General features: G+C 43.9%; 1 protein-coding gene across 1 annotated transcript; it reads left to right on the top strand.

The window, feature by feature from the left end:
* Window positions 1–57,577: 57,577 nt before the first annotated feature.
* Window positions 57,578–113,407, top strand: NAMPT (nicotinamide phosphoribosyltransferase). Its single transcript, XM_065408671.1, has 11 exons — window positions 57,578–57,637; window positions 85,494–85,650; window positions 87,492–87,595; window positions 89,791–89,919; window positions 90,587–90,745; window positions 91,280–91,416; window positions 93,986–94,211; window positions 99,333–99,452; window positions 106,382–106,522; window positions 107,556–107,690; window positions 112,270–113,407. Exons 1-11 carry the CDS (start codon window positions 57,578–57,580, stop codon window positions 112,381–112,383), a joined length of 1,482 nt encoding a protein of 493 aa, XP_065264743.1. The 3' UTR covers window positions 112,384–113,407.
* Window positions 113,408–144,179: the final 30,772 nt, after the last annotated feature.

Here is a 144,179-nt window from a genome sequence, read left to right as displayed (position 1 = left end):
CCTGAGGAACGGGCTGGGCTGGTGGTGCAGGGGTGTATTCGTCCCTGGTGTAAGTATCTGCGGATGCGACCGGACCCTCTGGGCGTCCCCAGGGGCATTCACGTTTAAAGTGACCGGGCTGTCCGCACTGAAAACAATTTCCTGGTGGCTGGGGTTGCCAGGACCCTCTTCCCCGAGCACCCTGAAATCCCCTGCCACGGCCACGGCCTCTGCCTCGAATACCGCCGCGAAAAGCTAAAGCCATCAACTTATATTCTTCCTTTTTCTCTTTCTTTTTACTACTTTCCCTTTCTTTCTCCCATGCAAAATCAGCTACGTCCAACACTGAAGTGACTGACTCACCTCCCCAACCAGGGCGAAACTTTAAGAAATAATCCCTTACAGGGGGCACTGACTGATTCACAAAAAACGAAATAAGAGTAGGGTGGTCTGCTTCTCTCTCAGGATCCATCTGAGTGAACATTCGGGCCCCCTCCAATAGCCTCGACCAGAACTTTCTGGGTGGCTCATCAGATTCCTGCCGAATCTGCATGAACTTAGCCTGATTAGGCGAGCGACGAGCCATTTCTTTGAGTCTCTCTAACAATCGCTCTCGATCTGTTCGCAGCTGAGTCAGCCTTGGCTGACTCCAGTCTAGGGGATTCCAGCCAGCGGCTTGATCCCGCCTATCCATCCAAGTGGTATTAACCGCATCGCTATCCCCCCATGTCCTTTCTGCCATCCACAATCTACTACGTTCCTCTCCGGTCAAAACTCTACTTAACAACTGATCTACATCCGTATAAGTAGGATTATGACTTGAAAACAATCTTTCTAAAAGTTCTGTGATCTTTCGGGGATTTTTCCCCAAAGGACCCTGACAACCGTCCCCACTCTTTCAAGTCCCATTCTAGCCATCCTTTATATTCCACAATATTAGTATGTTGTAACTGGCCATTATTGTCCACAAAAGGTTGGTCGTGCACCTGTAAAGGCATTTCTCTACTTACACCTTTATTACTCACAAAAGGTTTGGCGGAGGCAGCCTCTGGGCTATCCTCAGGGGAGGGATATGCATCCTGCTGCGTTTGCTTGATCTTTTGCCTAGTAATTACTCCTCCCGAGGTGTGCCCTTCCATTTCCCCCTTATCCCTCTGCAGAGATTCCGATCTGGAGTCCTGCAGCTTCCCCTCTGCGCTCTGGAGAGAGTCCCCCTGCGGAGGAATAGGGGCAGGTGCAGTGGGGACCAACTGACGAGTCAAAACACACCGTGGTTTACACCCTTCATCGAAATAACATGGAGGGGATTCACTCTCGGGAGAATACCTGACTGCCATAATTTTTAAAGATTTCCACAGCTCTGCTGCTGTGTCCCAACAAAACCAGTAACATAACTGTCCCGGATGGTCTTTTTCGATCTGGCTCCTTACTCCTCTTAAGGCAGCCTGTTCGAAAGAGCCATACGAAGGCCACCTCATCTCCGGGTCGGCCAATACCGCGGTATACCTAGTCCAATTCCTTACACACAGTGTGTACAACTTCCTCCTAGACATTCCTGTCTGTACTGGGAGTTTCCCTTCGTTCCATAACTTATTTACAATCCCCAGGGGACTCTCAAGAGGCATGCTAGTCCCTTGACCCATGGTGTCTGACAGGAGCCCTCCAACTGGCGTTTATCCTGCTGTCCAGTACACGACCCCTCAATATTGAATTGGCTGGGAGAAATCTCCCGTGGCGCCTGCCAATTCGTATATGAGTGGTCTAACCACTGGACAGAGGCACCGCACCAGAAGGAAATCCCGGACGAGCCCCCAAATTGTTAGGTAAAAAGCAAGTCCTTACTCACCTCTCCAGCACCCGAGTTCGTGCGGAGTTGGTATGGGCTCACAATCTGTCAGCGACCAGACACCAATTCGTTGATCAACGGGCTCACACTATCCTTAGCTTAAAAGGCTTCGGAGTAAGTGTGGCAAGTTTATTAGGGGTGAGCATCAATATTTATACACAGAAGTAAACAAAGTGATTAACAGATCATAATGGTCATGCATAATCAATCAAGATTCTACAGGATAAAACAGGTTAAAATGTAAACTTAAAAAGACAAAAGGGGAGATGGCTACTTAAGGGGAGGGGGTGTCATGAGTAGTTAGCAGGTCAGAGCTTTGATTAAAAGTTTCAGACAGAGACATCAAGTCTGGGTTAAGTTTAAGCTCATCAAAAGTTCAGACTCAACAGTTTCAGGATATTACCAGTGTGCAACCAGTTTCACAAAACGATGGTGGCAAACTCAGCATTTTGGTTTGGCCTCTTCATGTTTAAAGAGTTAAATGACAGGAAACACCACCTGCCCCTTTAGATTTTCCAGCTGTAGCAATTTATAGTTCGCTGCTCTGATAAGATTATGGGGCTGTACTATAGCTACCACTGTGACAATAATCACTCTGCCACGCAGACCTTTATGGTGCAGCCTCCTGGCACTGCTCCTAAAAAAAATCAATAAAACTGGGTAATAGTTTCTTTATTTGTGACTGGTTATTTTTGTTGAATATAAAGAGACTATATCCTTCATTTGTAGTGGTTTCTATGCCACTATAATAGTTCTTAAAAGGTTTCACTGATCTATCTTCTTTGCTGTTTGCTCCACTTATTGTATTGAAACAACACTTCTGCTTTGAGAGGGGTGAAAAGGAGGCACAATCGCTTTAAGAGAAACACGTGTCACTAGACAGAGGCTGGTAGTAAATATGGCTTAGATCAACATTTAAAAAATCTGCATGTCCCTCACCAAAGGTTCTGTCATGGGAAGGGGAGAACAGAAGGTTTAAGCCCTCAGAATAAAGCAGCTAAATCAACTGATTGCATACTATGTTGTTGTACTATTAAAATATATCTGGTGAGGCCTTTTATGAAAGCTTGTAATGTTCTGAACTTGATTATGAAATATGTATACAGACTGTTATTATGAACCTATGTATTTATATATTGAGAGAGAGAGAACTGTGTTCTTAAACTGTGGTGCAACTTCAGCTCCACCTAGGGTGACCAGATGTCCCAATTTTATAGGGACAGTCCCGACATTTGGGGCTGTGTCTTATATAGGCGCCTATTACCCTCCAACCCCCGTCCCGATTTTTTCATACTTGCTGTCTGGTCATGCTAGCTCCACCTCATAGGAGGTCAGTGAGCAAACAGGCAGGGGGTGTGTCTCCCAACCCAGTTGTTTACACAAAACTGGCTTCAAGGAACTAGCTATAGTCCGACCCAGGAAAGGACATTGGTGGCCCATTACAGTTAATGGAAAGACTGAGACAACTCAAAACTGAAAAGAATATCCCAGATACCAAACCAGAAATGAGTTTCCCCACACTGAATAACCATGAGTCACCATGGACTAGGGAAGGGAGGAGGAAGAGGAAAAAGCCCTTTAAAAGCAGGGTTGGGACCAGAATTTGGGGCACAGGCGCCAACTTTCCAAAGTACTGGGGGGTGCTTGACCCCCGGCTCTGTCTCAGGCCCTGCTCCCACTACACCCCTTCCCACAAGACCCTGCCCCACCTCTTCCCACCCCACCTCTTCCTGCCCAGTTCCGCCCCCTCCCCCAAGCATGCCACGTCCTCACTCCTCCCCCTCCCTCCCTCCCAGCCTCCTGCACTCTGTGAAACAGTTGTTCGTGGAGGGTGGGAGGCGCGGGGAGGTATGGAAGTGCTGATCCGCAGTGCCTGTCGGCGGGCGGGAGGCATTGTGGGGGAGCTGATGGGGGACTGCCGGTGGGTGCTCAGCACCCACCATTTATTCCCCGTGGGGTCTCCAACCCTGGATCACCCACGGAGTCGGTGTCTATGATTTGGGGGACAGTCTCACGGCAGGAGGCTGTCCAGGTATGTAAAGCCTGAGGTTGCATGTTTGTTTATTTTCAGTGTAACTTGTATGTTTGCTTTCCCTTGCTATTTCATCTTTGAGTCCGTGGGTTTTCTATTAAATAAACTGTTTGTTTATTTTCATCCTAAGCAAGTCTCTGGTGTGCAAACTATGTGGAGTGTAATAAGCTAAAGTAAGCTGGTATCTGGGGGGCTGGTTTCATGTCTTTGGGAGTGAGGAACCAGAGGGGAACAGCCCGAGTGTCTGGGGAGGATGTATTTGGGGAGACTCTGGACTGAAAGGGCTGTTGGTGTCACCCTCCAGAAAGGAATCAGGCTGGTGAGAGCCAGCATGAAACTTTACACTCGTGGGCTGGCTACTGGTGTCAGGGTTCTGAACTAAAGTCACACAGCACCAAGGCACCCAAAGGTTACAGGGCAGGCAGTGCCAGAATTCCTTACTAGTCAGGATGGACCCCAAAATGTCACAGTGGTCAAGAACTTGGAAGTCAGAAAATGAATGTTAAGGCCGCCTATGGAACCTTAACTCTTTTCCCTTAGGGCCTTTGGTGTCTGCATCATGATACAGACTTTAATACTTTGACTTGAATGAGCTTTGAAGTTGCAGGAATTATCTTACAGCGGGAATCGCACTTCCATTTATCGCTCTCCACATATTGCAATATGGCTGTGCTGCTTTGGCTCTGCTTCAGGCACTTACAAAACCAGCTTTTCAATATTTCTTTATTTCGCCATCTATTTTATGTGGTCCCATGCTTTATTAACTGCACACCATCCTAACCCCGCACAATAAAGTTATTTTCTTTATAAACTTTGCTATGGTGTTCATCACTCTGGTATATGAGCACTTCACAAACATTTAGTCAATAGTTTTTTTTCCTTGCAACATCGCTGTGAGATCAGGAAGTATTATTATCTTCATTTTACCAGTGTGGCACAGAGACAATAAGATAAGTGACTTGCCCAAAATCACACAGGAAGTCTCTTACAGGGGCCAATGAAATAATCCAGGTCTCAGAAATGCCATTCTAGTGACTGAAGCACAAGAGCAGTTTTTCTCTTCCAGCAGACTCCTGCCTCATTTACTACACACCACAAAACTTCAGCAGTGAATGCTTTGGACCTCACACTAATTCACTGTACAACTCTGCTGCATTCTCCGTCCAAGGTATGGATGTAATGAGAAAATAGCCCTGCAGTAATAATAGCACATGATCGTGTAATGGAAAAACGGTTGTAGTGAATACACACAAAGGGAAAGAGTTAAGGGTACTCAGGAACTTCCAACTAATACATGTTGTTGCAGGGTGTTGCATTCAGACCGAAGTGCTCAACCAGAGACCGTGTCTTAAGGAGAATTATGTCCCACACAACAGCCTCCTTCTATTCAAGTCTTGTGAAGAAAATATTTGAACAGGCGGTTGGTTGTCACTTTGTTATATTTCACTTTTTTTGGGAAAAATAGAGGAGTCGTTTTTACTTTTATCAATTTGCTATTCTTCTAAAAGAGCTTCATTATATTTCTGTCTGATTTCGATTGATACAGGGAAAGTGACTCAATACTAATGAAAGGAATAAGGTTCTTTTTACTTGTCAGCTAGGCTCTTACAATTACCTCCTACTGTTGAGATAAGATGGACTGAGTCCAGAGGAGATGTGAATTTTTCTTACATTAATGATAAAATCTAAGCATTTGCTGGAAACATCAGAGGGATTTAGCAAGCTTAACTAGGATTGTGAAGCTCTTCAGCAGTCTGTGAATTTGGACTCTGGCTTTGGAAGAAATAAGAGGCACTCAGAAAGCAGCATCAGCAGTCAGCCCAGCAGTATTCTTAAAACGAAACTACCTTTTGATTCAATTTCCCTTTGGCAAGTTAACAATCTTAATGTCACACATCCAGCCATTTGTCTCTTGAAAATACACTTCCAGCCTAACACTCAGGATTGGAAGCATAGTTTAATAAGTAAGCCACAAGTATTTGGGATTACATTATGATTGTGTGTTGTACCTGCACAAGCAGCAGCAATCTAAGTCCTCTGACTTCTCAAAATCATAACTACTAGATGTATTTTAGTTTTGTGGTATGAATACCCCACATGTGTCTAATCAATCCAGTTATGTTGTTGGCCTTATTCCTTTCGGGAGGCCTCTAAGACACATTGTGGAGAAAAGGAGTGTGGGGGTGGGAGGGGGAGCCAAATAACTGGCAGGAGCAGCTGGCAAACAATCCTGCAGCCATAAAATTCCACCTGTTTTGTAAGGGTTTCATGCCCTGCAGGGTGAATTCCAATAAATATGTGGAAGAGGTGGAATTTCAAGGAAGCAGAAGTATGTGTGGCAGCCAGGCATATGAAAACCGTCTACCAAACTGTCAACAGCTATTCAGATTTTGTCCAAAACAGAGATACAATATCAGAGAATTAGGAAGAGGGCCAAAAATGCTGGTAGGAGAAAATGCATTGATCCACTCATAATCCAGGGTTCCTGCAGAATTTCCACATGGTGGTCATTTTGAAGAAATAAATATGGCTTGTTATACAGTAGAGACCAATGTTGATTAGAGAAATTAACACGTCTCTGCCCTGGGCACCCATCGATAAAATAATTATTTAAATAGTGGGTAGTCATGTAATTAAAGACTGTATTATAATGCATCTGATCAAAGGGGCCAAATAAAGATTTGCATGTGCACAAGAGGGCCACATTAAGGTTGCACAGACAACCTTAATTCTGCCATTTCCTAACTCTTGAGTGCTTGACTTTGCCACCTTAATAACATTCTTTTAATGTAGTTTTGTGTGTAATTTCATAGGGTTTTTTTTTTTTTTAATGAAAAAACAGAAATTCCATCATGTTACATCATATTGACAAGATTGGAAGCTTTAGACATACTGCACAAACCTCTGCCACTTGAGAAAAGGGAGCAACTGATAGCAGTAGTAGTTGTTATGAGGATCAGCAATAGAGAAGAATGGAACATTTTGCCAGTGGGTTTCACAGATATTTGCCGACAGGAAAATGCCGACTCAGCACAGGAATGTTGAGAATCAGAAATCTTGGGCTCCATTCAAGGCTCTGGAGGGCAGTGTGCTCAAGTGGGCACAGACTCTTCTGCCCATTTCCCACTCCTAAATATGACCTATTCTGCCCCACCCCTGTAACCTGTCCCTTTCCCAGTCCTGTCTCTTCTCCACCCCATGCCCGTTGTCCCAGTCCTGTTTTCATTGAGCCAGTCCCAGTCTCCACTCCTCAGATTTATCATCCCAGTCACAGTCTCCTTGCACAGGTAGTCCCGGTTCCTCTCCTGCACTTCAGCTCCTCATCAGATCTGTCTCCCCTTCTCCCTGCCCCACAGGTTCTTAGTCAATCTTCTTGCCCAGCCAGTCACAGTTGTCCCCCTGCTCCAGCTCTCGGTCCCACTGGTTCCTGGTCTCCGTATCATTGACCAACCAGTCTCCGTCTCCATCTCCACCCTTGGCTCCCAGTCCAGTTTCTGTCCCCACCACAACTCTCACTCCCAGTTTTCTTCTTTCATTCCCCAAACTGCCAGTCCCCAGTTTCACCCCAATCCAAGGCTCCTTCACCCAGTCTACTCCTCCCAGGTCTGGCTTTTGTCCTCTTTGCACTTGTCTGGGCCAACCAAGAAGGACACAGAGTACAGGAGAGACACGCTCCTTGCTCTCAATTTGCATGCACCACCGTAGACTGGAACTGCCTGTAGCAGCCCTGAATTGCAATTGTAGGGAAAGTCCTGCTCAGCTCTGGGCTGGTACATGCCCAGTGTAGATGGAATCTTTGGGGAATTTAGCTGCAGCCTGCAAAGCTCCAGCAACTCTCTACTGAGCATGTGCCAATTGTAAGTTTTTTCAAAGGCTTATAACCAGTGGTGAGCTGGAACTGGTTCGCAAGAACCGGTTGTTAAATTTAGAAGCCGGGGTAGAACTGGTTCCTAAAGGGGCAGACGGGTGAGCAAACTCCGGTCTGCGGGCCACATCCGGCCCACGGGACCATCCTGCCCGGTCCGCCTGAGCTCCCAGCTGGGGAGGCTCCCCCGGCCCCTCCCCCGCTTCCCCCCCCCCTCACAGAGCCCCAGCGCGCCGCGCTGCCAGCGCTCTGGGCAGCTCTGCAGCTCCTGCCGCTTTGAGCGGCATGGTAAGGGGGTGGGGCTGCGAGCTCCAGCGGCCGCGCGGCATCCTTACACAGCAGCATGGTAAAGGGGCCGGGCTGGGAGGAGGGGTTGGATAAGGGGCAGGGAGCGGTTGGAGGGGGAAGAGGCTCTGGGGGGGAGGCGGGGAACAGGGGGGGTTGGGTAGGCGTGGGAGTTCTGGGGGTCTGTCGGGGTGGTGGTGGATGGGGTTGGGGCAGTCAGGGGACAGGAAGCGGGGCGAGTTGGGTAGGGGGTAGGGTCCTGGGGGCAGTTAGGGTCGGGGGTCTCGGGAGGGGACAAGAAGCAGGGGGGGGGTTGATGGGTTGTGGGTTCTGAGGGGGTCAGTCGGGGGCAGGACGTGGGTTGGGGTTGGATTGGGGGGGAGACAGGCACGTGGGGCTTGTACTCACCACGCGGTTCCCTACCGGGTCTTCGGCGGCACTTTGGCGGCGGGGGTAGGGGGGGGGTCTTCACTCGCTCTGGGTGAAATACCTGCTGTCAAAATGCCACCGAAAACCTGGAGCGAGTGAAGACACCCCCCGCCGCCGCCGAAGTGCTGCCGAGGACCCGGTAGGGAACCGGTTCTTAGGATTTGGGGAGCTCATCACTGCTTATAACCTGGCCATATTTTGGCAGATTTTCACAGGGATAGCAAAAAGCACATCGCTGATACAAAGGTTACCCCCTTGCCAGATTTCAAGTCTGAGCTTCAAACAATGGGAGCATTAGAACTTCTCAAAGAAAGGTCACCTGACCTTTAATGTGGGCAATACAAACTATTTTTCCCGAATCTTGTTTTTTGAAATCGCTGGACTATTTTGGCTGAAATAAAAAAACCTCACAAACCTCAGCCAGGGGCAGACACCCAGAATGGAAAACATCAGCCCAAATGGTTAAAGTTTGGTGAAGTTACAAACAACTGTAAACAGGGTCTTATAATGGAAAGTGTCGGGCATCCTTAATTAGCGGTGCCTCCATGCCTGCTATTGTGCCTGCCTACAAAAGCAATAAAGAGAGCACTGAGAGCATAAGCCCTGACTTTTGGTTTTGCCGGTGGGTGCTTTTGCAGAGGTATATGTGTCTGGAGGGAAGGCACTCTGCCAGTTTTGGGGGAAGGCTATTTTCAGCATATTTATACATTTCTTTCATATTCTAGTTATTGAATGTGTCTATTTTGATACAGTATCTTTACTATTTTAATAATGATTCAATTGTTATGAACTACATAATTACATTATCATGAATTACAGTATATTAAGATCATTGCAATCACCTACAAGCTGTCTTCACTAACGTCCCAGTTTAAAGATATCATGTCTCACTGTAGCTTTCTGGATGAAACTGCCAGCAATCTTATTTACATCTAGGTTCCCTGGTATTGTTTTGATGCACATTAAGGACAGCTACATTATTCAGTTGTCTGTCACAGTGATGACTGGAGATAATTTTTAAATCTTCTGAAGCAGGAGAATGAGCATTCCACAGTTCAGGTTGATAGAGGCAAGATCTCTCCAAGATCTCTTTCTTGATTTAAATAACAGGAGTACTTGTGGCACCTTAGAGACTAACAAATTTATTAGAGCATAAGCTTTCGTGGGCTACAACCCACTTCTTCGGATGCATATAGAGTGAAACATATATTGAGGAGCTATATATACACACATACAGAGAGCATGAACAGGTGGGAGTTGTCTTACCAAGTCTGAGAGGCCAATTAAGTAAGAGAAAAAAAACTTTTGAAGTGATAATCAAGATAGCCCAGTACAGACAGTTTGATAAGAAGCAAGTGTGAGAATACTTACAAGGGGAGATAGATTCAATGTTTGTAATGGCTCAGCCATTCCCAATCCCTATTTAGCCCTGAGTTGATTGTGTCTAGTTTGCATATCAATTCCAGCTCAGCAGTCTCTCCTTGGAGTCTGTTTTTGAAGTTTTTCTGTTTTAAGATAGCCACCCGCAGGTCTGTCAAAGAATGGCCAGACAGGTTAAAGTGTTCTCCCACTGGTTTTTGAGTATTATGATTCCTGATGTCAGATTTGTGTCCATTAATTCTTTTGCGTAGAGACTGATGATATATGCATCCGAAGAAGTGGGCTGTAGTCCACGAAAGCTTATGCTCTAATAAATTTGTTAGTCTCTAAGGTGCCACAAGTACTCCTGTTATTATCACTTCAAAAGTTTTTTTTTTTTTTTCCTTACTTAATTGGCCTCTCAGACTTGGTAAGACAACTCCCACCTGTTCATGCTCTCTGTATGTGTGTATATATATCTCCTCAATATATGTTTCACTCTATATGCATCCGAAGAAGTGGGTTGTAGCCCACGAAAGCTTATGCTCTAATAAATTTGTTAGTCTCTAAGGTGCCACAAGTACTCCTGTTATTTTTGCGGATACAGACTAACACGGCTGCTACTCCGAAACCTTTCTTGATTTAGGCACCATCATTTTGTATGTATTGTTGGGATTATATTTTGCCGTGTGCATTACTTTTCATTTAACTTCATCTGCCATTTGGTTGCCAAGTCACCCAGTTTTGTGAGATCCCTCTGTAACTCTTTGCAGTCTGTTTTGGACTTAACTATCTTGAATAATTTTGTATTATCTGCAGACTTTGCCACCTCACTGGTTACCCCAGTTTGCAGATGTAAGGGGACTGTTGCCCCCTTACTAACATTCAGTGGGGGTGTTTTTGATTGGCTTGCTCCCAGTACTAAAAGGGGAAGGGTCGATGGCAAATCAGGAGCCTGAGACTGACAGTCCCCAGGAACAATGGGGAGAGGCCAATGCTCCAGATCAGCCTGATTGACAGGGCGGGCAGGCTAATCAGAGGGTCAGGAGGCGAGGGAGGTCCCGTCCTCCGTGTGAGCTGGAATTGCCTGGGTCAGACTGAGTGGGGCCGAGCTAAGGAGAAAGCAGGGGCCCAAGCTGAGCTGGAGAGCAGAACCGTGCCAGATCCAGAGGGGCCAGAGGCGCAGCCACAGAGCCAGAGACAAAGCCCAGGGAGAGCAGATCCTGAGCTGGGAGCAGAGCTGCAGCCCCAAAGCCAGAGCACAGCCAGGACAGAGAGGGGCCTGAGCTAAGTTGCTGGGAGCAGAGCTGCAGCCCCAAAGCAGAGTTACAGAAGCAGCCTGCAGAGCAGACCTGCCCTGGGAGGAGAGCTGCAGCAACCAGAGCCAGAGGGGCCAGAGAAGCAGCCCAGGGAGCTGGAGGCAGAGCAGCAGCAGCAGCCGTGCTGAGGCAGAGTGGAGCTGGAGCTGGGGCTGGAGCAGTCCGGAGCTGGGTGCGGTGAGCAGCTGGGGAGAGTGAGGGGGACCCTGGCAGTGGGCCCAGCGCAGGGAGATACCTCAGCCAAGAGGCCTTGCAGGCCAGACTTGGAGGGGGATCGTAACCCTGACAGGGCGGGGGCGACGCTGGGAAGAAGGGTCCTGCCACCTAGAGCCTGAGAGCGTGTGGCCACCGCCAGAGCAAGTGTCCAACCCACAGAGTCCCTGCAGCACAGCCAGGGCCTGAGAAGGAGGCCCGGGACCTATAAGGAACAGACTGTGAACTGCCCTGACGTTCCAGAGACACTGCTTGTGATATTCCCTGCCTCAGAGCAGGGTGATGTGTTTCCTTTAACCTTTTCCATTTTTCCTTATTCTTTTTTAAAAGTAATTGTTAATTAAATAACTTGTATTTGCTTTAAATTGTATAAAATGATCAGTGGGTCAGGGAGGTGCCCAGTGCAAAGAGAGTACCCCGGAGTGGGGACACCCTAGCCCCTGTCCTAGGTGACCACAGCAGGGTTGGGGGTCAAGCCCCCCAGGAATCCTGGGCCCAGCCTTGTCGGGGTTTACGAGGACTCTGCCAGACAGGAGAGTGGAAGGGGAGTCCTCAAGGGCAGGGAGGCCTCTGGGTAAAGGAAGTGGGAGCGAGGACTCGGATCCTTTCGTTAGCCCACTTCACCGGGGTAGTGCAGAAGCCAGGAAAGTTCCCCACAATAGCGGGACCATTCCCCCGCTTACACAGATCATTTATGAATATGTTGAACAGCACTGATCCCAGACCAGTACAAGCCGCTCCGGGGACACTTCTATTTACTTCTCTCCATTATGAAAATGGGCCATTTATTCCTACTCTTTGCTTCCTATCTTTTAACTGGCGTGCCTGGGAATGCTTTCAGGATCATCTAACAGTCCTTAATTTAATTTAATGAGAAGCCTTTTGTTATCTTAATTACCCTGCCTCTGTTTATGAACAATCTCCCTTCCCCAAGGGCAGAAGTTGTTAGCAGCCCAGAACTGATCACATTCCACACTCAAGCTCTGACTCCTGGGTGCTGAGCACCCACTATTTTTTTCTATGGGTGCTTAAGCCCCAGAGCACCCACGGAGTTGGCGCCTATGGCTGAGAGCCACTTAAAAATGCAAGGTATCTTACAAAGGATTTTATTTTTTCTAGATGTTTGTCAAGTAATACAGGACAAAAGGCAAGAACTGGTACTGAAGAAACAATTTGCAGCTGAAGAAGCTGAATATGAAGCTGTGGTCTTGTGCTCATTTAAAAGCTGCAGTAGTTTGGTCTTGCACTTAAGGCACTGGACTCGGAATCAGGAGATCTGAATACAGTTTCTGGCTCTGTGAGATTTTCTGCATACCCTGGTGCAAGTCACTTAATGTCTCTGTGGCTAAATTCCCCATCTAAAAAATGGGGATAATAATAAGCTGTTCACGGTAAGAACTGTCTCTTACTATATGCACGTATAGTGCCTACCATGGGGCCCTGATATTTGTTGAGCTCTCTAGGCCAGGCCTGCACAACATGCGGCCCGCGGGGGCTCACTGTGCAGCCCGCGGGCAAGTGGCGGGGGGAGCTGCCGGCTTCACCCCCTGCCCGGGGGCAGAGCCGACTTCACAGCCCTGCGCGTGCGCACTGCGCTCCGGCCGGCCGGCCGGCCGGTGAGAAGCGTGGCTGCCGGGTTCGCCCCCTGCTGGGGGGAGGGGAAGAGGGAAAGGGAGGCCGACCTCACAGCCCCGCGCGTGCGCGCAGCGCTCCAGCCGGCCGGTCAGAAGCGTGGCTGCCAGGTTTGCCCCCTGCCGGGGGGGGGAGGGGGGAAGCAGCAACCTCACAGCCCCGGCCCGTGAGAAGCGCGGCTGCCGGCTTCGTCCCCTGCCTGGGGGGGGGGGGGGCAACCTCACAGCCCCGCATGCGCGTGCCACGCTCCGACCGCCCGGACGGTCAGAAGCGCGGCTGCCGGGGGCCCGCGCGCACCGCGCTCCAACCGCCCGAACGGCCAGAAGCGCGCACACGCGTGCACGTGTCTCCATCTCCCGCTCCCCCCGCCTGGCGTACAGCGGGTACGTCACTTCCGGGGCCTGCTGAGGCAGGAAGCGCTGGGCACGAGGCAGAGCCGGTAAGTGTGAGCGAGGGGAGGGGCGCCCGGCCTGGGCTCAAGCTGCAGCTGGGGGGGACTGGGCCGAGACCCCCCCAAACCCCCTCTTCGGTTGGCAGGGTGGGGTGGCTACTGCACTGGTTGCTCCCAGGGCAGCCTCCGCAGTGATGGGCGGGGGTTGAACCGTCTGTGGTCAGCCGGGAAAACCCGGGGGGGAGGAGGGAGACAGAGAGAGTGTGTGTGTGTGTGTGTGTGTGTGTGTGTGTGTGTGTGGGGTCGGCTTTAGGCCGATTCAACTGAGTCCCCTGAATCGGGCCCCACGCCCAAGCCCCGGTACAGCGTACCGGGGTGGCCCGGCTTCCCCAGGGGGCAATTTAAAGGGCCTGGGGCTTTGGAGCCCCAGGCCCTTTAAATAGCCCCCAGAGCCCTGGGATAGCGGGGGGCTCAGGGGCTATTTAAAGGGCTGGGGCTCCAGCTGCCTCTACTGCACCCCCTGCCCACACCACCCCGCACCCCCTGCCCTGCCCGCAGCCAGCCAGCCCCACACATGCCCCAGCCCCGCACCCCCTGCCCTGCCCGCTGCCAGCCCCTGTCTCCAGCCAGCCCCACACCCCCTGCCTGCAGCCAGCCCCTGCTCCACCCCCTGCCCTGCCTCCAGCCCCACACCAGCCCGTCTCCAGCCAGCCCCGCACCCCCGCCCTGCCCTGCCTGCAGCCAGCCCCTGCCGCACTCCCTGCCCTGTCTCCAGCCAACCCCTGCCGCACCCCCCTGCGGCCCTGCCCGAAGCCAGACAGCCCCACACACACCCCTGCCCGCCCCAGCCCCGCACCCCCTGCCCTGTCTCCAGCAAACCCCTGCCGCACCCCCCTGCCTGAAGCCAGCCAGTCCCGCACTCCTCTGTCTCCAGCCCAGCCAACCCCTGCCGCACCCCCCTGTGGCCCTGCCTGAAGCCAGCCAGCCTGCCCCATACCCCCCTGTCTCCAGCCAGCCCGGCACCCTTGCCCTGCCTGCAGCCAGACCCAACCTCCAGTCAGCCCCTGCCCTGCCTCCAGCCAGCCCCATGTCCACTGGTGCCCTGCAGTTCCCAGGGCAGGAACCCTGCACACCTGCTTCAATGAGGGGGGCAGGGAGCAGCTGGGACCCACACATGTGCACACCACAAGGGTGACCAGACAGCAAGTGTGAAAAACCAGAACAGGGTGGGGGGTAATAGGAGCCTATATAAGAAAAAGACACAAAAATTGGGACTGTCCCTATAAAATCGGGACATCTGGTCACCCTAGGACACCCCCAGGGAGTGGTGGGGACCCACACATATGAAATGGAGCTCATTAATAACTGATCAACAGCATATATAACACAATGTACATAGTATATAAATAATAAAATTATATATTATGTACATTGTGTTATATATGGTTATGGAAAGTAAATAATACATGGAAGAAATGAAAGGCTTTTTTTTTACATGTTTTTTTTTTTTCTTCTAGTCATCCCTGCTGGGGCCCCGCCAAAAATGTTCGAATTGGGCCCCGCACTTCCTAAAGCCGGCCCTGTGTGTGTGTGTGTTTTGCACCTGCCCTGCCCTGACTGCTGCCCCCTTCCCTCGTCCAGGGACCTTATCCCTCCCCAGCCCCTATCACACTGCCCCCACCCCCAGGGCTCCCTGCGGCCCCTGTGTTTGTGTGTGGGACATTTCGAGCCTTTCTTGAAGGGGTAGACACCGAGTGCAATGACTTAATCTACCATACGGAAGTGAGGTGGTTGAGTCGAGGAAGAGTGCTCCAGCGTTTCGTTGCTTTGAAAGAGGAGATAGCAAAATTCCTAGAAAATGGGCCAATAAAATTCCCGGAGCTTGAAAATGAGTCCTGGAATCAAGATCTCTTTTTCTTTTGTGACATTACAGCACACCTGAATGATCTCAACATTCAACTTCAGGGAAAAAATCAACTTATATTTCAAATGTGTGCAGCAGTGAAAGCTTTCAAAATGAAATTGAAACTTTTCAGAAGTCAGCTGTCAAAAGGTGAAATGTGTCACTTTCCCACTTGTGCACAGCGTATCCCTCAGCACAAACACGCCGAGTTAGGAGAAAAATACGCAAAGCACATCAGTCTTTTGATTGAAGAATTTGACAGAAGACTTACTTTGTCTAAAGATGATGACATCCAGTTGAGGCTGATTGAAGATCCCTTTTCTGTGGATCCAGAGGAAGTGCCACAAGATTTGCATTTGGAGGTTATTGAACTTCAATGTTCGGCAGTTTACCGAAATAAGCACAGAGAAAGCAGCCTGTGGGACTTCTACAAAAGTCTGGACGATGAAAAATACAAGAATCTTACTGAAGTTGCACTGAAAACGTTCCGCATTTTTGGAAGTACTTACATATGTGAACAAACATTTTCCATCATGAACATGAATAAAAACAAGCAACGTTCTTCTCTGACTGACAACCATTTGGAAGACATTATGAAAATATCCACTTCAAATATGACCCCCGAATACGACAAGCTTGTTGCTGAAAAGAGATGTAATATCTCTCATTAAATTTGCAAGATAATTATGAAAAGTACAAATGTTTTCTTTCAACAGAACAGGTGTTTTTCATTTTTCCATGATTCATAAATAAAATAATTTAAAAAATTGTTTGCTTTAATTGAAAAATTCTTAATAAAGTATCGCACCCTCTTCCCCCCCCCCCAAAAAAAAACCCCCTTCCTTTTCGGCCCACAGCTGTTTCGGCGGGGCGGCGCTGGGGAAGGAGGGTTTGTTTCCACGGTGTGGGCGGCGCTGGGGTGGGGGATGTGTTTCGGGGGGTGTAGCAGGGTGGTTACCCCGCTCCTGCCCTGAAGGGCTTAAAACAGCCTTGGGGGAGGGCTGTGGCAGGGGAAAAGCTGAGCTGATTGGGGAAGCTGCTGCAGCTGGGCCATGCCACAATCAGGCCCCAGCTGGCCTGTATAAAAAGGCTGTGAGCCAGAGGCCCAGAGGAAGTCTCTCTCTGCTTGTAGAGAGAGAAGGGTCTGGCTGCTAGGGAGTTGAGCAGGGTACTGGGAGTGGAGCAGGGCTGGGGAAGGCTAGAGGAGCTGGGGAACTCCAGCCTGGAAAACCCCCAAGCTGCGGACCTAGCTAAGGGCCTAAGACCAGTACCAGGGCTGCAGAGGGGCAGCCCAGCTATAGAGGGAGGCAGCAGGTCCAAACCCAACCTTGCCTGTGATGAGTGGCTGATATACTGCAATCTACCCCAGGGCGCGGGGGCTAGTTAGTGACTGGCAGTAGCCTTATACTGAGGTGAGGTGGGGATTAGAGGATTGGGAGTTCCCCAGAGAGAGGAGACCAAGAGCCAGAGTGTGGGGGTATTGCCAGGGGGCAGCACCCCAGATCAAAGGGCACCGGGGTCCAGGAGGGACACAGAGCCAGCGGCAGTGGGACACCGGCCTGCAGAGGTCGCTCCAACGGCTGGATGAGCTAATTCCCGAGAAGACCAGCAGGAGGCGCCGCCGGGGTGAGTCCTGCTTGCTTACATGGGGGCTGGGTGGCGCTGCGGGGGGGGTTCAGCGGGGTTGGGTGGCGCTGGGGGTGGGGCGTGTTTCAGCACGGCTGGGGGGTTTCAGCCCTCAGCTATTTTCTTTGGAGTAATATGGCCCTCGCCGCTTTACGAGTTGTGCAGGCCTGCTCTAGGCACTATTGTAGAACAAATAATAATAGGATTCTGAGCTATGCTTAGCACAGCTTGTGAGAAGGGGAAGAGCAAATATGACTTTTGGCATCTTCATAGTCCTCCGAATCTGGGGCCAGGCAGAGATCAGTCTGGTTCCCAGGGTAAATTAGAGTAACTTGAAGACTGCTCTAATTTATGCCCAGCTGTCTCTGGTGAAAAGGGATTGATCCATCAGCTGGGAATAAGCAGAGCATAAAGGAACTGTGGCTATGTCCCTGTAGTGGGGTGGCTGCCCCGCTCCTGGAGAACAGGGGTTAAAAGCAGCCAAGCTAGGCTGATTGGGGAAGCAGCCACAGCTGGGGCCACGCTCAATCAGGGCCCAGCTGGCCCTGATAAGAGGGCCGGAGGCCAGGAGCTGGAAGGAGTCTCACTCTAGCCCTGGAGAGGGAAGGGCTAGCTGCCTGAGAGGAAGGTACCAGAAGCAGAGCAGAGCAGTGTGGGGAAGAGCAAGAGGAGCTGAGGAGCTCCAGCCTGGTAAACTCCAGGCTGCAGGCCTTGGTGAAGGCCTACAAAGGTACTGGGGCTACAGAGGTGCAGCCTGGGAATAGGCAGAGGCAGCTGGTCCTACCCCCTTGCAAATGATGATTGGCCATTACAGACTGCGGTCTGCCCCAGTGAGCGGGGGCTTGATGATGACTGGCAGTAGCCACTGAGGCAAGGTGGGTTTAGAGGGTTGGGGGCCCTCCTGGGAGGGGAGACCCAGAGTGTGAGGGCACTGCTGAGGCAGAACCCTGAGGTAAAGGGTACCAGGGTCCAGAAGGGACACAGGGCCTGAGGCAGGCAAGCTACCAGCCAGCAGAGGGTGATCTGAGGCTGCAAAAGAGCTAATTCCCAAGACAACCAGCAGGAGGTGCCACGCCGGTGAGTCTCGACCTTGCTACAGTCCCCTACATTGAGAAGTTCTTCCAGTTAAGACACCCACTTACTAGATACACAACTACACTTATTCTTTTTAAACAAAAACAGTATCTAAAATTGTAATTTAGAACATTTTCTATACCTGGAGACAATCACAATGCTCCCCAATCTCCCCCACCCCAAAATCATAAATCAGTAGGTCATCTAGTCCCGTCCCCTGCACTGAAGGCAGAACTACATATTAACTAGACCATCCCTGACAGGTGTTTGTTGAACCTGTACCTAAAAACCTCCAGTGATAGAGATTCCACAACCTCCTTAGGCAATTTGTTCCAATGCTTAACCACCCTGACAGGAAGTTTTTCCTAATGATAGTGTCCAACTAAACTTCCCTTACTGCAGTTTAAGCCAATTGTTTCTTGTCCTATGCTAAGAGGTTAACAAGAACAATTGTTCACTCTCCTCCTTGTAACAACTTTTATGTACTTGTAAACTGTTATCATGTCCCCTCTCAGTCCTCTCTTCTCCAGACTAAACAAACCCAATTTTTTTTTTCAATCTTTCCTCATAGGACATGTTTTCTAGACTGTTAATCATTCTTGTTGCTCTTCTCTGGACTTTTTCCAATTTGTCCACATCTCTACTGAAATTTAGCACCAAGAACTGAACACAATACTCCAGCTGAGGTCTTATCAGTGCAGAACAGACTGGAAGAATTACTTCTCATGTTTTGCTTACAACACTCTGCTGATAAAACTGCACTTTTTTGCAACAGTTTTACACTGACTCATATTTAGCTTGTGATCCACTATGACTCCCAGATCCCTTTCTGCAGTACTCCTTCCTAGGCAGTCATTTCCCATTTTGTTTGTGTGCGACTGATTGTTCCTTCCTAAGTGGAGTACTTTGCATTTGTCCTTATTGAATTTCATTCTATTTACTTCAGACCATTTCTCCAGTTTGTCCAGATCATTTTGAATGTTAATCCTATCCTCCAAAACACTTGCAACCTCTCCCAGCTTAGTATAATCTGCAAACTCCTTAAGTGTACTCTCTATGCCATTATCTAAATCAGTGGTTCTAAACTCCCCTCTCCCCCCCCCAGGACCACTTGAAAATTGCTGAGGGTCTTGGTGGACCACTTAAGTATCTTTCCAAATGTTGTTTGTACCATTAGCTAGCTATTGTAAAGCACTTTGGATATAAGCAGTATATTAAAAAAATGCTATAATTAACGTTTTTTGTTCTACAAATAAAAGCACACACCTCATATTTTAATATCGGTAGTCTCGCCTTTCTAATGTGATGGATGTGCTCTCTCTCACCCGCTGTAGTAGCCCAGCAGCTGGGGCTGGGAAGGAGGGGTGTCTCCCCTGCCACAGAGCTGAGGCTGGGAAGGAGGGCCGTCTCTTGCCACAGCCCTGAAGCTGGGGAAAGCCTCCTCTTTCTGTGGCCGCCACAGCCCTGCACGTCCCAAATTTCCCCCAACCCCCTCTTCTCACCCCACTGCCCCCTCCCACCTATCCCCTATTTCTTCCTTTCTCCCCCAAGGCCACCACCTCACCTTACATGTGCATCTTCTCTAGGGTGACCAGATGACAAGAACAAAATATTGGGACACATGGGGGGGAGGCCGCCGCCGAAGCAATAATTTAAAAAAAAAAAAAAAAAAAAGGCAGAGTACAAAATATCAGGACAGATGGCGTCACAACTATATATCAGTTGGGACGCGGGACAAACAACTAAATATCAGGACAGTCCCGATTTTATCGGGATGTCTGGTCACCCTAGGCTTCTCCAGGGTGCAGGCACCTAATTAGTGGAGCCATGCCACTAATTAGGTGGGTGGCCTTTCATTCTCTCATATGCAGCTGCCCAGGTGTGCACCTTAGGGGGAACTATCAGTGGACCACCTGAATGGAGCTCGCAGACCACAGTTTGAGAACCTCTGCTCTAGAAGAAACTCTCCACAAAAAAAATAAAAAATCTTCATATTCATAGGCCCAAGCAAAACATGTTGGAAGCCAGCCCGTTAGCAGATAATCCTATGACTTTAGGAATTTTGATGAGTGGTTGTGAGATTCATGCCCAGCACACCATGTCAGATAATGCTCTTTGCTTCTGGCTGTAGATTACTTCTTGAGCTTTGTTCTGATTGTTTTTCTATCATTTCTGTTTGTATGGTCTTGTCCCAAATTTTCTGAGGCTAAAACTTTTAACTCAGCAATGGTTTCACTCTATCACCTACAATTGCAGATTAAATCATCTTTGGTTTTTAAACTATTTTTGAATAGAAGCTCTCTGGGGAAACGACTGTCACATATTATGCATTTGTACAGCACCTAGCACAATGGGGACCCAATCTTGATTTGGGTCTGTAGGCACTACAGTGATACAGACCCTGATCTTGAAAACATGACACACATGGAGTCCCAAAATAATAATAATTTTAAGGCTGTATCTACACTACAAGTATGAGAACTGCTAAAATTTTCTTAAACGAATCTTACATTTTGGGCCAAAATTACTTGACACTGCTTGTCTAAGACGATAAATGTACAGGTGCTCTGCCATTTGTTGTGGATGAAAAAAGGGAATATGTATTAAGCAGCTATAAAGGGACAACGGGATGAATCCAGCAGATGGCACAATGGTCAGGATTAGCCAGCTCCATTCTGAGGCACAAAAATCCCATATGGCCAAGCGGAAATGCTTTCTACCATGAATCTATGTATAAAAAGCATTGTGGAGTTTGTGTGCTGTGATTAGTTTGGTTCAGAATCTTGCAAAGTTTTAGCACCAAAATCAACACACATTGGCAATTAACCTATCCCTCTCCACTGCAATCTATCTTCCTCTCAACCTCTGACTTCTTCCAGTGCTTAGTGGGGCTTCTGGGCACTGCATCTAAACTACAAAATTAATAGCTATGAAAACTTTCTTATCTATGAAATGTTGAGCTGGGGTGGGGGGGCGGACAGTGCTGTTGGCAGGTCTCTGCACATGTGCAAAGCAGCACCATGAAGTCTCTCAATGCAGCAGGTCTGGTGGACGCTCCCAGCTGCTGCTGCTGAGAGGAGGCAGTGGTGGGTGGGTGCTGGTGGAGATGTAGCGTAATATCATCCCCAAGCAACACATGCACCTGGACTCAGCTTGAGGGACTCTAAGCAGCTTCTTAGCCTTCCTGACACACCTGATAAAGGGTTGGAGGCAAAGCATTGGGAAGGGATGCAGGAGAGGAAAAAACAGGTCTGAAGTGGAAGGAGGAAAAAAGGAGGGACAATGACAAAGTGAGAGGATGGGCCCTCTGAAGGCATTGGGGTGGGATTGAAAAAAGCAACCCAAACAAAACACACCCCTACCAAAACAATACACGTCCACTGCCCATGTTTCTCCCGCCGGTAAGCATGAGAGAACAAACACATGACAGATGTTAGTCATAACACTTAATGTACTAGTGGAACATGCTCACATAATACAGTGAGCATAGCATAGACTGCAGGGGGTGATGTGGAGCTGTGACAGAGCTCACAGAACCCACAGTGCCCTGTTTCTACTTGTCCTGGGGTTGGTTTAAAAGGTATTCCAAAATGTTGCTGCCAAAGTAATCTTCATCTCCTGGCCTCTGGCTACATCACCCTCCTCAGAACTCTTGATTACCTCTTGTTTCTTACCACATCCTACTCAAGTTCCTTGTTTACAGTCATCTTCAAGGCCCAATATAATCTTGTCCCCCCACCCCCTCCACACACACACAGCTTCTTTTTCTCCTGCCCTCCTTACTTGTTTCCAATGCTCCCTCCAGTCCTCTCCCCTTGCTGCTCCCTTGGGGTCTCTTTCAACAACTCCCATTGAAGTCAATAGGATCGTTCCATTTACTGTAACAGGGGCTGGATTGGTCCCATTGTTTCTTTTTCACACACTCTGCTACACACTTTGTCATGCTGACCTTAGTACTTGGAACAATCTCCACTTCCATCCACCAAGCCCTTCCCCTCATTTTGAAACCCTGGCTGCTAGCAATCCATCCTTCCTTCTCCTTCCCAGTAACCTCCCCTTCCTGCCCCACCTGTCAATTGTTGCCCTGTGTCTTGTCTTGTGAGTGTGTTGTGTGTGTTGTTTTGTTTTTTAAGACTGCAATCTCTTTGGGGACAAGAAAGGTGTTACACTGCACTTTACAAACCGGTTATATCTGGTGTGACTGTAAATGATTTGTAATAATTTGTAAGTGCCTTGAGGCAGGGACTGAGGCAGGTTGGGCTGAACACATGCACAGCACTTGGATAATAATTACACCCACATTTCATAGCCAATGATTTAGCTCTTTGGGGAAACTACCCACTGAGTGGGCCCATGGATAAGAACTCTGCATCTCCATCTAATTGACAGGCAAGTGGTTCCTTCCCTTCCTGAAGCTAGTTAATCAGAAGTGCTGCTGCTGCCATCTCAGTCTCTGCTACCTTTCAGGCTTGGATGACATCCCAAGGATCAAACTGTGATTCTGTGCATGCCAGGAAGAGGAAGTCTTTTAGCCTCGAAGACAGTAAAATGCTGAATCAAAAGTTCAGCAAACATGTGTGGATTTTGAAAGGGCATCCCATCAAGGCATGAAATGAGATCCAGCAATAGTTTTGTTGATAGGGATTTTGAAAGGGGGGTGGGGAGAGGAGTGCTACAGATAGTGTAAAACCAGCTAAGGCTGAGCCATCTGGAAGGGAACCATGACAAGGAAATGGGATTACACTAAGTTAAAAGAGATAAGTATTTAAGTATCTTTCTCTCACACACCACCTGCAGACAAATCTTCACTCCCACTTAAAGCTATCTGATCATGTGGGGATACTGGAGAACGCTATAAATAGAGGGTTTTTTCTGTTTATGTTGATATCTTCCCATATCAGCATTGCCTGTGGTGGCTGGAAAGCACTAAAAAGTAAATTGTCACAAATTCCCCGTTCCTTTCCTAGTGGGGACATGAAGAAAAGTTATTCTGTGCATGGTTTCAGACATGTATTCCACAGGTGTGCATGCGTCCAGAGCACTGAAGCTGGAGAACTTTGTCTAGCAGTAGCTGTAGGGGCAGCATTCGTACCCAGTGGCTCTAGTCCCTCCCCTGGTTATGTACGGGCAGTGCCCAGTTCACCAAAAGTCTGTCTCCCTCACCTGGTATAGCCTTTTAGATAGAAGTTGCCCATCTTTCTGCTCCTTTTCTCTGAGCCCCATCTGACATTGGTCCCCCAGTGTATTGTCTCCAGTGAATGTTCCTGAAGTATGTTTAGAGCTTGTTCCATCTAGCCCCACTTGCTCAGGGAGTCATCCTGCATACAAAACCTAGCTTTCCCCTGGCAGGGCCTTATACATATTATATTTTTCATCTTGATACTAAGGCCTGGTCTACACCTAAAATTAGGTTGACCTCATTACACTGCTCAGGGCTGTGAAAATTTTCATGTCTTGTGCGTTATAGTTAGGTCAACCTAACCCCCACTATAGACATAAACAGGTCAACAGAAAAATTCTTCAATTGACCTAGCTACTGCCTCTCGAAGAGGTGGATTACCTACATCAGTGGAAAAACCCCTTACGTCAGTAATGGAAGAGTCTACACTACAGTGGTAGAGCAGCACAGTAGTATAGACATGGCCTAAGATGGTAGCAATGCTAAATGATCAGTTCAGGGATAGCCATTCATCACATGAGGTTAGCAAGAATGAACATAATTTAATAGTTGGACAATTTTTTCTGTTACTGCTAGAACCCAAAGAATTTGGATGAGAGATTGTCAGGACTTAGAATGATCTATCCCTTGTTCTGTGTGTAATAATGGACCAGATCTTGGGGGCATTACTGGAAAGAATGAAATCTGATGGAGCACTACTTTTTTTTTTTTTTTTTTTTTTTTTTTTTAAAGTTACTGTTATTTACTGAAACTTTTGGGTCAGACTCTCTGTTTTTATGCAAATAAAGCTCTTAGCTCAGACCCGATGTTACTAAAGGATACAGTTGAACAAAGCCAAATAACACTGCAGCTTGTGATTATCATCATATGTCAGCATTACCTCTCTTGACCTGAGCAATGAGCCAAAGTTCAGTGCCCTATGGGTTGTTCCCATTAGCAGGAGAAATTGATGATGGGATCAGATGTCTTTGGTGTAATCCTGTTTATTTACAGAGAATGTACAAAGTCCTGTTTTCCTGAACACAGCAGGAATCAAACCACAGGAGACAGTCTCTTCCCTTGCAGCTCCAAATCACTTTCGCCCAGCACTCAGCCCAAATTAACACTCTCTAGGCTTCTCTCAGTGCTTCTTCAGGCTGGGTCTGGCTTTCTGATGCTTTTGTGTCTGTTTGCGGGGTTTCACTCTCTCACACACCCTTCTACTCAAAACCATACTCGGCAGAAACCCTCTGCCCACATGTGCCTTTGGGCGCTCTCCTGAATGAATTGGCTCTGAGACAGCTTCCCTCTCCATACAGAACTGTGGTGGAGGGACTATATAATGCAATATTTGTTACAAAAGTGTTCCTCTGAGGCAATCCTCAACAGATCTGCTCATCTCCTTGAGTTTGGGGAGTTAAAAATAATGGATGGCAAATGCCGTGGCAGAGCGATGCTTAGAAACACCTCAGGAGCTGAGGTTTAACTGCTGCAATGCTTGTAAACCAGGCAGGGACTCTGTCCTGGGCTGGGAGGGAGCCTCACTCCTGCAGAGCTCAAAAGATCTTCAGGAAGTCTCTCCCGCACTGTCCTGTGGAACTCGAGTTGACAAGGAGGGAGACAAAATTTCACCTCTCCTCTCCTCACCTCACCTCTGTAAAAGAAATAAGCTCTGCATGATTCATCAAGGGTTTTGTGAGGTTAAAAATGCTTCCTCTCTTTACTGTAACTAACTGGTGTAGTGGAGACACCAGCTGCAGTCCAACAAGTAGCAACATACCTGATTTAAATAAATTGATTCATTTGGACTGCAACTGTCAAGATCAAAAGAAGCCTAAAGCTAATGTTAGTAATGTCAGAATCACTTACAGACAAACATTTGGTGTTAAATTGGTCCTGTGATACATGCTGCAGTTAGAGATTAGTGGCATAAATATGCCAGTAAGGATTATATCTGAGTAAATCATAGGTTTGGCTAATTAACATAAATTTAATTGTAAGTGTGACAGTTTGGGGAATTGGTCTGTGTACAATTTATGAAGGTTGACTGTATGAAACAGCTGTATCACTGAATGCCTCCGTGTATGTAGAGTCAATCTCATGCTCCCCGAACTGTCTCACATCTCTCAGACCAGGAACAATGCGGGGTGGTTAAACTTCGATGGCTCCCATTCAAGTGGCACCAATTTAAGACCGTGGGAGGGATGGCTGAGGTCTAGGGAAACCAATTTGACCCAGTTTGTCTGCAGGATTGGAGTTTAGAGCAATGGAATTTCCCAGAAGCAGAACCGAGATCCGGTGTTCACTTAACTGACAATGGACTTTGGGAGACACCAATCCCCATCTGAGCTTTCCGGGGACCATTCAAACTAACATGTAAACAATGGTGTCGGCCTGCAAAAAGCTGAATCATTCATAGACATGTGACTTGCCCAGGTGGCTACAGACTCCATCTTGTTGCTGTGATTTTTGCACAGGAGAACAAAGGGGTTTCCGCCCACAAGAGAGAGAATATAAAAGGCGCTGGAAACCCCTCCATTTTGTCTTCAGCTGGCTCAAAAGATTTCTTTTTTTATATCTCTCATAGAGCTGGAAAGGACCCTGAAAGGTCATCGAGTCCAGCCCCCTGCCTTCACTTACAGGACCAAGTACTGATTTTGCCCCAGAACCCTAATTGGCCTCCTCAAGGATTGAACTCACAACGCTGGGTTTAGCAGGCCAATGCTCAAACCACTGAGCTATCCCTCTCTCTCCACCCCACAGAGATGCCTAAAAGAAACTGGAACAAAGGACAGTAACTACGGGGGTGTGAGTGATTGCTGGACCCAGACTAGGAAGGAGTCTAGTCTGTGAAAGAAGCTTATTGGAACATCTCTGAGGATAAGATTTACCTGCATTTAGTTTCCTACTGTATTAGGCTTAGACTTGAGTGTTTTTGTTTTATTTTGCTTGGTAATTTACTTTGTTCTGTCTGTTATTACTTGGAACCACTTAAATCCTACTTTTTATATTTAATAAAATCACTTTTGTTTATTAGTAAACCCAGAGTAAGTGATTAATACCTGGGGGAACAAACAGCTGTGCTTATCTCTCTATCAGTGTTACAGAGGGCGGACAATTTATGAGTTTACCCTGTATAAGCTTTATACAGAGTAAAACAGATTTATTTGGGGTTTGGACCCCATTGCAAACTGGATATCTGGGTGCTGGAGACAGGAACACTTCTTAAGCTGTTTTCAGTTAAGCCTGCAGCTTTTGGGGGACATGGTTCAGACCTGGGTCTGTGTTTGCAGCAGGCTAGCATGTCTGTCTCAACAAGACAGGGTACTGAAGTCCCAACCTGCCAGGGAAAACGGGCTCAGAGGTAGTCTCAGCACATCAGGTGGCAGTCCCAAGGGGGACTCTGTGACCCAACCCATCACACCTCCCTCATAAGGAACAGTGTTGTGAATGTGTGAATTTGGAGATGTGCCCTGGAGGTGAGGGTTTGGAACACTGCATGGCTGTGTGCAGCAACTCACTACAGAAGCACTCCAGTTGGTTTTATTAAAGTTTTATTCCTTTCTTATTCACTGGTTTGTTATTTAATGAACGCCAAGATTGTTACAAATGGCAGCCAAGTGACTTGTCTGGTTGACTTGGGGTGCAGCCAGACACTTGTCCAGGCCAACCTCATGAAGTCACCAAACGGGACAGAGGCACCTATATATCTCCAGTGCATCCACGGGGATGTACGATCATACGCAGTTGCCACGGTAAAGCTGGAGGTAGGCTGCCACAAGGAAACGTGCTGGGTCAGTTTGGCCAAGACACTAGTATACCCCATGATCCTGGGACTTGACTGGCAGTGGTTTGGGGCGTTCATGCATGAGTGGGGAAACTGACTGCCGATGGAAACTAATCTGAGACCATGTTTGAGGGGGATCCTAAGTCAAAAGGAGGATGAAGGGCTGGAGGAAGAACCTCCTGACCACTCAGAAGACCCTGAACCACACTCTGTAGAAACAGAGGCATCAGCCAAAGCCGGGCACGAGTGGCTAACAGTCAATGGAGGTTTCACGCGAGAGCAGAGAGAGAACTCGGCGTTGAGTCGGGCATTGGAATAAGTGACCGACACTGAGGAGGAGGGGGGTGCCAACCAATGGACACCTTAGGGGACCTGCTTTGCCCATTTATACTGGGTAACCATGGATCCGCAAACCCAAGAGGTACTTCAACAACTGCTGGTGCCACAGGGGTTCTGACGGGGTCTGCTGTATCTAGTTCACTTGGTGCCCTGAGATGGAAACCTGGGATGAGAGAAGACTTAGTGGCACTTAGATTCTTCTGGCCCAGCAATCACAAGGAAGTGAGTGATTTTTTGTGCCTCATGTCCAGAATGTCAACATGCCAGCCCTAGAGGAATACCCAAGGCTCTGCGATCTCCCTCCCAGTGGTGGGAATGCCTTTTGAGAGGATCAGTATGGACCTGGTGGGTCCCTTTAGAGCAGGGGTCTCAAACTTAAATGACCATGAGGGCCACATGAGGACTAGTACATTGGCCTGAGGGCCACATTACTGACCCCTCTCCCCCCCCGCCGCCCTTGGCCCCGCCCCCACTCTACCCCTTCCATGAGGCCCCGCCCCTGCCCCGCCTCTTCCCACCCCTTCCCTGCCCCCATTCCAACCGGGGGGGGGGCTGCGAGGGGCTCGCGGGCCGCAGAAAATCACCCCGTGGGCCGCGTGTTTGAGACCCCTGCTTTAGTGAGAAGCGGGTCAGGGTTCCATCACATACTGGTAGTAGTAGCCTATGCGATCCTCTATCCCAAAGTCATTCTGCTGCATTTGACTACTGCACCTGCCATAGCAACAGAACTCCTGAAAATGTTTGCACAGCTTGGGATACCGAAGGAGATACTAACGGACTGGGAAACCAACTTTTCATCCCGAGTTGTGCAGGCTGTTGAACAGTCATGCCCTAAAGACCTCCATCTACCACCCACAAACCGACGGCCTAGTAGAGAGATTTAATGGAACCCTGAAATCCATGCTCCATATGTTCATCGATGACGACCTGTGACACTGGAATAAACTGCTACCCACATTGTTGCTGTGTGGGAGGTGCCCCATGCCTCCACGGGTCCTCTACATTTCAGCTTCTATATGGGAGGCAACCCAGAGGGATCCCCAACCTCCTCTGAGAGACCTGGGAGGAGCAGGAGTCTCGGGTCATGGGGTCAGAGTCATATATATTACAACTGCGGGAGCACCGTAAGAGGCTTGGAAAATTCACCTGCAAGAACTTACTTAATGCCCAGCAGACCTAGGAGCAATGATATAATCAGGGGACACAGCTCTGGAACTTTGAGCCCAAGAACCGAGTACTGTTGTTGCTCCCCTCATCCAAGGCCAAGCTGTTGGCCAAGTGTCAGAGGCTATTTCAGGTGACCCAAACAGTCGGGCCTGTAGACTGTGAAGTTCGGTTACCTGGGTGACATCGAAGCTCCCAAGTGTACCTCCTCAACCTCTTAAAGGTCTGGAAGGCCCAAGAGAGCTTTTTGATTTCCCCCCTACTCGTCTGAATCAGAATTGGGGCCGATAGCCTCAAACCCATCTGAGTCAACAGCAGTATCCATCAGACAGGATCTCAGCGGACAGCAACAGCAGCAGCTGTGACAACTAGTCCATCCTTCCCAGCCATACTATCATCTCACCCCAGATGGATGAATATGACTCACCATCACATAGCCGCGAGTCCAGGGAAGAAGGTGTGAGATCATCATCGGCCACTACCCAGGAAGATGTGGGGAGTCATCCGGTAAGAGCTCAAGGCAATGCTAATCCTAAGGGTCATGGAAGACTCTTGCAGTGGGTGGAGAAGCCCCATTGTCCTCGTTCTGAAACCTGGTTCTGCATAGACTTCCGGAAAGTCAATGTGATCTCACATTTCGATGCCTACCCTATGCCCTGGGTGGATGAACTGCTCAAGTGACTAGGAAATGCCAAGTTTATATCTACCCTGAGTCTGATGAAAGAGTACTGGCAACCTCCCCCCCCAACCTCCCTGGAGAACACAGCCTTCGCCATGCCATTCGGCCTTTTCCAGTTTACAACCATGGCATTTGGACTACATGGGACTGCGGCGACCTTCCAACAGCTTATGGACCAGCTGTTGCGGCCACATGATCAATACACAGCAGCTTATATTGACGACATAGTGATCTACAATGCCAGCTGGGAAGATCATCTAAGACACCTCAGTGCAGTGCTGCAAGCCCTTGGGGAACTGCAAAACTGTCCAAATGTCACCTAGGACAAAAAATGTAACATACCTGGGATACACAGTGGGGCGGGATTAGTTGCGTCCACTCATGGATAAGATCTAGGCCAGGGGTCTCAAACTCCCGGCCCGCGAGCCTCCCCAATGTGGCCCGCGGGGCTCCAGCAGTTTTGGGGCTGGGTCTCTCCCTTGGCCCCACCTGCCGCCCCCGGGCGCTCCCCCCCCAGGGGCCCCGGCAGCGTAGCAGAGCTGAGTAGCGTCTGCCTGCTCGCTCCAGTGGCTGCCGGCCCCTCCCTGCGGCCTGGGGCGGGGTGGGGCTGTGCCTCCACGCGCTGCCCCCGCCCTGAGCACCCTGAGGCCAATGAGACGCTGCGGGGGCAATGCCTGGGGGCAGAAGCGCGCAGAGGCCCCCCGGCCCGCCCCACCTTGGAGCCCCAGGTAAGTGCCACACCCCCGACTTCCTCCCAGAGCCTGCACCTCCACCCCCTCCCCACATACCCCCTCCTGCCCCCAAACTCCCTCCCAGAGCCTGCACCCCAATCCCCTACCCCAGACCTCCTCTCCAACCCAAACTCCATCCCAGAGCCTTAGGCAGGTGGGGGGGTGGAGTTTTTGGGGAGGTGGAGTTTTTGGGGGGCGGGTTCTGGGTGGCATCAGTGACATTGGCCTGCTGGGAGGATTTGAGGACTGGCACTGGCCCTAAGGTAAATTGAGTTTGAGACCCCTGATCTAGGCCCTGAAAGACTGCCCGACCATCTCAACCCAGAAGCAGGTAAAGCAGTTTCTCAGGCTGGGTGGTTACTATACTTGCTTTGTTCCTGAGTTTGCCAGCCTGGCAGCGCCCCTCACAGACCTGATGGGAAAAACTCCCAGCCCCAGAGGATACAGTGGTCAAAGGATTGTGAACATGCTTTCCAGATCCTGAAGAATCGATTGAGTTGAGAACCAATCCTATTCCACCCAGACTTCTTAAAGTGGTTTATACTCCAGACCAATGCCTCAGAGCAGTGCTATCCCAGGAGCAGACTGGGGAAGAACACCCAATACTTTACCTAAGTACGAAGTTATTTCCCCATGAAATGAGGTATTTAACAATAGAAAAAGAAGCACTGGCAATGAAATGAGCCGTGGAAGTTCTAAGTTATCTTCTGGGGAACTTGTTCCATCTCATCACAGATCACATGCCCCTTCAATGGATCCACTCCATGAAGGACACTAACACCAGGATTATGAGATGGTACTTCTCTCTCCAGCCCTATGAGTTCAAGATACTTTACCGCCCGAGCTGAGCCCATGCAAATACTGATTTATTTTCCTGAGTGGGAGGGGAGGAAGACCAGGGAGGCCCACTGTTAAGCCCTAACTTGAAGGGGAGGGTGTATGACTGGGTGTATCAACACCACATTGGGCTAACAGGGGCTGACCAATCACTGTGGGCCCAGGAGACTACACCCCTTCACTCCTGCTGCACATACTCCAGGTGGAGGGAATAGATAAAAGGAGACAGCTCAGCTCAGTCGGGGCTGGCGGAGGAGGAGAAAGGATGTGCGCTGCAGGCTCCTGCAGAGGAACTGTCGACTCTCCAGACTGCTAAGGCCGTGGCCCGGGACTATGCTGCAGAGGAACAGTTGACCTCAGAGACTGAGACCATGTCTACGCTACCGGCTTAATGAGCGTCGTTGCGATCGATGCAGGGGTGTCGATTTAGCAGGTCTGATGAAGACATGCTAAGTCAATGGGAGAGCACTCTCTCATCGATATCTGTACTCCACAGAAGTCTGTACTCCACAGAAGAGGCAGAAGTTATGTCAACGGGAGATGCTCTCCCATTGACATAGCGCAGTGTAGACCCTGCTATAAGTCGACCCAAATTATGTTGACTTCAGTTACGTAACTTACGTAACTGACCTAGTGTAACTTAGATTGATGTACGGCATTAGTGTAGATCAGCCCTGACAGGGACACTGAGCCACTACCAGTGAGATGCCCAAGATAGGCTTTATGGTAGGAAGTGACCTAGTGCAGAGGTTCTCAACCTTTTTCTTTCGGAGGCCCCCCCAACATGCTATAAAAACTCCACGGCCCACCTGTGCCACAATATCTGGTTTTCTGCATATAAAAGTCAGGGCCAGCATTAGGGGGGAGCAAGCCGGGCAATTCCCTGCGGGCCCCGTGAAGCTACATTGCTCAGGCTTCGGCTTCAGCTCCGGGTGGTGGGGCTCAGGGCCCTGGGCTTGCGCCCCATGCAGTGGAGCTTCAGCTTTCTGCCCTGAGCCCCAATGAGTCTAATGCTGGCCCTGCTTGGTGGCCCCCCTGAAATCAGACCCCTGGTTGAGAACCACTGACCTAGGGAATGTGTTAGGATCCAATGCTTGAATCCTTAATAGGAAGTTTACTGGCTTCACAGGGCCCTAAGTTGGAACCTGGTGGAGTAGGGTGAGCCTGGGTTCCCCTGCCCAGCACTTGCCCGTAGACATGGCTGTCAGGGACTCTTGCTATAGACCGGTGGATTCCTCCGCCCCACCTAAGGAGGTCAGAGCCTCCAAACTGCTATTGTTTGCCTCAGCCAGGAGGCCCAGGGGTTATAGACACCTTGTTTGCTCTGCCCCACCCTCAAGGGCTATAGGCAGCTTGTTCTGCCCTACCCAGAGGGTTAGAGCCCCCCAAATGGCTATTGCTTGCCCTAGCCAGGAGGCCGAGGGGCTATAGATTGCTCAGTTGCTCTGCTCCACCCAGGGGTCCAGAGTTCCTGATTGTGATAACTTGACTCTGCAGGGAATCTTGATGACTGTGTGACAGGGTGTATCCACTGGGCCAATGGGGGTGACCCCTGCTGGACAGACCGAGCCCCCGTGACACAACTACATTTGTACTTACCTAGATATATAAGGAACAACGTCAAACCTTATGCTGGTTAAAAGCCACACAATATACTGAGTTGTTACAGTATATAGCTGTTATCCTTAGCTAGCTCATTGTGTAAAGTATGGGCTTGATTCAGAAGCTGCTTTTATAAGGAGAGATCTGTGGCAGCCTCTCACAGAATGCTGTTCAGAGGGAGTAGGGACTTAATTTTTAATGATCATCCCCTAATCCTACTTACAGTAAATCAAAACTAGACATAAAGTTACACTAGTACACAATTGTGAAGACGGTTAATTCTGTTTTCAGCAGATATAGTGGCTAACGGTCCCTTTAATCATAGACACACAATGTCTCAGCAACATGCTCAAGGACAAGAATACAAACACAAATATGCACACAAATATTAGCATACACATCACATAAAATGTACCTTTTGGCAGTTACTGGGTGGAATGCAAGAGGATTTGAATGGTAAATACACATATGGTGACTTTAGATGTTAAAGAATGTGAACGTGACAATTTATCTGCAAGAAGATAACCTCTGCTAGGAGAAATACCACTTAAAGGTCAATCCATGCTACAGCATATTGCATCTGTTGACTATTACGGCAGTTAGAACTCTATTGAATCTCTGGGTCTGCAGCTAAACTGTTTCAGTACTGGCAGTTCGGCAGGTGGACAAATACGGTTTTGTATATCGATCTTACTAGCTAGGGACAATCACCGGCTTCTGTAGTTATAATCTCTCCCTAAAGGTTTCTCACACTGAACCACAAACCATTGACATTGATATTGTATCCCCTTATCAGGGTAATTTCTGTTGCCCTGAGTGTGCCTTTTATCCGTTGGGTATGATGCATTAGGAAATATTCTGCCAGCTGAAGGGTTTATGCTTTTTACATTTCCTCTAAGAAGCTCAACCAGTAACTATTCTTCTCCGATACTAAACAAAAGCAATATTCAGCAATACTTCAACCTCTTGCTGTATCTGCCGTCACAGAGACAAGGGGGTGGATTTTCCCTGAGGATACATTAAGGTACTCTCTGATCACAGATCCCTAGCTGCAGGGTTTTTTAGAGGTCATGGGAAATGCTAGCACTACTAGGCACTAGGAACAAATCCAGCAACTGTTCTGGATTTGAATTTGAACAAATTTGATTCAGAAACTCTCTGCAAGTATTGATACTTAAAATGGTATGAGGTCATTTTAAATATGGTCTGGCTTTCTCTCACCTCCCCAATACTGTGTTGATGTCTTTCTCCTTTATTCTGCCTTTCACTTTAGATAGTCCCTATCACATGTTCACTGCACAGTGTTACAGACTTAATCCAGAAACTAAAGGGTTAACTAGTTTAAATGCATGCACATGGACAACACAGAAGTCCATGTGAGCTACTGTGTGAGGTTGATAAGTGCCTGGGGACACCAAAAGGTAACACACTTGCAACTTGTGCAAGGCTGCAGCTGTCTATTTAATTATTCTGAGTTTGGATTTGGCTGGAGACATTTGTGCTGAGAAACTGCAAGAAAGTGGGGAGTGTTGGCTTCATAGCTAGTTACAATGTTCTATTATTGACCTCCAGCTACTTGGGATCTTCTAGGTTTTAAATAAAAGTTGAGCATTTTATTAAGGGTATCTAAGCAGGTGTCTTGTCATGCTGCAGTATGTAACACAGTGCAGTCTGGCTTCCATCTCTCTACTTCATTGCAAATTTCACAGAATTCCTGTCAGTTTCACAGGAATCCATATCTAGCCATATCCAGGATCATTCAGATACTGATGGTCATTATTTGGTTCCTGATGGATCTAAACTACAGTATACAGATTGGTCGTATACCTATTAGTCAGGCATTTGCATCATGTCATGTAGTTCAATTTTTGCTGACTGCGTCATTTAACCATCACAGAGACAGATGTAGTTCAAAGCAGGCCCCTCAGACATTTTCAGATATCTCCAAGTTGTGGAGAACAAGTACTATTCCAAATACAGCTGTCTCTCTCTGAGTTATTCTTCCAGCTGTCCATCTGGAATGGAGGTTAGCAGTAAGCATAGTTAAACACTAAATATCTGGATCGAGGACATGGCGTGAAATCAATGGGAGTATTGCCATTGACTTCAATGGCATTAAGACGTCAGGCATGGTATACACCACAAGGTCTTTGGTGGAAATTATCTCTGAATGTTGACCCTGCACTGTCATCCTGTTGAGAAACATAAGATGTGATGTCAAGACTATTTAGGAATAATGAAAATCGGGCTCACAGGGTCTCAAGTTGGGTTCTCAAAATCAAAGGACAATTTTGTAAACTTTTGACCTTAAATTCTCTGTGCCTTAGTTTCCCAGCTGTTAAATGAGACTAACTTACCTATCTCATTCACTTATTTTATAGGTTTAGTGTATTGATGTTTGTAAAGTACTTTGAGATCTTCTGAGGGGCGGTACTAGAGAAGTGCAAAAATATATTAAGAAGATAATAATTAATAATTAAGGGAGGAGGGATAGCTCAGTGGTTTGAGCATTGGCCTGCTAACCCCAAGGTTGTGAGTTCAATCCTTAAGGGGGCCATTTAGGGATCTGGGGCAAAAATCTGTTTGGGGATTGGTCCTGCTTTGAGCAGGGGGTTGGACTAGATGACCTCCTGAGGTCCCTTCCAACCCTGATATTCTATGAATACTAAGTCCCATGTATGTATAGAAATACTTTGTCCCCAAGTGAATTACAGCTCCTCTGAAACACTACACAACAGTTAAGCACAAGCGAAGAAAAAGTCATCCACTTGACACTGGAGGAGGAAAATTTGGTTGGCAGAAGGTAAATATCTTGAGCATTTGTCCAGAACACTGTGACTGAAACCCCTCCTCTGTAAAAATTCCATGGTACCTTTGTTGAACACAGATACTAAGTACCCTAGCTTTGTGTTATCTAAAATCTCTCTCTCTGACTTTGAGCCAGCAGCAGCGATAGAGCTACAAACAGTTAGATGTGGGTCACTGAGGACACAAACTATTTTTAAAAAAATCTATGTTGAATGTATTAAAAAAGGCATTCTTCAGAGACTGGGCATGTGATCTGCTTTCTATGAAAGGAGGGTACATTTTCAAGTCCTAAATGTGTTGATAGTGTTCTTAACATTAAAACCTTCCAACTGTTTTTACGTTTTTGCTTTTTGATTTTGTGGCTGCAATTTGATCAAATAAGTAAATAGAAAAGACTGTTTGCAATGGTGCATATGATGCCACTGTGCGAACACCAACATAAATCTCAAGCATTTCCCCTTTAATCTTGCTTAGAACCTGTAATATAAGAGAATTTAAAAACTCAAGTCAAACTACACAGAAATGTGTAGCAAGTGGTCTCAGGGGATACACATTGAGAAAAATCAAAGGCACTCTTAGAAGTAGGGGTCATGCTGTTATAACCAAGGCACGGGCTGTATCTGTTTGTCTGTCTAGTGCCTAGCATAGTGGGGACATAATGCCAATCAGGGTTTCTGAGCCCTACCACAATCCAAGTGGTAAACAGCAGTAGTCAAATGTTTATCCATTCCAAAGGGTGCGTGATACAATACTACCAACCCCAAAATTGTGTCAGGCTCCAAAATATCATGAGAATGGCTTAAAAATCCTGAGATTTTTAAAATAGTACATTTGCAGTTCTTATTTGTCTTCTGGCTTTGAAACCTTTAGGGTCCATGTTCTCAAGCTTTTCTTGGAAACCATCAGGGCTAGAAACCTACTTAAAAAAAATAAAAGAAAGCTGGCATGCTGGTGTGTTCACATGACACCAAATTCTCAGGCTTGAAGAAAATTTAATTATAACTGTTTTCTTGTAACAAGCCCCACTTGGGCTGAGACCTTCAGTATTAAAAGCATGGGTCTTGACTGCTTGAGCTGAGGAGTAACAGAACATAAAATGTACATGGAATTCCAATGTGATGACATGTTATTACACCATCCTATTTGGTAATAAAAACACTTCATTGTATTCTACATTGGAGCCCTGTTTATAATGACATAAATAATGCCAGTCACTAGCATTCTGTTATGTAAAATAAGAATATAGCCTACTCTAATAAGAGAATGCATGTTTGTGCCCCTTTAGTGGCTAGTCCACAGAAGAGGATAAAAGTCTACAACAGCTGCACTCTAAAGGAGTTACTGGTGAGCTCAAGCAGTCAAGACTCATGCTTTTAATACTAAAGGTTCCATCCCAACTGGGGCTTGTTACAAGAACACAGTTATACTCAAACGATTACAATGCAACATTAGAGGTTACACATTGACATAATGTACTGCAGCTTAATTGCTCACATTTAACAGAAGACAGTTTTTATCATTCAAATGTATAAACAAAAAAAGAATACTAGTGCTGTGATAATGGTACGGTTCTGTATTGATCTTTGCAACAGTAGATTGTGATTTAACCACTGCCTGTGTGAAGTTGATCACATGATCAGAGGAGCTTCTGGCATAATTGCAATAGCTCCTCCTGCAGTGCCAAAATCCTGTGACTCAGGAGCAGTTTGTTAGCCTTCCCCTGGTTGCTCAGAGGTTACTCCCCTTCCACACCACTACCCCTAGGCTGGGGGAGCTGCTATCCTATCCATCTCCTGTCCTCTGCACCCTCCTCTGTCTCCCTCTTGCCCCCCATCCCTCTGGAACTCCTAAATCTGCCCCCTGCTCTCCCCAGCTACTTTTGAGTGTCTCTGCTGCTCCTCCAGCTCCCTGAACCATACAGTGGAAGCCATTTTGCCTGTGGGCATGGCTTCAATCTAATTGAAAACAGTGCGAGGTGACAGCCAATTTTATTAAGGGCAACCTCACTTCCACATATAAACTGTAGGGAAATGGTGACCATCTTGCTGGCTTCAGCTCCATTGACAGTAATAGGAGATGGTGGTCATTTTGAATATGGGAAAATTCATGAGTTGGCACCTTTCATCATGTTTTCATGGGACAGGCAAAAAAACCCCACCCCAAAATCACTCGAGTCACTATAAAACGACAAGAGTTGGCAATTCTGCATCAGTGTAATTGAGACTGGAATAAGGCCTGATCAGTTTTACTGGACTTTTCTTAACTCCCACTAGTTCACTCAACAAAATGCATATAATTATGGATGAGAGGAGTAAGAGTTTATCTTCAGAAGGGCCCTCATAAATTGAAAAGCCTGCACTTGTATGATTTAGGGTTGCCAGGTGTCCAGTTTTTGACCGGAACGCCCGGTCGAAAAGGGACCCTGGTGGCTCCGGACGGCACTGCCGACCTGGCCGTTAAAAGTCTGGTCGGCAGCGCAGCAGTGGGGGCCTGAGGCTAAGGCAGGCTCCCGGCCTGCCCTGGCTCTGCATGGCTCCTTGAAGTGGCTGCCAGGTCCTGCGGCCTCTAAGCGCATGGGCGGCCAGGGAGGCTCCGCGTGTTGCCCCTGCCCCGAGTTCAGGTAGCAAGCAATAATCCAGACTTCACAAGCCTCCTGGTAAATAGTTTCTAGTGTACTTGGTAAGGTCAGTAATTACCCTATACAATTACATAGTGCCAGGTTAAAGTGGCAACTACTCTTAGTCCCTGTTAATCTTTCTAAGTTAAATCAGCCTCTTCCACATGTTTTCTTTTTTAGTTTTATCCTTGTCCCATTCCCCCTCTTTCTTTCAGACCAGGAACCTGCCCTCTAGGACTCTGATCCCCCAACACTGCCCCACATCAGCAGTCCCCATTGTAGGCCTTTCAGTGACACAGAACACACTAAAATAAAAAAACACCATCAGCTGATCAGATGAATCCCCCTGTGGCTCCAGTAGGGAAATCTTGACACTGTAGCAGTCAATGAGAGTGTTGCCATTGAATTCAGTGGGGCCAGGACTTCACCCCAGGATTCCAGTCCACAGGCTGGTGTTCTCTTGCCCTTAGCAGCAGCTTCTCTCTGCTCCTTGGTAGTAGGAGCAGAGGGAGTGTTGTCCTTTGTTCTCTGCAAACAGCATCTCCTCACTGTATAGACAAAAGCAAAAGAAACATTTAAAATACTGTCAAAAGCAAATACATTTACACGTTCCCCCCATTAATTTTCTGTTCAAATATATAAAATATATTCCAGAATATCCCGATGCAGACAGATGCCTTTCCAAAGCCTCCCTTTCAGTCTTTTGCATTTTAGTGTCCGTGAACTGCTATTTACCAAAGTGACTAATACTCAGGTTATGAAAAATGTTTTCAAAAAAATGGATCTGGTCCAAAATCAATAAAAGTACATGATAAAGTACTCTAACATAAAGTCAAATCCATGGTTATGTTAAGTGACTATGCTAATGCCATTTAATTTTGAAAATCAATAGTTTATAGTAGTTATCACAGTTCGGGGTTACTTAGATACTATGGTAATGCGGCTCATAAGTATTTTAGATAGATAGTTGAAGGTCTATAGCTTGAGAACTGGAATCGTAGATCTTTTTAATTCTCTTGATATTGTTGTGAACAACTATTAATGAACAAGAGACCACATCATATTTTCCCATATTATCTTTCAGAAAAGTGATGATTATCTACAAACAAGCTACTGGAAAACCACAGTGAACTACTCAACAGATTTTCTAAGACTTGGATACAATTGTTTGTAGTAAACCTGGGCTTCAGTTAACATTTCTTGAGTAGTACTTAGGAGTTAGTACAGAGGCTGTTAGTGTGAAGTACAGTAGATCCCCAATTTTATGAACATCAATCTTGTGAACAACCAGTTATATGCATGATTTTTCTGTTGCCATCTTTCTGCTTTCAAACGTGACTTCAATCCTTCAGCCAGCATTCAAGGATTTGTCCAGGTTTGAAAAGACAGAGATTTGGTGACAAAGTTCTCTCAAACAGAAAAATCAGGCACACTGTAAAAATGTGTTACCATTCGTTATGTATACTCAAGGAGCTAATAGAGGAGGTATCTGAGCCTCTAGCTATTATCTTTGGAAAATCATGGGAGACGGGAGAGATTCCAGAAGACTGGAAAAGGGCAAATATAGTGCCCATCTATAAAAAGGGAAATAAAAACAACCCAGGAAACTACAGACCAGTTAGTTTAACTTCTGTGCCAGGGAAGATAATGGAGCAAGTAATTAAGGAAATCATCTGCAAACACTTGGAAGGTGGTAAGGTGATAGGGAACAGCCAGCATGGATTTGTAAAGAACAAATCATGTCAAACCAATCTGATAGCTTTCTTCGATAGGATAACGAGTCTTGTGGATAAGGGAGAAGCTGTGGATGTGGTATACCTAGACTTTAGTAAGGCATTTGATACGGTCTCACATGATATTCTTATCGATAAACTAGGCAAATACAATTTAGATGGGGCTACTATAAGGTGGGTGCATAACTGGCTGAATAACCGTACTCAGAGAGTTGTTATTAATGGTTCCCAATCCTGCTGGAAAGGCATAACGAGTGGGGTTCCGCAGGGGTCTGTTTTGGGACCAGCTCTGTTCAATATCTTCATTAACGACTTAGATATTGGCATAGAAAGTACGCTTATTAAGTTTGCGGATGATACCAAACTGGGAGGGATTGCAACTGCTTTGGAGGACAGGGTCATAATTCAAAATGATCTTGACAAATTGGAGAAATGGTCTGAGTTAAACAGGATGAAGTTTAACAAAGACAAATGCAAAGTGCTCCACTTAGGAAGAAAAAATCAGTTTCACACATACAGAATGGGAAGAGACTGTCTAGGAAGGAGTACGGCAGAAAGGGATCTAGGGGTTATAGTGGACCACAAGCTAAATATGAGTCAACAGTGTGATGCTGTTGCAAAAAAAGCAAACATGATTCTGGGATGTATTAACAGGTGTGTTGTGAGCAAGACACGAGAAGTCATTCTTCCGCTCTACTCTGCTCTGGTTAGGCCTCAGCTGGAGTATTGTGTCCAGTTTTGGGCACCGCATTTCAAGAAAGATGTGGAGAAATTGGAAAGGGTCCAGAGAAGAGCAACAAGAATGATTAAAGGTCTTGAGAACATGACCTATGAAGGAAGACTGAAAGAATTGGGTTTGTTTAGTTTGGAAAAGAGAAGACTGAGAGGGGACATGATAGCAGTTTTCAGGTATCTAAAAGGGTGTCATGAGGAGGAGGGAGAAAACTTGTTCACCTTAGCCTCTAAGGATAGAACAAGAAGCAATGGGCTTAAACTGCAGCAAGGGAGGTCTAGGTTGGACATTAGGAAAAAGTTCCTAACTGTCAGGGTGGTTAAACACTGGAATAAATTGCCTAGGGAGATTGTGGAATCTCCATCTCTGGAGATATTTAAGAGTAGGTTAGATAAATGTCTATCAGGGATGGTCTAGACAGTATTTGGTCCTGCCATGCGGGCAGGGGACTGGACTCGATGACCTCTCGAGGTCCCTTCCAGTCCTAGAATCTATGAATCTATGTACACTATCATCGAATGATTAATAAAATCACTTATGCACTATCTACTGTAATTTTGAAATGTTCAATGTTATGAACTCCTTAATTCACAATTAATTCATAAAATAGGGGTTCTACTGTACTTTAATCTGCTACTATTTAAGTTTGTCCTAGGTCACCTGACACTCACTAACAATCATACTAGGGTTGCCAACTTTCTAATCACACAAAATGGAACACCCCCACCCCTGTCCCACCCCTTCTCCGAGGCCCTGCCCTCCGCTCACTCCACCCCTCCCGTCACTCGCTCTCCCCCACCCTCACTCACTTTAACTGGGTTGGGGGTGTGGGCTCTCAGGTGGGGCCAGGGATGAGGGGTTTGGGGTGCAGGAGAGGGCTCCAGGCTGGGGCAGGGGGTTGGAGTGTGTGGGGAGGTATGGGCTCTGGGCTGGTGGGCAGGCTCCGGATGGAGCCAGAAATGAGGGGTTCAGGGTGCAGGAGAGGGTTCCAGGCTGGGGAGGGCTCTGGGGTGCAGGGGGGGGTGAGGGCTCCAGCTGGGGGTGCAGGTTCTGGGGTGGGGGCAGGGATGAGGGGTTTGGGGTGCAGGAGGGGACTCCAGGCTGGGGCAGGCGGTTGGAGTGTGGGAGGGGGTTCGGGATGCAGGGTCCCGGCAGCACTTACCGCAGCTCCCAGGAAGTGGTCTGTGAAATCCTTGGGTATCTGTGCCTCTCAGGCTTGTGGCCTGCTGCCAAAGTTGGCCATCCTATGCTAGTGCTGAAATGTGATTCAGTCTTCAGAGGCATTTTTGGCATGACAAGCTACATGAGTGTTGCCAAAGCATAAGGAAAAGCCAGACCCTACAGGTATCTGTCAGGGGCAGTGTGGTGGGGGAGATCCCCATCATATTAAGAAGGAGTTAAAGAGCTCCTCTGGGCACAATCAGTCTCAGCCCAGCACACCTGTAAGGCTTGTCATGCCTGCAAAGGGGCAGGTCCTTAACAGGAAAGATCCCTGCTCAGTACAGTGTGGTGCTTTGGAGGAGCAGGACTGTAACTCACAGCATCTAAATTCACTGTAGGATGGGACTGTTGGCTGGAGTAATGGCTTGAGAGTCTTGGTTGCTTGGGTCCTCTCAGAAAAGAGGACTGGTACTTTTCCTTCCCACTCCCTTGGCTTTCTGAAAGCTGAGGACTCTGCTTTTTGTGGATTGTAGAAGCATACTGTCTTCTTATGTGACTATTTCTTCTACTTTAACTGCCCCCCACCAGCCCCAATCCTTTGTGGGAAGGGTTGAAAGGACTTGTCCTAGTAATGGGAATGCTGATTCTGAGCTCATGGCTGTTATGAACTTGTGACTGTAGAAAACCCCTGTGGGATTTGAAGGACTGATCATCTCCCATAGCCCTTGTTGGAGTTAGGGTGATTTCTCATAAGCTTATTAGAATGTGTGTAGGTTCTTTTATTGTTTTTAATGTTTTCTCTGTCATGCTTTCACCTTAAGAATAAATGTGCTTGCTTAGAAAGAGCTGTCTGGTAGCTTATATCTATGGGCAATTATGCTGTTTATGGCCTGTGAGGAGAAGGCAAATAGGCCTGCTTAGGCAGTCTGACTTGCTGGGGAATTCACAACGTAAGCAGGGATGTGTGCAGCCTGGAAAAACCCTGGTTACGAGGGAGAGAGACATGGATGTCTTACTAAAAGAGGTGATAGCTGAGGAGCCTGCAGCCTAGAGTGGGTGCCCTCACTGGACCATAAGAGGGAACTACAGGTGCAGTTTCCTGGAACTGTGGCATAGCATTCTACAGGCGAGTACAACCCACCCAGGATAAGGTCAGCACTGTTTGGGGTGTGGTCTCTTGTATCCATTTACAATTTATTGTTGATTGTCCTGGTATAGTGCAGGCTGTTACACAAAGAGATGGCAGCATGCTTCTTTTTTCCAGGGTCAGGAACTATTTTTTACTATTCTCATATTTTGGATGAGATGTCTTTTTTGGTTCCTGATAGTTTGAAGAAATATGTTTCTTTCACTTCCTTGTATTTGGGATATTGGAGTGCAAAGTGACTATCTCAGTCTCTCTTCTGTCACATTGAGTGCATAATTGGTCATCTCTGGGTTTAGACTGTGCTTTATGTCTCCCATTTTCCACCTCTAGCGAATTTACTAGGATGATAGGTTTTCTATGACACCCAAGATAAATAAAATCATAAATTGTAACTCTTATGAATAACTCTTTACTTGAGGAATAAACACACTGGGATTTTTTTTTAGTAAAAAGCCCCCAATTTACAACAGCTTTTATCATGAAATGCACATACCTTTATAGTATCTCAGTGATGGGTTCTCTGAATAAAACCTGCAATTTTTATACAACAAAACAGCCATTTGCAAGTGCACTTATTTCAAAAAAGGAATGGAAAGTATTTACTCTTGTTTTTAAATACATTGGTAAATAAAAATAATTTAAAACTAATTCCAGTTTCCAATTTTTAGTAACTGATGCATATCCATGTGGGCATTAATGATACTGCCAGGTATGACTCTGAGAAGGTCATCAGCGACTATAGGGCTCTGAGGGTGAAGGAGTCTGGAGTGCAGCTCGTAATCTTGTTCATCAGAAGGGTTCATCTGGGTTCATCAGAAGGGCCCAGGCAAGGACCTGCACTTACTGGAGCTTAATGTGTGGCTGTGTAGATGGTGCTGATGAGAGGGCTTTGGGTTCCTTGACCATGGGATGCTACTCTGGGAAGGAGGACTACTGGGAAGAGCTAGGGGTCCATCTGACAAAAAGGGAGATAGCATCATCGCACACTGACTTGCCAACTTAATGAGGAGGGCTTTCACTAGGTTTAAGGGTGGGGGAAAAGAGAGCATGGAAAATTACAATAAGGTAATAGGAGCAACAAGAGGGATAACAATGGGGGCTCTGCTAAACATCTTAGATGTGCGTATGCAAATGCTAGGAGTATGGGGAATAAATAGGGATAAATCTCATGACTGGAAAAGGGGGGGGAGGGACGAGGTGTTGTATTATACATCAAGAATATATACCTTTGTTATGAGGTTCAGAAGGAGATGAAGTGCAGACCAGTTGACAACCTCTGTGTAAAGATAAAGGGCAGGTGGGACCAGGGCTGATGTCATGGAGGGGTCTACTATAAACCACCAAATGAGGAGGATAAGGTGAATGAGGCATTTCTAGAACAAATAACAGAAATATCTGAACACACACTACCTGGTAGTAATGGAGTATGCTTGTAAAAATTTGTGGGTGACACCAAACTCTGAGGGCTTGCTAGTATTACTAGAGAAATTCTCCAGTCTCCCCTTTGTTATTCTGATCTTTGTTCTCAATAAGCAAGAGTCACTCCACTCTGAGATAGATGCGGTGGACTCTGAACATGCTCAGTTGAAAACCCAGGATTTCTAAAATGGTGGTCTGGCAAAGAGCCGTGTGTGTGTGTGTGTGTGTGTGTGTGTGTGTGTGTGTGTGTGTGGGAGGGGGAACAAGGGATTGGAAGAATCAGGGGGGGTCACGAGGTTATTACAGGGGGGGTCACGAGCTGTCAGCCTCCACCCCAAACCCTGCTTTGCCTCCAGCATTTATAATGCTGTTAAATATATAAAAAAGTATTTTTAATTTAAATGTGGGGAGGTCGCACTCAGAGGCTTCCTATGTGAAAGGGGTCACCAGTACAAAAGTTTGAGAACCACTGATTTAGCAGCAAGGCATTCCCTGGGAAATATTCCACCCTCTAACTTCACTACCTCAATCAAGCTTCACAATCATCATAGCTGTGAACAGTATTAAATTGTTTAAAACGTATACTCTGTGTATATCTATATAATATATAGTTTTTTGTCTGGTGAAAAAAATTTCCCTGGAACCTAACGCCCCCCTATTTACATTAATTCTTATGGGGAAATTGGATTTGCTTAACATCGTTTCGCTTAAAGTCACATTTTTCAGGAACATAACTACGTTAAGTGAGGAGTTACTGTAAACTATGCTGGCTATAGAGGGCATCTTTTTAATCTGAAAAGTTAATGTGAATCAGGGGCTTTTTCCAGAAGTATTAACATAACTTAAGAATCACAAGGAGTGTAATAATACAAAAGGTATAGTCACAGTAGTCCGACTTCTTACCAGAAGTTTCCCTCATGATTGAACATAATATCACGATGGCAGAGTCCACCCTGAAGGTGAGATCAACACCCATGAGGAGATTGGCACAGGAATCTATATGCCTCATAAGTGCCACTCACAATACAGGAAGATGGAAAGGAGAGTATGGAGGCAGAGCCATCAATCCTGTGAGAGAAAGTGGTGTGAAAATGAAGCCTTGAAAAGCACGAGGAGTTGATAACGCAGACCAAGATTAAAGAATTTTAGAGCCCTATGCACTATGGAAATAGGGACCCTCAGTTTAAAGCACCCCTGCCCTGTACTTACCCCATCCCACACAGATCCCAGAATGTTCCTTTCTGCACCCCACACAATGATCCCTAAATGCCTCTTCCACCCCACATATAACTCAACAACCCTCCATCAGCCCCCACTTATCCTGGTGGCCTACACACACACACACACACACCAGCAGCCCTGACATATCCTAACCCCCAACCCAACCTCCCACACTCACCCCATAGACCACCAACAGCTCATCCACAGTCCCTCACCCATTGCCCCTGAGACCTTCCTGACTACTCACACACCCCCAACCTAGCACTCTGCTCCTATCCTGGAGTAGGGCAGCTCATCCCGATCCTGGACACCTAGCTCCACTTGTACCCCTTGCCTGCCCCATATTCATGCAGTTCTGCACTGCTTGAGTTTGGCCTAGCCACCCTACTTTCCAAAACAGCGCACACATGCTAGGTCTCCATTCTGTAATAATTTACATGTATGTTTAACTTTAATCATGTTAGTAGCCTCCCTGAAGTCAACAGGACTCCTCCCATGGTTAAGTTTAAGCATATGAGTAAATGTTTGCTGGATCAGAGTCTAGGTTACCATCCAAAACTCATCTTCTTTACCTTTATCAGGGGTAGGCAACCTATGGCACACGTGCCGAAGGCGGCACGTGAGCTGATTTTCAGTGGCACTCACACTGCCCCGGTCCTGGCTACCGGTCCGGGGGGCTCTGCATTTTAATTTAACTTTCAATGAAGCTTCTTAAACATTTTAAAAACCTTATTTACTTTACATACAATAGTTTAGTTATATATTAAAGACTTATAGAAAGAGACCTTCTAAAAACGTTAAAATGTATTACTGGCACGCGAAACCTTAAATTAGAGTGAATAAATGAAGACATGGCACATCACTTCTGAAAAGTTGCCGACCCCTGCTTTTATTATGAACGTCAATAGCAACAAAACATAAACTTGGCCTGAATCTCCTCCTGAGTTTGCTGTGTTTCTGGTCTTCTCTCCCTGCTGGGCCCTATTTTCCATCCCTCTAGAGAGGGCCTACGACTCCTCTCACATTCGGTTGGGGTTTACCACAATCCACTTGCCACTGAATCAGCAGAAATAATTTTGAGTCCCTGGGTGGAGTTCTAGCAACTGAAAACAGGATGACTCTGCAGTACATCCCTGTGAAGGATTGTAGCTCTTGCCACACTGTTACAAAGGCCGCTTGCTGAGTGACTGAAGGAGTTTGACGTTGCAGGTTATGATGTTACTACATGGCAATGGGCATGATGCAGCACTACACGTAAAGCTAAGGTTGCCAGTTTTGGTTGGGCATATTCATGGAGGTTTCATCACAACATAATCTTTAATTAAAAATTAATCCTTAATTCCTAGAGATTCCAGAACAGTCCTGGAAGGTTGGCAACCCCATGTAAAGTCCTATCCTGCTTCCTGTGAAGGTAGTGGAAAAATTTTCATAATCTTCAATGGGAGCAGGCTCTTTGTCTGATACACCTCTTGGCTCACTTTTAAATCTGGCACAATGGAAAAAAAAATCAGACATTTCTTTAAACTTATATTGAGCAGGGGCAGTTCTAGCTTTTTTGCTGCCCCAAGCACGGCAGGCAGGCTGCCTTGGGGGGTGCGCGCCTGCGGGAGGTCCCCGGTCCAGCGGATTCAGCAGCATGCCTGCGGGAGGTCCGCTGGTCCCGCGGCTTTGGCGTACCCGCCGCGGACCTCCCACCGAATCCACGGACCTCCCACAGGCATGCCGCCGAAGTCAGCCTGACTGCCGCCCTCGCAGGGACCAGCAGGGCGCCCCCCGCGGCTTGCCGCCCCAGGCACGCGCTTGGAGTGCTGGTGCCTGGAGCCGCCGCTGATATTGAGAGAAATGTTACAGCCCAATGACAGCTAATCAGAATACAATCTGTTCTATAATACTTCACCTCAGTACTGTTCTTGAGAAAACAGATGAAATAGTTCAGACTTTGCCTTTATAAGCTACAATCCTGCAAGGTACTAAGCGTCCTGAAGTCAATAGTCGCTCCGGCTGCTGAGCATGTATGTGGAGAGACTCAGGACCCTGCAGGACATAACATGCTCCAACACTTTGGGCTAACATAGCTGCAGAGTAAATACAGTTCAAGGCTGCAGTTCATCTGAGGGGCGCCACTGATGTCATAAGCTATGAGACTGCAACTCAGATAACTGGCAGGTAAAAGCAAAATGCTGAGAGTCAGGGCCATGTACTGTTTTTTCAATATGCTGATGTAGTGTTTTGTTTTTCCTTTAAAACCTTTTCCTGGATAACATTGGTGGATGTTATAGACCTGATCTATCACAAAATAATGAACACCTTCCATATTACCAGGATGCCAAAACAGTTTGTCAGAAATCTGATGATTGTCTAGTAATCCCCAGACTGCTAGTGAAATTTACCTTTGCTTTGGAGGAGTTTCATTTAAGAGAAAATGACAGACACAAATAACCTAACTTTCACTGGAAAGTACCTCCGGACCTCTGCTTTACCATGAGTCCTACTGTATGTTGCCTATGCTGAGCCTCAGGCTCTTGTATTTTTAATTTTGGGGGATAGAGGGGTTCATTTTTGAGGCAAGGAAAGGTACAAATATTTCTAATTGATTTAAAAGAGAAATGCTAGCTGTGTGAAGCTGTTTATAAACTTGGGAATTTTAAATGCTGTATGGGAGCTGGATTAGTGGGCAAAGTGCAGGCGAGGCAAACAAAAGCTCATATTAGCTGCAGATTATCACATCTTCTACCTCATTATTATTAATTGAGTATTTGTATTATGGTACAATTTAGATGCCCCAAACAGGGTTATGCACCTTATATGCAAGACACACATTAGAGAATATATGTTGATGTAGTGTGCGGCAAAGCCATTATATAAAAATTCACCAAACCCCCATTTCCACCCTCCCCCTGTTCTGTTCTAAAAAGCCAGTGAAGAAAGGACAGTTTTGTAGTGTGTCCAGAAGATTAACAAATCTAGAGTCTGGCATGAATATAATACATTTACATCTAAAGACAGAGGTTGGCTGTCAGACACTGTCCCTAGGAGGTAGAAGGTCAAAGTGACCTCTGATGATGGCTCAGGTTGTAGCACTCAGGAGCCCTGCTGAACATCCCTGGGCTAGCAGTAATGAAATATTATTCCTGCTGGTTTGGGTCCCACACACATACACAACATAAATAGATAGCCTGGGATATTGAAAGTAATACTGAATAATGTATAGACCAGAAAGCTCAGTGGACAACCAAGCAGGACACTATAGGTTGGTAAAATATTAACTGAAAAAAAAAAATAATCTAAATTATTAATTGCATATATTTTAACAATACCAGTAGTATCCGGTATCTAGTCTTTTAGAAATAAAATCTTGTACTGGGCTTGGCCTTGCCCTGCCTATTGTATGAACCAAGTCCTGATGTTTCATCTTCATTACATACTGTATTCAGTTTCTTTTTACAACTGACATAAATCACTTTTAAACAACTTTTTGAGTTATGGTTTAAACAATCATCTACACATTCCTTTTAGATGAACTACATGAGAGAGTACACTGTTCAACTAAAAAAACCACTCCTTTGTTCATTGAAGATGACTTAAAATGACATGTCAGGGATTTCTTGTTCATTTCCATGCAAGATGATCTCCTCCTTCTCGCTGAGTTCATGCAAGTGTTTGGGATGCTGTTCTGCAGGAAGTCTGACTGAGAAGGTCATGCTCATGACTACCTCAGAGGTACCTTAGTTGAGAGAATGTAGGCCCAGATCCCCCAAGGCATTTATCTGTCTCTTTAGGCAGTTAAGGCCACCATTTAGGCACCATTGACATTTTCAAAACCACCATTATGCGGCCAGCTAACCCTGTCGGTGCCCAAGTCCTCTAATTGCCTACGTTTCTGCAGGTTGGCATTCGCAAAGCTGCCTAGTTCCTATTTGCCACCTCACAGCTAATGAGCAGCTCATAGCCCTAGTTCAAGCCAAAGTCCCAGGGGCTCCAAAGCAGGATTTTCACATTAGGCAGTGGGATACCAATCTTGCCAGCGGGGCCTGATCCTGTAGGCATACTCTGAGCACTCCTGAGACCTGTCAGACCCTGCAGCAGAAGAACTGGATGCAGACCATTGATATTGGGGTGGGGGACAGCACAGCCTCTGCACAAAAGATAATAAGGGCACAGAAATGTGGGGTGAGCTTGAGAGAGGACTCGAGCATGAGCAGGACAGTGAGGTGGTTTCAACTGCTAGGGCTGGGCTACCTAGGCACCTAAGCCAAGTCAGTCACAACTCCAGGAGAGGGTTTGTGGCTGAAGATCCCAAGCCAAGGGAGATGCCCATTAGCCAGACACAGCAAGTCAGCCACTTAGAGGCCAAAGCCTCTCTCCTCTCCCCTTCCCCTTCCAGCATTTCATGCCTGGCTAGCTTAGACCTCTGCCGACTCAACTTGCTGACGTCCATGGATCCCTTCCTCCAGCACCTAATTCTTCCCACGCATTGTATAGAGAGCTTTGGCAGCAGGCTGCCTTGAGGAAAGGTTTTGCAACACTGAGCAGAGCACCCTTTAAGTACTGTTAAGAATCTGGGCCCCTCATTCTCAAGTTCACCAAAATGTACATTTAGGTAATACTGAGGTCCTAAAATAATGACTAAGTACACCCCATAGTCCTTACAGGGGATGTAATTTCTCAGATGAAATTAAATTCTGCATGGTCTGTGCTGAAATTCCACTCAGATGAGTTTCCTGTGCTCCTGCAATATCATTCCTGTGACTATTGTGATAAAGTTCCTCCTCTACCTTGGTGGGTCCTGTGCTTATTGGTGGATTTTGCTTGCCTCAGAGATTCACAGTAGCCCTCAGTTTGGCCACTTTTGTGGCTCAAATCTGCTGTTCACTGAGATAACCTCATCACTGGCCAGTATGGAGGGGGGAAAAAGAGTAAGAACAATCCCCACAGTTTCTGCTAATCCACCACGTGGGTCGGGGAACAGCCCAGAGACCTTCCCCTCTGGTGGAACCTCCTCTGTTAGATCAGGAGTTGGGAGATTTGGGGGGGAACCCAGGCCCACCCTCTACCCTAGGTTCCAGCCCAGGGCCTGGTGGACTGCAGCTGTCTAGAGTACCTCCTGGAACAGCTATGCAACAGCTACAATTCCCTGGGCTACTTCCCCATAGCCTCCTCCCAACACCTTCTTTGTCCTCACCACAGGACCTTCCTCCTGATGTCTATTAACACTTGTACCCCTCAGTCCTCCAGCAGCACATCTTCTCACTCCCAGCTACTTACACACACCTCACTAACTAGAGTGAGAGCCTTTTTAAACCAGGTGTCCTGATTAGCCTTAATTAATTCTAGCAGCTTCCCAATTGGCTACAGGTGTCCTAATTAGCCTGCCTGCCTTAATTAGTTCTAGAAAGTTCCTGAGTGTTCTGGAATAGTCCCTGTTATCTTACCCAGGGAAAAGGGACCTGCTTAACCTGGAACTAATGTATCTACCACTCTCTTGTAGCCATCTGGCCTGACCCTGTCACACTATGTAAAATAAGTTTGGAGCTCTGATATATCTGGATTAGTGACCTGTACAGTGGAAAGATGTTTTAATTGTCCATCTTAGTTTGACTGTCCCTGGACAGCTCACAAGGCACTAGACTGAAAATATTTTTGTGAGATTGACTTTCTACAGTAAGTTAAATACTACATGCAAAATGCTGATAGGACACTTCTGCTGAATAGAAAATCACTTGTTAGCAGAAACCCCTGGAAAGCCAGGTGGTTCCTAGCCTAATTTAAATCCATTAATTACTGTCAGAGAGAGAGAGAGAGAGAGTTAAAGATACCTATAATGAACAGATTTTAAAATTTCTCACTTGCAAGAGTAAAATGCTAAAAGATTATCACTGACCAGCCCTGACCATACCAAATAGCCAAATAATGTTAGAAACAATTTATCTGCATCATGTTTAAACTGAATATAAATAAATAAACCATAACTTGGTTCCCTGCCTACTTTAGACAGAGATTAAGGCCCTGTCTGTGCTACAGATGCAACTTGATTACATTGTAGTTGTCCCCTAACCAAGTTACAATCCTGATTCCAATTTGTAGTGTAGACTGAAGTCTACTTATACCCATAATGGAGGATATGACAGGTGGTAATTGACTCTCTGAGTGCATTTCTATACCTGAGTAGAGTTCTATATGTTCCTGGATTCACCCCTCTTCCCCATTGTAACCATGCTCCCTCCAGTTAGTGCTGCACCAGTGACTAGTATTTAATCTTTGCCACTGTTTAATCTTTGCCTTTTGTCCTTTTCCCCAGCAAAGTGTAATTTAGCATAATTTCATTTAGCCTGGTCCCATTTTCTATTAATGCTCCACAGTGTGCTAACATTCCAATATTTCACTACTGATACAGTTTGATTCTTTCACCTAAACTAAATTAAGCCATTATTCAAGCTCTGACATGTTGTCAGATACAACTGAAGAGCTAAGAGGGGGAAAGATGCTGAGGATTAAAGATCCTGTCTGAACAAATCAGCATTAATCATACTACTGAAAGCTTTAAAATACATCAGCAGAGCTTTATACAAGGAAATGTTATGACTTTTTTTTTTTTTTAAACTGGACACTGCAGGATTTCTGCTCCCCAGTCTTCGCTAATTAAACAGCTAGTTTGCAAATTTCCTGCAACTGTGGTTTCAGGCAAAGGATTTTTCTTCATTCAGTCACTAATTTAATTATTAGTAACTCTTGTTTCTGATAATGCCTGCACTATAATATGCATTTTCCAAACACAAAAACAGATACAGCCCCTGCCTCAAAGAGCTGACGTTCTAAAAGAAAATAGAGGTGCAAGGCAGGGGAAAGAACTGCAAACAAGCCAGGCAGTGATTGGCCCCATCCTGATAATACAAAGTTTGAAGGACAGACTACTTTAAAATGATGATATATCAAGTAAAAATATTACCCAAATTACCCTACAACTATACTGTTATAGTTACTGAATGCATCACAGTAGAAGTAGGTCTTCAGAAGGGGTTTGAGGTTGCAGACAAGACCACCTCAGGAAAGCCATTCCATGCTTGGGGGTGATGTGGCAGAAGGTGCAGAAAAGTTCACTAGAAAAGCAGGCAAATGGTATTTGGAGACTGGCATTGTTGGAGGAGCAGACTGGGTGAGTGCAGGAGGCATGACAAGGACAGATAAGTAGGAAACTAGGTTCCCTGTAAGCTGCAGGGCCGTGCAGCAGCCTATTTAGCGCCACACAGGTGCTCAGGGAACCTGCCTGAGGACCTGCCGGGGGAGGGATGCCTCTCCCCTGGCCCAGCCCCCAACCTGCTGAGGCCGGGGTGCCCCTACCCCAGTCCCAACTCTGCTGCGGTGCTGCCTGGGCCAGCCCCAGGCACGGCCTTCCTCCAGCCTGGACCTGCTGGGACTGGGTCACCTATGCTGCAGCCCCAGCCCCAGAGCTGCCGCAGCGGGGAGAGGCTCCTCTCCCTCCCAACCCAGGTACTGCTGTGGGGAGAGAGAGCTGGGTGGAGTCCTCTCTCCCCACCGTAGCCGCTGAGCATCCTCCTGCACCCCAAACGCCTCATCCCCGGTCCCATCCCTGAGCCCCCTCCCACACTCCAAACCCCTCAGCCCCACCACATGAATTGCACCAATATGACACATCCCCTCCATATTGGTGCACACAACAAAATTCATTCCGCACATGGGTGGGGAAAATTAGAGGGAACACTAGGAAGGCGGCAGAGTTATGCAGTACTGGCTTGAAGATAAGGGCAAGATACTTGAACTTCATGTTGTGGAAGAGAGTGAGCCAATGAAAGCATTCAAGGCAGGGAGAAAGATGACTTTATCAACAGTGTTATGGACTAGAGGAAAGTGGGTGGGAAACTTCAATGTCAGTCACAGGGGAGGAGGAGAGGATGTCAGAGGTCATGGTGAATTAATCCTACATTCAGTTCATTGATCCTCAAATGGCAGTCAGCCACTTGAGACTAGTTGGTTTTCATAATTGCTGCTGCCAGGTGTTTTGTTTGCTACGTGGCACATATATTGCCTAGAAAAGAAGAAATGTGTAGGAATCTCTGCTCTACAATTTCTTTTAACCCTATCCAACTGCTACCACTCTATTGAAGAGCTTCCTCCTGTTATGGAATGCTAAGATGTATTATACTGTCCTATCACTAGGTACTGTCATATGTAACATACCTTCTTTCACTTACTTCAGTGTACCTTTATTGACTTCAGTGCAGTTATTCCTGATTTACACCAATTTAAGCAAGAGGACAATCAGGCCCTAAGTTTAGTAATGTCTTTCACTCATTAATTTAATTCTAAATAGAAGCTAAACATTGGCACTCACCATGAATAATCAAGTTACATGAAACAATGTCCTGAGAAGAGAAAGGATTCCCTAGTATGGGAAGTGTCATGGATGCCTTGTATACAGTAGGTTTCAGGGCTGCTACTAGTAGGTCAGGCTTTGCTACCAGATATAGACTGGCTACAGAGCTTGCTTCCAAGAAAGTACAGCACGTTTGTTCACTAGAAGATCCTTTAATGTACTGCCAGGAATGGCTGTTGTATGGTCAGCTAATCAGGCCTATTGTGTGATTATGGAACTCAACAGGACTACTTGCATGAGTTCTATAGAATTAGGCCCTGAATATTTAATTAATGATGTTACAAGAAAAAGGATCTATGTATTGATTATCTCAGTTGATTACATTTGTGTAATTTACTCAGTCTTTTCATATTTAATAGTATTATTGAAGAGTAGAAACCAAGATTCCAGCTGCTATGGCTCATCTTCATAAGCAGTAACCATTTTTATAACTTTGTCTTTTAGACCCATATATCAAATGATATTGGATGGTGAACACTTGTTTTATGAAAAGGCTTGTTTTCTTTTATCACTTTATATAGACAGCTGTTTTTTTCTTGTACTATTCATTGGTAGGCTGGTCAATAGTTAAATGATGGACTCCTTTCTGCACCTCCTATGGTTTACCCTAACTTGTTTGTGTAAATGAAATCAAGGACTTCTCAGTTGCAGTTTACTCCAGGGATCAAAAAGGACCATATTTGTCTTCTGCTTCAAGGTGCATATGGTTCCACAAAATAGTAATTTGAGCAACAGCTTAGCATGATTCATTGCGTACACCAGAGAATTGCATGCTTGTAACTTGCAATGCTAAACTGAAGCAAAATTAGCTGTCCCGTATACATGGTGCACCACATCCACACAGAGCACTCCCTGCAAACATTGCTACAGCTGTCATCTAATTCCAGGTATGTTGCCCCCCACCTCACTGGAGCAGAGTCATAATATGTATGGCATGTATATCAATAATATGTATATATATGTATAGCAATGGATGACTTGTTCTTCCATGTGTGAGGATTTGCCTATACACCATGAATTGGTGGGGCTATAACCTCACTTTACCTACTCAGCTGCAATGGTGAAGGATCACCATTTTCCCCTACAGCCTTTCTGGATCATCCCTGGGCATGGTGACCCAGCATGTACTCTGATGAGCACTGTCACCTTTGGCTGGTGGTATTTCTGGAGGATTTTGTTCTTGTGTATTATTCAATAACTAGTACCTGAAAGCCTGTGTTGTTGCATAGATATAGCAGTTTGGCCAAGTTCTACCATCTGTGTAATCTCCCTCATACAACCAATGAAACTGTTGTATGCAAATTAGTGTAGAGTAAGGGTGTAATCTGTAAAGTCAAAAAGGCTGAGATCCCAAAAATTCGACAATAATAGTCTGAATCACAGTGACTGAACCTGGTGATATTTTAGTCAAAAAAGGCTCCCTACTATGCTTGTAGCTGTTTCTCTCTCTCTTTACACAGACTACAGCCATCCTAGGTTTCGGAGTGACAAGCCTGAAATCTTCTTATATAACTGAAAACCTATATAGAACAGAGTAACATTTAGTATTTTAGTGTTCAAGGCAGAGGAGGAATCTTCCCAAGTGGAGGCCATTGCTTCCTGTATATTAAAAGCTAGTGGCTAAAAGCCCATGCTCTCACTCAGATTACTCCCGGGGGCATTCTGAACCAAAAAAAATAAAAATTCTGCAACATTCTGCAAATTTTGTCAAAATAACACTACATAATCACAACAGTTTCAATTATTGTTGTAATTTATTTCAAAATACCTGTGAGCAAGTACGCCTGTAACAATAGACACACACACAAAAATTCCTCCAGGAGTAGAGTGTTAAAGACCCCCTATGACAACCCAGTTCCTGTTCCTCTGCCCCCTTTCCCCACCCCTAGATCACAGCTGGGGGCCAGACACCTGCACTCCTCCCCCCAAAGCCCAGCCACAGAGCCCCCCCCCCTCCCTTGCCCAGACACCCATCCTCTCCTCCCTCAGAGCCCAGGGATCCAGAGGGAGAAACAGCCTGATGCTTGGTTCCAGGTTTGCAGTTTCCTGTATGCCAGTGGCTCTCAAACTTTTTTACTGGTGACCCCTTTCACATAGCAAGCCTCTGAGTGCGACCCCCCCCCCCCTTATAAATTAAAAAACACTTTTTTATATATTGAACACCATTATAATGCTGGAGGCAAAGCGGGATTTGGGGTGGAGGTTGACAGCTCACGACCCCCATGTAATAACCTCATAACCCCCTGAGGGGTCCCAACCCCCAGTTTGAGAATCCCTGTTGTATGCCACCCTCTCCTTCTCTCAGGGCATGCTGGGAACTGCAGCTGCCAGGAACCCTCTAGCTCCCTCCCCCTCCCTTCAGCAGTGTCTTCTATGTGCAAACTGGGCTCTGCTGGGTCCAGTGGCCCCTAGCAGCACTGCAGCCCACTTCTGTGGGAGGGAAAGGAAATTCTCCACACACATTAATTTCTGCAAAATTCTGCATTGCGCAGTGGCACAGAATTCCCCCAGGAGTAACAGATGTAATTTGTACAGTTGGGTGTAAAATAAATAAATAAAAGAAAGAAAACTTAAAAACTAAACAATAGCACAGTGAATCCCAGTGATGATTGAACCTGGTGATATTCACTACAAAAGACCTCTCACCCATGCTTGTAGGTGTTCCTATTGCTTCACACTGACTCAGACATTCTAGACTTCAGTGACGCTTGGGGTTATTGTGTGTGCTAGTTGTGGTGTTCGTACTGACCAGCTCCCAGTCTGTCAAGGATGTGCCTGTTTACAGCCAAAAAGCTCCTGATTTAATCTCCTGGAGGAGGGGCTGTTGGGCTAACTCTGAACCCCACATGCCAGGCAGGCCACTCACTCAAATTTGGCCTAGCTGCCATGACGGAGGAGCTCTACAGAGCATTGGAGGTAAACCAGCGAGGTGGGCCCAGAGGAGTTGGTTGTGGTAGGCTTGTGTGTGCAGAACTCAGCCCCACCGCTCAGGAGAGAGGTGGCAGCTGATCCCTCCCCCGGGGAAGAGAGACCGCTCCAGACGCACCACCCTGCAGTGGCCGCTTGCCAGCTCCGGAGAGGAGCAGTGTCCCAGGCGCAGCTGGGGGGCTGGCTCTGAGGCTTGCTGAAAGTAATCGGGGACACGTAGTCGCTATCCCCCGGCGGCGCAGGAGCTATGGCACTCCCGACAAGAGACTGGACTACAGGGATGGGCCTAAGCGTCTCCAAACAACTTTCTCCTGCAGGCCTTCGTAACTTCTGCGGCAGCGCTGAGCCCTCTTCATGCGGGGTTCAGGCGGGTCTCCGCGCCGGCCTGCGCGCCCTGCCCACCTCCGGCCAGCCCGGCAGCTACAGCTGGGCTCCTAGCAGCGCTGAGGGGAGCTGGTGCTCTACAGAGCGGGGCTCTCCGCCGCGCTGGCCCCACAGACGATCCAGGCCCATCCCTGTTCCAGACCCTCCTTCGCTGCGAAGCGGCTGCCCTCTGGGCCTGGCCTTCCGCCGCGGGCGGGAACCCCGGGGTAGCCCCCCCCGGCGGAGCCCAGCGCACGGGGCTTCCGCTGCGCCTCAGCCAAGGGCGGGGCGGGCTCACCAGAAACCGGCCAGGGCGAGGCCATTTCCCCGCGCCCGATGCAGTTCCGAAGAATCGAAAGCAGCGAGCTTTGCGCATGCGCACACACTCCTACCTCTCTCCCTCCCCGCTTGGTCACCAGCTCTCCTGACTGAGCATCTTTCCCTCTCCTGCCGCCCAGCTCCGGGAATCCCAGCCAATAGAAAGAGAGAGTGGAGCGCCTACCCTTGTGGCATCACCGCCTCGGCTCCGCCCCCTTCCTCCCTCCGGGCGATCGAGTTCCACGACAGAGAACGTGAAGTGCTGGCTCCGCCCCGCTCACTTCGAGAATGTGTAGAGGCGCAGGTCCCGCCCTCTGCGTGACCTCATAGCCCCACCTCCTCCCGTCGCAGGTCGAATCTAATGGGGGGGAGATGGAGCGGTGGCTCCGCCCCCAGGGTGGTTCTTGGCAGCGAGGGGGAGGAGGCGGCGGCGGCACAGCCCGTTTGTGATTGTCCCTGCTCGCGGCGGCGGCTCGTGCTCGGCGAGATGGAACGTGCAGCGGCAGGCGCAGAGTTCAACATCCTGCTCGCCACCGACTCCTACAAGGTAGGGGGGCGGTGGGCCTGGCCGGGGTCACCTCTGCGTGCGTGGGCTCGGCCGGCGCATGGCGCGCAGGGCACCGGGCTCCCGACGGCGCCCGGCCAAAGGCTAGCGGGGCACGGGGGGGCGCCGCGCCCGGCACCGGCAGGACCTGAGGCCGCTGCCTGTCGGGCTGGGCAGGTCGCCGCAGAGCGGCACGGGGCCGGGACTGGAGGGGAGCTGCCCCCGGGGGGAGGCTGGCGGAGGGTCTCGGTGGTGGCATGAGGCCGGGGTACCTAGTGGAGGGGGTTGGGTTGCCCCCGGGGCTCCCCCTAGCTGCAGGGAGGGCTGGGAGGCTGCCCGGTGGTCCCGGTGGCGGCATGAGACCGGGGTACCGGTGGAGGGGCTGGGTTGGCGGGGGGCTGGTCTGGCCCGGGCTGGGCCTGGCAGGGTATCCCCGGCGCGGGGGTTGTGCCCCCTTTAAGCGAGAGGGGCGGGGGGCTGCCGGGAACTGGAGAGTGGAGGCGAGCTAGAAAGCGAAACCGGCGCCGGGTGACGCTCAGCGCTGGCGGGCATTGGCGCCGCCCGCAGCGGGTTTGTGGGGGCCTGAGGCCCGAGGGTGTCAGTGGTTACGCGGTGCCCGCTGGCTGCGCACGGGCAGTTGCTAAGTGCTCAGCGACAGCATGTCACTTGGGGCGTGCTAGGAAAAAACCTCGCGTTTGGAGAGCGACTAGCCTGGGTACCTAGATGGTGTGACAGCGAAGGGGAGATGCTGCTGCCTGGCCAGGAACCCGCCTTGTTCTAAAAAAAACACTCTTGCCAGCTATAAAGATGGTGTTTTGGGGGATCCCAGAGAAGGGCTGTGTAGGGAAAATTGTAAAATGAATGTTATTGAAAACCCCTTGTCCGTGTTACTAACAGCTTAGAGCAACTGAAAGAATGTTCCATGTCTAGCTTTTCTCATGGAGCTCCCCACCCCCCCTTTCATTCAACTTTGGACAGTGAAGCTGTGCTGGTTGGCTTCACGTTTGTTTCGTTTCTGGTCGTGATTTCACAATGCTGTAAAGGGAACAATCAATGCTAATATTGGGTGTCAGATTCTCCAGGTAAAACTTCCAACCCCAGCTCCTTAGCTGCTCGCCTTGTACTGAAATGAATAGGAGTTATGACTAAATAACCCTAATTGGCTTTGAAAATCCCAACCTTTGTGCGTTTCTCCCCCAAAATCCAAATTTGGGGTGTGAGTTAGTTTACAGCGCCCTTAAATTTTACTATTATTGCTAGTATGTTTGTAACTTATAACATACTTACTGTATTATTTTCTCTAAAGCTTTGTTCAGTCTCACTGTAGAAGTTGTTTGAGAGATGTATTGCTTAGGATCTGGAGGGAAGGGTCTCATTCTAGAGTAGTGAAGAAAAAAGTATTTTTAACAGTTAAACTATGGTTCGGCCTGGTCTACACTAGAAAATTAGATCAGTTTACCAAGTCAGTGAGGGGTTAGGGCTTGTCTGCACTTATAATGCTACAGCTGCACTGCTGCTGCCGGAGTGCTTCAGTATAGACATCTACACCCACAGAAGGGGTTCTTCCGTCAGCAAGGTAATTCACTTCCCCGAGAGGCAGTAGCTAGGTCAATGGGCGAATTCTGTCGTCAACTGAACGCTGTCTACGGGCAGGTCTTCATTACGGGGGGTGTGTCGATTTAAGATACGCAAATTCAGCTACGCGAATAGCGTAGCTGAATTCAACGTATCGCAGCCGACTTACCCCGCTGTAAGGACGGTGGCAAAATCGACCTCCGCGGCTTCCCGTCGACGGCGCTTACTCCCACCTCCGCTGGTGGAGTAAGAGCGTCGATTCAGGGATCGATTGTCACGTCCCGACGAGACGCGATAATTCGATCCCCGAGAGGTCGATTTCTACCCGCCGATTCAGGCGGGTAGTGTAGACCTAGCCTACATGGCGACTTAGGTCGGTTTAATTACTCCACTCGGGTGTGGATTTTTCTCATCCCTGATGGATGTAGTTAAACCGACCTAATTTTCTAATGTAGACCAGGCCTTAGTGAAACTGCTTTCAAAACTGGTTTAACCCATGTACATTACCCTTCTAGGCACTATGTCAATGAATTTACCATGCCTCTTTTGGGGAGGGGAGGGGTGTAAGTAGGGTGACCAGATGTCCCAATATTTAGGGCTTTTTCTTATATAGGTGCCTATTACACCCCACACTCTGTCCTGATTTTTCATACTTGCTATCTGGGCACCTAGGTGTAAGTGAACCTTGCAAGTTGGAACCATGTTTGAGGCTAACCACCAGCAGGTCTCAAATACTGCTCTCTAATAAATTTAAAATACTGTTCAGAATCTTTGTGGTATGGGTGTAAGTTGTGCTGCATGTTCTTAAACTCAGTCTGTACTAGATGTTTTTTCTTAGATTTCCACTACTGTAGCTCCACTGGTGGTCGCAATAGTAGGAGTGCCAGTATAATAGATCAGTTTGCCAGTGTTTAACTGCTGTGTTGTTCAGAATGCTGCTGACTGCCTGTGCATCATCTACACTACAGATTCCAGTGCAAACTGTCAGAAAAGGCTAGAGTAGGCCTGATACTCCTTAATATAGCTTAAAGCTGGTAGTTTGGTCAAAGTTAATGCTACAGTTAGTGTCCTTCATTGTATACTTGATACAATTGGAAACCTCTACTTTTTTTATATGATGTAAGTTTTACTTCTCGTTATATGCCTATCTCTAATAATAAAAACCTTGAAGAGCTGTTGCACACATATATAACGCCCTTTACTGTATGGACACCTTATAAAAATGGATGCATAATTCAGTCTCTGAGGAAGAAGCCACCTCTGGTTTAAGCTGCTTATTTAGTGTTCCAATCCCAGTGGATGACGTCCAAGCAACGATTGTCAGTGACGTGATTATTTAGCAAATCCAGCATGAACAGAATTTATAATCTGTCCTAAATGGGGCAAGATTGTTATTGAACACATTTCTAGTGGAGAGCAGACTCAGCAACTGTCAGCCCTCCCCTCTACCCACCCATGAATTTGAATCTGAGTTTTATTAGCTTTAGTGAATGTAATGTGAAGAGGTTGGGGTGGGGGGAGTGAGAGGGACTTAGTAGCTGGCTCTCTGCCCATGTAGGACTTTAAAAATAAGTACTGTGAACTGGACTCTGATCTTTTGGTTAAGGAATACCATGTGAACAATCAGCATGTTGTCACCATTTCCTCTAAAACATCTCTGTATCTCATATGGTATGGCAGGAAAGTCCTGTTGGGTCACTGGGCCAAGCTATCAAAAATTAGGGGTGGCAGGGTATTAAAAAGTTTGTTTTGGCATAATTATTCTAGGTAAGAGTTAACATTTGATGGATGGATTTCAGAGCTTTGCTGCAGGCTAGGCACAGTTTTCTTCAGTGCTGAGTTGCAAGGCCAACTTAGCATTATAAATTGGGCCCCCAGAAATATGCAGCAAGCGCTTCAAGTTTTTTGAAGCAGGAAACTAAGTTATCTTGTCCTTTTTTGGGACCAATAAGATAAATATTTTTATAACACTTTACACTGTATGACACTAAAAACAATTTGCAGAAATAAATTAAATTTACTGTGTTTCACATAATCACACTCATAAATTGTTTCCTTGCACACCTGCATGTGTTTTGCCTTCCTGCAGTTAGTCTAGTATATAGTCCAGCTCTGCCTGCCTCATCCTCAGTATTGGGCAACCTGTTAGATGAACTGTGGAGACATGCACTGTGTACAGGGACCAAGATCAAGAAGGTAGCACATGTAGGCTTATAGGAAAGTGGTTCTTCCTTCTTGTTTTTTTTTTTTTTTTTTTTTTTGGTATAAGGTATCACTTTTGGCTCCTGTCAGTAATTGCTATATCACTAAATGAGCTGTTTAGTTAATGTTGGGGCATATGTGTCTTGCAGAGTGAAAATGTTCCTTTTTACTACTTGGTTTATCATTGTTAAATAAAGATTTCAAGAGTTATTAATGTGGTATTACTTTGTAAACATCTCTAAACGAATCCTCAGTGTAGGGGAGAAATCTTAATTTGACAAACTGAATAAACAAATTCGTATCTGTGAAAGCCAAAAGCAATTTCTGAAAACTAAACTTTTTAGTTAACTAGTGTTCTCATGGATGTGCTAAATCATTTGTAATCTCTTAAAGGTGAAGATACATTGTTATGGTTCTACTGTGAAACAACATAGCTGAAAAAGGGAAAAGTTCTTCTGATTTAAAATGCTAGCAGTTTTTAACTAGAGGGTCGCATACTCTGTTGCTTTTTCTAGGCTGACCACAATGTATGGAGCCCCTGGTGTGTGTCCATTCCACCTCACAAACTCTGTGTGCCTCCCTCCTTCCCCTTTTTATTTCAGGGACTCCCCGCAACTCCCTCTAATCTGTGGCCCTTCGTTTTCCCCATGCTCACCATGGTAGGGGCTCTGTGTGGCCCTAATTATCATATGCCAGGGACTGTTATTGGGGGGCCCACAGAACCCTTGTGTGGCACTCTGTACCTGAAAACAGCACCCTGGAACCCCCATATTTACCACTGCCATATAAATATGTTTTGTACAAAGTATGCCTTGTGAGGTATCATTTTAAGTCTTGATCTGTCGAACACAAATATCCTGTTGGATTGTATGTACTGTCTTTGGATGTGAAGTTATGAAGTTTTGTTGTGTGTTACTGAAATATGTTGTGAGGTTGGGCATACTCACAACTAGCCTTTCAGGTACAATAGACCTGCTGAAGGGAATCCACTCTCCCAACAACCATCTCAGAGAGAGCATGTATTCAATGGAGACAGCTTAACTCCCCTCATAGCAAAAGATCTTTCCAGCAAGCTGGAAGAAACTATAAAAGAAGGGGAAATGACCTCATGACTCGCCCTCACTCCCGCCACAACTCAACACCTGGAAACCTGTCTGGAGGACAAAGACTTTGAACTGGGAGAGTGGTCCTGGGCTGGGAGGCAGTTTCAGCCTGTGCCTTGATGATCTGTAACCTGTTTGTACCATCTATCAGGGTGAGATACTGCTTGATTCAAATCCTGTTTAGTTTATAGAACTCAGACTGCAAATTTACTTTTATTTTTTAGGTCTTTATGCTTTATTATTTGATCTTTATGCTTACTACCCATAATTGCTTAAAATCTATCTTTCTGTAGTTAATAAATCTGTTTTATATTTTACCTAAACTAGTGTGTTTTGGTTAAAGTTCTTGAGAAATCTCCGCTCAGTTTACAAAGGCTAGTGTGTGTCGTCTCCACATTGAGGTAGGGGTGAACTGAGTAATGAACGTACACTGGTCAGGCTTCTGACCAGGGCAAGATGGTATAGTTCTGGGGTGCAAGGCTGGGGAGCTGGGGGGAATTGGCTTGAGCCTCTATTGTTCATGAGTGGCTGGGAGAAGCATTCATGTAACTCAGCTGGGTGTGTCCCTGCCTGTGGATGTCTGTGTAAGTGCAGTACCTGCCAGTGGTTTGCAGCTTGCCAACAGCATCTCGGTGTGAGAGGGAGACCCCAGGTTGGTGGTACAGTTAGCTCAGCCGTCCTACACCCAGGTTGCACTCTGGGAACTCCTTGGTGGGCAGATTAATGGGAGAAGACAGAACTCCTGACATGAGTGTGTCAGAACCCTTGGCATAGGGATGGGGGTAGGATGAGGACATGGAATGGGAGTCCCCTAGTTTAACATGTTTCTTCAAAGATGTATTACCTTGCATTTGGTAACAATGAATTGCACTAGGCCAGGGGTTCTCAAACTGGGGGTCGGGACCCTTCAGGGGATCGTGAGGTTATTACATGGGGGGTTGTGAGCTGTTAGTCTCCACCCCAAACCGCACTTTGCCTCAAGCATTTAAAATGGTGTTAAATATATAAAAGTGTTTTTAATTTATTAGGGGGGGTCACACTCAGAGGCTTACTATGTGAAAGGGGTCACCAGTACAAAAGTTTGAGAACCACTGCACTAGGCATTGTGCTGCCTGCTCACCTGGCTTTGTTAGACCATCTGAAGTTTGTCTTCTCTAGACTTAATTATCCAAAATAAGTTTTGTCATCAATAATTTTTTCTACCTTGCTGCTTATCTCCTTTTCCAGATTAATATATTAACACTACTAATTCTTGTACACAACTATGACCATGTATACACTACAAACTTAGACAAACATAAATTACGTTGGCATAAAGCCACCGCAGTTAGTGAATCACTCGTGTGTGTGCATAGTTGGCTTCTTGTATCCGTGCTGCGCATGCTCACCAGGATTGCTTGTGTCAATGCACAATGTGGAACACTGTGAGTAGGTATCCTAGTGTGCCAATCACCTTCTCTGGAGCATTATCTTTTGGGAAATTTTGACAACGCAGGGTGGGGCAGAACAAATCGTGATTGGGAGCAAGGGGGTCAAATCCCCATAATGCCATCCATATCCCATATTTTTTTCATCTTTTTTAAAATCCCACACACCCTGCAGCACTTTTCGGTGTCTGACATCTCTGACAGAAGCATGGAGCCCATGTAGATATGTACTATCATCATAAGCATTGGAAACACAGGACACACAATCCTTCGGTATTTGTAGAGCCTTAGGAAGAACAGCACTGGGGGACATGATGATTTCATGGAGGACCGTTTGCTGTGGGACACAGAGTGAAAACCAATTCAAGGCTTTTGGTGGCATTCATTGAGCAGCAGAAGATGGTGGAGTGATGCTTCTGGGCGCAAGAAACAAGCACTGATTGGTTGGATCACATTACTCATTGTCCCAAACCTACATTATAGTGGGTGCCAAACTTTCAGATACAGAAGGCCATGTTCCTGCGTTTGTGTGCTGAGCCCACGCCAGCTCGGATGCCAGAATGAGAGTTCCGCTGACAGCTGAGAAGTGAATGGTGATCGTATTGTGGAAGCTTGCAGTGTCAGCTTGCTGCCAGTCAGTGGGCAATCATTATGGAAAATCCACAATGGGGGCTGTTGTCATGTGCTGTGTGGGACTGTGACTTGGTAACATGCGGGACATAGTAGATGGCTTTGCAGTAGTGGGGTTCCTGGACTGTTGCGGGGGAAATAGATGGCATGCATATTCCTATTTTGGCCCCAGCTTATTTTGCCACATAGTACATCAACAGAAGAGGGTAGTTTTCTATGATTAAACAAATGTTGGTGGATCTCCAGGGACTCCTTGCCAGTATCGTTCTGGGTTGTCAGTGAAGGTGCATGACATGCATCTTTAAGAATACAGGATTGCTCAGAAAGCTGAAGCAGGTACTTCCCCCCCCCCCCCCCCCGACTAGTGGATTGCCAATGGTATGTTGGAATGCCAATAATGATGCTGGGGAATCCTGCCTACCCCTTGCTCCCCTGGCTTATTAAAGTATACACTGGCCACCTTGACAACACCAAGGAGAAATTCAGCTACCAGCTCAGCAGGTGTGGAATGACAGTTGAATGTGCTTTTGGTAGATTGAAGAGATGCTGGTGACAGTGTTTACTCAAGATTGGATCTCAGTGAGAAAAAATATCCCAATGGCTATAGCTTGCTTGTTGTGTCCTGCATAATATCTGTGAGGCAATGGGGGGGAAATTGCTGTTGTGATGGAGGAGAGAGATGAAGTGGCTGTCATCTGAATTTGAACAGTGAGACATAATGGCTATTAGAAGAGCTCAACACAGAGCTATGTGGCTGAGGAACACTTTGAAAGAGCACTTTAACAGTCAACCACAGTAATGTGGTATGTTTGTGCTCTACCTGGCCCTGAAGTTTCAGGGCCTGTAAGGGATTGTGTGGTACTTGGTGTACACTTACAATTATTACAGTGTGTTTGTCACTGATCCTATGAGTGCTGTCGCCCTGCACAATAACAAGTACACCTCTACCCCGATATAACGTGACCTGATATAACACGAATTTGGATATAACGCGGTAAAGCAGTGCTCCAGCTGTGCACTCCGGCAGCTCAAAGCAAGTTCGATATAACGCGGTTTCACCTATAACGTGGGAAGATATTTTTTTTTTTGGCTCCCGAGGACAACGTTCTATCGGAGTAGAGGTGTAGTTGATGTTTTGAGTAGTGCTAGGCATTCTGCAATGTATCTTCTGAAATAATTAATTAACTTCCACACACACAAAAAAATTTCATACCAAAACTAAAAAATAGAACAAAAACCTCTGAAATAAATGAAAGGAACAAAACTTAACAAGGGGAAAGAACATTCATGTCCATTTTAGTCCACTTTGGCTACCACACACTGATTTGTGAAAGCCACTGTTGGTTTATCTGAAGCTGTGGTTGTCCTTACTATCCCCTGGCGTGGAATGGGAAGTATAGAGATGTGGCCCATGATGGTATGTGGAATGTTCAGGGGTGTAGGAAGCTGTTGAAATGGAGTTCTCCATTGACTGCAACAGGAGGGGAACCTGTGCTTGTTGAACTTGTAGGTCAACAAGAGTCTGCAGCATTTGTGTTTGCTGCTGGAGAAGCCCCATTATGTCCTGGTACATCTCCCTCTCTGTTTCCTGCTGTGACTTTTCTCCTGTATGCTTGTTCCTTCTCCATATTGTCTGCAATATTCACCATCCAGGTCCCTCTGTTCGTGGTTTGGTGTAACGCTGGCTTGCAAGATCTCGGCAAACATATCCTCCTGAGTCCTCTTCTTTCTCTTCCTTATCATGGTCAAGTGTTCAAGGAAGCAACAGGAGCAGCTACAGATAAAACAGAGTTATCATTTATAGTAACAACAGAAAGCAAAAGTTAAGGCTCAGAACTCCTTCCCTTGCTCCCCTAAAATTTTAAATAAGACATGCTTATGAGAGTTCAGCTTAGGAGCACCTCGACGTTGCACTGCTGTCCAGTCCCATGGTGAGTATAGCTGAGGAAGGAATTGCTCAATCACTTGAAGCAGTACAATTTTGGCCTCTTTCCCTGGGTTTGAGTACATGGAAATGTCACTGAGTACTGGCACTGTTTTCCACATGCAGTGGTGATTTTTGATATCTCGCTCCTGAGAGTAACAAAGGCACAAAATGCACAGCTGCTGCTGGCGTCCTGGAGTCGCTTGGGCCTCTATGCCTCTAGCTTGTTTACTGCAGTGGTGACTGCTGAAGTCTGCACAGACTGGCATGGAAAAGTGTCCTATAATGGAGGAAGAAATAAGGCTGCCGTCCCTAGAAACCTTTGGGAGAGGACTGCAGAATATCTCCGTGAAAGTTTTTTGTTGAGATCTCTCAGGAGGATACAAGGTACTTCCCTATGTACATAAACAACTTGCTCTGCAAGTCCTGCCCCATCCCTCCCCACTCCCCAGTCCGGTCTAACCCAACAAGGATATGAAAAGCAGGTGCTAATTCTACCTATTTGTTTTACCACCTTCTCGTATGAGTAAAATAATGAAAAATCTATACCTGTGTCCTGCTAAGTTGGGCGGGGTAGCATCTGTACATTTAAACATAGTAATGAAATATACATTCACACACTTACCCAAGGTTCCTTCCCCTCCATCAAGCTCAGCTGGCAGGACTGGTTAGACTGTGGTGGAGTCTCAAATGGTCCTAGCTTGTGGCATAGCTGGACCCCACCAGTTGCATGTGCCCCATCTTTCTCCTTCTTTTTGCTGTTCACAGAAGGGGTCTTTGACTCTGGCTCCTCCAAGGTATCCATAGTGCTCTGCAGGGCGTTGGTGGAGTCTGTCAAGTATGGCATTTAGCTCTTCTAAAAGCAATAGGCCTGCGGCTTACTTCTCATATAAGTGTAGAAAAAGCCAACGAGGTTGATGCAAGTAGACTTATGTTGATGTAACTTTGTAGTTTAGACCAGGCCAGTGAGGGACTCGTATGTTAATTTCTTTGCCCTAATAAAAATCAGCCATTTATTCCTGTTGTTTTTCATCTCTTAACCAGTTTCTAATTCATGATGGTGTATAACTTCCCACCCCATGGCTACTCTAGTTTCCTTAATAGCCTCTTGTGAGGAACACTGTGAAAGCTTATCTGGAACTTCAAAAAAAACCTTTTGGTTGTTTTATTTAGCTATTATTTTGACAAAATCAATTGGAAGAGATACAATGATTTTTCTTCTTACAGAAGCTTGGTTTGTCCCTGTCATCACATTAAATACTAAAATTTAATTCTTAATCATTATTCCAACCAATTTACATGGTACTGAAGTAAAACTCACTAAATTAATTGTAACTACTCAGAAAAGCCTGATTTCAAACAAACAAACAAAAACATGAGGTGATCCTGGGAATTAAAGATGATCACATTTGCCTCACTCGTCCTCCAGTGTTCTAAAAGGTTTTAATTGGGAAATTGAGGGAGAAGTCCGGGCTCTGTTGAAATCAATGACAAAATTCTCACTGACTTCAGTGTGACCAGGATTTCTCTCAGAATATTTTTCTTTAACAGGTTAGCCACATCATTTTTAAGTTCTTTTGGGACTATGGTTCTGATGACCTGGATTTTAATGTGTTGCTTTGTTCTAGCACCATTCTTACACCTCAATTTCTACCAGTATCCCCTCTTCATTATATAGAAAGAGTTAGGTGTCTCCGAGCGAGAGATGGGTGAAATTTTCTCAAGAAAGATTTTTTTTTTCCCAGCGCGCTTTTTTTTTTTTTTTTTTTTTTTTGATGCTCCAAAACTATTTGTGAATGTGTGTCAAATTTGACAAATAGTTTCAGCCAACGAAAAAGCTGGGGGCGGGGGGGGGGGGATTTCATTCACAATGTTTCATTTCTAAATGATTTAGTTCAAAATTGACCAATTTAAAAAAAGAGAACCTGAAAATGTCTTGTTTGAAATAAACAACAAAAAAGTGTTGAATTTGACTCTTTTTTTTATTTGAAATGAAATCTTAAGTTTTTTTTCAACTAAACAAAACATTTAAGGAAAAAATTGGTTTTGTTTAGAATCAAGCCAGATTTTTTTCTGGATTTTTTCCATTTGGTCCTTAACCAGCTCAGATCTACCCCCAGCGTCTTTACTTAGTGTCTATGCAATGTCCTTATCCTCCATTTTCCTTAACTGCACCCTTTATGCTGTTAGTCCAGCAGGCCTGCTGATTCTTTCAGGCTACCTGTTTTTTTTAATGTTCTTAGAGATTCTTGTTTACTTCTGTGTCCTTGGCTACTTGATCTTCAAACTCCTGTAGACCCTATTAGGCTTCCTAATTTTCATCTTGCACTCTACCTGCCAGAGGTGCGGGAACAATTTTTATAGTGGGGGTGCTGAAAGCCATTGAACCAAACTGTAAACCCCGTATATAATGGAAACCCCTTGAAGCCATGGGGTGCTGCAGCACCCCCCACACCCTTAGTTCCAGCACTTATGCTACCTGCTGTAGTTTGACGCTCTTGTCTATTGACTTCACTAGAATTGGATCCCCTTTTCTAAAGGATTCCTTTTTGGCTCAAATAACTTCTTAAAACCTTGTCACTTAACCGTACTGGCTTTTTTCCCCTTAGCTTCCTGTTTCCATTTAACAATGAGTTATTAACCATTGGAACAATTTACCAAGGGTCAGGCCTGCCACCAGGGGACCGGGGGGAGAGGCGGAGAAGGGGTCAATTGCCCAGGGGCCTGGCGATTTAAAAGGGCCCAGGTGGATGAGATAGATACCTTTTTTTTTTTTTAAACTTCATTTGATTCTACACTTTCTTTCACATATAGTGCCACTCCCCCACCAGCATGATCTGTTCTGTCCTTCCGATCTATTTTGTACGCTGGTATTACTGTATCCCATTGATTATCCTCATTCCACTAAGTTTCTGTGATGCCTATTATATAAATATCCTCATTTAATACGAGGCACTCTAGTTCACCCATTTCATTATTTAGACTTCTAGCATTGGTATAAAAGCACTTTAAAAACTTGTCTCCTTTTACTTGTCTGCCATTACACAATGCAATTGAATGGGATGCTTTTCACTCAGGGTGTGACCTGCATACTGGCAGGCTGCTTATGAATGGCCCAGGTGGGAGCTACAGCAGCAAGGTATTGTAAGACACCCAAAGTTGCAGGATGTCTTACAATACTCCCTCACTGGTCCTGAAATGTCATAGTGGTGTAAGCACTGGTGTTAGTTTTAGGTGAGTCTCAAGTATGATGGCTTGGGAACAGTTAAAGAAAGGTTACAGTTTTCTGTTGCTTATTTTGGGTGAGAGATGGAGAACAGAAGCAGGGGCCAGATAAGTAAAGAAGCATATGCCAAATACACCAAAAAAGAAGAAGAATTGTGTGCTAATCGCTGCCTAGTCCATGGTGGGGGAAAAAAGACAGGAATTAAGAAACCTCATGGATTATGACAAAGCCAACGGTGGGGCAGGCAGTTTACCAGGACTTATCTGAAGCCGCAGGGTCTACAGCATTGGGAGGAAACAGATCCTCCAGCTAACAAGGGAGGAGGGTGGCTGGGAGAGCGCAGGCCCTCAAGAGGTATCTGTAGGTCCTCTCTGTAATTTTGTGAGGTTTGACCCTATGGAGGTAGATATGGAATTTATTGAAGTTGCCAATTAATGGTAAAGCGAATGGTAAAAAATGCATAGGATGGAGATACTCTGGTGCGCAGATCTCTCTGGTCAGGGAAAGTCTGGTTCAAAAGACTGACATGTTACCTGGCCAGGAGGTTGAGCTTCTGGCACTGGGGGAAACAAAATTCCCGTGCCTTTGGCTAAGGTTCATTTGGAATGGGAAGGTTTAAAGGGTGACTTTACTGTTGGCGTGCTGAATAGTATGCTTGCGGAAATGCTTGTAGGAATGATATTTTGCATATGACTAAGGCTTTTAATGTTTTAACCCATAGTAAAAGGGAATATTGTGCTGAGATTCCAGAGGAAAATGGGAAAGTCCCAGAAACTGCTGAGAAGAGAGATGAAGGTGCTTCCTGGTCCACTGTCGGGGGGGGGGGGGGGAAATCAGCATATTACCAGATGTGTGAGGAGCTGAGGCCGGCTCCTGCATGGCAGAGAAAAGTAGTATGCCCTAGGGGCTCGGGGGGGGGGAGAGGAGGGAGAGGAGGGAGAGAAATTAACCTCTGTTACAGAAGAAGCTGTCCCAGTTGTCAGTTGCCAGCATTTTGAATATGAACAAAGGGGAGACCCCACAGAGAGCATAAGAGGATGTCTCAGACAGAGTCCCAGAAAGGGGAAATGGGAAAGATTTTTCAAAGAAGGGAGACGCTACAGGGAAGCTCCTATGGGAGAAGAAAAAAGCCCTCAAACAGTACAAGCAGGTAATTATGCCTGGCCAGGACTACGGGGAATTAATGTTTCTAGCATGTGATTTTCCTTTTTCCAATAATTTGGGGGCAAGAGAATCTGAGAGGTTAAAGAAAAAATTCTACTGGCCAGGGATACAGAATGATGAAGAATTATTGCGGGTCTTGTGAATTCTGACAGAAAAAGGGAAAGACCTTTCAGACAACAAAAAGTTCCCATATGCTCCTGGCCTGTGAAAGAAAAGGCATTTTATAAGGTAGCAGTGGACGTTGTGGGTCCTGTGCCTATCCAAAGGGGAAAGAAATGTATCCTTTTGGTAGTGGATTTTGCCATTAGATATCCTGAAGCAGTTGCTGTGACTAACATAGAAGCTGATTCTGTGACTAAAGTCCGGTTCACTATTTTTAGCAGAGTGGGTTTCCTTAAAGGGATTTTATCTGACCATGGGTCGTATTTCATGTCTCAGCTATTCAGTGAGCTATGGAAGTTATGTGGGGTGAAACAACTAATGGCTGCCCCATATCATCCAGAGGCAAATGGTCTAGTGAAGAGATTCAGTGGAACTCTTCAGTCTGTGCTGGGAATGTATGCAAAGAAGAGAGTTCAAGACTGGGACGAATTGTTGCATTATTTGCTATTCTCTTACAGAGAGGTACCCCAAGAATCAACTAGGTTCTTCCCCATTTGATCGTCTACATGGAAGGAATGTGAGAGGACCCTTAGATCTCAGACTCCTGGGAATTGGACACTGAGGCAAAAGAACAACAGTAATAGAATATGTACAAAGGTTCAGAAAAGAGTTAAGACATGATGGGTATTGTTCAAACTAACCTCAGTGACAGGCCAGACAAAAGGTGTGGTATGATTACATGTAAATGCTCTTTTGAAATAGGAGATTTGGTGTTCATCTTAAGCCCTGTGGAAAAAATGCAAAATTCTTGGGAAGGATCTTTTGAGGTACCAGGAGAGGTGAATGAAGATGCATATTAAAAAGTCTCATGGTAATGCTGTCCCAAAACTAGTATATGTAAACAGACAAGGTTGCAGGGCCGGGGTGACCCAGCCTCTCCCTGGTCTGGATTGCACTCTGAAATATCCTAGACCCCTTTCAGTCTAACTTCAATACCTGCAAAGATACTAGAACAAATTTATTAAACTATGAATTTGTAAGCACCTAGAGGATAATAGGGAATAGTCAATAAATCATGCCCAGACAACGTAATTTCTCTCTTTGAGAGGGTTAGAAGATTGGGGGGAGAAGCTGTGGATGTGGTACCTTGATTTTTATTAAGGCTTTTGATACAGTTCCACATGACATTGTCATAAACCAACTATGGAAATAAACTAGTTGAAACACTGTACTCATAGTAGTTATCAATGGCTTACTGTCAAACTGGGAGGATGTATCTAGTGGGGTCTGGTACTATTCAAAATTTCCATTAATGACATGGTTAATGGAATGGAGAATATGCTTATAAAATATGTGGCTACACCAAGCTGGGAGCGATTGCTAGCACTTTGAAGAGCAGGATTACAATTCAAAAGGAGCTTGACAAATTGGAGAATTGGTCTGAAATCACCAAGACATAATTCAGTAAAGACAAGTGCAAAGTGCTACACTTAGGATGGAAAAATCAAATGTCCAAGTACAAAATGAGGAAGTACTGGCTAGGTGAATACTGCTGGAAAGGATGTGGAGGTTATAGTGAATCACAAATTGAATGAGTCAAAGAGATGCAATTGTGAAAATAGCTTTAATATTTTGGGGTACATTAACAGGAACGTTGTGTAAGACGCAGACTGTAATTGTCCTCTTCTTGGCACTGGTGAGGCCTCAGCTGGAGTATTATCCATTTCTGGGTGCCACTTTAAGAAGGATGTCCAGAAGAGAGCAACAAAAATGATTAAAGGTTTAGAAAATGTGACTTATGAGGAAAGGCTTAAAAACTAGTCATCTTTAGTCTTGAGAAATAGATAGTGTTATAAAGAAATAGAAAGTGTTATAAAGAGAATGGTGATCAGTTGGTCTCCATGTCCACCTGAAGGTAGGACAAGAAATAATTACCTTAATCTGCAGCATGGGAGATTTTGGTTAGACGTTCAAAAGTTTTACCTAACCATAAGGATAATTAAGCACTGGAATAGGCTTCCAATGGAGGTTTGTGCAATCCCTGTCATTCAAGGTTTTTAAGAAGATGTTAGACAAACAGCTATAATGATTGATTTAGGTATACTTGTGTAACGATGCTGCCCTTGGTGGGACCCAACTGAGCGTGCCAATTCAGGACAAATTGCTTAAAGCAGGGCAGTTACAGCCCAAGGCTGGGGTTCCTTTGCACACCAAGGCAAACCAAACCAGCCAAACAGAGAAGACTTTGGTTTTATCCCCACTGGCTAACCATAAGTCACACAAGCAATTCCCTTAGACACTCCAGTTTCCCGGTACCACCAACAGTGTCACTTGTTATGGGGACGAATGGTTATGAAAACCAATACCCCAGTAAAAGAAAAAGGTTCTCCTGATACCAAAGGACCCAGAACCAGGTCAATATACAAGTCAGATCTTACCCACAAATCACGCTGTTGCCAATCTTTTAGAATCTAAAGGTTTATTCATAAAAGGAAAAAGATATAGATGAGAGCTAGAATTGGTTAAATGGAATCAATTACATACAGTAATGGCAAAGTTCTTGGTTCAGGCTTGTAGCAGTGATAGAATAAACTGCAGGTTCAAATCAAGTCTCTGGAGTACATCCACAGCTGGGATGGGTCATTCAGTCCTTTGTTCAGAGCGTCAGTTTGTAGCAAAGTCCCTCCAGAAGTAAGAAGCAGGACTGAAGACAAGATAGGAGTTTTCAGGGCCTTTTTATACTCTCTGCCCATGGGAGGACACCTCTTTGTTCTTACTGTGGAAAATCCCAGCAGCAAGATGGAGTCTGAAGTCACATAGGCAAGTCACATGTCCATGCACGACTCAGTTCTTTACAGGAGGCAGCCATTGCTCACATGCTTTCTTGAATGTTCCCAGAAAGACTTCTCATGTGGATTGGAGTCTTCCAGGGTCCATTGTCAGTTAAGTGTTTCTTGATTGGGCACTTAATTTGCACATTCCTTTCTCAAGAAGCTGACCAAATGCTTCACTGAGGCTTCTTAGAATCAAAATACATTGAGATACAAGTTTCAGAGTAGCAGCCGTGTTAGTCTGTATCCGCAAAAAGAACAGGAGTACTTGTGGCACCTTAGAGACTAACAAATTTATTAGAGCATAAGCTTTCGTGGGCTACAACCCACTTCTTCGGATGCATATAGAGTGAAACATATATTGAGGAGATATATATACACACACATACAGAGAGCATGAACAGGTGGGAGTTGTCTTACCAACTCGGAGAGGCCAATTAAGTAAGAGGAAAAAAAACTTTTGAAGTGATAATCAAGATGGCTCAGTACGGACAGTTTGATAAGAAGCAAGTGTGAAAATACTTACAAGGGGAGATAGATTCAATGTTTGTAATGGCTCAGCCATTCCCAGTCTTTATTTAATCCTGTGTTGATTGTGTCTAGTTTGCATATCAATTCCAGCTCAGCAGTCTCTCATTGGAGTCTGTTTTTGAAGTTTTTCTGTTTTAAGATAGCCACCCGCAGGTCTGTCATAGAATGGCCAGACAGGTTAAAGTGTTCTCCCACTGGTTTTTGAGTATTATGATTCCTGATGTCAGATTTGTGTCCATTAATTCTTTTGCGTAGAGACTGTCCGGTTTGGCCAATGTACATGGCAGAGCGGCATTGCTGGCACATGATGGCATATATCACATTGGTAGATGTGCAGGTGAACGAGCCCCTGATGGTATGGCTGATGTGATTAGGCCCTATGATGATGTCACTTGAATAGATATGTGGACAGAGTTGGCATCGGGCTTTGTTACAAGGATAGGTTCCTGGGTCAGTGTTTTTGTTCAGTGATGTGTGGTTGCTGGTGAGTATTTGCTTTAGGTTGGGGGGTTGTCTGTAAGCGAGGACAGGTCTGTCTCCCAAGATCTGTGAGAGTAAAGGATCATCTTTCAGGATAGGTTGTAGATCTCTGATGATGCGCTGGAGAAGTTTTAGTTGGGGGCTGAAGGTGACAGCTAGTGGTGTTCTGTTATTTTCTTTGTTGGCCCTGTCTTGTAGGAGGTGACTTCTGGGTACTCGTCTGGCTCTGTCAATCTGTTTTTTCACTTCAGCAGGTGGGTATTGTAGTTTTAAGAATGCTTGATAGAGATCTTGTAGGTGCTTGTCTCTATCTGAGGGATTGGAGCAAATGCGGTTATATCTTAGAGCTTGGCTGTAGACAATGGATCGTGTGGTGTGTCCTGGATGGAAGCTAGAGGCATGTAGGTAAGTGTAGCGGTCAGTAGGTTTCCGGTATAGGGTGGTATTTATGTGACCATCGCTTATTAGCACAGTAGTGTCCAGGAAATGGACCGCTTGTGTGGATTGATCTAGGCTGAGGTTGATGGTGGGATGGAAATTATTGAAATCATGGTGGAATTCCTCAAGGGCTTCTTTTCCATGGGTCCAGATGATGAAGATGTCATCAATGTAGCGCAAGTAGAGTAGGGGCGTTAGGGGACGAGAGCTAAGGAAGCGTTGTTCTAAGTCAGCCATAAAAATGTTGGCATACTGTGGGGCCATGCGGGTACCCATAGCAGTGCCGCTGACTTGAAGGTATATATTGTCCCCAAATGTGAAATAGTTGTGGGTGAGGACAAAGTCACAGAGTTCAGCCACCAGGTTAGCTGTGACATTATCGGGGATACTGTTCCTGATAGCTTGTAGTCCATCTTTGTGTGGAATACTGGTGTAGAGGGCTTCTACGTCCATAGTGGCCAGGATGGTGTTTTCTGGAAGATCACCGATGGATTGTAGTTTCCTCAGGAAGTCAGTGGTGTCTCGAAGATAGCTAGGAGTGCTGGTAGCGTAGGGTCTGAGGAGAGAGTCCACATAACCAGACAAGCCTGATGTTAGGGTGCCAATGCCTGAGATGATGGGGCGTCCAGGATTTCCAGGTTTATGGATCTTGGGTAGCAAATAGAATGTCCCTGGTCGGGGTTCTAGGCATGTGTCTGTACAGATTTGTTCCTGTGCTTTGTCAGGGAGTTTTTTTAGCAGATGGTGTAGTTTCTTTAGGTAATCCTCAGTGGGATCAGAGGATAATGGCCTGTAGAATGTGGTGTTAGAGCTGTCTAGCAGCCTCTTGGTCATATTCCAATTTATTCATGATGACGACAGCACCTCCTTTGTCAGCCTTTTTGATAATGATGTCAGGGTTGTTTCTGAGGCTGTAGATGGCGTTGTGTTCAGCATGGCTGAGGTTATGGGGTAAGTGATGTTGCTTTTCCACAATTTCAGCCTTTGCACGTTGACGGAAGCAATCTATGTAGAAATCCAGTCTGTTGTTTCGACCGTCCGGAGGAGTCCACGCAGAATCCTTTTTTTTGTAGTGCTGGTAGGGGGGATTCTGTGGGTTAGTATGCTGTTCAGAGGTATGTTGGAAATATTCTTTGAGTCGGAGACGTCGAAAGTAGGATTCTAGGTCACCGCAGAACTGTATCATGTTCGTGGGTCTGGAGGGACAAAAGGAGAGGCCCCGAGATAGGACAGACTCTTCTGCTGGGCTAAGAGTATAGCTGGAAAGATTAACAATATTGCTGGGTGGGTTAAGGGAACTACTGTTGTGGCTCCTTGTGGCATGTAGCAGTTTAGATAGTTTAGTGTCCTTTTTCCTTTGTAGAGAGACAAAGTTTGTCTTGTAAATGGCTTGTCTAGTTTTTGTAAAGTCTATCCATGAGGAAGTTTGTGTGGAAGGTTGGTTTCTTATGAGAGTATCCAGTTTTGAGAGCTCATTCTTAATCTTTCCCTGTTTGCTGTATAGGATGCTGATCAGGTGGTTTCGCAGTTTCTTTGAGAGTGTGTGACACAGTCTCTCAGCATAGTCTGTGTGATATGTAGATTGTAATGGATTTTTTACCTTTAGTCCTTTTGGTATGATGTCCATCTGCTTGCATTTGGAAAGGAAGATGATGTCTGTCTGTATCTGTACGAGTTTTTTCATGAAGTTGATGGATTTCCACTCCATACGGCTAAATGCAGTGCCTTGCATAATGACAGGTTTCAGAGCTGGAATTGATATGCAAACTAGACACAATCAACACAGGATTAAATAAAGACTGGGAATGGCTGAGCCATTACAAACATTGAATCTATCTCCCCTTGTAAGTATTTTCACACTTGCTTCTTATCAAACTGTCTGTACTGAGCCATCTTGATTATCACTTCAAAAGTTTTTTTTCTCTTACTTAATTGGCCTCTCAGGGTTGGTAAGACAACTCCCACCTGTTCATGCTCTCTGTATGTGTGTGTATATATATCTCCTCAATATATGTTTCACTCTATATGCATCCGAAGAAGTGGGTTGTAGCCCACGAAAGCTTATGCTCTAATAAATTTGTTAGTCTCTAAGGTGCCACAAGTACTCCTGTTCTTTTTATTGAGATACAAGTACATAGCCAATACTCATAACTTCAACTACAAAAATCTCTCTCTCTCTCTCTCTCTCTCACACACACACACACACACACACACACACACACACACACACAGCATAATCATCAGCAAATCATAACCTTTCCGTAGACACCTCACACGACAACCTTTGTACAATATTTGCTGCAGATATATAACAGTGGTTGCAGCAATGATCTACACAGTCAGTTTGTCAATAACATCACAACTTGGTCCTGCCTCAGTGCAGGGGGCTGGACTAGATGACCCTTTGTCCCTTCCAGTCCTATATTTTTATGATCTCCCTGGCTACTGTAGACTAGGGCCTAATTGTTTAGCAAACCAATTTACAATTAATTAAGATTAAAAAAACAACAATAACCGGTTCTAGAACTTTTTACAAAGCTGTTAGGCCAGGCCAAACTTACCTCTGTGTTCCCAGAGTAAGTGATTGTTTGAAACAATCAGGGTGGAATTGATTTAAATCACTAGTCAGGAAGACTATTTAATCATGGTTTTCTACATAAAAGTGCATTCTTGTTGGTTGTTATAACCTTAATACATATTCTTCACAACTCAGAGATAGATGTAGGTTTCATTTTTAGAAGGTACACACTATACAGTTTTAAACAGTGATTTATTTAGAAAAATTTTCAAATTAGTTTTACAGCTATATCAGAAAATGAATGATTGTTTGATTATTTCGTTTACCAAAGAATTGAAGCAGATATTTATGAAGTCATTGGAGGTGAACTATCTCCAATTCAATAGGTTAATCATTAATATTTGGAGGATTTTCTTGCCATGCTGTATTAGGAGGAGAACATCACCAGACAGACATTTAAATTGTTTTATTTAACTAAAACAACAACACTAAGTATTCTGGATTTTTTTCTTCAACAGCAAACATAATAATTTAACAAAACAAGCATATGTCCCTCGCTTCTGACATTTATCTCCAGACTTCTTCTCCTTGTCCAGATCTATTCTTCCCCCAACAATCTTCTATTTATTGGACTTTTTGAAACTTTGCACAGAGACAGAGGATTGACTGTTTACACACATTTGCAGAGGGACAATAGAGTTGAGGTCTGCTATTTCTCACCTCTGTGTGTGTTTGTTTATTTATTTATTTAAAAACATTTTTGCTGTTAACAAGCATGTTACCTCTGGAGAGAGACATCCACAGTTTGAGAACTGCAAAACTAAGCATCTCTGATGATATCTCCTAGACTGAACACTGAGTCCCATTGGGTAGATAGAAAGATTAACCTAAATCTATACAGAAGCCTGTGGAACCCCATAGGATTGGGTCCCTAATCCATGAACTATTGAAACTCATTTACAAAACTTTTCTTAAACATTACATGAATATATGGTCAAATAGTATAGAACAGGGGTTCTCAAACTGGGGGTTGGGACCCCTTAGGGGGGTCACGAGGTTATTACATGGGGGGTTGTGAGCTGTCAGCCTCCACCCCAAACCCTGCTTTGCCTCCCACATTTATAATGGTATTAAATATATATATAACATGTTTTTTAATTTATGGGGGGGGGGGGCTGCACTCAGAGGCTTGCTATGTGAAAGGGGTCACCAGTACAAAAGTTTGAGAACCACTGCTATAGAATTTATAATCCCTATTCCATGATGAGATCTTTGAGCTATAATATATCTTAATTTAAACTATCTTTCGATCGTTTTTTCCTCAAAAAGCATTTTATTAAAAAAATCCAATTTAAATAAAAAAAAATTTGATTTATTAAAAAAAAAAAAAGCATTGATTTTTATCCACCCTGGAAACAATGTTTAAAAATGATTTGGCTAACTGGTTGTCTACAGCTGAAAATCTTGCCAAACTTGGCTGCCTATTATTCTCCTTCTCCCTGTCCCAACTGCTGTTGAAACTGGTCCCATCAGTAAAACAGTATATTCTAGCATCCGTTACAATAAGGTGCCTGTCATGCTAGCTTATGCCAGGCGTCAAACTCATGTTTGGTGCTGGAGAAATTTTCAGTTAACTACAACAGGGTCTGATGCAGGTTTAGTTGAACTTGTGGGAGTCCCATTGTAAACAAATTGCTGCTGGCCAGATATATCTATCTTTGGTGTACAGAGAGACAACCATTTGTATCATCTGACCCACCTTCTGTTAACGTGTTTGAACCTTGCTAGGCACCAGGAATGATCCTGAATCTGGTTCTGCCTGGGTGTCTCTCAGGGATGTGTTAAAACAACTCTGGAATGGTTAAAGTGGATGGGCTATATAGTTTTGAAAGCAGTTTCATTAACAGGCTTAAAGTCTGTTGGGTTCCTCTAGATTAGGCTACTGTGGCATTAGCAGGTAGATGGCATTAGTTTTTTGTTGTATTTAGCTGCTTCTCAGGGCTGGTTTGCACACAGTTTGAGCTTAAATTTAACAATCTAGTTTAGTTAAATTGGGTGTTGCATCAGAATCTTTGCTCAAGTTGCCTGTAGACAAAGTCTAAACTATCACCGTGTCCTGGGGCTGGTATACCCTTAGGGTAGGCAGGGAAGGGTGTTCTAGCCCTGCAGCTGAGTCCTAATGACCACCCTAAGCCTCAGGGCTGCGTGGACTAGTGGCTGGAGTCAATATGGCAGCCTTCCTATGTGGGGCCTATTGGCCAGGGCCAATATGGCAGCTCTCCTCTGCGGGGCCTAGTGGTCAAGGGGGAAATGGGCCACCTCCCAGGGGTGAGTGGTGGCTGGGGTAGAGGGACCTGGGCCCTCCCTGCTCCACCCAGGGCCCTGATAGCAGCGAATGGATTCCTCACTTGGTCAGCGGGGATCCATCCAAAACATGCTGCCTTTGTCCCGGTTTCACCACTGGACCAATATCTAGTTCCCCTGGGCTACTTCCTACCCTATTTTCCAGCACTGCCATCCACAGGTCTCCTGGGTCTCTGGGATCATCGGCTGGCAAAGCTCATAATGGCTCCGTCTCCTTTTGGGCTTCTGTGGGCAGCTGGGCATGCTTCTGGGTCTCAGTGTGTCTGGCATCTGGGGCTCCAGCAGCTCCCAGGAAGGAGCCTGCAATGTGCATCCTCCTCCTTTGGTGATCAGGGCAGACTGAGCTGGGCTGCTCCCTTTTATACTGAGACTCCAGTTGGAGCATGCCCAGCAGTGGTGAGGGGGTGTTGCTTCCTCTGCCTACAATATGGGGTTAACCCTTCTCATCTAGTGTGGGCTGGCACACCCCGTCACACACCACCAGTCTGATTTAACAGTGTGAGATCGAGATATATTTTCTTTTGAAGGTCCATGCCTCATTACCGTGCGTTTTTCTATTGAACAGCATAGTTACTTTTGTTATCAAAAGTCTGTCATAGGTCATTTTAAATTTGAGTGCTCTGTCCCTTTGTATCAACACATCTTCATCCCTAATCAGTCACCTGCAAAGTCTTTACCATTTGCAAAATGTATGTAGTTATTCCTGGGTGACAGAATAGTCAACAGTAACTTTCCCCTAAACTGGTCTGTTGGACACGTGGAAACTCAGGTGAGATGTTCTCCACATCTCACTCAGTTGTTCTTCTGATTGTAGGGTTTTTTCCCCAGTGTCTTGCATTTTCTCTTTCTACCTGGAAATGGAAAAAAGCAATTGTAACATTCTTTTGACACTTTTATAGACATAAGTGCCTTATGATACTGATTTTTATCGCTTTCTTTGTTGTCTATAGCCTTTCTGCAGTGTTTTTATTCACTAATGTTTTGTCCTTTTCAAAGCTGTGTTTTCTACTAAACACAACCCCTATATCATTCTTGCTGACTGTCACAATGATGATTTGTATTTACTTGTATCATGGTAGTTTACAGGCCCTAATGAGATTGAGGCTCTATTATGCTGAATATTGTACAGACACTTAGTAGGATACATTCCCTACCCCAAGAAGCTTGGGCCAGGTCTACACTAACCCCCCCACTTCGGACTAAGGTACGCAAATTCAGCTACGTTAATAACGTAGCTGAATTCGAAGTACCTTAGTCCGAAGTTACCGCGGTCCAGACACGGCAGGAAGGCTCCCCCGTCGATGCTGCGTACTCCGCTCGCCGAGCTGGAGTACCAGCGTCGAAGGCGAGCACTTCCGGGATCGATCCGGGGCACTTCCGGGATCGATCCGGGATCGATTTATCGCGTCTTAACCAGACGCGATAAATCGAACTCAGAAAACCGATTGCTTACATCCGGACCCGGATGTAAGTGAAGACGTACCCTTACAGTGGAATAGATGAGACTGAAAGGGTGGGATAAAGGAAGTGCTAGTGTCTTCATTTAACAGATGAGGAACAGAATGATTTGGAGATTTGCCCAATTTCACTCAGGCAGAGCTTAAAACTGAAGCAGATCTCCTGAGATCCAGTTCCACATCTTAACCACAAGACCAGCCTTCCCTTCTGTTAACTTCTAACGTGTTAATATAGTTTGACTGTACAAAACAGTTGGAAAGTATAGCACTTCAAGGCTATGCAGTTCTATTTTTCTGTACACTGAAGTGTGCTAGGCACCTCACAAGGACACATTCTGTACCCTGAAGATCTTTCAATCTTCAAATAAGACAAAGCAAGTGAGAACAACTAACAACGTGAATTTTAATATGTGGGAGGGAGCATATATTGCGTATGTCATGCTACAAATATAATACAAAGATTGCTTAAATATTATGTGTCTTAAAATGACAGACCTATATACCTTGTTCAATACATTTAAATTATTTCTCAGTACCCAGTGATCAAGTTAAGAATTTTAGCCTTAGAAATTTAATTGAACTTGAAATCTGTCAATGACTTTTTAAAATATTTGAGGCAATGTAATTGACTATTATATTACACAGCATTTCTCTGTGAATATAACGCTCTTCAAGGCTTTAAAACTAAATTAAAAGGTTTTCTTTGGGAAGCAGCTTGGTATACATCTTCAGGTAAGGGAACATTTTTCCCAAAGAAACTTGAGAGGGGAAAATCCATTAAACTTGATTAATTTTTTGAGACTTTAATAGTTTCTAGATTTAAACTGTCAATGAAGGATTCTTAATTAACTGGATAACTTTCCCCCCCCCTTTTTTTTTTCTTTTTCAATCCCCATACATAAAGAACTAATCTGGTTATTAGTAATCCTGTCTGACTTCAGCCTGCAAGCTGTAGTTTACACTTCTCGCACCTTGTACTGTGATCACATTGCATATTTCAAGCTAAGCAATGTTGTGCCCATTCAGTATTTCTTTGGGGAAACCTCTAAAGAACGCTTCTGTAGATGGAGCAGGAAGTAGTGTTGCCGATTCATTATGACAGTGTTCTCACTAAGGCTGTGTATACACTGCACAGGTTACAGTGGCATAGCTGTGCTGCTAAAGCCTTGTCGCTGTAAGGCAGGCGTTGTAGCCACTCTTTGGCATCAGAAGAGAGGGTCTCCTCCAGACAGTGCTGTCCACACCGGGGCTTTTCATCGGTAAAACTTTTGTCGGTCGGGGTGTGGTTTGTTTTTGTTTTTTTTCACACCCCTGGAGCAACAAAAGTTTTACAGACGAAAGTGTAGTGTAGACGTAGAAGCAGCTTGGGATCCTTAAGGTTGCTGTACAAAATCTAGGTACTAATAGATACTGGATCAGAGCCCAGTATAACTATAGCTAAAATGGTAGGTGCAAATACTAAATTTCAGTATGCAGACAAACTTAATATCCATCACCTTACGGTGACGTAAACCAACAAAACCAAAAAATGCCTAATGACGGATCTAATTCTGCAAATTTACGCACACTAGAAAGTTAATCGCATGATTAGTCCAGTACACTTCAGTGTGAAACTGTCTGGCACAGAATATCAAACATCCAATATCTTATAATCGCCAAACCTGTTGTTGGCTCCATGCATCCTCTTTTCTTAAAGATCAAGTAATATAATTTTAGTGGTCAAGCACATTTGTTTATATATAAACATTAAGTGGAATTAAGGGTTCAATATAACTTAATTTTTTCAAATTCTTCCAATTGTAGCACTTTTTCTTCCATACAGATGTGATTATGCTTGAAGAATTGCTCAATAAAAGTGGCAATGTCTTTAAATTCTATATAGAATTTTCTGACTTCCCAAATTAAAACACATCATTTTCTTTTGGCTAAATCTAAAAATCCAGTTGTTTCTGGTTCTGACATCACAGATGTTACACATTCTGCATTTGGAGCAATTGTGTTTGATGTTTGAGCCATCTTATGATCCTTTAGCTGTATTGGTTCTGCAGTACTTTCATTATTTGAAGTAAATGCAGACACGTAAAAATATTCTGCCATGCTGTCCATGCTTAAAACTTGGGGTTTGAATTTTCAAAGGCCAAAGATGAATAAAAACTTCCATTTTTTTACACTCTTTGTGATTTATTAAACATTCCCTTGCAGCATTGGATACCCAAACACAACGGCATTGTGCTGGTATATGAAAACCGGAAAGTGAAACTGGCCAGTCTAGTTCACTGTCCAAGCTGAGTGAAATGCAAAAAATAGAACAGCATAAGTGATGAAAAGGAAAATTGGATTTTTAAAATCTTTTAATCTACAGTTTTAGTAATACAGGTAAGGGAAAAATTAAATATTTAATCTTGAAAGTGTCAGATACTTATTGTAAAAATAACCTGGGAAACACTTTTCTAAAGATATAACAAAACAAAAAGTACTTAGGAGCTATCACTTAAAATCCTCTTAATTTGGAAGTAGTAGCAGGGAAAAAATAATATCTTGTTCAAACCTAGAAATCTGTCAGTCTTCATAGAGATATGCAAACACATCTTGCACTTTTCCTCCAATTTTCTGTCCTGAGCAGTGATGACACCTCTCCTTTCTTATATATTTTTTTCTGCTGTAAAGTGTGTAGGTGTATATTCGTGTATGGTGTATAAGTACATATTCTGACAGACAAAAAAAATTGTGAAAATTAGCTGACTTCTTATGACACTTAGATGGTAGAATCTGTAAACCAGCCCAAACTTTCCAATTTACACCCTCTTATACCCTTCCTATCTCACATGCAGTTGTGGGTTGTATGTGTAATTTTAACATTTTAAAAGGAATACCAGCTTTGCAAGTTAAAGGCTAAAATGGCCCATCTATGCGAAAGGAAGATATAGTTAGACTTGAAATGTAATAGATCTGTATAATGTACAAGCTAAGATAGAATGCTAGGTACATTTATAATCATTTGTGTTCACATGCTCAGCTCCCACTAAACATTCACTATTGGAGTGGAACTCCTAATGCCTGGTCTGTGCCTGAAGATTAGTTTTTATGGAAAGTTTTGAGAAAAATCCCTTTAGTAATTTCAGTGGGAAAATACAACTCTTCCATTGAAGAAGAAAATCAACCCACTTATTTAACACAACTAGCAGCAATAACAGGTTTGAGAGCTGGCATGGACATAAGCAGAGCTAGAAAAGTCTACTCCTCTGTTCACCCAGGATAGATAGCTTTTTTGGGTGAGTGCTGTCAGCTTCTTCAGAATCTGAACTGCTTAAAGAATTGTTTCTAGCCTTATGACTATGATAACCTGCAAATGTGAATTGAGCATAAACCGAAGCAGTGATAATTTCTCAACAGGCAAACATCTTCCATTCCACTGCTGCTACCAGGTTTGCAAAGACACAGCAGAACGAAAACTGACCAATCTTGTCACTTTTCATTGCTGCTATTCAAAACACAGGTCAGTTTCACTCTGCTGATACAGGGAAACCTACTGTGTGAGTAGAAGCAGAGGTGGGCACTAAAGCTAGTCACTAGACAGAAAAATTGAAAAGCAGATGGGGGAAGGAGTAAAATAGGAGAAATTGGGGTGAGCAATCAGAAATCCGAGGGAGAGGTAAACCGGTAAAGATCCCCCACCCATCCTCCCAGCTACTAGTATGGATGTAGTGGGGAAATGAGAGAATGTTCCTCATTTCTAGCAGCCTGAAAGATGGGGTCATTCCAAAGTCACATGTAAAGACGGAACTCTGCTGAAAACTCTAACAACTCTTGTTTATTTCTGATCTTTTATTGTCTGTTCTCTGGTGATTATACATTTTGAGCTCTTACTGAGGTTTTTCTTAATGTAGGTTACACATTATTTGCAATATCCACCTAATACAAGCAAAGTTTATTCCTACTTTGAATGTCGTGAAAAGAAGACTGAGAACTCCAGATTAAAGAAGGTGAAATATGAGGAAACAGTTTTTTACGGGTTGCAGTACATTCTAAATAAGTACTTAAAAGGTATTTGTCTCATTATTTCAGATAAAACATAAATCTCCATATTTTTCTCCAAACTTCTTGAATTCTGATAGTTGAAGCAGTTTTTGAATTATTTTAGCTCTGTGTTGTTTTTAAAATTTGAAATCTCATTTTATTCTCGTGACTCTCAAAAATTAGATGTCATCTTTTGTAAAATGGTCTTCTACATTCAGTGCCTTCTATTTTTGTTAGGTATCGATGAGATATTCAGCAAACTAAAAACTACAAAAAAGAATAACAAGTATTTTTATCTGCAAAGATGTTACCATGTTTTAGATGAACGGTCATCTGAAACATCGAAACTTGAAAAAGATCAGAGCCAAAGATAAGTTACCTGGAATCATTAAAAAAGGTAGCAACGCCATTCTCTTTGAGAGTCAGTTAAGATTTGGAGGAAAATAAGTTTTATGTTCAAAACTTGAAAAATGTACAATTTGTATTTTCTAATTAGTTATATGCATGTATTAGTAATGTGTTTAAGTGGGATAGCTCAGTGGTTTGAGCATTGGCCTGCTAAATCCAGGGTTATGAGTTCAATCCTTGAGGGGGCCATTTAGGGATCTGGGGCAAAAATCTGTCTGGGGATTGGTCCTGCTTTGAGCAGGGGATTGGACTAGATGACCTCCTGAGGTCCCTTCCAACCCTGATATTCTGTATTCTAAGTGTATTTGCCTTTAAATCTAGTAATGGTCTATACAGAATTTTAATTGTTGACTGTGGTAGCTAAGTGTGCATTTTTTTTCCAGACCATTTAAAGATGTACATCTTAAAACTTCACATTGCATTATAAACCCATGTTTGGAGGTACAATTATTTGTTTTTTGCACTTCAAGTAAATACCATCTATTTTGATTGTTCCTCTCATTCCGGTTTCTGTTATACCAAAAAATCCTTTTCCTATATCATTGGTCACAGACTGTGCAAATCTTAACCAAGACTCCACCAATGCCAATCTCAGTTCTTGCCAAATGTTGGCACTCCAGTAAAAAATCATTTGGCAATCCCATATCATTCACTGTGAACTTCCTCTTTTTGTACCTCCTTGAAATAGGAAAACTGTCCCAAAATAATCACAGCATGATTCAAATCAGTATAGTTAGTCTTCAAAATCTCATTCTGCGGTGGGTTGTCAGAGGCTAGTTGACATTACTATAACAGCTTCTATAGAGCTCTAAAGAATTACAGGACAATATTAAACTTGATTCATTTTAGCATTTATGGAATGTGCCAGGTTAGTAGTCCTGTAGGTTGAAGTCCCCTGCTTAGCCACAAAAAGAGTATGACAGAGGCAATAGCATTGCAAGCTTCCTCAGAGTGTCCCTGCTAAGGTGCCTCAACCCTGTTGATCATCAGTGTGGAGGAACGTAGCTTAGTATCCACGCTAATTCAGACTTTGGGTGCTTTGCTGAGTGTTGTGACTCCTTCTCTGGGAACAGTGTTGAGTGCATCAACTCATTCCATGTAGATGCTGACCAGCCATCAGTTGATAGTGACCTCAAATTATTACCAACCTGAGCTGAATTTGAACTACTGATCTATAAGTGAAAGATCTTCTGTTCCCATACCAATTTTCTTAGCCATCCTGTCTCTCTTACAATACAATTTTAAAGCCAAAAATGATGCTTTTAAGCATAGTATTCGCTATGACAGGATTGCCCTCCAAAAGCTCTTTGGACGGAAAGTAACTTTTTCATGTCTGGGAGGAGACTTTGATAATAAAAGCCTCATGTTTTATTTATTCATAAAGAGCTGCTTCATAATGCTTGGCATTAAAAAATTATCGCATTGTCTGAACTTATTTTTTAAACTATTTTTCATTGCAGGCAAAGTGATAACCAAAGAGAAAATCCAGGAAGCCAAAGAAGTGTACAGGGAGCATTTTCAAGATGATGTCTTCAATGAAAAGGGATGGAACTATATTCTTGAGGTAAAAATCTGTGTGTTTTGTATATTTTAATTCAAGGAAATTCTAGGTAGGATTTGTGCTTCCATCTTTAGGATCATTGCAGTAGTCTGCAAGGACTAGCAGCTGTCACAGAATAATCAAATAATTGTAAACCCATAAAGCAAAGTAGTTTTTCATCCTTACAAATACCAGATATGGCTTTCTGGGTAATAGGGATTAGCCGTCACCTGCTAGTATGAGTGGGGGCTTGTTGGCAATTTCAATATGTAATAAAATATTTAGTGCCTGGTTATGACATTAAAATCACTTTCTCTAATTAATCATAGTTGCTTTTCTGCTAATGCAGAAAGCACTACAACTTTTTGCATGAGTAGATAGTAAATGGAGAAAATACATTTTAATTGGTATATGAAAATCGGGTATCTAAATTTTGTAGTGCTACTTAAAATAAGTTTTGTTATGAGATATAGAGAAGTTAGGAATTTTTCTGAGACACAAAATCTTCAAAATAACTATCTTTTAAAATGTTATTTTCTTAGTGTGTCATTTTTTTCCAAAGAAATGAGAGCATTTTCCCTTTAAGTGTGGGCAGATTTGTTCCGTTTTTTCCACTCACTAAAGCTTGTTGCATTGCCAATTTTTATCTTAGACTAAACTATTTCTTCGAAAGCATTGCATATTCCATTAATGATCATGACTGAGGTATTTGATGGCATGTGGGTATGAACATATTGGCATGTCTGGATGTCCTTTAGCAACCAAAATGGACAATAAGAATGGAAATTCTCCACTTTCACGAAGCGTAACATTAGCGTAACTGTTTTTCTCCATTCTACCATTTACTCAAGAGTGCTAAAGGGGTGTGGGTGGGTGGGTGTATATCTACTTCTGTTCCTAGATCCTTTGAATAAATTCCTATGATTTTTCCCATATTACTTCTCCTGAAGAGAGCCAGAACTTATTTTACTGTTTAATGACCTGGTTTCCTTTTTCCTCTTTAGGTTGTCCCTTTTTAACACCATTTACTCGCCCATAAATAATTTAAAGCCTTATTGTTGGACAGTCTTTACTAGGTTTCTGCCTTGGGAGGTTGTAATAGGCATGATCATCTTTGGTCAGTCTAGTTAACTGGTTCCTTGCTGTATATAAATGTGATAAGGCTCTTAAACAGGAAAGGACTCGGATGATACTTCTAAAACTCTAGTGATTTCTTGGAAATACCTGGATTTCTAGGATGCGTCTCCATGTGAAAGTGCTTCTGAAATTCTGAATGGAAGTGTTTTATTAAAAAAAAGTTATGCTGATTAATCTTTGACAACTGGAGCTGTTGAAGCAGCATTTTGACATACATTGGGATATCACTGGAGAATGTGTTTTGATACTAACTACAAAACTGCACCATTTTTCTAAAGCAGCACCATTTTGGTACATATGTTCATTTTAACACACTTTTTTGTACACTTTATGGAAAGACTCCTAAGGCATGTTCATCTGGGTCTGCACAAGCTGCTACTTATCAGTTTAGTTCGTCGTGCTATTTCAGTAGCTTATAATAGTTATTTTACAGTTGCTGTCTCATAATTTATTCATTGCAAACAGGCTGCTACATCATATTCCACAGACCGTTGAATATTTCAAGCATGAAAGTTAATGTTGACAATTGTTTTGAAATTGAAAGAACAAAACTTTGGGAGACTGGATTCCATGGTCAGTGGATAGAGTAGATGAAACTTTTTAGAAAGGATGTACACTGATTTTCATTTAAAGATATTAGTTCTCTTAAAACAAATGTCTGCACCAAAACATAATGGGACCATTTAAAATATGGATGCCAGCTGGAGTAACAGTCAAGGTAAAACACCACAGAAAATTGAATGGCAAAGATCTGTTAAATGAAAGCTTCTGTGGACCAAACAAACTTTTTTTTAAACAGCAGGGTCTCCTCAAATGAGTGTGTTTAAAGAATAACATTGTTAAATATCCTTTAGTGGAACATGGTTATTTATTCATTTTGTGGAATTGGTGCCTTTTTAAATGTATAGGTTTTGGTGCATTTGAGTGGGGGGTTTGTTTTGTTTTTTTAAATATTCAGTTTATTTCACTGTAAATTTTCTTTTCAGCAAATATAAAGCTTGATTTTGCTCCACTGAAGTCAATGGAAGCAGGGCCGGCGAGCTGTTCCTACACTTCAATGCTGCTCTTAATTTCTCTTACAGAAGTATGAAGGGCATCTTCCAATAGAAGTAAAGGCTGTTCCTGAAGGCTCAGTCATTCCCAGAGGAAATGTACTCTTCACAGTAGAAAACATGGATCCAGAGTGCTATTGGCTCACTAACTGGGTTGAGGTCAGTCTTTTAAAAATGAAGCTTTAATTAAAAATAAAGAATGGGTTCAAAATCATTCTACTTGGGTTTAGGGTGAGATCTCTGGAACCAGCTGGTTTCTGCTTTCAAAAGATCTGTCTCTTTCTTGAAGCCTGCTGCAGAAGTGCTATGTGTGATAGGCTTATTTAATAAATACGGGAAATTCACAACAGTGCTCATACACGTTGTGGGGATTGGCTTTTGTGTGCATTGGTCTGCAGTTCAGGAAGTTTGACTCCTGCAGTGAGTATTTGCTTGGCCCACCTCACAATAAAAAGGACTTATTAAATTAAATCTGACTCTTAAACAAACTATTTTGGACATAGCCAATATTTCTTGCATCACTTCTAAAAATGAGGAGCACCTCTTGGAAGAGTGTAGCTGTAAGTTAACAGACAGAAGTAGAATTGGGGAGTGATGTGATGGTACTCTCCCAATAAGTCACTTGTGCACACGTTGAAACCATTTGCCATACCTAATTTGCTAAGTCTTTGCAGTCCATACAGATTTCCCCTTGGTTTATTGCCAGTAACCCAGTTGTGCTTGGCTCATTGCCAAATGGGGATTTTTTTTGAGTCGTGATCAAGCATATTTCATTTATGTGCACCTGATAACGATGAGTTTTGTGTTGTTGTTGTTGTTGTTGTAGACTATTCTTGTTCAGTCATGGTATCCAATCACAGTTGCCACAAATTCCAGGGAGCAGAAGAAAATTTTGGCAAAGTATTTGCTAGAGACATCTGGCAGCTTAGAAGGACTGGAGTACAAACTGCATGACTTTGGCTACAGAGGAGTTTCTTCACAAGAGGTAACACTAATTGCCCAATAGCTTGAGAAGTCTAATTCTATTTAAACAAATGTAGTATAGCCAGGGGTTTCTAGCATTTTGGCACAAATACCTTTTGACTATTTCTGACACTGTGGTGTCTTGTAATGTTATGAAAGTCTGGATTATTGGAGCAGTGTGTGTTGGGAGTACTTTCCTGAGAACTCTTTCCTTCTCTTAGTACCTTCAGGTACAAAATTAAAGAAACTACAGTTTACTTAAATATCAAGATCTGGAGAGCTTTTCTCTTTATGGAAATTATATTCTGGATAGTATGAGACTGTGTTTAAACTAAATAAAGGAGAAACTAGAATTAAACAAGAGCTTTGGTGTAACAGAACTAACCCTGTACAATACTTGATAATTAGGCTTCATGATTGGATGATTTAATTGGGGAGTTGGGGATTGGTCCTGCTTTGACCAGGGGGTTGGACTAGATGACCTCCTGAGGTCCCTTCCAACCCTGATATTCTATGATTTGGCACTGTAATTTAAAGTGATGTCTCTGTTTCTCAGACAGCAGGAATAGGAGCATCTGCTCATTTGGTAAACTTTAAAGGAACTGACACAGTAGCAGGAATTGCTTTAATTAAAAAGTACTATGGAACAAAAGACCCTGTTCCAGGATATTCTATTCCAGCTGCTGAACACAGGTAAGATTTTTTTTTTCCCCTACAGTTGTTTGAAACCTTTGCTGAATTTCTTTGTTTCTAGTGTTAACACAACTATTTTCCCATGTCCTTTCTTTGCATGTGGAAATGCTTGCTTCACTCCACATAAGGAAGAAGATAAAACCTCTTCAGTCTTTTTGTGTGGCCCACTGTATGAGTAGATACTAGTCCAGCTGTTAAGGCAGAAGTGAGCCTTGCCAGCTGATGCATGTATAATGTACTGATCTATTTTTTAAGAAACTTATTTAGGTTCAAAATGAGACTGTAACTTGGGGTTTTTTTAGTCAAGTTGTAAAGTCATAATTAAAACATCTTGAACATTTGTATTCTCAATGGGCAACAATTTGATACTGGGGCCCAATTCTTTAGCACAGCTCTTTGAAAATACATGAGAAGTCATGAAAGTTGCCAGTGTTAGCACTCCCAACTCAAGACCTCTCTCCCAAGCAGAGGTAGTTATGGTATAATAAGCTTCCCATCATGTCAGGACCCTGGCTGAAGAATTAGTCCTATCTATGTGATCAATCCTTGATCTCTACTGACCCTGCCAAGAAGGATGAGAATTGTGACAGTGGTTGTTATATTTTGAACATTCCTATGAGACTGACACTCATTCATTTCAAACATCATATCACAGTCGTTCGCTGGTAACTTTCAGCTACTCCTGACCTGTACTGGATTTCGATACAGAGACGAAAGTCTCTGCATCTTATTACCTTGTGCTATCCAGTCTACCCTCTTAAATGGATAAAAACTTTGCACCATTCCATATTATTCTTAGTGGATAGAAGTCCAGTGTTTAATATCATAAATATTCTAATCTGGTAAACTGGAGTACATGATTCCAATTTGAAAACTGGATTTACTTTGTATAGTGGTCATCTCTGAGCAGTAAATATCTGTCCAGGTCAGTGTTTCTGGAGCAATCTAAGTATGGGATTTAATGACTAATTGGAAATCTAGAGAACTGTTGTATAAGTTGGTGGAAGTTCAACAGGCTGCCCAGTGCTTTTGACTTTTTTATTTTAGGCTTGGCAGAAGCAACTGTAAATTTAAAGTGCAATTTAAGAAAATATACTAATAGTTGCAGTTCATTGGCATGGTGATGTTAAAGTGAACAGCTTAAATAGTCCGAGTTGAGATTCTGTTTGGTAAATGCATATTGTGGCCATTCTCTCCAAGCCACTAATGAGTTTGAAGAGGCTCATGCAAGCCACTTCTCAAATCGTTCCAAGTTCTCCAGGATTGGAGTGCTGTGCTTGTAGTTGGCACCTTGCTGTGCATGTTCCCATTATTGCCACAGCTCCTCTTGGAAAAGGAACTTCCTTTTTGCATCTCTTTTCCAACATTGCTGAGGGTGCCTGTGTGGGGAGAGAACCACCAGAGTGGATAAATGCTTTTAGTTTTTAAGTGACAGATTTTATGCTACCAAGAGAAGTTTTTACTAATATAATTTTAGCGCCAAGTGCTGCAAAATATAAGCATGTTGCTTAACTTCAGGCACGAGTAGCCTCATTGTAGTAAATAGGACTATTGATGCAAGTAGTTCTGTACCTGGTTAAGTGTTAGAAGTATTTAAGGCCTTGGTACTGCAGAGTTTTACAAAACTGCACAGGTAAAAAATAAGATTCCCATCCAGTATCAGCATTTTAAAAAAACAACCCAGCATTCATAGGTAAATCCCTTTGCCCTGGCATGCATTACACCCACACCCCCAGCTACGGTGCTCCTGCAGGAGGAGGAGGAGGAGCTGAGCTGCTGCTGAACAGCCAGTTTGTCAGCCTGGAGGTTGAAGGAGCTGGTCCTGAGAGGAAGCCAGGTGCACACCCCCTGCTAGCTAAGTACTTACTATCTCATCCACTATCTCATCCACACCCTAGCAGTAGAGGACTCTGTCCTTACTACTCCTCCTTCCTGCCTCCCCCGCCCCCAGGCCAGAGTGCTGCTCTCCATTCAACCTGGTTCCATTGTCTTACAGATGCCTGCTCCCCACTCTGCTGCCTCCACAAGGGCTCTTCCTTCACTCACTTCACCACTATCTGCAAAAGAGGGGACAGGACATAGAACCTCAAGCACCACCACCAGCAAGAGGGATCTCCTCCCTCATATCCTGTACCCAGTTTTGGGAAATCAGCTTGCAGCCAAGTAGAGGGAGATTTTATTTATTCTACCCTACTCTAATCTACAGAATGATTAACCAGCCACCAATTAGGCTTGGTGTCCAGGTTTGGAAATGCAGACAGGCGCCCTCTACAAAGTACTGTAGACCTCAGATTGAAGGGGATGGGTGACATTTGTTGGGTCACTGCCTGAGAAGGATAGTAAGATGCTAAGGTGGAACACTTTTGAGAGATTCCCTTGTAAAACTATTAGCAGCAGTACATTGATTCAGCTTCTTTTATAGTTCATATAAACTACTTGAAGATATTTAAAGGACTGGGTCAGTTGGCTTTAGTTATAGAGTACCTTTTACATACAGAAAAATACAAAATGTGTGATTTGGCTGGCTCATGAACTTCGGTCTAATGCAGATCTTCAACTGATTTTCCAGTACCATAACCGCTTGGGGGAAAGACCATGAGAAAGATGCTTTTGAACACATAGTGACGCAGTTTTCTTCAGTGCCTGTATCTGTGGTCAGTGACAGCTATGACATCTACAATGCTTGTGAAAAAATATGGGGTGAGGACTTAAGGCATTTAATTGTATCCAGAAGTCCAAAGGCACCACTGATTATTAGACCAGATTCTGGAAATCCTCTTGACACTGTGTTAAAGGTAATACTTTTGAAATAATTCTTCCAGTGTAGAATTTTGAAATGGCTGTCTAACACATTTGGGAAATATATTATTGATGATCTAAAACTATTGCTGCACTGGGGTATTTCATGTGTGATAGATCCAAAAATGTCCCTCATTAACCTTATCTGAGGAAACTCTCTGTTCCACATTCCCATTAGTTTGGTTTTTACTAAGCCAGTTACTCAACTACTTAGAGTTCTTAAAGCCGTTTTTGGTCCCTTTTAGAACTCTGCAAAATTAGTCAGTGTATATACTGTTCTTCAAGCAGTTATGAAATTCTCAGTTGTGATGCAGAAAGATTCAGATGCATCTGAAAAAGTGGGTTTTTTTACCCACGAAAGCTTATGCCCAAATAAATCTGTTGGTCTTTAAGGTGCCACCGGACTCCTCATTGTTTTTTTTAGAAAGATTCTGGGATAATACAACATATATTAGTGTCTCAGCACTTTCCAATAAGGAGTAAAATAGGAGGCTGACTAAGCATTAATCAAATACCAAGCTGAAGTGACATTTCTCACCATTTAAGATAAGCCTGAAAATCCAGAGTCACTTAACATTGAAGCAATAAATTGCACATGCTGCACGTACAAGAAAAGCTCCAAACCCGGTCAGACTTGCAGTTAAACTAGAAACACTTGCTCTTTAACAGTCAAAGAGCCACTTCATCATACAGAACTGTAGAATAAGAACATAAGAATGGCCATACTGGGTCAGACCAAAGGTCCATCTAGCTCAGTATCCTGTCTTCCGACAGTGGCCAATGCCAGGTGCCCCAGAGCGAATGAACAGGTAATGGTCAAGTGATCCATTCCTTGTCGCCCGTTCACAGCTTCTGGCAAACAGAAGCTAGGGACACTATCCCGGTCCATCAATGGCTATTAGCCATTGATGGACCTATCTTCCGTGAATTTATCTAGTTCTTTTTTGAACCCTGTTATAGTCTTGGCTTTCACAATGTCGTCTAGTAATGAGTTCCACAGGTGACTGTGCGTTGTGTGAAGAAATACTTCTTTTTGTTTGGTTTTTAAACCTGCTGCCTATTAATTTCATTTGGTGACCTCTAGTTCTTGTGTTATGAGGAGTAAATAACACTTCCTTATATACTTTCTCCATACCAGTCATGATTTTATAGACCTCAAGCATATTCCCCCCTTAGTCGTCTCTTTCCAAGCTGAAAAGTCCCAGTCTTATTAATCTCTCCTCATATGGAAGCCGTTCCATACCCCTAATCATTTTTGTTGCCCTTTTCTAAACCTTTTCCAATTCCAGTATATCTTTTTTGAGATGGGGCGACCACATCTGCACTCAGTATTCAAGATGTGGGCGTACCATGGATTTATATAGAGGCAATATGATATTTTCTGCCTCATTATCTATTCCTTTCTTAATGATTCCCAACATTCTGTTTGCTTTTTTGACTGCTTCTGCACATTGAATGGATGTTTTCCGAGAACTAGCCGCAATGACTCCAAGATCTCTTTCTTGAGTGGTAACAGCTAATTTAGACCCCATCATTTTCTATGTATAGTTGGGATTGTTTTCCAATGTGCATTTATCAACATTGAATTTCATCTGTCATTTTGTTGCCCAGTCACCCAGTTTTGAGAGCGCCTTTTGTAGCTCTTTGCTGTCTGCTTGGGACTTAACTACCTTGAGAAGTTTTGTATCATCTGCAAATTTTGCTGCCTCACTGTTTACCCCCTTTTCCAGATCATTTATGTTGAATAGGACTGGACCCAGTACAGACCCCTAGGGGACACCACTATTTACTTCTCTCCTTTCTGAAAACTGACCATTTATTCCTACCCTTTCCTATCTTTTAAGCAGTTACCAATCCATGAGAGGACCTTCCCTCTTATCCCAGGACAGCTTATTTTGCTTAAGAGTCTTTGGTAAGGGACCTTGTCAAAGGCTTTCTGAAAATCTAAGGACACTATATCCACTGGATCCCCCTTGTCCACATGCTTGTTGACCCCCTCAAAGAATTCTAGCAGATTGGTGAGGCATGATTTCCCTTTACAAAAACCATGTTGACTCTTCCCCAACAAATTATGTTCATCTATGTGTCTGACAATTTTGTTCTGGACTATAGTTTCAACCAGTTTGCCCGATACTGAAGTCAGGCTTACCGGTGTCTGTACTTGCCGGGATCACCTCTGGAGCCCTTTATAAAAATTGGTGTCACATTAGCTATCCTCCAGTCATTTGATACAGAAGCTGATTTAAATGATAGGTTACAGACTAGAGTTAGTAGTTCTTCAATTTCACATTTGAGTTCCTTCAGAACTCTTGGGTGAATACCATCTGGTCCTGGTGACTTATTGCTGTTTAATTTATCAATTTGTTCCAAAATTTCCTCGAATGACACCTCAATCTGAGACCGTTCCTCAAATTTGTCACCTAAAAAGAATGGCTTGGGTTTGGGAATCTCCCTCACATCCTCAGCCATGAGGACCGATGCAAAGAATTCATTTAGTTTCTCCACAATGGCCTTATCGTCCTTGAGTGCTCCTTTAGCATCTCGATCATCCAGTGGCCCCACTGGTTGTTTAGCAGGCTTCCTACTTCTGATATACCTAAAACATTTTTTGCTATTACTTTTTGAGTCTTTAGCTAGCTGTTCTTCAAATTCTTTTTTGGCCTTCCTAACTGTATTTTTACATTTCATTTGCCAAAGTTTATGCTCCTTTCTATTTTCCTCACTAGGATTTAACTTCCACTTTTTAAAGGATGCCTTTTTGCCTCTCACTGCTTCTTTTACTTTGTTGTTTAGCCACGGTGGCACTTTTTTGGTTCTCTTAATATGTTTTTTTTTAAATTTGGGGTATACATTTAAGTTGAACCTCTATTATGGTGTCTTTAAAAAGTTTCCATGCAGCTTGCAGGGATTTCACTTTTGGTGCTGTACCTTTTAATTTCTGTTTCAATAAATTCCTCAATTTTGTGTAGTTCCCCTTTCTGAAATTAAATGCTACAGTGTTGGCTGCTGTGGTTTTTCCCCACCACAGGGATGTTAAATTTAATTATATTATGGTCACTATTACCAAGGGGTCCAGCTATATTCACCTCTTGGACCAGATCCTTTGCTCCACTTAGGACTAAGTCAAGAATTGCCTCTCGTGGGTTACAGGACTAGCTGCTCCAAGAAGCAGTCATTTAAGGTGTCAATAAACTATCTCTGCCTCCCGTCCTGAGGTGACATGTACCCAGTCAATATGGGATAGTTGAAATCCCCCATTATTATCTTATTTTAGTAGCCTCTCTCATCTCCCTGAGCATTTCACAGTCACTATATCCCGGTCAGGTGGTTAGTAATATATCCCTACTGCTATATTCTTATTAGAGCATGGAATTACTATCCATAGAGATTCTATGATAGGAGGAGAGGATGGAAATGAAAAAATACAGGTAGGACCTGATGAGAAAGAGTCAAATGAAAAAAAGTCCCATTCAATTACATCATGTAATGGCAGACAGTTCATTTAAGATTTTTACTTCATTTGATTCTACACTTTCTTTCACATATAGTGCCACTCCCCCACCAGCAAGACCTGTTCTGTCCTTCTGATATATTTTGTACATTGGTATTACTGTGTCCCATTGATTATCCTCATTCCACCAAGTTTCTGTAATGCCTATTATATCAATATCCTCATTTAGTATAAAGCACTCCAGTTCACCCATCTTATTATTTATATATCATTTGTATGTAAGCACTTTAAAAGCTTGACACTTTTTAGCTGTCTGCCATTACATGATGTAATTGAATGGAACTTTTTTTCATTTGACTCTTTCTCATCAGGTCCTACCTGTATTTTTTCATCTTCCATCCTCTCCTCCTTACTAGGACATAGAGAATCTCCATTAATAGATCCTCCCCTAAGGGATGTCTCTGTCCAAACCACGTGCTCCTCTGCACCTGTCAGCTTTTCCCCAGCGCTTAGTTTAAAAACTGCTCTACGACCTTTTTAATTTTAAGTGCCAGCAATCACCTGATTGGAACCAATCCTCCCTGGACAGGCTCCCCCTTTCCCAAAAGTTTCCCCAGTTCCGAATAAATCTAAACCCCTCCTCCCTACACCATCGTCTCATCCACGCATTGAGACCCTGTAGTTCTGCCTGTCTAACTGGCCCTGCGCATGGAACTGGAAGCACTTCAGAGAGTGCTACCATGGAGGTCCTGGACTTCAATCTCTTACCTAGCAGCCTAAATTTGGCCTTCAGGACTTCTCTCCTACCCTTCCCTATGTCATTGGTACCTACATGTACCATGACCACCGGCTCCTCCCCAACACTACACATAAGTCTATCTAGATGCCTCGAGAGATGCGCAACTTTTACTCCAGGCAGGCAAGTCACCATGTGGTTCTTCTGGTCATTGCATTATGCCACAAAAAAATATAAAGCTATTTAGAACACACATTTGCATGTAGAAAACTTATCATAAAAGCTAACAATACCATTCCATTAAAGTAACTCTCAGTGCTATTACACGTTGGCTATCTACTAGGACAAATACAGATTTAACCTGTCTGGGTACTTTTTTCTCTAGGGCAAGTACTACATCACCATAGAGAGATTAAGCAAAGTTCCTTTCTCAGAACCATGAAAAAAGTCAGTGTGGATCAGGATCTAAAATTTGAGTGTTGCTAGTTTAAACTGAGACCTCAGACAGCAGTCCTTACTCCATGAGGCATATGGTGCTAATGGATCTGAGAAATGTGAAGGGCACATCCACTGTTTGCATTGTGTAAAGTAAAGAAAAGTTTTAAAAAAGAGAGAGAGTAATATGCTGGGTTGACCTACTGAGGAGAGTCTAGCTGCCAATTTGTGGTTAAGCAGAAAAGTGGGGATTGGGTGTGATTAGTCCTCTTTAGCCATGTGACTATACAGACCCTATTGTCTCCTAAGCTATTTTCTTCTAAACCACCCTTTGCACGATGGCTGGAGTATTTAGAGTACAGCATAGCTTTGCTCTGAGCCATGTACTCAAAATGCTAACAAAAATTAATTCTATTAAGTTTAATGGATTTGGTGTTTAACTTTGCTAGAGTGGGAGAAGTAGAAACAGAATTGCTTCCATTTTGTTTTCTACAGGTTTTGGAGATCTTAGGAAAGAAGTTCCCTGTTGTAGAAAATGCAAAAGGCTACAAGGTGTTGCCCCCTTATATCAGAGTTATTCAGGGGGATGGTGTGGATATCAACACGCTGCAAGAGGTATGAATTTTCTTAATGTATCAGATGAAATTGGCAGTGTCCTCCTTTAATCTGGAGTCTGTTACAGCTAGTCAGATGTTAATGTTTCTTTACTGACCCTCCCATGTTGAAACTAATTAGGATTAAACTCAGGGCAAAGATCTATCCTTTTATTTGTCTCTAGTGTGCCAGTCATGACTTGCGCTGTGGCAACAGTAGTAATTAACTAGTTTGAATTGTTAGGTTGTAAATTAAATATGTCTGCATTCAAACTTTCAAGGTGTACTTGTGCTTTTTGAAGGAGATACTTTTGAAAGCAAATGCAAAAGTGTCTACAAACCATTGTTAGTATAAAATATGGTGATGGTGGGGGGGCATCTTTAAAAGCCCAGCTAATGAGAATAATTGAGCAATCCATGTTTTATGCAAAATTATACCACATTAACCTACTGGTGCCCGATAGTCTGATAGATGGATACATAATTTCTTACTGTTAAAATTAAAAAGTACAATTTCAGCAAGGTAGAAGCCAAAGTTTCTATTACCTCCTGGAAACTCTAGTAACGAACTTGCTACTGTCTGGTGGAAGGAAGTGCAGAGCAGGATTGGTTAATCTTATTTCTGCACTTCATTAGTTACTTGATGTTAAGAGTCAGGCCATCACAGGATTAATGCCTTTTGCTTTGAAAATGAATACCAGCATTGCTCAGGGCATTCATCGTCTTCACCTTAGTAAATACTGATGCAGTGCTACAAAATAAATTAGGAAATAGTTCAGTGAAACCTCTTAGATATTGAAAGTACACACAGGAACTCCAGTTCACCAGGTCTGAGCAGCTTTGCATTCTTTTGAATTAAGAACTAGAGAAACTAGACCACAGAAGTGGGAGTAAAGCAGTGGCACACTGGTGGGAGTCATGCATCTGTTCAGTTTGATAAACCATTTGCATGTATAATCTGAGATCCACAAACATGAGCCCAAACAACAAAGCTACGAAGGTGTTTACATGTCACTGTCAAATCCTCAGAGAGAGGATGATGGTTGGGATATCGAGTAACAGAATTGTTGGTGGGAAGATTGCCTTGTAATAGAAAGCAGCTAACAAACTCGTGCCATGACAGCCCTGGAAAAACAAATCTGATTTTCTTGGTTTGTTTGATGGAGAGAGTGATTTGATGAGAATAGTCTTTCTGTATAATGCACAACTGTGATAACAGCAAGCATGAAATAACTGAATCTGGATATTCTACTCCTGATGGCATTCTGTGCCAAAAAATAGAAATTCTGCGCACAATATTTCAAAATTCTGCAAGTTTTATTTGTCAAATACATGTGGCAGCTCCAGCATGGCATTGGGGAAGATAGACCACTGGTGCACAGAGGTAGGATATCACTCTGCAGCTTTCCCCCTTCTCCCCCCCCCCCTCCCCCCCCCCCCCCAAGGGACATGGCTCAGCAGTGAGGTTGCACCCAACCCTGACACAGCGCAAGGACCGAGCCTGTCCCAGAAACACCCCAGGGTCCTACTCCTGTGTGACAGGTGCACCAGGTATGGGAAGGCAGGCTCAGCCCTCAGGATCTAAGTATGGAGGGGCTTAGTGTGGGGGGATCCAGGTGTGGGTTGAGAGGGTTCTGTTTGGGGCAATCTGGATGCACATGGGCTTGTTGGGGAGTTCTGGGTGCAACGGTAATGGGACTCTGCATGGGGGTCCAGGTGAAGGTGATTGGGGCTCAGTAGCGCAGGGTCTGGGTGTTGGGGAGGGGATAGAGTTCAGCGGAGGGGTTGGGTGTGGAGGGGGCTCAGTGGGGGGTCCAGATGCTGGGGGAGTGGGGCTCAATGGGGTGTGGGGATCCAGGTGCAGCTGGTTGGGGCTCAGTAGAGTGGGGATCCAGGTGCAGATGGCTCGTCGGGGTGGTCCAGGTGCAGAGGGAGTGGGGCTCGGGGGCGGGGGGAGAGGGAGTTCTGAGTGTGTGTGTGGGGGGGGCTCGATGTGAGGGTCTAGGTATGAGGGGGTCTGGATGCATGGGGGTTGTGTGAATGGGGGAGCAGCTCCGCATACAGCGATCCCTCTCCCTGCAGCTAAGGAGCGATGGGTGAGGAGTCTGCAGAGCTTCCTGCAGCCTGGAGAGAAATATGGGGGTGGGTCTGACCCGGCTCCGGATGCTGTGCTGGGGAAGAGGAAGTCCCATCCTCCCCAGCTAGGACTAGCAGGTGAGCCCGGCACAGGGTAGGAGCCACCAGCCAGGTCTTCCCCAGTCCCACCGCTTGCCCCACAGTGATTTACCTCTCTGCTGGCAGCCCTGGGCACCCAAAACATACTGCTGGGGAGGGTCGCATGACTGCTCTTGTGGCTTCGCTTTGATTCCCCGTCAGAGAGTCATTTTTCTGTGGGAAAGCAAAGAAATCTGTGGGGGACATGAATTCTGCGCATGCACAGTGGCGCAGAATCCCCCCCCAGGAGTAGTATCCTCTCTTTAATACATAACTACTGAACACTTGGTAACATTGTCTGATCGTTAAACAGAATTCAATTGAGAGTTAGAATATATTGGGCCATATTTATTCCTGGTTTGACTCCATTGACCTCTGATGGGGCTACACCAGCGATTAATTTGGCCCAGTAAACTCAGAGTCTTTCCAGAAGAAAGCCAGTGAGATTCTGGTAAGACTTTTCCTTAACCTGACTAGTATCTAGTTGCCTCCTAGAATTTTGTCTATCACAAAATCATGACCAGTCTTTAAAATATATATATTTATGGAGAAAGGGGGGTGGGACCTTGTTCTTCAGGATATGGAGATTCAGTACTGTGCTGCAAGGTGTAAATAGGACAGGAAAAGTTCTTTCTAATACCTAATGTGAGAGGAAATGGACACAAGGGATAAGTCTGTATTTAAATTACTTTCCTATTCAGATCCCAAAAATGTAGGATATAAAAATATATGTACTAATTTCCCCGCCGTGAGCCTTTTAGCAGCATAGCATTACCTGCAAGAACAAAAAGTCATAACACTTGGTATAAGAGAACCAAGTTTATACTTATTTAAAATTGCAAAGGCATTCTTACTCCTGTTGTTTCAATAACCCCAGATCTCCCATGTTGATGTACAGGATATCAATGCTGGGATTGCTTTAAAGAGGCACTTTCAAGTATTTTACACGTAGAAATGTAGGTTTCATGTAGAATAAAACATTTTTAAATAGTTTAACATGATCTTATCTGTATATACATATTCATAGTGATTACTTTTAAACTCCTTGAAAGTTTGTTTTAACTTTAAACGTTCCACATCAGTGTTGGAATCTCAAATGTAACTACAATGTCATGTACCAGATACAGTACTGTGGTGATGGGCATGCTATGAAAATGCCTAGAATGAGAAATTAACTGATCAGTCTAGTTCACTGTCCAAACTAGATGAAACAAAAACAAAAAAACAGCAGGAAGAGTGTAAACTGGATTTTTAAAATTCTTTATTTTAGGGGATACTGGTAGCACAGGTAAGGAACCTTCTGTTTGACTTCTTATTTTGATGTTTTCACTTTTAAATCATTGCAATTTGCTAACTGCAAAATATAGTAGACCTTCAAGAGATTATCTTTGAGCATTTAATTTCCAGCCATCTTTAAATTCTCATACTAGAGAATCCTCTAGTTTGGGATCATGACTGATGGACTAACAGTGCCTACAATGGAAATGGTTAGCTCAGCAGTTCTCAAACTGTGGGTCAGGACCCCAGAGTGGGTTGGGACCCCGTTTTAATGGAGTCGCTAGGGCTGGCATTAGACTTGCTGGGGCCTGGGGATGAAGCTGGGGCCTGAGCCCCACTGCCTGGGGCCAAAGCCCAAAGGCCTCAGCCCTGGGTGGTGGGGCTCAGGTTACAGGCCCCCAACTGGGGCTGAAGCCCTTGAGCTTTGGCTGGGGCCCCCAGCCCGGGGCCATGGGGCTTGGGCTTTGGCTTTCCCCACTCAGGTGGTGGGGCTTGGGTGGACTCAGGCTTCGGTCCCCCTCCTGGGGCCATGTAGTAATTTTTGTTGTCAGAAGGGGGTCACGTTGCAATGAAGTTTGAGAACCCCTGGGTTAGCTGGTCAAAATCTGGACACCTGAATTGCTCCCTCTGTATGAGCTGGAAAGTACAACACGCCCTCTGTCTTGCTGCCTCCACCACAATGAGAAACTCTTCTGTGTGGCATTGCTCTGGGTAAAGGCTGCAGACCTTTGAGGTTTTTGGTGGAAGTAATTCCTTCCTCTTCTTCTACTTGCTGCTCCTCCTCCTCCTCCTCTCTGGAAGCACCAAATGTGGATCTCAGCAGAAGGGTCATTGGTAGAATCAGAACTTTGCTATAGCGTAAGCAAGGGTCATACTATACCCCCCCACACAAGGTCATTCTGACCAATGAAGGTCCCTCATGATGGGAGTGTGGATGGGTTGAAGCCAACTTTTCATCCAAAGGTGTTTGTTCATCAGCTGAGGTAATCGAGGAATGTGTCCACAGCATAAGAAGGCCCACTGTCCAGGGATGCCATGGACAGAACGGGGTGAAGCATGTGGCTGGATGCTGGTTGAAGGGGACCAACCCTGCAGCTGTGATTTCTTGCTCCACTCTACTACACCAGTCAAGCAGAGCCCAGTTATGCCACTCTGCACTGGTAATGCCTGTTAACCTGGGAGTGTCCCCTCAAAATGACTGGTCCTCCCAGGCAGCTTCATGTTCCTGGATGAGATGTTGCTCATGGCCATCTTCTAACAATTTTTTGGAGGTTGTGCTTGAAGGGAGTCTGCACAAACAGCTCTTCTTCCTACCCCTTCCTTGTCTCCTTCAGTTATTCCAGAGGCTCTTGGAGAATCTCCCTCATTCAGACCCAATTAACAACTCTGAATCATTTGTCCTCGGGTTCCCCTTCTACAAATGGCTTCTAGGAAAGCCTCTAATCCACCAAGGAAGGAGACTCCCTTCCTGCTCATACTCCTCTCTAGGAAGTAGTGTCCAAATCAGAATCCCCTAGTCATTGGCACCAGAGGATGTGAAGTTCATTGCTAAAAATCATATTGGTTTTAAATGTATAGAAGAGAAATTTTCAGGATGCCTCAAGATTCCGTTAAATTGAAGTACTACAGGGAGGTCTGACATTCCTTTCTCCTTGTCGGGTTGAGGAATCTGTATATGCTGGAACGGAGGCAGGGGAAATTCTCTAAAGAGATGTGTGTGTTAGAGGGAGATGTTGCCCCTAAAGACCTGGTGGGAAGAAGTCTGGAGCATAACCTTGAGAAGTTGTATCTCAGCTGCTGTGCTGTGTGCTGCCTTTTCCTATACCATTACCTGTTGGCTTCCCTGTCATGGCTTTAGGCCTTAAACATATCCTGTAAGAGTAAGTCTAGAACTTCAGTGCTCCTCTATGTGGATGGTCCACTTCTAAATTGAGGCCATGTCTACACTACAAACTCACGTTGACTCAAGTTACGTCAGCATACAGCCGCCACAGTTAGTACGTTGCTTGTGCACGTGCGTAGTTGGCTCCTTGTGTCAGTGGTGTGCATACTCACCAGGAGCACTTGTGTTGATGCAGAATGTGGTGTATCATGGGTAGGTATCCCACTGTGCAACTCGCCACCTTCCAGTGCACTGTCTCTTGGGAATTTTGGCAATGCATGATGGAGCTGAAATGAGTTGGGCAGGGGTGACTAGGAGCATGGGGTCAACTTCCCAGAATGCATTATTCTCCATCCCATAATTTCATCGGTGTCCGATAATTTTTGCGCCGCCTTTTCAAAATCCCACAAATCCACATGGGCATCCTTGGTTTTGGCCATCTCTGATAGAAACCTGGAGCCTGCACAGCTCTGTACTGTTGTCATGAATGTTGCAAGCATGGGGCACACCATCCTGCAGTATTTGCAGAGTCACAAGCAGTGACTGGTGGGATCGATCTCCTTGTCATGCAGGTTTGGGATGATGAGCCATAACAGAAGAATCCTCTCATCTGGGACTTTCGCACTCTGGTTAGTAGTATGTTTATAGGTGGCTCCAAGCACTGGAAGTTTCTTGACCTGGGTTGTGACATGCTTTCCAAGCTCATATAGGGGAGCAGTTCAGGAAAACAGATCTTTGACCAATCAGCTTCTCTGGCCATTGTGGGTAGGGCTAATACATCAATCATGACTCTGGACTAGAGGATTCTTGTGTTATGAGAAGACATATTTATGGCAAGTTTTTAAATTGTCTGTTGATGGGATTGCATTTAACTTTTTTTCTGATAACTCTCAGAAAAGATGCCAAACAAGAATCGCTCAAGAACTTTGGTTGAAGAAGAGGGTAAAACAAATGCTCTACCACTTGAATATCATCCTAGAAATCTCTAATACAACTAATTCTAGGCTGCATATCCTTAGGAAGAATTGCTCTATTGCAGTTCTGGGTAGAGGCAAGCAAAGCCCCTCTCTTGGTGTTTGTGGGTGAAATGATCACTTTGTTTCAGAACACATTATATAACTTGAGCATCTGTGAAATCTAGAGTTGGCCCACAATTTTGACAACCATCAGAAGGCTCTTGAATGCCACCATGAAGGATTAAGTTTGGGCAAATAAATAATATGCTTTAGGGCTCTGTGGCTGGGTGTTGCATTGGCTGGGTGTTGCATTACTGTACTACTCTTGTCTTGGGAAGGGAGGGGGTGGTGTTTTATATTGCATGTTACAGTGCAGATAACAGTTCTCCAGCAGTAAAATTTTATAATTATCTCAGACTAAAGTATCAATTAAAAATTCAAACAGCATGCCAGGTATTGACAATATTTTACATATATCTTCTTGAATCTGAATGCTAGCTGGCTTAATTGTCTGTAAAAGAGCATCTTCTCAAAATATGCAATAACAAATTATGGAAAATGGCACTTATCAGCCCAGCTCTTAAAATACATTCCTTTATCACTGTTTCTTTTTCTTATCAGATTGTGGAGGGAATGAAGAAGAATAAATGGAGTATTGAAAATGTTTCCTTTGGATCTGGTGGAGCTTTGCTGCAGAAATTAACAAGGGATCTCTTGAATTGTTCCTTCAAATGCAGTTATGTGGTGACCAATGGCCTTGGGGTATGACCTCTAATTTATTCACTCATTTTATCACATATGAACTCCGAGTTATGGACAGGGGCAGCTCTATGCATTTTGCCACCCCAAGCACGGCAGTGAGGCAGGCTTCGGCGGCATGCCTGCGGGAGGTCCGCTGGTAACGTGGATTCGGCGGCATGCCTGCGGGAGGTCCGTCGGTAACGTGGATTCGGCGGCATGCCTGCGGGAGGTCCGCCGGTCCCGCACCTTCGGCGTACCCGCCGCCGAAGCCACGGGACCAGCAGACCTCCTGCAGGCATGCCGCCGAAGGCAGCCTGCCTGCCGCCCTCATGGTGACCGGCAGGCTGCACCCCGCGGCTTGCTGCCCCAGGCACACGCTTGGTGCGCTGGTGCCTGGAGCCGCCCCTGGTTATGGACATCTTGGGAATGGAGATTGTCCATAACTCTGAAAGGTTCGTAACTCCAAACAAAACGCCGCTCTGGCTCCAGCAGTTCACGCTCCGGGCCAGGTTCCAGATGCAGCTAGGCAGCTTCCTTGCAGGCAGCTTCTTTCTGGGGAAGCTTGTCCCACTCCCAATTGGCTGAGGGAGGGGAGGTGAAAACAACACCCAGGGCTTACAGGAAAGCATTGCAGACCCCAATGCTGCTCCTGCTCCAGCTGCTTTCGGCTGGCAGCAGGGGCTCACAGCTTTGCCTGCGACTCACAGCATCTTCAACTCCTAGCTGTAAGTGGATGCCTCGCGCATGGTGGTGGGGACAGGGACAGGTTGCCCACATGTCCCAACCTTGAACATGCAATACAGGCACAGTACAGTATTTGCTTTTTTGTTGTTGTTGTTGTTGTCGTCGTCTCCGCTTTTTCTGATTGGTTACTTCCGGTTTCACGTGGTGTCCGGTTGACCAGTCAGTCTGTAATTCTGGTGTTTGTATCTGAGGTTTTACTGTATTTGTATTGCTTCATATTTCAATCACGTTAGCACCGTCTGCATGATGTGCATGAGCACTCATTTGAATATCTCTTCTTATACTAACTTCTTCTCACTTTGATTTCCAGGTGAATGTCTTTAAGGATCCAGTAGCGGATCCTAACAAAAGGTCAAAGAAAGGTCGACTCTCTTTACATAGGACACCCAATGGAGATTTTGTTACATTAGAGGAAGGCAAGGGGGATCTTGAAGAATATGGTCATGTATGTATTCTGACTTATCACTTCACCAGAAGTAGATGACTTCATTCCCAGTGCTAACCCAAACTGAGAGAAAGTAGCTTAGATAGTTAAGCTTGTTTTTGAGATTTGTTTTCAGCCTTCTTTATATTTGACCAATAACCTCTATCAAATAATCTCAGAAGCTCCATCTATAGCAAATTCAGTATAAACAGCATTGTAGTTATCACTTAGTTTTACTCTCTAGTATTTTCAGTTGGGATTATAGGAAAGTAATGGGAAAAATTGTCTGCCTTTTTCCAGATCTGAACAGTCTGTTGATGAAATGTAGAACGTTCTTACAGTGCAACCTCTGTAATACTCCCTCAATATTTAAATATCTTTTGTCAACTGGAGTCTTTTTAAATGGATTTTTAAAAATCCAGTTTCTGGTAAAGAACCCTTTAGAGAGCATGTCCTCGTTTATTTCCTTTTTAAAAAATTAAGGTTTTCTGGTATGTTCATAAAAGCCAAGCTGCTGTTCTTGTCCTGTTCTCAAACCATTTTTAGCTCCATTCTGTCTACGATGCCATATCTGCAGTGTGTGACATTATATACTGTATCGCTGAGCATAGCCTTCAAAACTGCATTAAAGTCGTCTACAAATTTAAACTCAAAACTTTAATTGTGCCATAAACTTTGGTTAATCCCTTGACACTGTACTCTGGAGGCCACAGAATATCTCAGTAAATGCATCTTATTTCACTGATTTCCTCCCCCACCCCCGCCCCCTTTACAACAGAAATCCAGTGTGTTCTCTTCAAGATGTACCTGGGACGTCAATGACCAGTTTTACCAGTAGGATGACTGCAGACTTCCTCAGTGAATTGATCTGAATCACTGAGCATTAGCACACTCCTCCTAGATATTTTGGAGGCAAAAGGGGCTGGGGGGGGATGTTTTCAATCTCTCTCAACATAAGGACTCTTCTCATCTTCCCATTTTCAAAATGTTCCCATCCCCAGTAGGGTGTTGTACACCTGCACTAACTTGCACCTACCCACTCTTTATCTTCCCACTTCAGCACCCCAGTATCTGCTTTTCCCTTTCTGCCTCTTATCTAATTTGAGGGGAGGAGGCAGGATCCAGCTGTAGGGAGAAGCGGGGTACATTAGAAGGCCCACCCTAGCAGAGAGCGTAGGTCTGTTGCTCATACAGCCACATCTTCCCCCCCCCCCCGTTTCCAGCACATCACACCCTTAGTAGCCCCAAAATAACCAAGGAAATTGGCCAGATGCCAAGTAACACCTGAGAACTGCCTAACTTGCTATGGGTTAAATGTTACATTATTGATGATTATGCTAATTATGGTTTAGTGTTGAATTTTTAAAAGCACTTGGCGTAGGCCTAATTCTGTTCATATTGAAATCTGAGATAAAACTTCCTTTAACTTCAGAGGGAGGAGAATTAGGCCCACTCTGAGCACTTAAAAAAATACCACCCTTAGAGACTTCCAGACAAGGATTTATAAACTAGCCTTGCAATGCTTCTTCCAGTTGGTATTTCTCCACTTTTCAGATGTAGGAAAGCAGAAATTAAATGACTTTCCCAAAGTGTTGAGCTAAATCTGGGGCAAATCAGAGAGTAAATCCAGCACTCCTGGCTTCTAGCTGTTTCATTGCACTGCATGTATTCATAATACTTGATGAGGATTTAAAAGTTCACTGCCTTTTGGAACGCTGAGTCATGTTCAGATAGACACTAAACAACATTTTGGGTGCAAGAGGTGAGAACAGGTAGCTGTAGTTGATCAGTAGTGGCAGGCTCAGTAGATTTGAAGGAGAGGAAGGAGGTGACTTAGTGGATAGGTCAAGAGAAGCAGTTTCAAATGTAGAGTGCAGCAAAGAGGGGAGATACAAAGTCGATAGGATATGAGTTGAATGCAGGACGAAACAACTACTGAGAGCTCTGCATTGGCTTGACATTTAATATGGGCTCCTGAATTTGGTATAGAAGGGATATATGTGGGGGCTGTGATATGCGTGCTAAGAGAGGAAATATTTGGTTGCCGTGTTTTAAATTGGAGAGCGAGGTGGTGAGAGATGTGTATGCTATCAGCTGTTGCCCAGGCTTTCTGAATTGCCACAGTGCTTGTTTGGCAAAGAAACATCAGATTATTGGATTTTGATTTCTTACTGAGGAAAGGACTTTTTCTTGGAGGGTGAGTGACCATTCCTGCCTTTGCAGCCGCTTCACCCAGTAGCCACTTTCTTCTCGATGTTAACCCTACTACTTTGAGGAAGCAGTTAAGACATGAGTTACTAGACATGTTACGCTTGGTGCAGGTGATCACAACAGGCACTAGCGCATTCTAAAGAAAACCTTTACAGGCAGTTGTGTACAAATACTAGGGGCCCTTATAAAGGGATCAAATGTGTGAATTGTCAGCAGCATATGGCAGCTAGCAGGACAGTACAATGGCAGGGCAGTTTTTGGGGAGGAAGAGTCAGGGGGAGATTGGAGAAGTCATGCAATCCTTTGGTCTTTTTGGATCAATTAACTGTCTCCAGATAAAGAGTGGCTGTATACAGGAAATTTCCTAAGTAGTATTTATGCACAGATTTTTAGAATCTTTATTCTCCAGGTTACACTAACATGCAAGTGAGGATAGAGGCAACTAAATAACACCGCTTCACTGCAGAACAGTTTGTCATAGAAGCTGCCTGATGTATCTTGAAGAGGAAGAGAAAGGTGCAGTCATATAGACTTGCCTGTTCGCAAGCAAGGAAGGCACATATATCACTTTTGCCTTTAGATTTCTCAAACAGATCTATAATTTCAAGGGCTGTCGATTAATCGCGATTAATTGCAGTGTTAAACAATAGAATACCAATTGAAATGTATTACATATTTTGGATGTTTTTCTACATTTTCATATATATTGTATTCTGTGTTGTAATTGAAATCAAAGTGTATATTATTTTTGTATTACAAATATTTGCACTGTAAAAATGATAAACAAAAGAAATAGTATTTTTCAATTCACCTCATACAAGTACAGTAGTGCAATCTTTTTGTCGTGAAAGTGCATATAACTGTACTCAAAAACAAAACAATGTAAAACTTCAGAGCCTACAAGGACACTCAGTCCTACTTCTTGTTCAGCCAATCGCTAAGACAAACAAGTTTGTTTACATTTACAGGAGATAATGCTGCCCTCTTCTTATTTACAGTGTCACCTGAAAGTGAGAACAGGTATTTGCATGACACTTTTGTAGGAGGTGGTATATTTTGGTAACACTTTGAGCCCCACAGAGTAACACACTCGTTCATCCTGGAGGGATCTAGCTTTCAATCATAGGAGGTAGGCCTTATCACAACACAATTCAGGACCCCCAAAGCTTTGAGTCTGTTCAAAATCAGGCAAAATATGGTCCTCCATCTTTAGCAAGTACAATGGGTAAGGAGGAAAGATTTGCTGCCTACTGTGTTGAAGTGGCTTATTCATTAATGTCACTAGATGGAAGCTGAATTCAAAATACTCTCTGCTCCCCAGGCCTGGTTGACTAAAATTGCAGGTCCATGTGATGGGATGTGGTGTTCACATTAACACTCTATACAGAGTTGGTTTTTGTTACACTTCTGACTTACTGCTTGTGTCTTTGGTGATGCTCTGTTTAATACAAGGATATATGCAAAGGAGATTTCTGTGAGATGCTGCAAACAGCTTTTCCAATAACCATTCCAGAGGGGGGAAATGTTTTGGTCTCTCTGCGCACTGAGGGAAGTGAATGTCAGATCGCACCCTTAGTTCTAATATCAGAATTACACTCGGGTGTTGGTCAAGTGAGCTTCACCTTTCCTATTAATTGCTCTAGCAGTGTGTATAAAATATCTTCCCCACTCTTAGGGCAGGTCTACACTAACCCCCAAATTTGAACTAAGGTACGCAACTTCAGCTACATGAATAACGTAGCTGAAGTTCGAAGTACCTTAGTTCGAACTTACCTCAGTCCAGACGCGGCAGGCAGGCTCCCCCGTCGACTTCGCGTACTCCTCTCGCCGAGCTGGAGTACCGCAGTCGACGGCGAGCACTTCCGGGTTTGACTTATCGCGTCCAGACAAGACGCGATAAGTCGAACCCAGAAGTTCGATTTGCTTGCCGCCGAACTAACGGGTAAGTGTAGACCTACCCTTAGTTTATGTGCTTTCCGCAGTGGCCTGGCACAAGAGGTTGATGTCTTAATTTATTTTGAGATTGTATATACTAATTCTTTGTACTATAAACACTACTACACATGCATAATATGGCTGAAATATTTATAAGATTTTAATAATGTTAGAATGATAGTGTTACAAATAGAAACACAAAAGTTAGTCTCTTAGCAACTAAGGCCCCAATCTCACAAACACTTTATGTGGGTGCTCATTTTTACATATATATCAGTAAGTCACATTGATGTCTACAGGGCTACTCATATATAAAGTTGAGCAGTGCATACGTGTTTGCAGGATCATATAGAAGTTTACATCTGACAGTGTAACTAGTATACATGTGTGTTCAGCATTTCTTCTTGAAAGATCTTATTTCACATTCACTGAAACAAAGTGGTATCTGTTACAGGATCTCCTTCATACGGTCTTCAAGAACGGAAAGGTAATGAAGTCTTACTCGTTTGACGAAGTAAGGAGAAATGCCAGACTGAAGGACAATGAACTAGAAGTGGCACCTCATTAAGTTTAATTCCATGTCTCTCTGTGTAATGAGTATGTACTGCATAGCTGACGAGTTTGTTGTACAGATCTGTGTGTTTGTGTTTTATGATACATTATAGCCAAATTATTTGTTGGTTTATGGACATACTACCTTTTTTCTTTCCTTTTTTGCACCAGTCTTTAGAAAAGATGAAATTAGGAAATGGTACTTAAAATGTAAAATCTATTTAATGCTGAAGTGTGCTTTTTAGGGCCCTTTGCCAGTAGTGATTCAATCTGGTATTGATCTTTTCACAAATGAGACAGAGCAGAGAAACATTTTTATATGGAATAGAATATCACAAAATGGATTTACATAAAATTATCATGATTACTTTGTTTATATTTAACTTGTATTTTTGTACAAACAAGATTGTGTAAAATATATTTAAAGTTTCAATAATTAAGTCTTTCCAACTTTTCATGATTTTTATGAGCACAGACTTTCAAGAAAATATTTTGGAGGAAAAATCATTGCCTTTTGTCCATTAATCAGCAAATAAAAATGGCCTTAAAGTTTCTTGTGACATTGTACCATTTTGAAGGTTAAATCAGGACTTGTACCTACTTAAGACCCATAGAATTGCTGACCTCATTGTTCCTTGTAGTTATCTGTAGTAGTCATTCTACATTAAAGAAAATTACTGTTCTTGCTGGAATCTTTAGGTACTATAAGCGTATAGGCCTAGCTAGCAGTGTATGGTATGTAAATGGAATGCCAAATTTGAAAGAATTCTCTACTGCAACTTGTCTCTTGTCAAGTATAGTCCACTTGGCATATGCACCTCAATATTTTAAGAGTAAAGTTTTTAAGAGATATCCTCTTCCACTACAGAATATACGTGTAAAATACTGATAAATATGGAAGCGGTGTATTTTAAAGTAATTATACTTCTGGGTTTATTTTTCATATATTGTAAGTGACATGACTTTAAAGTGAAATACTGGACTGGGTAGTGCACTTTTTTACTTTTTGTATTTTTTTTCATTGATTTGCCTTTTATCAGACTGGATGTTAAATTGTATAAATATGTTTAACTATTTTTTGTTAAACAACTTTAATAAAATATTATGCTAGACAAACTTCTTTTACATGAATCCCCCCACGGGGGACATGATACAGAGGGATAATTGTGAAAACAAAATATATGAAAGGTACTTTTTAGTCAGCTGTGCTTGATTTTATTCACTCTCTGCATATGCTTGCTTGAATACCTGCTGGAGGACAAAGCTGTCAGTGATTTTGTTTGACAAACCATAGCAAGTTTTCAGATATTTGACTGTACTGTAGGGTGGCTCTTATGAGAAAATGAATCCCTCCTTTTTTAGAAAAGCAATGGTTTCTGTAACGTTATCCATGCTAAAGAGTAACTATGTCACTGACCATTGTACAGGTGTTGCATTTGGTTCTGGCTGTAATGTATTAGCAAGTGATGTTACAGGGCAAATGGTTTAGAAGAGATCAAACAATTTAGACCAACCACAAATAATACAAAACATACTTTTATTTGAAGGAAGCTTAAAAAGCCATACTTTATTGTTCTTACTGTCACACCAAAAAGGGCCACATCAAAGAGCTTGTAATGTTTCCGGGATGTTTCCGGGATATGAAGTTAAAACACTTAAGCCCAGTCGCAATAGTTTGTTTTATTTGTTTAAATTTTTTTTTCACTCTTACTGTATGTGATTATACACTTTGGTGATGTATCGTTTCAAAAAGTAGAGTTTTAGTAAGATGATAAACACTGACCTTTCACACCCGGATCTGCATTCTATTGCAGTTACCCATATTGTTCATATTTGGTCAGGAAAGATTTTAACTCCAGAGATAGAATTAGTAACAGTTAAATAGAATAGAGACTTTCACTCCTCCATATGATATGTATTAGAGAATTTTATGATGTATGGTTTAAAAAAAACAAACTGCTTTCATCCTGTACCAATAAAGATTTTGATAACTATTGACTACCCATAACTGATATTTTTGTAATTAAAAGCTGGGGATATGCTGTGAAAGCACTGTTTTTCTTTTTGTCTGCCATGAAGTACACAAGTGACTGTTTGATATTATATCTAGATTTCAGTTTATTTGGGACTTTTCTATGAGTTCCCTAAGCTGTGCATGTCACTTTCAGAAAGTCGTGTCATTCATTTTAAAATAATGTTAGTACTTTAATCACCTGGTGCTAGTCAATCCTCAACTCTTGCCACCAAGTGATTGGCAGTTGACATCCCAGACACCAAAGGGTTGATAGTGATGTCAGATATAACCTATTACCGTGCTTGAACCTTACAATATCGTAATTCTTCCATACTGAAGCAAACAGCATGTTTGGGTTTGCTTTAAATAATTAGATTTGTAGCCATTGAGATTTTAATTATCCCCATTTAATTATAGTACAGTGTTTGTATTTAAAAATAGGAGTTGGACGTTTTGTGTTAATACTCTAAATAATTTATTTGTAACCAGTATTTAGCATAAGAAATGGATTTTATGACTATTTTTTCCTGAGATGCATGGCTATGAAACTGATGCTAAATCTTTTTGTAACAAGATCCATCTTAGAAGATCTGAGGAGAAAATAGAAAAGTATTTATTGTTTTATTTGCCAAAATTCAAAACGTAAAGTTTAAACCATTTTTCTAGTTTTACATTCCTCCTTAACTTGTTTAGTGGAGAGTAAATATTCTTCACTTAAATCCTATGTTAAATGTACTCAACATCAAATACAAATATGTAATAAAATGGAAATAAAGTTTAGTTCTGGTAGTGAAACACTAATATCCTTTTGACTTTGTTTTAAACCTGTGATGTTGGACATCAGATTTCTTCCACGTGCACTCATTGCCAGCAGTTTGGACAGAATGAAATTGAGGTGCCATGATAATCCGCTATATAGGATAACCATACAAAGTGAACAGTTTACATAAGTGATACTCAAACTGAGGCTCGCAAGCCACAAGTGGCTCTTTAATGCATCTTCTGCAGTTCTTTGCAGAACATGATATTAAAACGGTGTGATTTTAATTATTAACCAATCAGGATGCTTTTACTACATTATTAACCAATTGTAATTGATAAAATAATACTTGGTCAGTCATTTTGCTGTGAGGATTGTATATATAATATATCTAAATAGTAAATGAAACCATGAATTTGCAGTACTCTGGCTCTTTTGGGTAATGTTTATAACTAATTTGGCTCATGAACCGCTGAAGTCTGAGTATCACTAGTTTACATTTCTGTATTAGACTTTAAAACACATTCTGGAAGGAGGTGGGGCGGGTTACATGCATCCCATGTTTGTTACAGGACTTGAGCAAATCCCTACTGTAGCACCTTATTCCACGTATAGGTTTTATATGTACAGTACTTGAACCTGGACCACTCTTCCATGATCTTGATATACAGCCGCCAGAACACTAGATATAAAAACCCCAAGGGCTTATCACCCTTAATATTTCACACAATTCTGAGTCAAGTGAATGTCCTCTCCTTGGGACTTGACAGTTTCAGAATAAAGCTGCTGAAAAACTTGTTCAGAAGCACATTAACCATCCCCATCAAAAATGTAATGTAAATGCTTATGGGGCAAAATGCTTATTGCCAGACCCTTAAATTAAATGCGTTAAGTATAACGTTTTCATAAATATGAAAGAAAATGTCACTTTGGAATCCCCTGTGCCCTACCTGCAGAAGCTTAAAGAACTGGTGCGCATGCCCTGTGATTACAAGCTCTCTTAATGAGGCTGTACAGAATTTTGAAAAGGGGCAGCCCTGATCTTAGTGACTTCTCTGGCCTACAGTAATGGGCCGCTTATGGTTAGACATTTCAGTCTTATGAGCATGGTTTCTCAAAAGAATATATGTACTATGTACTGTAGCTAGGTCCATACAGCTGACTGTCTTGGTAAGCTAGTTAAGCCATCCCATTACAATGCTCCAGGCTTCTGATTCCATCATAGTCCCATTTTATGTGAGTTAAGTTATTACTTGTTCCCAGATATGTAAAGTGTTCTTTGTGTTGTGTCCTCATAGAGTAGCTTGTGATTCACTGTATGAAGGAGACTCTCAGAAAACTTCTAACCTAAAATAGCCCTAAAAATGGATGTGCTTTTTCCCTGTCCCCCAGCCCTGACATAAAATATAAAATAGTACCTAGATTGAGCTGCTTAAGGTAGGAACCTTGTCTATTTGTCAAAGTGTCCATTACATACTATATTAATGATTAAGAATAATAGTGTCATACATGCCTGGGGTATAAATGGTAGCAAAAATCAGCTGAGTCACTCTATTTCTGATTTATACCCTCCCTTTTATTGGGAGGAGGTAATAAGTGGAGTGGGTCAGTTGAATTATAGGGGCATTAAACCAATTTTAAAGTAAAGCTATAAAGAGCATAATGAATATACAGTTTAAGAATTAAGACGGTTGGCTGGTTTGTTTTTCTAGCCCCTGTGTTTTTATGAGCCCTGCAGCGCCAGAAAGGCTCATGTAAATTTATATACAGTTGCAACAGTGACTTAAGAACCAAAACTAGACCCCAGAGCCTTCAGATTGGAGCACTTCATGGCTTCAGTGCTATAGCAACAAGAGGTCACCTCTTCAGTGTATGACTCAAGCCAGGTGCATTTTTCCAAGAGGAGCAAGGCTGATGCAAAGTCAGCTATGGAAGCTCCTGCAGAAATGGGATGGCTCAGCTGCTGTTCTCAGCTTGTCCATTGCAAGCCCCTGGCTGCACTGTTGACAAAAGCAACCAAAGAGCCTCTTCGTTGCCAATTAAGACTTTGAGGAAAACACCAGGCCAGAGACCAACCATGACGCACAAAAATGGAGATCAGAACATCATAATCTGTGTGACTTTTTACTTCTAGGAAGCACCTGGCTTATCACTTTGGCCAAGAAGAAGGAAATAAGTGGATCTGGGTAACAGCTTATGACTGTCTAAAGCTGTATGGCCGCCTTAGCACATATTTCCTGAAAGATCTCCACCCTATTCCTGTTTCATGTACCCTTGCTTGAGTCCCACATCTGTAGTAACAGGCTCTGCCATTTACAAGGCTGCTAGCATTTCTAGACTCAAAATTGAGTCCATTGTAATGCTAGCTAACAAATGGGTATTGGAATTATTCTCTGTGCAAGGAGGCTCCATTCCAGGGAGGTGTTTGGGGGTCAGAGAGATGTGTGGATTGTGGGGTTTTATATTCGTGTCATTGCAATGGGGTTAATAACTGGCCATTTTTTTTCCTTCCTATTTTCAGGTTTATTTAAACTCATTCAGGGTGAACTGCCCGCCGTGTGTGTGGTGTTGCTGACTCCCTTACACTGTAACTGTTGCTCCAGTTAATGTGCGTGGGCTACTCTTGGTTTCCCTGTGATGTTTCCTGGGGGATAGAAAACCTGTATTCAGGTTGTGAAGGTTGCATCTCCATGTGGAGGTATGATACATTCTTCAGACCTGGAGAACCCCAACAGAGTCCTATAGACCCACGTCTCCTGCTTGAAGCCTGAAGATCGTCTCCTGAAAGACTGTCCTTGCCCAGAGAGACTGGGTAGAATCCCTATGAGGGAGACATTGCACTTAAGAGTATCTATATCCACTGTCTCCCAAGGCACATAATGACAAACTCGTATGACATCTTTAGCCTCATTCCTCTTTATAAGGAATATGTATCAGATGTACTGTAATTGCAGTTGTGAGCACTAAGCATTCTGTTCAGTCAGTTTTCCTCCCCTTACTGATAGCACAGTTAACCTCTCTTAGTGATTTTTAAATGGCCCATCAGGGGCTGGACTGATGAAATATGAAAACTTCCACCTATTAGGTCACCAATTTAAATCTAGAATGTTAAGGTAGTTATTAGAAGTTTTCATGGGACAGCTGTTTGGTTGCCTGTATGAAAGGGGATGTGGTCTTGGTCCATTTTGTCATGGATAAGTGTTCACACAAACCCATACCACAATTAGCAAAACTTGGAAAATGAGCTACTGTCATATCTGGAGGTGGTCCTTCCAGAACATGGATAAGCCATTTCAGCTCGGTGATGTGAGGAAACTTCTGCTGTTACTAAGAATATCAGTCTCTAAAATTTCCATTCCTGCTCCCCCTTCCCAAACATTAAATTTTCTTTCTAAAAGTAAGTATTTTCTTTAACCAAGGATGTGTATGTGTCAAGGAGTTCCAGGTTACAGTTTTCTAGGTTTGCCCCTTGGAAAGAATAGAGCTGAAGTGTTCTTGTCTCCGGGGTGGAAGTTCTCCAGTCTGCAGAAGATGTCACCTTAGTTTAAGCATAAGATATTAATTTCCAAATTTTCCAAGAGGATCAATTGCTGGTCTGAGAAACCTTGCGAGTACGTGTGTCTCTACACTAGAAAAGAGGGCTGAGAGAAGGTTAGGGTGTGTTTAACTAACCTTGAACTAATCAGGACCTTTCCCCTAACATTGGATGTATTCCTATGCCTTTTACCTCAATTGAACTGGTTGAAGTCTACCCTAAACTTTCCCCTAGAATATGTTTGGACCTGCTCAACTGATGTCAAAGATGTTTTAATGTGTCCACACTAGGAAAAAGGTGGTAATTGGTTAACACACCCTGATCTAAACTTGACCCATTTTTTTTCAAGCCCCCTGTAGATACTCGTTAGTTTAAAAAAGACAGTGCTAAACTGCATTAATAATACCATTCTTCCCGAATATTTTGGTTACCCCTGAATTAGTTAACCTCTCTCACTGATTAGCCTTCTAAATGATGTTACTTCAGGACAATCATCTGTCTTCGTAGCAGTCATAATTCTCCACAGGGCAAAGAGGAAAGTTGCACCTATGTATAAGATTCTGCAGTCTTTTCTTCTGCAGACAAAAGCAAATGTTTAAGTTAAAATGAAAGAGAAAGCTGACCCCATGCCTTGCTAAGGGGCAGATGAATGTGAGAGACTGGAGATACCAAGAGGAGTTTGCTGTCTTTATATAAACTCACTCATCCTCTTTGTGTAAAAATAACTTTTAAAAAAATATATTAAAACAATGTTAAATTTACAGCCATTCTAGAACATGACAAAACTTCCCTGAAGACTCCTGCATTCATTTCCTAAGTGGGCACTTCCTGAGTTACAAGATCTGGGCCTGACCCTGCAAACCTTACAGAGACACACAATCCCATCAGTCAGTTGGATGCTTGTGTGAGTAAATACGTAAGGGCTGCAGGATTGGGCCTTCTGTGAGTAGGGAAAGTATTAAAATGCCTCTGTATGTTAAATAGCTGCTCTCACTGAAGCCAATAGTAAAACTTGTCTTCATTTGGACCCACAATGATATCAACTCTATTAACAGCGATGGAGACTACCATTGTGACAGTTGTATCTTAAGACAAGTTATGCATATTCAGCTTTTGACCCATTCTTTACAGTAAATATTTAATTCTCATGTACTGGAACTAATTCCAGGGGTTTTCCTCTGTTACAATGGGTTCCTGCCTACAGGCAGGTTAAGACAACACCCTGCAGTATGCCAAAGGAAATCTACTTTCCAATGAATACAGAAGGTGACTGCACAGTTTGTAATGCTGTTATTGCGCTTCCATTGCCCATAATCACAATGCTTATGTGTTAAAAGATAGTGGTGGTGATGCAGAGCATTCTGTATGACTGCGGTAAAGGTAATTCTGTCAAGGTGTGTATTGACCTAAGACAGGGGTCGGCAACGTTTGGCATGCGGCTCACCAGGGTAAGCACCCTGGCGGGCCGGGCCAGTTTATTTACCTGCTGACACGGCAGGTTCGGCCGATCGCGGCCCCCACTGGCCGCAGTTCACCGTCCCGGGCCAATGGGGGCGGCGGGAAGCCGCGGCCAGCACATCGCTCACAACACCTCTGCTGGAATCTGGTATTTTCTTGTACCTGACTTTTCCCTTGGTCACTAGCCTCTTACAATAATCTAGAGTCCTTATGATTCACTGGCAGCCAAGTTTGATTTGCCCTTACAAAGATTTTAGAAATCTTTCTTTAAATCAAGAAAACACAGGATGATGTTGACCATTTGATCTTGCCATGTTTGACTCTTAGTTCTTTGAATGGTAGATGTTGCATTGTGATTAGCACTGCATTTTCGGGGTTGGAGGAGGGAATCTTATAAAATGTCTCATTTAAAATACTGCACAACTTAATATGCTGCCAGTCCACACTCAGAATCTTGTCTTTCTTTGCATTTGCAGTAGGGCTATATGAACGTTTGTGAACTCCATTATGTTTCAGGGGCTCTACTTTGTATTATAACCTTCAATTTGGAGTGTGAACATCATGTTGTGTTGCAACATCCTTTGTCAAAGCAATGTTGAAAAGATGTCAGTGGTTATCCACTGCAGCTAATGAAGTTCCCAGTCACCGTGACCTTTCATGCCACTGATCTTCAACTTCAGCAGCCAAGAGAGTAAGAGTGCCCCTGCACAATGGTCTTCCCACTTTAAAAAAAAAAAAAAAAGCCCTTGCTTACTGGCATTCAGGCATCACTAAGACAGACAGTTCTGTGGCGATAGGCGAGTGCTGAAGTGACAAGTATAGCTGAACACTGGGAATCATAGTCATAAACCTGCATGCAGGCGACCTGGGACGCCGGTCGCTCAGACTTGAATCCTGGGCAGCAAGGATGTTCGGCAACACCCCAGCTGACTGAGCAGCCCTTGTTCAGGCCAGCACTGCTCAGCCAAGTAAGGGAAGGGGTTAGAAAAAGTGCCCTAAACATTGCCTCCCACCTTTAATCTGGCCAGGTCACTGCAACTGGTGGATCATCCACACAGAGGTTGTTCTCTTAAAAAAAAGCAAAAGCCCTCATGTGGGGTCATGGAACATATGGATCCTAATGAACAGAGCAACCCATCAAGACCAGAAAAATATACAGCGTTAATTGCAAGGGACTGTGCTAGATACAGCATTGATATAGCTGTCCTCAGTAAAACCAGCCTTGCACATGAAGACTCCGTAAAGGAACACCTACTTTTGGAAAAGGAAATCAGCAGAGGAAGACAGAATTTATGACAGTGGTTTGCCATTAAACCAGTTTCCTAAAATCACTGAAGGACTTACCTGTGGGCAAAAATGAACGCCTAATGATTATATGACTTCCCATTGGAAATTCAAACTCTGCGACTCTTATCAGGGCTTATGCACCAACCATGAACAGTACAGAAGAAATAAAAGAACTGTTTTGTTCTGATTTGGATGACATAATGAAATCTACGTTGTAGCCTTATCTATAGTTATGGGTTACTTTAACCAATTACCCATCCCTTGGTGAGGGTTTACACCTATGTTAATCTGTGAGAGTTCAGCCCTCAAGATTGATTACAGTAGAGAAGTTATCAATAGAAGGGGAACCCAATGGTGCATAACAGAAGCTACATCATGGTCTTTCTATAATCATTACTTTTATTAGCCAGCCACCCAATTCACACTCACTATCTATCCTGGCATCTCTCCCCGCCCTCCCACCCAGGCATGCAGGTTGGGATACAGCTTTTGTAATGTGTTGCACTGACACCCACTGGGGTTCGTACATATTTATGAAGGTTTTAACCCCTTTTCTTTATCTGAACTTCCCCACCCCCACTATTTTTGGAGTGCTCGGTTTTTCATAGGCTAATTTGTTAGTTCCCCTTATATTCATTAACATTTATGTCACCTTATCACTATAGTAATAGGAAGTCTCTGACCTTTCACCCCAGCTCCCAACAGTCATCTTGTGGTGTCTACTGATATCTTGTAGACATTATTATCCAAACTCAGCCGTTATTTTCAACACATCAGCATACCATAAACATAGACACAAGCTTAGCAGATTTATTAACTTACTTATCTTTATAATACAGCTAACTTATTCTAAGTTTAAAGGACTAATTTGGCTAAGCTAAATATCTTACAAGCCTGAAGCCTGTAGGCCTTGTGTTACACCATGAATTAATACTTATATTTTATCTCTATATCCTAAATATACCTAATATCTTTTATCCTTGGCTACACCATCCAATGAAGACAAACTCATACTTCTGGGAGACTTTGGGTATGTTTATAGTTAAAACACTATAGTGGCGTTGCTGTAGCACTTCAGTGTAGACACTACCTATGCCAATAGGAGGGTTTCTCCCATCAGCATAGGTAATCCACCTCTCTGGGGGGCAGTAGCTGAGCTGACAGAAGAATTCTTCCGTTGACCTAGCACAGTCTACGCTGGTGGTTAGGTAGGTATAACTATGGCGCGCAGGGGTGTCGATTTTTCACAGCCCTGAGAGACATAGCTATATCAAAGTAAGCTCCTAGTGTAGGCCTTGCCTCAAATGCCGGAGTTGGAAAAGACAGTGAGGCTTGGAGTGGTGGTGTAAGAAAGAACAACGGAGTCATAAAAGTGAACAGCACTGGTCTTCTACTCAGCAAATGTGATGAACATGAACTCATTATTACCAACTCACTCTCCAGGCAAGCTAACAAATACAAAACTTCATGGATGAACCCAACATTGTTGCTTTGGCACCCGATTGACTATATCATTATACGACAAAGAGACATCAAAACTGTTAAGATCACCAGAGTAAAGTGAGGAGAAAAGTGTTGGACTGACTGCAGGGTGATCAGAGCCATTTTCAGTTTACGTGTTGATGCCCCTCAGCAAAACAATGCTGAACAGTGTAAACCAAAATTGAATATAGCAAAGTTGAGACATCCATTTCATAAACAGAAACTGAGGGAAAACTTAAAGGAAAAATTTGATAGCATTACATCATCATCCCAGTAATGCACTTGAAAAGTAGAATATATTCCAAGCAGTCAACTTTCAAGTCTCTGAATAATCTAAGGATCGGACCACACTACAAAGTTAGGATGATGCAAGTCACCTTGTGGTGATCTATTTGTACATGTGTCTACAGTCAAATTTGTCTCCCACCAGAGTATGCACCCTATTATGGTGATGCAGTAAAATCACCTCCCCAAATGGCGTTGAACTATGCTGACCTACTGCCATTGACACAGTGTGAGCGTAGACACTGCATGATCTATGTCGACCCTAACGTCCCTTCAGCAGCTGTCCCACAATGCCCCATTCCCTACAACTGTGATTTCTCTGGCCACAATTGTGAACTCCACTGCCCAGGTGCACAGCCACTGGAAGCCATCTCCTCTGCCTTAAAAAACCCTGCATATTTTTGAAATGCCTTTTCCTGATTGACTTGATGAGCACACCTAGCAGCACTCTCTGGTTGTGTGCAACTGCCCATGCTAGCTCCACACACTCGCTGCACGTGTGAGGGTGCTTGAGACACCCAGAGCTAGCAACAGTGACCAATCACTACCTGTCCCAGTCCCAGGCCTAGAAGCACAGGGGAATCCAGCAGTTAGGCCCACACATAACAGACTGGTGTCTGGCCAGGGAACGAGACAGCGCCAATTTGTGACAAGCCGTGCAAAAGTTTTGTATGGAGCCTCCCTCCCCCCCATCAGGTGTACTGTTACAGTTGGGCTGCTTCTGTTTGCGTATCCTTAATCCCATCCCTTAATCTCTGCATCCATCCAGGTAGTTCATTATTTGCTCTCTTTCCCCCCCCCCCCCGACCAAGTTGTGTAGGGCACAAACCTACCAAAACAACAGCCTATTGTGTGTGGGAGAGTGTCTATTCGGTATCCTCCTAAAGAATAATGAGGGCCACCTAGCCCCATATAAGATGTGCTCAGCAGAAACTGGGGCACACATTCTATATGGAGCCATGTCCTTCTATTTATTTTACTTTGGTAACACTTGTCAATAAAAAAGTCTGAACTGTATTGAAATGGACAGCCACCCTCTGCATTCAGCTGGGAGCAGGGAGGGCTGCAGTCCATATCCCAGCCTCTTCCCAGCACCCCATTTAAGAAAAGGAATATGTTTAGGCTGAGTAACCGGGAGTGAGAGCCATTTGACTGTGGCATAACCTCTCATAGGGTGCTGGAAGCTACCTGGCAGCTAGGAAATGTAAAGTTGCAGTGGAAAACTCCGCCCAAAAATGGTCTATAGGGAGGAGTACGGCCCTAGTTTGTGATTGTCAGAGGGAGATGGCAGCAAGAATATATGCAGTGCCATAGTCAGTGAACAGTAATGAGGAGGCCTCATCGGTTTGCCCAGCTCCTAAGAGCCTGGAGCTCCATTATATGAATGGATCAAATGTATATTTGGTGAGGGAAAGCAGGAGGAAGGTAGAAGATGGCTATAGTGGGCATATTTCTCATTTCCACTGAGATCTCTTTACACTGCAATGTTTATAGGGCCTTAAAGTGGATGTAAATATAATCAGTATTGCCAGCCCCAAATGTTCAAAAATCATGAGTCAGGCTCACCAAAAATCATGAGATTGGCTTTAAAAGCATGAGATTATGTAAAAGTAATAGATTTGGAGTTCTTTGTATTTGCCTTCTGCTGTTTGGGTATCAACGGTGTGCTGGCGTCACATTTTGAAGCTTTCTCCATAGCCACGGGGGTGAGAAACTTACTTTTTCTTTAAGAATGATGGCTGAAATCATCACATATCCACTTGACTCCAGGAGCTGGGGCTTTAAGGAAAACAATAATTACCATGAGACACATAACAAAATCATGAGAATTGGAAACACTGCAGTAATGCACACACATATTAAGGCCCCTTATGTTGCCGGAGTGGTCTAAAGAGTTCTTCGTGTAAATGAGAATCAGGTCCAGTGACCTCTTGGTTGTCTGTGGCCTAGTTGCAGGCTCAATACCCCGTCTGCACCCCCATCGTGCTAATATATTATATGAAGCCAATTGGAAGAGCAGGGAGCTAGACCTTGTGAATAATAATCACTACCAATTTAGGCCCTTTATTTTCCTCTCACCCATCGGGTGCCTATTGACACCTTCAGAACCTGCTGCACCCTCAGTCCCTACAGTGCTGTCCATCTTGAACTTCCCCACCTATTATCTTCTCTGTGGGTCAAATCTTCACCCTTCTACCCACCTTGCATCCCTCACGCAGTCCCTCCTATATCCTTGTTCTGGTGGCTCATGAGGATGCCAGATAAAGGTAGGGACATCCTGGCTGGGTAGAAAAGTAGCCTATGATGCTGGTTAGGCAGAGAGAAGGTGGTCAGGACATGTAACTGTTGAGCAGGTTATGGTAGGGGATGTACACACATAGGAAGAGACAGTTCCTGCCCTGAAGAGACAGAATCATTCAGCTAAGCCCTGACAGAGGTAAAAGTAAATCAAGCTTTCAAGGTAGCATTAGGATTCCACTCCAAAAGTATTACACTGGTGTTACACTTTCACAGGGATCACTTGTTACCAGACTTAATCAGTTTTCTGCCAATGCAGCAGTAGATAGTAATGGAGCTGGGTCCTTTTCACCTCCTACTTCTATATTTCTGAATAGATTATTTCTGCTGTGCTGCACTACTTGGGGTGCTGGGTATGTACTGTCAGATAAATTGCCTATGTTAAATGTGTTGCATTCCTGCATAATTCAATTACACACACGTCTAAAGAAGATTTCTTTTCTTTTACAACAGTTTTTCTCATAGATTGACAATAAGCGATACAGGACTGAATACAAACTATGTCACCACACTGACTTAATGAAGGGGAAATTAGTTTCACAACTGGCAGAAACTAGGAATCTCATCTTATAAACCAGCAGTCCAGAGTGTTTGTAACTAAACCCTTCACAATATTTTTAGCAACTGATCTGTGAGATCATTTTGCTATTTTCTGTTGTTTGTGACTCAAAGTGTTCCAAAAGAAACGTCCTGAGTTGGAAAGAAATATGCACTGCAGGCTTCCAGCCTAGGCATGACCAGAAGCTAAGCACCGCATGCATTATACTCCTTTCCTGAGCCATGTTATCCTGTGCTATTCTATTGATAAAATCAGAGCATCAGCAATAGCTTTAGAAGAGGCCTCCTATTGTTCTTCTGAGACAACTAGAGAGCAGATGCCAGCAATAAGGAAGATGAAAACCAGAAAAAGATTGATACACCCATCTTTCCTGCCCTCAAATCAATGTTCCTATCACAGCTAGTTTATTGGGATTGGTTTATGGGGCGCTAGACCATACAGTATGTGGTGGGAATATAAATGGATTCGTTGCACCGTAATAGTCAAGAGACAGTGAGTACGATCTTCAAAGCTTACAGGGTATTTTTGGTGGAGGGACCACAGCTATGGAACTCACTACAGCTTGAGCTCATGCTGAGTCCAAGTGTATTTCCACATTTAGAGCAAGGTGGAATTCTCACTTCTTTGGCATTTCCTAATTGGCTATGACATAAGTTGCTATGCCTAGGCTCTCTTGGAAACTGGCTGCTGGGATCTGACTACTTTAATGTAGTGGCTGTAACTGTCAGAGAGGAAGGGAGCTCTCCCATTTAGTGGGGTAACAGTGTGTCTGAGTTTTGTAGGGTGGGTAAACAGGGGAAACTAACAAACCTAAAGAGTCCAGCACGTTTATATTTATTTTAGGAGATTTAGAATTGTTAGTGTATACAAATGCATCACTCAGTGAAATGTATAGTGACAGTCAGACTGGTGGACAAAACGTTCCTACTCCAGATGAGCAGAGATAGGGGGATATCAGCATTCTAAAATGGCACAGTGCAGGGGTTCACAAACCTGATTGCACCCTAACCCCCTTCTGACAACAAAAATTACTTCATGACCCCCCTCCCCCCCCGAGGGGGAACCGAAGCCTGAACCTGCCCAAGCTCCACTGCCCCAGTGGGGGGGCCAAAGCCTGAGCCCCACTACTCCGGGCGGAGGGGGGCCAAAGCTGAAGCTCAAGGGCTTCAGCCCCAGGCGAGGGGCCTGCAACCTGAGCCCCACCACCCACGACTGAAGCTCTCGGGCTTTGGCCCTGGGCAGTCGGGCTTGGGCTTCAGCCCCAGGCCCCAGCAAGTCTAAGCCAGCCCTGGTAACCCCATTCAAAGGGGGTTGCGCCCCACTTTGGGGTCCTGACCCACAGTTTGAGAACTGCTGACATAATGGTTTGAGTGACCTTAATAGTTGCTAAACTAGAACACACAGCATTGCAAATGAATGAAAACTTGAAACAACTCAATGATACTTGTGTGATGGTTCCAGGGGTACTAAGGACTGAGAGTCACCTTGTTACCCCTGCCTCCACTGTGAAGGAGTCTTGCTTGTGCTTGGCTGGGTGTCAGCTCCCTGACACCACCAGCCTGTTGGCTGCTCAAATATTGTCCTCTGGGCAATGCCAGCCCTTACTTTGCCTTCCAGGTTAACAGCAGGAGCACTTGAGTCCCGTTGAAGCCTTCCCTTGTGGTATCCAGCCCCTGTCACTGGCTACTTGCAGAATGATCAGGTCTGCAGTTCCCCAGGGTACAGTGTACACACCAACCTGTATGATCCAATTCAGGGTCAGCACGTTGCTTAATATCACAGTACTTAGATATATTTATAGTGAGAACAAAAATAAAAGTTTATTATCAAAGACTAAAGATACAGGGAATAGTGAGTAAGGATAATGGAAACAAACAATTACATCTAAAACAAAAATCAGAACATTCTTTCTAGAGATTAAACTTAACAAACAAGTTCCTCTCTTGTCTAAAGAAACTTATCTCACCCAAAATTTTCTGCAGTATCTTCAACCAAGGTTGGCTGAGATCCCATTTTCATGAATATAAATACATTGCCAATTTACTTTCTAGATCCAGGATGATGGAGTGTTATCTTTCCCTCACAGATATAACCCAAAAGTTCACTGTCTTTGCACACAGCCAAGACAACCACCCATGACTTGTTGTTCCTATGTGCTGTTTCCCTGTTGACTTCATATCTCCTTGCTAGTTTCTGACTTTGTATGTCAATGGGACTCCATTGTGTTACATCCTTACAATAAGATCTACATTTCTTGCCTCTTGTCTAGAGGAAAACTTGTTTTTCACTCTGCCTGGACACAGACTTTAACATGTATTTTCGGTATATATACATAATTCCTTACATAGCATCTGTACATATATGTCACAATGCTATTCATGACCTGTGTGACCTTTGGCTTTCATTTAAGACCTCACATGACATTCTTTGGTTACCCCTGTGCCAGCTGGCATTAAGGCGTTCTTGGATCACAATTCTGTCTGGCATTTTAGACTTGCATGACTAGCATGACTAAATACCAGTAGAAATAATTGATTCCGTGATGTGAGAAGCTTCTCAGCCTCTGACTACTTTGCTTTGGCTATGATCCCATGGTGCTAAATCACAATCTGTATACTTTGCTTGTCTGGGAATTTTACTTTATGTTTGTACAGAACAATGGGGCCCTGATCCTGGCTGATACCTCTGGGCACTCCTGTAATACAAACAAAGAATAATAATAATAAATTGGACAGCAGTTAAGTAGAGGTTGTATCTATCTATAAAAGCCTAGGGCTTTCCTCAGCCAGTTTAACGTGTTAAAACCACAATTTGCGTTGTCTACACTAGGATTTTAACTCGTGGCACTTGGCAACTTATTACAATAGTAACTAACTCTCAGTGCTAAAAATGTGTCCCTTAGTTTGTTTGAATTTTTCTAGCATCATCTTCCAGCTATGGGATCTTGTTAAGCCTTTGTCTGCTAGATTAAGGACTTCTCTCTAGTATCAGATATCTTCTCTCTGTGTAATGCTTCTGAACTATGATCCAGTTATTTCATAACCCAATTGAGCTCCTTCAATCTCCCATTGTAAGGAGTTTTTCAGAGCTTGAATTATTCTTGTAACGCTTCACAGAACCATCTTTTGTTTTTCAACATCCTTTTAAAAATGTGGCCATCTGAACTGGACGTAGTATTTTAACAGTGTCATGTATACCTCTCTACTCAGAATATTCGGTATTCCCCTGTTTATATAGCCAAGGATTGTGCTAGGCCCTTCCCCAAAGGAACACACTGGGAGCATATGTTTAGTTGGTTATCTCCCATGACCCTTAAGTCCTTTCCAGGGACACTGTTTTCCAGAATACAGTTCTACTATGAAAATTTACTTCTTAATCTGAAAATTAACTATAAAATGGCGGTGGGGGGGGGGGGAGAGGAGAGAGAGAGAAGAGATTACTTTCCTTTACACACCAATAACTGAGTTAAAAGGTAAGCTTCAATTCATGAACATGAACTCATACCCCGTGGTATGTTTGATACAGAGTCTAACTTCTTATTTCCAGAGAGAGAGCAACTTTAATTGGCAGATTGTTAGATAAACTATAAAACGCCAGTAACCCTTTATAAGCAGTACAGTATAAAACCTCATAAGACTCTTGGGCTGAAGTACAATTTTAAAAATCAAATGGATCTGGTTTACTCACCATTCAGAGATTTATCCTTTTCAGAGCATTGGTTTGACCAGCACAATGCATTGTGAGCCTTCCAGTTATGGTATTTTTTAATTGATTACGTACTGTTTGTACAGTGCTTCGAAGGTATAAAGTTTTACAAAAGTGCTCAGTATTTTTACTAGGGAAAAAAGGTGAGGTTTTTTGTTTTGTTTTAATTTCTAGTGGCAGGAGAAAGGTGGTAGAGAAGGAGTAAACTGTTTTCTCTCCAGGGAAACTAAACTGAATTTTTGGGTGCTATAAAAGTTGTTATAAAATAATTTAGGCAGTGAATAGCACTGGTTAGGAATTTTCTAACCAAACTATTTTTTACCAAAATAAAATAAAATCATAAATAAATCACGATTTATCAAAAACAAAACTGTTGGGGGGAAAGGGTCAGTTTTGACAAATCTCCCAATTCTTAAGAAAAAAATGTTTTTGAAGAAAATGTTTCAAAGTTGTTAAAATATTCCATTTTGACATTTTTTAAATGAAAAGTTAATTTTTTGCTTTTAAACAACTATATATTTAGAAATTTTAGTTCATTTACATTTTAAAAGGTTAAATAAAAAATGGTTGAAATCAAAATGAAACATTTTGAAATTATCAAAATAAAATGTTTTAATTGACCTAATCTGAATTTTTTTTTGTTTTGAATTATTAGTTGGTGAAATTTTTTGAAAGTTTGTCTTTTTGGCCCAATTTGGGACAAGAAAAAGTTTCAAAATCTCAAATGCTCCTGGGATGGGGAAACTGTTTCCCATCTAGCTCTAGCAGTGAGGTTGTAACAGGGCCAGTATTTAGTTGATGGTACATCTTCATCTGCATGTTCCAGAATAGAGTGGTAAATTATGCCTTAATAGTTATTTATTCCTGTAGATGTCTTCAGCAAAATAGACCTGATTATCTGATTCTTGCTTGGTTTAAACACTTTATGATTATGATTGTGTTCAGACATTGTGGAAAGGCATGAATCTTCACTGTCTTTTGGGGGAAGTAATGTCTACATAATAGCTTCCCCATAAGACATGTATGTGATGGGGCACCTGCTCCACACTGGGCTCTAAGTGGTTAATAGAGACCTTGGGAGGCTGCGCAGGAGGCGGCCAATCAGAGAGGGGCTGTGTCACTGAAGAGGATACTGCGGTCCTGGGAGTAATGTGGGTTCCACAGCAGAAGTGATGGTGGTGGTGCACCACCAGAAGAGGGTGCACTGGCAAGAAGAGCTAATTCCCATGATAATTGGCAGGAGGTGCCAGAGTGGTGAGTTCCACCCTGTCACAATGTGATAGACATATGTATTCATATATAACTAGAAATAGTGACGTTAATGACATAGATGTGACTACAAAAACAACAAGGAGTCTGGTGGCACCTTAAAGACTAACAGATTTATTTGGGCATAAGCTTTCGTGGGTAAAAACCTCACTTCTTCAGATGCATAGAGTGAAAGTTACAGATGCAGGCATTATATACTGACACATGGAGAGCAGGGAGTTACTTCGCAAGTGGAGAACCAGTGTTGACAGGGCCAATTCAATCAGGGTGGATGTAGTCCACTCCCAATAATAGATGAGGAGGTGTCAATTCCAGGAGAGGAAAAGCTGCTTCTGTAATGAGCCAGCCACTCCCAGTCCCTATTCAAGCCCAAATTAATGGTGTTAAATTTGCAAATGAATTTTAGTTCTGCTGTTTCTCTTTGAAGTCTGTTTCTGAAGTTTTTTTGTTCAATGATAGTGACTTTTAAATCTGTAATAGAATGACCAGGGAGATTGAAGTGTTCACTTACTGGCTTATGTATGTTACCATTCCTGATGTCCGATTTGTGTCCATTTATTCTTTTGCGGAGGGACTGTCCGGTTTGGCCAATGTACATGGCAGAGGGGCATTGCTGGCACATGATGGCATATATAACATTAGTGGATGTGCAGGTGAATGAGCCCTTGATGGTGTGGCTGATGTGGTTGGGTCCTCTGATGGTGTCGCCAGAGTAGATATGGGGACAGAGTAGGCAACGAGGTTTGCTACAGGGATTGGTTCCTGGGTTGGTGTTTCTGTGGTGTGGTGTGTAGTTGCTGGTGAGTATTTGCTTCAGGTTGGGGGGTTGTCTGTAAGCGAGGATTGGCCTGCCTCCCAAGGTCTGTGAGAGTGAGGGATCATTTTCCAGGATAGGTTGTAGATCGTGGATAATGCGCTGGAGAGGTTTTAGCTGGGGGCTGTATGTGATGGCCAGTGGTGTTCTGTTATTGTCCTTGTTGGGCCTGTCCTGTAGTAGGTGATTTCTGGGTACCCGTCTTGCTCTGTCAATCTGTTTCCTCACTTCCCCAGGTGGGTATTGTAGTTTTACGAATGCTTGATAAAGATCTTGTAGGTGTTTGTCTCTGTCTGAGGGGTTGGAGCAAATTCGGTTGTATCTTAGGGCTTGGCTGTAGACAACGGATCGTGTGATGTGTCTTGGATGGAAGCTGGAGGCATATAGGTACGTATAGCGGTCAGTAGGTTTCCGGTATAGGGTGGTGTTTATGTGACCATCACTTATTTGCACTGTAGTGTCCAGGAAGTGGATCTCTTGTGTGGACTGGTCCAGGCTGAGGTTGATGGTGGGGTGGAAATTGTTGAAGTCCAGGTGGAATTCTTCAAGGGCCTCCTTTCCGTGGGTCCATATGATGAAGATGTCATCAATGTAGCGCAAGTAGAGGAGAGGCACTAGGGGACGAGAGCTGAGGAAGCGTTGTTCTAAGTCAGCCATAAAAATGTTGGCATACTGTGGGGCCATGCGGGTACCCATAGCAGTGCCACTGACTTGAAGGTATAAGTTGTCCCCAAATCTGAAGTGGTTGTGAGTGAGGACAAAGTCACAAAGCTCAGCCACCAAGCGTGCTGTGGCCTCATCAGGGATACTGTTCCTGACAGCTTGTAGTCCATCCTCATGTGGAATATTGGTGTATAGTGCTTCTACATCCATGGTGGCCAGGATGGTGTTTTCAGGAAGAACACCAATGCATTGTAGTTTCCTCAGGAAGTCGGTGGTGTCTCGAAGATAGCTGGGAGTGCTGGTAGCGTAGGGTCTGAGGAGAGAGTCCAAATAGCCAGATAATCCTGCTGTAAGAGTGCCAATGCCTGAGATGATGGGGCGTCCAGGGTTTCCGGGTTTATGGATCTTGGGTAGCAGATAGAATACCCCTGGTCGGGGTTCTGGGGGTGTGTCCATGTAGATTTGTTCCCGTACTGTAGCTGGGAATTTCTTGAGCAGATGGTGTAGTTTCTTTTGGTATTCCTCAGTGGGATCAGAGGATAGTGGCCTGTAGAATGTGGTCTTGGAGAGTTGCCTGGCAGCCTCCTGTTCATAATCCGACCTGTTCATTATGACTACGGCACCTCCTTTGTCAGCCCCTTTGATGATAATGTCAGAGTTGTTTCTGAGGCTGTGGATGGCATTGCGTTCTGTACGGCTGAGGTTATGGGACAAGTGATGTTGTTTGTCCACAATTTCAGCCTGTGCACGTCTGCGGAAGCACTCTATGTAGAGGTCCAGTCTGTCATTTCAACCATCAGGAGGAGTCCACGCAGAGTTCTTCTTCTTGTGACTAGTTGTCTACCACAACTAGAAATAGTGAAATAAAATTACAATGAGTGGAAAGTCTCATTTCCAACTCATTTTGATGTGTGTTTGGGGGGGGGGGGGTTTGTGGGGGGGAGTTCCCCTCAAGCATTTTAATGTGTAGCGCAGATGTTCTTGTATCTACTTGGAGCCTAAATCCAACAGGGCTTTTTCATTTGTTTTCAGATTTTCTAACTCTTCTCATCTTGGTCTGGAAACTTCTTCAATTTTTTAATTAAAATTAAACCACCTAAATCAGCAGCTGTTGCAGTTTCCATTTAAATGTTTCCTAATAAAAAGCAAGAATTCAAAGTGACACATGAATCACTATTAAAAACAGAAAACAGTGGACAATCCCAAAAGCCCAAAGAATTGGGAAAATAAAGGCTACTAAGGTAGGCCACTCCTGCTACTGATGTCAGCCTAAGCAGGGGATGTTCTGGATTGAATAATTAGTAACACAGTCGCTAGACCTAGGCATGTTCTTTAAAGAGCCAGAACAGCCTGATACAATTAAACTTTAAAATGAGGAGGGGGGGAGAAGGCAATAAAAATAGGAGAGGAAAGGTTTAGCCACCAGCTTTTTTTTACTCCATTTTCCTGCCCTTTACTATGAACTGATTTTCACACCAGAAAAACACGCAAACACTTACACTGAACTAATATTGAAAAATGTGTTTTTTCTAAAATACCAAAGGATTCCTCTTGTAATAAGGCTCTCCAGAGCAGGCCTTGTACTTCACAGCATACTTAAGATATGAATCAATGGCTCATTAAAACCCCCTTTCTTGTATCTTATTGCCACAAAGACAATGACTCACATTTACCTTTCATCCCCTATCAGAAGTTATAACAGAGCAGGTTGTATGCAGGCGGGCCCTTCTATTCAAATTTGTAAGTAACAAATTAATGTGCTGGGGTTTTGGCTGTTGGAGAAAACACGAAATGGTCCATTTCCTTCCTCCCCCCCCCCCCCCCCCATTGCATAAGACTTCCTTTTGTTATTGTTATTGAGAGCTGCTGATGTTTATGTTGTTGTTGTTGTTCTCCTCTGGCTGAAATAACATTTTAAAACTAGAGAGACAAGGTGGGTGAGGTAATATCTTTTACTGAACCAATTTCTGTTGGTGAGAGAGACAAGCTTTCAAGCTTACACAGAGCTGTTCTTCAGGTCTGGGAAACATGTTTACTACAACACTGCATATTTTAAAACTAGCCAGCCAGTGTATAATCAATGCAACCCTGCCCTGGATCTGTTCTCTGGATGGATCAAGAGACTTATTTATTTGAAACCAGAAAACACAAAAATTTCTCTCTCTCTCTCTCTCCTATTTGATCAGTTCTAGGCTGCTCTTGCAGACAGAATTATGTTTGGACCTTTGACTGGAATTTATGGCTTCTCTTTAGAAAAGAACTGTTTGGGGTTTTTTTACCCTTCTAACCTGGCACAAAGTATCAAAGAATGTTGGGCCAGCCCCTCAGGTGACATAATGGTCCAGAGGCTCAGCTGCTGTCACTTTGTTTAAAAACATCGAATAAAGCTAGTGTGTAGAAAACGGTCTGCAAGCTTTCCTGCATCTCAAACACAGAATTGGAATGTCAAAATCACAAATGGAATATAGGGAGCTGAAAACAGCAACTAAATTACGGTGTAAAATAACATCAAGGCTGTCCTCAAGCCCAGTGGGAGATCTGAGCTGGCTCTAGTGTTTATTTTAAATATCTAAAGGGCCACAACTTTACCACTATATTTTAAAAATATTAATAAATAATAAAACAGAAACCATGGAACCAACAAGAAATGTGTCAAGCTAAACAATCCAAACTATGTGGTATTGTGTCCCACTTTCCTTTGCCTGCATATCTGTTCTTTTGTTTTGTTATTTGTCAGAAGGTCCTTATTCTACACATATACATTCTTATGCTATTGTACATAGGTTCTGTACTGCCCTCATCAGTGTAGTGTCTGAGCATGTCATGAAGCACTTAATGTGTTGTATAAATAATAATACTTAGCACTTGCTTAGTGTTTTTTATCCATAGATCCTGGCAGTTTCTGCATATTTGTTCAGGGATTTCACTTATTCAGTGTTGCTAACTCTTGTGACTTTTATTGTGAATCTTGCAATATTTGGTGTTTTTCTGAAAAGAACTGTTACATACCTTCTAGTCACTGTGGTTCTTTGAGATGTTGTCATCTGTGTGGACTCTACTCTAGGTGTACATATGCCTCATGCAGAAGCTCAGAATGTTGTGACTAGCAGTGTTTTTTGGGGACACACCAATGCAGAGCACGTCCTTGTGCCTCCACTCTGAGGGTGTAAAGGCAGGACAGACACAACTGCCCTCCGGTTCCCTCACTAATACTGAACTCTGGGAAGTGGGAATGGAGGGCAGGTTGTGGGATCCACACTTCAGGTGACAGACAATCTGTGTTCAATTAAGACAACCAGGACTGCTCAGTCCCACCTTCCAGAGAACAGTGATTGCAATACCGCTGTCCTGAAGCTAGCATCTGACCTTGCAGCTAGATTACAAGCATCGTGTTTAACAAAAGTCACTGGTATACTCCAGTATGGTTGCCTGGCATATTTGTAAAATAGAAACATTATTGAAACTGACACAGCTTGCACTCTTCTGAAGTGAGCTTCCCCATTTGGGGGAAGTGGTGCATCAGCCATCTGGTAGGAAAGTCCAATGCGCTGTGTGATCTGTTCAGGTATTCTCTAGGAGGTTTGACACAAGCCTCTCCATGTGTAGAATGACGTTTGTGCGGGGGGGGGGGGGGGGGAATCCAACACAGCTAATAGACCAATTTAAGTGGAATTCCAAACCACTTGGAGTTTAGGAGTAAACTCTTCTCCCTGTGAAACATTGTGTAAGAGGGATCAGCCATACGAGCTTGAAGCTCACTAAGCCTCCTGGCCAATGCAATGGCAACTATGAAGACTGTATTAAAAGTAAGACGGTGTAAGCAGAACTCTGCAAGAGGCTTGAATCAGAACTCCATGAGGTTCACCAGGACAATGGTTAGGACCCACACAGGGTTCCTTAACTGGTAGGTTAGCATGAAGCAGACTCTTCAGAAATCAAGATCGCCTAGGATGTGAAAAAATTGAGCAGGATTGGAGAAGAGGGGTGGGGGTGGTGGTGACATGCTGATGAAATAAATGCTAGATGAAATTTGATGGAGTTGAATGACAGTCCAGACTATTAAACGTAGGAGTTATTTCAGGATCTGTGGTATGGGAGCCTCCACTGGGTCGACTGCATTGGATTCACCCATATTGAAAATCTTTTTGCACTTTGAGGAATAAATCTTCCTCATGGAAAGCGTCCTGTGTTCTAGGAGAAATTCTCACACCTGATGTGAGCAGTCTTTGTTGGTAGCACACAAATAGCCAATATTCAGGCTTTCAGATGCAGTGACTTAGGTCTGAATGAAGTATCTGATCTCAGTTCTTTGATTTTACATCTGGACAGTCTGGAAGTGAAATGAGAAGCTATACGGACATCTGGGGAAGGTCCAAAAGTCAGAATTGTCTCTGATAATACAGAACTATTAACAGAATTGACCAGAGGATGACCATTCTGTTTCACAGAATTTTTCAGGTTTCTAAATTTGTTTTCATTCCACACTGGAACAAAAACAAAAGTATTGGCTTGGGGTACTTGGAGCCCAAGGCTGAAGTGACAGCTGCCTGATTTACAGCAGAGTTTTTCATCCCAGATCATTCTAGTTCAAGCAGAGCAGAGATTTGAATCTGGGTCTTTAGCTTGGGTCTCCAACAGCCCAGACCAGTATCCTTACCACCCAACTATAGCATGTCTTTCTTCCCCCCAATATCCCAAAACCTTCCAGATGAAAGTTTTGTGAAAAACAATACATCTCTGCTAAATATTTAAATGAAAATTTTCCAACCGGTTCTAGTCATAAAGATTATCTTGGCTTTGTCCTGCCTAGACTTGCATGTTATTCTGGGAAACAGGGGAATCAGTGCAAGGGTGTGCATGAGTCTGGGGATCCACAGTATGAAGAAGGCATTTTGTAGCGAGACTGGGCTCATGCTTCCCCTGGAACAAAACGCTGGATGTTTCTCAGTGTCCTTTGGGGAAAACAAGTGCCCTTCATTGGAATATCAGATCTGTGATGGACCTCCACAGTGACCATTTGTGGCTGATGTATCGTCTGCTTAAAATGTGTGTTGGATTGTTGCTGACTCCTGGAAGGTGGAGAGATGTTGGGATTATCTCATGACGATGACACCATGTCCATACTTTAAGATACTCTTGGCACAGGAGGGATGAGCAAGTGCCTCCTTGTTTGTTTATGTGGCATTGCAGATGTGTTGTCCATCAGAATCTGCATGGTGAAATTTTGTAGAACAGTACGGAAGCCATATACTAACCATATAGGCTAGTATGATCACTCCTAGCTCCGACACGATTATGTGAAGGGTCATGTCTTTCTGGGACCAGATTCCTTGTAATTGTAGGTATCCTTAGTGGGGGTTCCCTGACCTGTGTCTGATGCATCCATGATGCCAGCTTTTGTTGGAATGAGGGTAGAGACGAGCACCCCTCTTTGAATGTTCTTGTGCTGATAGGAGGTACTGTGGGACCACTACTGTCTTGCTCATGATGTTTTGTAGGAGAATATGCTGACCTTAGCCAAGCTTGTAGGAACCGCAGATTAAGTCTAACTGTGTCATGTAAATACAGGCTGATATGTGGTCTAGAAATGCTAGGCAATTTCAAACAGCCATGGTTGGGTTCAATTCGATAGTCAGTACATATTGTAGTGACCAGAACCTGTCTTCTGGAAGATGTGCTTTCACTGACTTGGAACTGATCAAAGCTCATAATTTCTCTTGTCTGTGATGGGATGACAGATGGTTTTTCATTGTTTACCAGGATACCTCCCTGGTTGAACAGCTGGAGGGTGCAGTCTCAGGCTGCAGTGACTATCTGTTGGGATCTGCTCTTGATCAGTCAGTTGTCTGACATGGGTAGACATGAATGCCCTGTCTCCTCAGATGAGCTACCACCATAGCTAGGCATTTTATCGAGACCCTTGATGTAGTGGAGAGACTGGACAGTAGTACCTTGTGTTGGTAATTATTAGGCCCCCACCATAAACTGGCAGTACTTCAGTGGGCCAGGTGGCTGGCTGTGTGAGAGTACACAACCTGCATGTGGACAGCCACAAACTAATCTTGAGCCTGAAAAGACAGGATGATGGAGGCAAGTGTTGCCATTTGGAATCTGAGGAGGTATACGAATTTGTTCAGTCTCCTCAGGTCTAGGATAGGACAAAGACTCCTCTCTTTTTGGGGAAAAGGAAATACTGGGAATATAAATCTCTTGCCTTGTACTCTGAGGTAGTTTCTCTATGACTCCTAAATGAAATAAAGAGGCCACTTCTTTTTTCAGGTGGCTCTTGTGAGAAGGGTCCCTGAAGAGAGATGAGGAAAGGCATAGGTAGGGGGTAATGATAGGAATTGGATAGGGTAGCCATGGGTGACTACGTCTAACACCCATCTGTCAAATGTGATGGCAGACCAAGTCCGGTGGAAAGGGGCAAGGCAGCTTCTGAAGGAGATGTTTGGTTCTGGAAAGGCTCTGCTGTTGCTCTCAACACTCCCATCAAACCTGCTGTCTCAGATCAGGTGCAGAATGGGTTACAGATGAGGCTGATGTCCCTAATAGAGTACCTAGACTTTTTCCTAAAAAGGTAATCAGGGTGTCTACTTTGAGAGTAGGTAGGGGCATCTGTTTTTGCTTTAGTTGTTATCTGTAGGGCTGACAATAAGGAGGTGGTATATATATTCCCAGAAAATGTTATGTGGTCCTAGAGTTCTTCGAGGTATGCAATTAATCATAAAAACATAGGGCTGGAAGAGACTTTGAGAATTCATCTAGGCCTTTCCCCACATTGAGGTAGTAAACCTAGACCATTCCTGATAGATGTTTGTCTAGCCAGTTCTTAGAAGCCTCCTATGACAGGGATTCCACAACCTCCCTTTGAAGCCCTATTGAAGTATTTAACTATATAATTTAGAAAAAAAATTCGTAATATCTAACCATGATGGGGTAGACTAAGCCCAGAGACCCCTGATGGAGGCTTCAGGGTCCTGCCACACCCATCCCAGGAAAGGAGCAGTGGAGTTAAGTCCTCCGAGCAGCCTAGAGTGGCTGCAGGAAAAGTAGCCAATCAGGGCCCAGGAGGGCCATATAAATAGGAGCTGCAGTGCTAGAGATAGGTAGTTTCTTGCAGGAGCCTAAGGAGTGCTCCTGGCTGGCCAAAGGGAACTGTAACACATAGACAGCTCAGTGCTGGCAAGGACGGGGTGAGTGAGAGAGAGCTCCTGGCTGGCTGCTGGGTCTGAACACAGAAGATTCTTGAGGTAAGGGTGAAGCACTGGTGAAGCTGGGGCTGTGGGGAAGTGGCCCAGGGAATTGAAAGCAGTTTCGTTAAAGGGACATTAAAGGGAATGCTTGGCAGTCATTCTTAGGATCCCTGGGCTGGGTTCCAGAGTAGTGGATGGGCCCAAGTTTCCTCCCTCCCCTCCCCCCAATAGGCCACTTGGGAAGTGGCCTACAATTGGACAGCTATTAAACCCCCCGAAGGGCTCTGAACTACATAGTGGCCCATTTGGAGAGCTGGGGCCAGAAGGGCCCAGAGAGGGTAAAACCATTGCCTCCAAACAGAAATCCCTGGGGGTCTGGCCTGATACCAGGGCTGGGATAGTTTAAAGACTGCAGACACACCCAACCAAAATGGGGTGCCTATGAGAAGTGGGTGCCACACTGTTACACTAACCTAAATCTCCTTTGCTGCAGATTCAGCTGATTACCTCTTGTCCTACCTTCCATGGATATGAAGAACAATTGATCACTGTCCTCTTTATAGCAGTCCTTAACATATTTGAAGATCATCCATTCATTCACTGAACAGCTCCATTTCATTAAATGACAGTTCTTCTATAATGCATTGCATTTCTTTAGGGTTGCGCAAAACTTGCAGCCACGAGGTGGGTAACAGTCATGGCCATGGAACTATCAGCTGTGACAAAGGAATCCATGGCCATCTGCAGGAATGTTTTGGACACCAAATGGCCACCTTATATTATGTCTTTAAGTTCCTCCCTGGTGTCTTGCAGTGGTGACACTTAGTGGCCCATAGCACCTAACAGTGCTGAACCAGGGTTGTTTGTTTCTTTTAATGGTCCAAATTGATCAACAGGTTTGAATAGGATTCTCTAAATGTAGGTAAACAATTGTTAATTAACAATAGGAAATGCTAAGGGCTAGCAGGTCAGGCACTGCTGTTGCAGCTTGCTGCCATGGGCAGTAAAAGGGAATTGATGGGAGGTTGCTGCTGTCCTGTTTATGCCCCCATAGTGGAGGCACAAAGACAGGTACAGTGCAGGCGCAGCCCCAATTGACAGTGCTATTCAGAACATACTGAGCTCATGCACGAGGCATATGTATGTCTAGAGTGGGATCCACACTAATACCTGCTCAAAGAATCAGCTCCAGCTTGTGGAGGAAAAATGGTTTAAGGCCTAAACTTTGGTCAAGTGAACTGTATGTAGGGTCAGGTGAACTGTATGTGTGACCTGGAGGGAAGGGGGGAGGTAAAAGGGAGAAGGGTAGACAGAAACTAAAGAAGCAGAAGTAACAGTTTGTGATTAATAGCTGTCAGGGGGCAGAGCAAGGGACTGCAAAGGGCAAACTATTGAATAAAATCAATCTGAATACTTACAAAAGGTTCCCAGGGTGGGGGACGCACTGCCTGCCTAACTTTGACAGCTTTACCAACATTATGTTGCTGGCAGTAGTGCTGGGCCACAAAGGAAAAGTCTTATTTAACTGCAGCAATTAACCCCCCTTAAATAAAAGAAAATGTTATTAAAAGAAAAAAATCTTGGTTTCTTTGCAGCCATTCCTTTGGGAATGTCTGTAGATAATCCAGGCAAGAGGTTATTTAAGTGAAATCATTTGACTATGAAAAAAAGTTGGATTGGGATAGGAAACCAATGGACACTCTGGCCATTAGAACCCCCACAGCTTTAATAAATATACAAAGAAGATAGTCTATAGACTGTTTGAAAGGAACCCTTTTCTATCTGATATATATTTTCAAGGATATGAATTTGTCCCTGTAAATCAGAAATTTTCTGGACCTCGGGTAACAATAAAAGCAGATTTTGGAAACGGTCTGGTACCAGGGTTGTCCAATTAAAGGGCATTTTATACCTGAGAGTTGATTGCAAATTTTTATCCACAGGCCAAATTACACATACTTCCTTAAAATTTAAGGAGGGCAGAGCAGCTTGCCACCTTGCATGGGGCCATGCTGACTCTCCTTGCATATATGCGCGTATAAAATAAAGGAGCCTCAGGCTGTCTGATCCAAAATCAACCGTGTGGTCAATTTTCCACAAGAAGCTTCTGGAATCTTCTGATTGTGAGAATCTCAGCTATCATTTAAAAAAAAAAAAAAACTCTAAAAATTGTTCCTAACCCTCCTGGAGATCTGACCCAAGTGCACCCTGGAGGCTCAAAAATGAAAAGCAAATAAACAGAACTCCCAGTTTTTATTTTTATTTTTTAAAACTTTCATGGTTAAATCAATCTCATGATTTCTGAATATTTCAGATTGGCAATATTGCTCATTATGGTGAACATTCTATAAATAACAATTCTTTTCTCACGTAGACTGGTGTAAATCAGGAGTAACATTACTGAAGCAGAGTTGCATTACTGTAAGTGAGAAGAGAATCAGGCCCCTCCTTGTATCACTCTTTTCTCTGTCTCTGTCAACAGCTCATAATCAATAATGATCTGTTTACTGCCCATAGCAATTCCCTTCTTTTATATGTTTTAAAGAGAGTGTAAGAACTAGGGCTGTCGATTAATCGCAGTTAACTCACACGATTAACTCAAAAAATTAATCAATTAATCGCACTGTTAAACAATACCATGCCAATTGAAATTTATTAAATATTTTTTGATGTTTTTCTACATTTTCAAATATATTGATTTCTATTACAACACAGAATACAAAATGTACAGAGCTTGATAGTATTTTTGATTACAAATATTTGCACTTTAAAAATGATGAAAAAAATAAATAAATTTCAATTCATCTCAAACAAGTACTGTGGTGCAATCTCTTTATCATGAAAGTGTAACTTACAAATGTAGATATTTTTTGTTACATAACTGCACCCAAAAATAAAACAAAGTAAAACTTTAGAGCATTCGTGTGGCACTTTTGTAACCGGCATTGCAAGGTGTTTACATGCCAGATATGCTAAACATTCGTATGCCCCTTCATGCTTCGGCCACCATTCCAGAGGACATGCTTCCATGCTGATGCTTGTTAAAAAATGTGTTCATTAAATTTGTGACTGAACTCCTTGGGGGAGTGTGATGCATGGCTAGAAAGGGTTAAACATCCTGCAAAATGAATAACCCTCGGAAGACCTGGGAGATAATGTTTGTGTATTTACTTATGTATGAGTAGGGTGGATAATGTAATCAACAGTCCCTGTCTATGCTTTATTCTGATAATTCAGAGGTCAAAAGAACATCCTATCATGTAAATGAATTGTAAACATGGGATATCTCAGTATTCATCTTTCTTTGAAATGTACTGTGAATGGTGGAGGAACAAGCAAATGGCCTTATGTTAATTCATATAGCTAAGTACCAGTGATGGACCTCCTTCAAAGTTATCCTAATTACTTTTTTTGTTCCCTGAGGAATTCCAACTTTTCAAAAGACACAAAATTGTATAAAAGATCTTTGGGTCCTGATTCTGTCACCTCAGATCTGCTTAGACTTCATCAGGGGTAGTTTGAGTTGCAAGACTGAGGTCCCAGTTATGCTGATATGCCCTGAATATGAGATTTGGACGTTGGTCTATGACCTATGAACTGGATCTAAAGGAACTCTTTGCAACTACAAAGCTCATCATCTCTGCTGTGAATCTGAACCTCAATGAATTGAACTCATGTCCATATGTATATTGATCTTTTAACCATACTCTTTTGATTTGTTTTTTTAATAAATTTTAGTTTAGTTAATAAGAATTGGCTGTAGCGTGTATTTGGGTAAGATCTGAAATATTCATTAGCCTGGGAGGTAATGTGTCCGATCCTTTGGGATTGGTAGAACCTTTTCTTTTATATGATGAAATAAGATTTACAGAAATTTTCATCATATTTGACATGGGTACCTGGATGGAAGCCTGAGGCTGAATCACTTTAAGGGAACTGTGTTTGGACTTCTGAGTAACCAGTAAGGTAATAAAGAAGCTGTTTTGTGCTGGCTTGGTAAATCTAGGTATTGGAATATCCACCAGCTTTATGGGGATTGTCTGCCCCATTCTTTGCAGTTCACCCTAATTGAGTGACCACAGCTGGCTCCCCACTAGGACCCCGGTCACGGGGAGAATTGTATGTCTCTTCTGTTTTTACCTGCATTCTGCCATATATTTCATGTTTTAGCAGTCTTGTATGATGACCCAGCACATGTTCGTTTTAAGAACACTTTTACAGCAGATTTGATAAAACACAAAAAAGGTACCAATGTGAGATTTCTACAAATAGCTACAGCATTGGACCTAAGGTTTAAGAATCTGAAGTGCCTTCCAAAATCTGAGAGGAACGAGGTGTGGAGCATGATTTCAGAAGTCTTAAAAGAGCAACACTCCGATGGGGAAACTACAGAACCCGAACCACCACCACCAAAAAAAAAAAATCAACCTTCTGCTGGTGGCATCTGACTCAGATGATGAAAAGGAACATGCGTCGGTCCTCATTGC

This window comes from Emys orbicularis, chromosome 1 (genome assembly GCF_028017835.1).
Source record: "Emys orbicularis isolate rEmyOrb1 chromosome 1, rEmyOrb1.hap1, whole genome shotgun sequence".
Lineage (NCBI taxonomy): Eukaryota > Metazoa > Chordata > Testudines > Emydidae > Emys > Emys orbicularis.
The sequence above is the reverse complement of the archived record's forward strand: the minus strand, read 5'-3'. Positions and strand labels throughout refer to the sequence as shown.

Coding starts and splice junctions, on each gene's coding strand:
- NAMPT (XM_065408671.1), top strand. CDS start 57,578: ATGGAACGTGCAGCGGCAGGCGCAGAGTTCAACATCCTGCTCGCCACC. Junction 90,746..91,279: donor GAGGAGTTTCTTCACAAGAG/GTAACACTAATT, acceptor TCTGTTTCTCAG/ACAGCAGGAATAGGAGCATC. Junction 99,453..106,381: donor ATATCAACACGCTGCAAGAG/GTATGAATTTTC, acceptor TTTTCTTATCAG/ATTGTGGAGGGAATGAAGAA.